This window comes from Rhipicephalus microplus, chromosome 9, assembly GCF_043290135.1.
Source record: "Rhipicephalus microplus isolate Deutch F79 chromosome 9, USDA_Rmic, whole genome shotgun sequence".
Classification (NCBI taxonomy): domain Eukaryota; kingdom Metazoa; phylum Arthropoda; class Arachnida; order Ixodida; family Ixodidae; genus Rhipicephalus; species Rhipicephalus microplus.
In genome coordinates, this window is record NC_134708.1 from 36,119,975 (window position 1) to 36,238,825 (window position 118,851).

Sequence of the window (118,851 nt, forward strand, 5' to 3'; positions counted from 1 at the left end):
GGTGCCCCGTCCTCAGACTCTTGTGGCCGTGTCCATCTTTCTTATCTTCTTACTTACATGTGTCGCTGTTCCTGCGCCTCACTTTCTCCTTCCACTCTATCTCCATACCTTTTAATCCTATCCTTTTAATCTCTCCTTACTGCCTCGTGAGCTACTGTTGAGGTGTCCTTCCTCTGAGGGACAGTTACGGGGCTCACTTTTCTCTTCTTTTTATTTACGAATCACCCCCCCCCCCTCTTGTAACCCCTGCCGCCACTGGAGAACAGAAGAATTAGCGTGGGGGGGGGGGGGGAGTCCCCAAAAGAGCGCACGGACTAAACGGCTACGTGTCATCCCCTGCACTGAACCTCTGTAGCGAGATAACTAGTAAAAAAAGTAAAACAGACAAATTGACAACCACCCAGATATGGCACGAAGCAACGAGAAAATTCGTATGGATTTCACGGAAAGAAATGCTCAGTTGCCGGAAAGTTCTTCCTGGTCCGAACATCGAACTCAGAACAAACGCCTTCACGGGGTGGTCGCTCTACCAATTGAGCTATACTCTGTTTCACACATCATGTGCAACGTTGCACATGATGCCAGCAACGTTGCAATGCTTTGCCAGCAGTAGTCAAGCTAGCTTTTTCCCTCCGAAGATCTCAGAAACACGCTATTTTCTGGTTGTGGCTACTTATAGTGGATCTGATTTGTTAGTCTAAAGGCTATGTGAATGATAGATCAAACGATAGTGGTTTCCGATGAAATAATCGGCAGAAACGAGTATCGGCGACTTAATCTCCAGTAGAACTTGCCTTGAATTCGAGGCTCACGAAAGAAAACTAGCTACACAAGGGCGCACTTTGAGCACTATCTGACCCGAAAAGGTTGCCACGTTAAACTCATATGAAGTTCGAAGAAAACACCCCTTCTCATCATGCCCCTAGTAAGATGGCTGCCACAGCCGCCCTCTTACAGTAGGTTCAGCTTGACTCGGAGGCAATAATTTCCACTCCAGCATTTTTTTTCTTAAACCTCCTTGGTCGCGCCATAGGGGAGCACGAAGAAACGCGAGCGTGCACCGGCACTTATGAGATTTATCGCGAGCGACCAGGAAACGCGTTAAACGTTTTGCTGGCCGAACTTCTTGCATACTTTCCACAGCATCGCACCTGACGTATGAAACGGAGTAGAGAAAGGCGTTGGCCATGAGTTTAATCCCTGAACCATGACTTTTTGGCCACCTAAAAGCTTTGCTTTCTGCGAGGTAAGCACGCACTCCCTTGTGGCTTCGTGGCACAAACGGGTTGTTATCAATTTTCCCTTTGTTAACCGTTCCATCAGCTTGTAGTTCTCTACAGAGTTCACTTGCAAATAAGCCACGTCTGGGTGCCGAGAACCTCTCTGTGACGTCACGTGAGTTGGGGGGATGACTCAAAGCTGATTCATCACAGCAGCGATTATAGTAGTTGGAAGAAGCCGACCGGAATTTAAAGTACAAGCAATGGAACTTAGGGAAGATGAAGCGTATTCCGAAGGACTCGGGTAACGTCGTTAATTAGGGCCCTCAGCTGGCCTAAGTGAACTTCCCTTATTTTTACTCGGTTCTAATGTGACCACCATGGTAAGATAAGGGCTAACTTTTGCCATTGTGTCTAGGAAGTAAAAAAATAGAATTTCGGTATTCGATTGCAACACGAGAGTCGACTTTCGGGAAAAAAAAAAACAAAAAATACGTGTCGCGTTTCAGTCGAATGAATACGGTAGTATTTGGGTGGGCTAAACATCAGTTAAGTCCTTCTGAGCAAGGGAAGAAGGGGGTGAGAAGACGGCGACAAAAAGAATGGAAGGATAGGAACTCACACGTCCTTTATGCGCCTCACATACTACGTCAGGCTCTCCGCCATGTCACCCAAGAGGCAGACCGAAGTTAGGTGCCTTTGTTTTGTTTCCGGCACCACTACCACCACCAGATTTTGACGTCACAGCGCGATTGTGGTCAACGCGTGGCGGTTACAATCCACCAAAATTACGGCCCACTTTTCAAAGAGGCTTCAGATAAACGAACATTATCGTAACCGAGACGCTTTCAGAGTAGATTCCTATGTGCGTTAAGTTAGCGTCATAACATTTCGACCGATCGCCTGTGTTGTAAATCACGTTAGATTTGCCGTGTGAATGGATCGTTGGAGGGGCGTTAGACGAACTAGCCAGCCAAACGAACTTTTATGGGGTGGTATGGGAATAAGACGATCGGCTCTCTAAACTCTATTATTATCTCAGCGCTATCATATGCTAAGCTGGGAGTACCTTCCGCTTCATTTGAAGCTTCATTAGGCCCAGTACGCTAACTGGTGGCCGCTACAGACATGAAAATACGCGCGAGCCCCGTCGTCATGCATTGACGCCACTGTGCCGTTGTGGTCGCCATCTTCAGGTACAAGCTGGTTAAGAGGCAGCGTGAACTCATGCTCGACCACGTGAAGCAAGAAGTAGTGAAATCTGGTTAGTGCCGGTGCATATTCCGATTCTTGTGTTCACCCTTGGCGCGACTAGCGAACAAAAGAAAGCAGGGAAAGCGCAAAAAAAAAAAACGCTAGCTTCTAGGTGGGTGCCCAAGCCAGCCATCTACCAGAAATTAATACCAATTTGCTCTCCGTTTCTCTAAAATGCACTCGCTTCTCACTTCCAAATAGTTGATGGGTGAGACATCGTATTGCCGATGAGAACGGAGAAATGGCGCCGACATAAACAGTCATATATCAGAAATACCGACACAAGTGTGAGCACTAACCTCTAGGTTCTTCTTCAGGACCAGCAGATGGCACTTTTCGTAGTCCCATTCGCCGAACGACTTCCCATCCAGTGGACACACACGTCTACCGTCTTCGAGGGGAGAACCAGCGTGGCACAGCTCGCAAAGGCCGTGAGCACAAGGAAGCACGACCGTCGTGCTCGGGATGACGCGACACAGGTGGCAGGCGTAGCGCGTCACGATGAGCTCGTCCACGAAGCGCGTTGGACGCCAGTTGACGCCGCTGACAGTGTCGCACACTCGGTGCAGAGCACTAGCTACGGGATGAGACATGGCGACGTAGCGATGGTAGCCTCTCAGCTTGTCTCACGGAACACGGTGACACGATGTAACGTGGGGAGGTGGTGGTCCTTGACGTGTCTCTACGAGTGAAGACCAGCTCTGGTAATGGTGGTGGTGGTAGTGGTTAGAAGAGGAGAAAGGCACCTAATTTCTGCAGCCTGGTCGGGAGCACGGCGCAGTGCCTTGCAACGCTGGTAGGGCCGGTTTTTCTTTTTCTTGGCTGCAAAAAGTTGCTATGCGAACACAAAAGTTGCCCGCGAACTCTTTCTTTGGGAGGTCGATGGACAGGAACGAAAAACGCAAGGATAAAGTAAAAAAAAAGGTGCAGCCTAGATAAAGACAGACAACGTGGTCCAAACAGGTGTGTCGGGAAAAGTATGGTGGTAAGGAGAGGTCGTGTAAAAGTCGGAAGCATGGTCATCGGTTGGATTTGTTCTTGGAAGGTCCGAACCAATGTTGCATCGCCGCGGTGTAGGGGGGGGGGGGGGGGAGGAGAGCACAGGTGTTAGCTGGGTGAGGGCAAAAGCTGGTGAGGCTCGAGGGGGCAGGTGCTCCTTTTGCACTACCCTGCTGACACCCATGCTTGGAAGCGCTTCCTGAATACGCGGAAGAACTCATACCAATTGATGAGGTCTCTTCAACCCGTGAAAAGGTTTTCTCAAAGACTACTTGTTGCTGGCAGTTTGAAAAAATGCATAGCTTCAGGCAGTATATCGCAACAGAACAAACAAGAAATAAAAAGAAAAAAATATTTTTGACCAGAAGAAAAACGTAACTGAAACGTTCTTTGTTATATCTTTCCGGGGTGAAACCAATTTTTTTAATCGTGTTGCGGTTCAAGCGGAAACTTGAAAATATGGAACAACCGAGGTCATGCAACATTGGCATTATTAATTATGTCAAAGAACAGTACTGGCACGTATCCAAGGCAGGAATGTAAAAGTTGAGATATGCTGCCAAATTTCGCGACAAACGAAAACCATGAAAATCACAGATCTTATTTGTATTATGACACATGCCAGCGTGAAGAAGGCATATTCAGTGCGGACGGTTGTTTTGTATAAACAGCGGTCTCACAAAATAAATAAATAAATAAATAAATAAATAAATAAATATATATATATATATATATATTGAATATATATATATATATATATATATATATATATATATATATATATATATATATATATATATATATATACATGACTGGCTGCTTCTTAAATCATGCTCACTCCTTTGACGCCAAGTCTTGAGCCTGCTAAAAATATTTTGTGATTTATTTTTGAGAAAGCCTACAATAACTCAAAAGTGCCCTGGTTCTTGTTGATTTCTAGATCTTCGTATTATGGTAAACACATTCGCTCCATGTCGAAAAAAAATCGCGAGAAACTGAATGAGAAATTTAATAAGAAGTTGATCGTTATATAACTTCTAACTGCCGCATTCAAATACATAACGTTACGAATTATTTTGGAACAATTTTTCCATTTCAATACAAAAACAGAACATTTAGCGGGGGAACGAAACTAAACGAAAAATATTTGGTTCAGACACCCTGTGCACAGGAGAAGATTGATATGTGGGGTTTAACGTCCCGAAACCGCCATTTGACTATGAGAGACACCACAGTGGAGGGCTCCAGAAATTTTGACCACCTGGGGTTTTTTTAACCTGCATCAAACTCTGAGCACACGGGCATACAGCAGTTTCGCCTCCATCAAAAATGCAGCTGCCGCAGCCGGGATTCGATATCGCAACCTGCGGGTCAGCAGCAAAGTACCTCAGCCACTACACCACCACAGCGTGGCAGGAGAAGGGGACTCATTTTAGGGAAGTAAGGGTCCAAGTATCCCAGCATTTTGTACGCGGGAGACTGGGTCTGGAACCTTTCTTGGCAGCACTATACAGGGTGTCCCACATAACTTGAGCCAAGAATTGGAAAATGAAAGAAACTTCAGTGGCGAATTGAACCAAACATGTACTACTCGCACTAGCCTGTAGGTAGGTCCTCGGGATACTTTTATTTCTCCGAATGCTAATTATTTATAAATCTTAATTACCCAATTTTCAAATAATGACTGAAATACCAAAATATGAACACTGAGATGTAGAGCACTTTCAAAAACCACCGAATAAATTGTTTCCTGTACGATATGTCTCGCCCTGTTATTTTTTTCCACGTTGTAAAGAAAGCCGCGAAATTGGAAAAGATGCCGTGTGATTCACCGCGAGAGCACTGCTATAGTGCTGCTATAGGCTTTTTTTTTTTGTTTACAACGCGGAAAGAATAACAGCGCTAGACGTACCTTACAGGAAACAATTCAGTCGGTGGTTTCTGAAAGTGCTCTACATCTCAGTGTTCATATTTTTGGTTTCCAGCCCATAGTTAAAAATAGATAAATATGAATTAAAATAACTAGTATGGTGAGAAATAAAAAATAGCCTGAGTGCTTAGAGGCTCGTGCGAGTAGTATGCGCTTGGTTCAATTCGCCCTCTATGTGCCTTTCACTTTCAAATTATTGGCTCAAGTTATGTGGGAGACCCTGTATATCGAAGCGCATGAAATGTTACGTATTTTAATTTTCCAAATTTTATAGTTACTTACCACGAATAAATAAAGATTTCTTCATTATCAAAACAAAACAAGCGTGGGAAGCCATTTATATGAAAGGTATAAATATTGTGCACAATAATAATTTTTCCGCTTTTGTTTTCGTATTTTGGACGGCACCACGTTTCCTGGAGGCCGTTCGTTGCATTAAATATAACGTCCGTCATGCTGACCAGGTCACATTCAGCTGCAAACCCGCCGTCTCGTTTTCCAAAATTTGACAAACGGAGGCTGTCAAAACAGATCAAGCAGGCCACAGTGATCACCATCTTCTGGCTACCAGCCTATTGTGATGGGTGGCAATCAAAATGCCAAAAAATCAAGAGGCCGTAATATCAGAATGCCGAAATTCAAAACGCCGAATAATAAAAACGCCAAAACCCGATTTGGACACTGCATAAACTCTTTCTCAAATGGGTATAGCGAAAACCGGAGACTTCAGATTAGTGCTGTGGCCACCTCCATCCAATTCTCGGTGTTCCGTTTTGGTGCAGCTGGCAAACAAACGCGTGTGGGAACCCCCCCTCCCCCTTGAAAAAAGAAACAAAGACCAGTGAATGGCTTTTGCCTACACTACATTTGCGTAGAAGTGTGGCCGCTTGCGCTAGTTGCTAGCGCTCGTGACACGAAGCGCTCTTGTCCTTCGAGTCCTTGTCTCTGTGTCGTCGTTCTGTTCTTGCGCTATAACTATCATCCCTGACATTCTCAAATGCGACAAGAAGTTGCGATTACCGCCATCTGCCGGTACACGGCACAGAAAACCTGTCCATGACGTCACGTGAAAGTTACGTATGCTTGGGTATAAGGTGCCATCAGTCTAAATTGTCGATGAATGCTCGGTGCCGCACTGCCACCAAGCTCGCCGGAGAGAATTAACGGTGGGACTAGCCAAAGTTGAAGCTATACAGGGCCTAATCCCTAACCACACGTAACGCTTTAAAACCTGTAAGCAATGGGTGAGGCGTAAACTTGCAAAGGCTCATGGGATGCATGTGGTCTGCACCTGGTTCCGGTTCAATGACTTTTCGTGTGCTGCGTCACTTCTTGGCTATGAGCATGTGGGTATCGGAGTCGCTAGCTTTCTTCGTGGCAACCCAATGCGTATGCTAGCACGCGTTAGAACGGCCGCACCTACGGCTGACTACGCAAGGGACGCATGTGCTGTCATTGTCATATAATATTTTCATTTGAAATGGCAAACAACGGACTGTACGTGCTACCATGATTCTGTGTTTTTTTTTTTCGAAATAGGGGACGTGGCCTCAGCTGTCACGTCTTCCAACTAACTTTTCGCGGATTGCCAACTAACGTGCTTATTTATTTATTTATTTATTTATTTATTTTTACGCGTTTCCTTCTGTGGGGGCGCTCAGCTGTTTTTTCATTCATAGTTGCACCGCTCTGTCGCCGTCCCAGTAAGGGTAAACAGGACCTTTTCTCAATCATTCATCGTGTGCAAGATGCATCCTATGTTACTAAAGCTATAGTATACGTGTTCAGCGGTGACGACCTGGCAAAATGTTCAATATTTCGTCAATTAATGACCTATAAACTAGAATGCAGCGCTGAAAACACTTTGAAAGCAAAATATGTCGGCGGTAACTATTTTAGCAAAGTCGGGCTCGTTCAAGACGACGCGGACCTCATAATCAGGCACCCCATTTGTCATGCATGGTTACCTGCTGTGCTCGCATGTGCGTCAGGTCAGGTTTGAATACATTCAGTATACTACAAAATAAATGCTTGGAGGAACACTTGAAATTACCAGCAACACATACTCGTTCTATGGGTAAAATAGTGGGGCGCTTTTTTCTTATCTTCATAGCGTTACTGACGCATAATTTGCTCCCGCTGCTGTGAAGTCGTCGCTTTTAGAACCACTGGCTGGTTGTGGATACATTGATGAAGTTGATGTCACTGACAAATGCTGTGTCCAGGGATTACACGGGTGCACCGCAGGCCTGATGTCGTGCGGCTATTGGCAGCTGTGTCACGCCATCCTCGGTATCAGAGTCAGAGTGCGTGGCGGCCGTGCGTTTTAGCGTAAACGTCGTATGCTTGTCGTACATTGTAAGCGAAAACTATCCGAGTTTAGGGTTTTTTGCGGATCATGACCTCTGAAAACTCTCTCGCCTTTAAAATTACTATCTCGAGTTGGAGTAAAAGATGGTACATGACATAGTTTTACCATCACCTCTGAGGTACGTAATAAAAGGATGGCAAAATCCAGCGTTACCTCGTAGGGAGTTTTCTATCACGTGCTTTTTAACCTCCGTTTTGAGTTTATTACCACGTGACAGCAAGATGCAGCTGCTTTGGCGGCTTTTGCCCCATACCCCTTGAGTGACGCTCTCAGTGAATCTTGAAGGTACGCGAAAACCACAAGTGTTTTTTTTTTCGGTTTCTTTTTGGCATTGTCGTGCCTCATGACTGACCTCGAGTCAACACACTTTCACAGGAAATAGGGGCAGCATGAGCACAATGAGTGAAGAGAGCATTCTGTGGACGAAAAAAAAAAGAGGGAGGGGGAGGCTCTCCAAAAAAATAAAAACTGCTGTGGAAAGTTGTCCTGCATATTTTCGCAAAATGTTGGCTTTCGCTCTCCGGTGGGCCTGGAGACAGACGGTGCAAGACGTTCGGGATCTGTGTGCCTGGTTGAGCTGATGGTTCTCCGTGTTTCCTACACCATCGAGCGACCGTGCGCTTTTGACGAGCCTGCACGTCGCGGATATCTCGCTTCCGTGCCGAATCGCGATCTGCCAGTGGTAAAAAAATCTATCTGGTGTCATCGTCAGTAGTTGCTTACTGGAGAAACAATAAGCAAAACGCTTCACTATGTCGTCGGCACCGAGCTGCGGCCGCCAGTGACCAGTGGGAGTGTGTCGCCGAGGCAGGTGAAAGAAGCATCGCATATATTTTGTTCCACAGAAGACGACGTCTGCTGGAGTAAAGTTCTGCCAGAATTGCCCGCCTCATGCACCAACTGTTCTCAAACATGTAGCGCGAAGCCGATACGAGGCAGACGGAACCAACAAGGGGCTGCCGGTGAGCACGAAGAAAACCCAGATGGTGGTCCAACTCTTTCGTTGGAAGCACATACATCGCCACGTGTCCGTAAGACTCCGCAGATAGCGGACACGTGTTCATTTGTGTCTGAAATGATGACGAAATTTGCACAGGATATGTATTCTGGGATCGCCAGCTGTGTTTCAGCGCGTAGCCGTGCTCCTCGAAAAGGCCTAGTACGCCGTCGGTAAGAAGCTTGTATGCAGGCGTGCACCGCTCTTCTACGCCCGTTGTCACGAATACGTGCTGCTACTGTGTTTGTGCACCGTCGCTAAATGAAAATCATTGAGCTGCCATGGTTTATGTGTACGTAGGTACATTTTATGAATTAGTGCATCAGCAGTGCTAACTCGTGTGGGGCCAAGAGTCCGGTGTGCCAAGTAATTATTGAATAACCAAAATGTGAGATCAGGTAGATTTATCATAAAAGGTCGGTGTGACATTTAGTGGCCTGCAGCCCGCCTCAAGTTTATGTTTGCAGCTTTAACTGTTGTTGTTAATCGATGCAAAAAAAAAGCAGCTCTTCTACCGGTACTACACGGCCGGTCAAAAAGTCGTGCCTATATATACCGGATTGTCAAAGTGCAAACGAATAACGCGTGCAGTCTGTTCGAGTAGTGTTTTAATCTGTTACATCAAGTAGAAGGCCTTCTACAGGTGAAGGAATTTTAAAAAGCCTGTTTAATTTGCCAATTTTGACCTCTTTGCTTCATGTTTTTCTTTCGTTTGATGTATATTTGTATGCGAATGTTGTATGTACACAGGCAATAAAGAAAGAAAAAAAAGAGTATTGTTTTATTCTGCAATTGTTGTTTGTGTGTAAGTGTCTGTATGTGAATCTGTTTCATCAATTCTGCCGTCTTTGATATTTAAAAAAATTTGTTGACTCTGGGCGAATGCACTTGCAACTTTTATTTTCTTACCACCGTAAATAACTCCCAGAAATCACCTCAAAAACCTTGTGAAGGCAGTAAAAATGCACTCTCTCTATACAAGCTAAAAACCTCATTGGGGCAAATAATTACTACCCATCTTACGTTGAAAAACTCAGCACGAGAGTAAATTTTTACTTCGATAGTAGGCGGTAAAGAAAAAAAAACAGGGAAGGTAGTGCGCTAGAGAACAAGTGGTTTACCCAGTTTTTGAGGTTATTTCAGGTCATTTTCGTTTAGTCTGTAGCTGCGTAGATCTTTAGTCACTGTGGTTGTACTGATGAAAAAAAAAACTCCACATCCAAATGCCTTTCGCGATTCCGTTTCGACGCGTCAGTTTCTCTTTCATCGTGCCAAAATAACGACGGTGCGTAGTCAACCTGCCGTGCATCTTCGGTGGGAGCACTGCACGTAAATACTAAATGAGTCAGACAAACAAAACCATCCATTCAGGATGCAGGAAAAACTCACTTCACTTTTCCATCTTCGTTCCAAGAGAATCAACATCTCTTTCCGTTTGTGCTTGAAATCGAGCAACCGACAGCTACACAACCGTACATGATTGTGCGAGTGATTAGTTTGGAACAGAATCGAAAGAACAGACGCTATACTACCGCTCCAAAAACGCGCTCAGCGAAGTAGCGCGCCACGGATATCTTGAACCGGAAGCCGATGCAGACGGTGAATCCCATGAGACTTTGCGAGTTTGCGCCTCCCCTATTGGCGTGTAGAACCGGCACCGCGCCCTCTTCCAGTGGAGAGAGAGAATGCACGGCTACAACACTGCCGGGCGTATAGCGACGTACTGAAACGCATACGTGTGATCAGGCTTTATTTTCTTCTTGAAAGCGTAAAAAAAAAAAGCTGAATTTTTTGGTCGAGGCTGACAAGCGTATGACTGTTGCGATACGACCAGTTTGCGTCGGTAGCGTTTCGACATTGCGTTGGCAGTACTTGAGCATTGTGCAAGGTTGCTTGATGCGATAATGTTTATACACCGAAACTCCGTAACGACATAACCGGTGACGCCGACATGAACAGGCCAAACATCAGTACTCGCATGATGACATAATGCAGAAAGAATTGGTGGTTCTCCATTCGAAACAGAAAATCGAATTTCGCGCAGCTCGAAAGAGTCAGCATCATCGCTTCTCTTCGAAAGTACCTCCAAGCAATTCGAACAATATGCGGATGGCAGTTGTAAATTCTGGCATTCTTTCAATTTGTTCAAGATTTCAGTGCGTCGCTTTCAAATAAAGTAGGCACAAATAAACAATAAAAATATGTTTCCATGTCTTTTGCTAGTGTGCTCTTTCAAGCGAGAGAGAGAGATGATATACTAAATCACTATATCTGCAGTTTTACGTCTCAAAACCACAATATTGCCACATTGCCTCCTCAACTTTTCTCAACGTTCCGTTTCACTGTCAGTAATTCTAGGTGCAAACCGCGCCTGCAGCGTTCGAAAAGCTTCAGGAACGCAGAAGATTCCTTAGTTAAAATTACGCCCACTTCGTGAACATTACAGATTATTCTGGAATCTGCGTAGTCGCTAGCCATAATACTAGAATATTCGACGGCACGTGTATCAATGCTGACGCGCGTCGCCACGTGGCATTTGATCGAAGTCTGACACTCTGTTCGCCGGTATCAGTACCAGCGTCTTGCTGTAATCTGACTTTCCTTTTACGTGGTCTCACGTTTGGCAGAATAAACAGTTTCATCTGACCACAAGCTCTGGAAGTGTCCCTCCTTACAGAGAAAAAATGAAGAACTTTCCGAAAACTCCTTTCATTTATAGCTCACGAGTCCAGTTCTCATACAACAACTTAAAGCTGCCCAGAAGGTCCACGATGCGGTGGTGAGGCTGGGCCTCTTCGTCCCTACGTGGGAGCTGCCCACGATCCTACCCCTATAAAACTGGGGTGGAATCCTTCAGGACCCAAATAAAAGTTTTTCAGCCATCCATTATCCATCTAACCACCCAGTCTGCTCCCTTCGTCCGCGTCATGACCCCGCGAGAATATGATCACGAGAGATGTTATAGTGGTGGGCTCCAGAGATTTTCACCATCTGGTGCTTTTTAACGTGCGCTGACGCCGCATCAGTACATGGGCCTGTACCGTTTCACCTCATTATACAAGTGCGACCACCACGACCAGCAAAGGCATGTGCGCATGCTTTTGCCGATAATTGTTATATTTGATATCACTATGAACTGTTTGTTGTTTAGCGTTTGCACTGTAGTATTTTGATGTGGTGTCTTTTCTTTTTTTTGTGATTTTGTTGGGATTTATGAGCACATGGTACATGTCAGGCTGATGATTGATTGATATGTGAGGGTTAACGTCCCAAAACAACTGTTTGATTATGAGAGACGCCGTAGTGGAGGGCTCCAGAAATTTCGACCACCTCTGGTTCTTTAACGTGCACCCAAATCTTAGTACACGGGCCTACAACTTTTCCGCCTCCATCGGAAATGCAGCCGCCACAGCCGGAATTCGATCCCGCGACCTGCGGGCCAGCAGCCGAGTACCTTAGCCACTAGGCCATCGCGGCGGGGCCACATGTAAGGCTGATGTCGATTACATTGACCTGCTTTTGCCTTCAGTTTTACAGTTGAAGTTAGCGCCCATCCTGTGCACTCCCATTCGTCCGCGTTATTTCGCACAGCCCAGCATCACGTACACAAGATGATTTTTTCACTCAGAACAAACGACGCCCTCGATGATGCCAACACTGGTATTTCAGCAAAACTTGCTCTTTAACGCTATCGTGTTAAAAGGTTAATTCATTGAATCGAATGAAGATTAAAGAGAATCGAAAGCCCAATAAGTAAACTAAGGGGACAGAGTAAGTTAAACGTGAACTAAGTGACTGAATCCCTAGACTGATTTGAAGGCGTCCTGCATAAACCGAACGTATTGAAGGAACATGCGGCTTTGTTCTGGCCAAAAGCGCGTCCGTTTATTGAGTCGCGTGCGCAGAGAATATTGCAGGACAATCACATCTTTCAACTACACTGTCATGCACGGTACGACACATTTGAAGAGGAGTAAGTAACTTTACACACTTATCGCACCATTTTGGGAGTCACTGCGAAGGAATAACCACGCTTTCGTGGTTATTTATCAATATCAAAGGAGTAAGAGTTGGCACAAGAAAATAAGGTTAAGGTTGGTTTAACCAGCCTTTCGAAGAGGCTTCTCGCGTTTAATTAGATGTTCAATCGATGTGGAAGCGCCACAATCAGAAATAAATATAAGAAAATTTTCAGCTAATACAAGGGATTTGAACTCACGACCACTAAGTTAGCATGCGCGTACACCAACCACTTCGCCACACTACGCTACAGCACCACTTGAAAGGAAGCAGGATCATGTAGGCGCCGATGGGTCGTTTGCACACGGCGCGAATATTCCTGCAGTCCCTCCAAAAAAACAGGCGCTTTACTTTACAAGGAGGAAAGCAGCTCCTCTTTGCCGTGTCATGTGCAATCTTTCGCGCACATTCCGTATTTAGGAAAAGAAAGGAGCTCTTTTCGAGGTAACTTTGCAGTTCCTTCACAAGCAAATAGCTCAAAAGTTCATGTGTTATTGCTCGCTGTCTAGCAACGAAAATTGGGGTGATCATTGTCAGCACGTTTGACATCTTCTTGCCCGGCCGGATGGCGTGAAAACTATATGTGTTTGAAGGAAGCTTCACGCACGTGAAGTCGACAATTAAGTGGGTGTATTTTGGTCACCTATAACACAGTCGATCAGTAAACATCGCCAAAGAAACCACTGGCGTAAATTTACGCTGGTTACAACTGACAAAGTAACTTTTGTCATTACGCATTATATACAGCTTCTTCTCTATTCGAAAGAAAAACGAAAATAGAAGTATGAAAAACAAGTTCAGGTTGGGACGTGCCACCGCGTCGATATAAAGTGGATTCGCCACGGCGAAATTATTGATCCTGCCCGCCTACACTTAGTGCTTTCTGAACCTAACGCGGTTTAGCACCTCTTCCATGATCTTCCCCCCCCCCCCCCCTTTGAGCAGGTGCCCCCGCCGCGGTGGTCTAGTGGCTAAGGTACTCGGCTGCTGACCTGCAGGTCGCGGGTTCAAATCCAGGCTGTGACGGCTGCATTTCCGATGGAGGCGAAAATGTTGTAGGCCCGTGTACTCAGATTTGGGGGCACGTTAAAGAACCCAAGGTGGTCGAAATTTACGGAGCCCTCCACTACGGCGTCTCTCATAATCATATGGTGGTTTTGGGACGTTAAACCCCACAAATCCAATTTTGAGCAGGTGAATACTCAAGTAATGACGTCATAATATCACATCAAGCATTTCTGTGACGTGTGACATCATGAGGCGTTTTATGGTGACGCAATTTACGTCATCCTTTGCATCGCTTGCGCTCAGGCCGATGACGTTGATTTTGGTCCATATGTATATACGCGCGTTTGATGCGGCATTTGAGGCTTTCGTGTTAAAGTAAATCACAGACGGAACGTAAGCAGACTGAGTAGTGTTAATTGAATATAGTAAAGATACATTATTATTAGGAACACACATGCTCTATTCCTCCTGGTCTATTGCCGTTATAACTACTCCTTCACAGCTCCACCGGCCTGTGCAGGGCTTAGCAATGGCTGCGCGTCTTGCAACGGCTGGGCTGCGAGAACTCCCGCAGGGGCGGGAGGCGGCTCCTTGTCGGACTCGGCGGACATTGAAGGTTCCAACACGGGTAAGATCTTCTTGCAGGGACCATGTGCAACTGGCGCCTTGTCTGATGGCAACACGGCCCGATCGAGGGCGAGAAGTTGATATCGCGTAAGGATCTCCGAATCCTTGGGTCCCCAGTCGGGCAGTGGCTGCGTAGCCTCGGACCAACTCTGCAAATGCCGCAGGGATGGTGATACGATGGATGTTTTGTCACGTTACCAATCGGGCTAACCGGATGAGACTCATGACGGCCAGCACATATAAGAGAAGAAACAGGGGAAAATGGATGATGCGAACAATTTCTGAGAACTAAAAAAAAAACCTAAAGAAAAGCGCAGAATATTTAAACTAAGAGTGACGCAATGACAAAATGGTATCGCTTTATACCTATAGTTTCTGAGCCAACTATGAATTGCCCTCAACGATACCAATTTGTAACTGCCACATGTGCCATTAGAAGTTGGCTCTGAAGTGTTAGGATACTGTCAGTGCCTACATCTCCGTTTATATACTACACGTTTTTGTTGAAACTTTCGGTCGATAACGGAGCCTGTGTCATGCATTTTCTTCAGTTTTTTGTTCTTTCGTATCACTCGCTGGCCTTTGTGAGTATTTAGCCAGTGGTGCTAAAAAAAAGCCACTACCTTCCATCTCTGCGATTGTAGAAGTGGTGGCGATGGGGCGTCGCTGACGTGGCACTGAGGTAAGAATGTGCTTTTGGTTGTATACCCACCAGTGATTGTGACAGTGACGGTAATACGTAGGTGACGTAATGCTACATCAATGCTATCATCGACTGTGACGCGACGGTGATGGTACTTAAGTCTACTGTTTGTCCATCTCTGTGATTTTGGCGGGGATGCTAACCTTTGCAAATGCAGCAGTAAGGGGAATGTAACGGTAATATTTAGGCAATGGTGCGGAGATCACCGAATCAAGGTTCACTGTTTGTCAGTCTGTATGTGAGTCGGGCCTTGACATTAACGCAGCGGCAACGTGATCATGTAACGCGGTTGTACATGCGAGGTGACATGGGTCATGTTTTTTTTTTTTTTTGGTTGCCGAAGTACGCCAACAGGCGCAGACCGAGTCATACCTGGCGCAGAAAACTTGGAATATTCCACTCAACTCGCTAAATCAGTTGCGAATGCAGTCCTCCGAGATTGTCTACCACACGCGTGGTGGACGATTTCGGAGGCCAAGGGCCACAAGTTCCGATTTCGTCGGTCCTAATTAGAGGCACTGTCCCGATCAGAAAAAAATTCCTTTAAAGCAGTAACTGCAGTAAAATGCCGTTATTGGTGCACTCCTGCGTTTTCGATTATGCCATAAGTTCCTTGTTTGTTCCATCACTTTGAATGTGTGTATCTGAATTCAAGGGTCTCTTTATCATCTAGGGAAACATTCCTCTGCATGAAGCCTACAGTACGTCACTGACCGGTGTCCACAAACGTTCTGCTGAATACCTTACAACAAAAATTCACACGGTGTCTGAATTTTTCGCAGTGCGATTGAAAAAATAAACAACGTCCCTGTGGGAAGCGCGTGTCGTGCGTGCTGTATATGCCGTAGCAGCTACCTAAAGTTTCTTTCGCTGATGAAATCTACTTATATTAGGTTTGTGCGCTTTTGGTTAGGCTCTGCATTATCATAGCCACTGCATGGGTTTCTCTTGTGGCAGATATTATTATTATTATTATTATTATTATTATTATTATTATTATTATTATTATTATTATTATTATTATTATTATTATTATATTATTAAGGCTTCATCCCGAACCCACGATATGACTATGGAAGGACGCCGTAGTGGAGGGTTCCGAAAGTTTGACCATAAGTCCTTTAGCGTGCACCTAGATACAAATACACGGGCCTTTAGCAATTCGCTTCCATCGAAGTGCCACCACCGTGGTCGGCATTCGATTGCGCAACATTCGGCCAGAAACCGAGCAGCACAGCCACGATGCCCCAGATTTGTCCGACGAACCCTACCCGTAAAGCTGTGTTCATACGGCGGTGATGATCATGAACGAATCAGTCGCGTGACATATGACTTGAATAGGTTGTCTCCATAGCCAGCCTGCATACGTACGTCAGGGGAGAATACCTGCTGCAAGGATTGCTCTGAATTGCTACTTGAGGATCTTCACTGTGATTCAAGGCTCCTTGAACCCCCCGAATCGTTCAGCGTGATCCAAAGCGCAAATGAGAAAACGGTGGGCGCACGGTGACTTACTACATCATACACTAATTTCCTCCGCCGTGGGATTACAGCTGATGCGGTGCAAAGTATGTGAGCCAACTAAATGTCTCCGAAGTCTGTTTCGCGGCTTGTCAGAACCACTTCAACGTCATGCAGCACACATATTGTGAGCGCAGTCACTGACTCTTCTTTGACAACTGGATATGTCATCATCATTTGAACGAATTCCTCATCTGCATGTATCATCTTCAGCATGCGTCGGCTTGAGCTCGTCTCGAATAAAACGATTCCTAATAATATCTGCCGAATATCAGAACCACTTGTGCTCTCAAATGGTGTCTGCGCATGTACTGTTTGGTGACACCTGGTAACTCACCCCCTGGCACTTGACGAAGTATACGACACCGCCAATGAACATAAGACAGACGGGCACTGCGACAAGAGCCGCACCGATGACGTGTACCCAGTCAGGATAGACGTACTCCCCCAGTGCCAGCGGTCCACCCTCGGAGAGGCTGCCGATGCAGATAATCTGGTAAGCGTGAAAAAGAAGTCGTATTGAGGCGATTGAGCACTGCACAGTTTTTCTAACACATCTTCATAATCTACACATAATATAACTTTCCAGCCTGCAAAAGCAAAGAGTTTTCCATACTCGCCGTCATGGCTACAAGCGCCGCTGACTCACACTCCCAAGGTGATATGCACACGTATACACCATAAATTAGACTGGCGGATGGTCGCTAATCGAAGGTCGCAGGTTCGGTTCCCGCATGCGGTAAGTGGTCATTTTGTCCGCGTCACTTTCTTCCCATTTACACTGTAATTACTACAATTAACGTCCCTTATACTTTCCATAAATTTTTTGCGAAGTCTAATGATTGTTTTGTCCAGTAAAATAAATGACCCCTTAAAGTTTGTATTCTTTCGTACAAGTGCAGTGATCCCATATGCTTTATGTGTCAAAACGGCTATATTAGTATCAATAAAAAATATATTTCTTGAGGGCTGGTTTTTCTGACGCAACCTTAATAAAAAACAGCGGAAAATGAAGCCTAGACAGGTTTAGGGGGGCGCGAATTTTAGCTTTTAGGTGTATTATACTATTTGTGACATAGACGCGAAGAAAGCAAAGCGAGGAAAATGACAACCTGATCAGGTCTCTTATGCCTTACCTTGGCTTCATTATCTTTGTTTTCATTAAGCATATATGGTGATGAAGCAAGATATGGTGGAGTGCTACGGAATTATTCACCATATGGTGTTTGTTTGTTTTGTTTCAGAAGCTCAGCCTCGTATCCACTTTACCACCGAGAAGCACAACTCTAAATATGCGTCATTCCTTTTTTTATTGTCCACAGTACCATTATGCGTGCGCAAGTTTCTAATAGAAGAGGGGAAGGTGGGTTTATCGCAGCACCTTCCTCCCTACTATGTCAATGTATTGGGCCGACTTTTCACCCCCTTCTCAGGATAGTAAAAAGAGTGCCCCCCTTCCCCCCCCCCCCCGTTCGCATAGCAATGCTCAGTACATATTGAAGCACGCCGATCATTAATAAAGCGAGATGAACGCTAGACAACCGTAAATCGAATCATATTGATCACCCAGATATAGTGATTTGTTAGCACACTGATGGTACTTTGCGCAGCTGTGCATGCACATATTAGCACAATCACAATAACACTGCATAATAAAAGAGTGCATGTGTCTGCCAGTTTTTGCTAAAAGGGGGTGTTTAAGGCTCCTCATGTGTTAAATTTTGACCTGACATTTCAGGGCTATTGATTTTATTACAAATAATGATCATTTTCTGCGAGCATCTATATAAAAACATACCACGCTTTTTTCAGATACGCTGTATCGCGTTGCTGGGTCGTTTGTTCGGGCTACTTCTTCCTTTTTTTATGTCATAAATTGTTCTATTCATATTTAAATCTTGAATTTGTGTCATAGTTATGGTGTGTTTTGTTTCAGCCACAACAATGCTTTGAAAATGTTTATTGCTGTTACACTTTGTATATCTCTCTACTCCTCTTTATAGAGACGGCAGCTGAGGGAACAATTAAACCAACTGCTGGTATACGCTATAGAATAAACTCTTGTAATATTGATCCGTAAGCTCACCAATAGCAGCATCGGGCACAAGAACTTCCAACAAAGTTCCACTGCAAAGCCAGGCGACGAACCAAGCATGAACTCTACATCTGTGCTTAGCTTTTTTATGCCTGAAAAAATAGAAAAAAAAACAACAGAAATTGCGGCCGTTTGTCTTCCTTTCAGGGTCACTTAGTCCTTGCGCAAAAAATTCAAGACAGAAATGCTTAATTGAACGTTGACAGATCAATCAATCAATCTATCAATCAAGAAATAAATCAGTGAGCATCGTCTACTCAAGATAACAAACTTTATGGATCATATATTTTGGTCGACAAAAAGGTTGGAGTTCAGACCATGACAAGCAAAATCTACGCGTAGGTTCGAGCAATCAAACCAATAAGGTGTAAATAATCAAAAACAAAGATGAAATACAATAACGAGAAATTGACTCTTAGGCAATTGTTCCTCCATAATGAAGACTCAAGTTAGACCACTCACTAAAATTGTGGTTTTGTGCACCTATATGTATGGATGTTTTATCGGTGTAAAGGGCAGAATTTACTTCTAAAAGAAATAGCACAAGGATGGCTTGATGTATACTATTTTTGGACACAACAAAGAATACGTAGTGGCAAGGGCAAGCAGGAGATGCTCTTATTGGACACAAAAATGTCATTTTGTGGTAAGCTTCCCAAATGTTGCTATTATTCAGTATCCTACGTGCGTTTATTCCGTGACATCGAAAACAATAGAGAGACCTCTGCTGAAACTCTCGACCTACGCTCAGAAGCATTGATAGTGGCAATAAAAGTCTTCAAAGCAAGTTGACATAGTTTCCAAGCATTTTTCACGTAGCAACTTTTCATTTAGGCTTTTCCCCAATCTTTTAAAAAATAACTCGAGATGCCTAAAAAAGTTCAGAATGCGGTGCCAACACCGCCACTTTAACAAAAAACATGACAAGATAAAATGTCGTCGTATTTTCCTGCTTAATATAAAGGAGACTCATCAACTCGAGTAATCTAAGATATTCATCAATAAATGACCCTCAGTTGTCTATGTTAAGTGTTGCGTAGCTCCGAGCAACTCAACGAGATAAATACAAAGCTTGGATGCTGTGCGCTGTAGTTACACCTTGTTATGGCTGTAGTATATCTAGAGTAGTCATACCGTAGCCAATAGCCATGTAGCCGATCTCGAAGAGTGCGATCCACCGAATCAAGTTGTCGGTGACTTTTGTGTCGATAGCAGTCAGCATGTAGAAGCCACCCTGCATGTTCGAGGGCATAATAACCATATAGCTGTGTAATCTTCCTCAAGCACACATATGTTTGTTATTTTTTAGTTGCGTATAAAAGTTGAATTTTCTGAATCTTCAGATAAGTGTGTGACTACTGTTCGTGACGCACGATGCAAGTGATTCTTTTTTTTTTCAGCGCGCTTTAATATACCAAAGAGATCGATAAGTGTGTGGCTCTTTAGTGCTGCAGGACTGAGGAAGCACGACATTCTGAAGAGATTCCGCTTGGTCAGTTACAGGGAAGACCAGTTTCTTGATTAGACACGTAGCTGGTTAAGACAGAAAAAAATTTCAGTGAGGACATTAGACAAGTTAGGACGTCAGAAGTGTTGAAACGCATCTGTAGCTTCAAGCTACGTGACATGCATTAAAGTCGTACACGTTTGGGTCGCGGTGCTGCCAGTGATGATCAGTAGGGTTTTGTTGCGCAAGGGCCATGGGTGGCCACAGAGCAACATTACTGATGATGTAGTGCCAGCGTTGTCTCATGAGTTTATGGTAGTATTAGGGTAGGATTTCGATGGTAGGTGTACAATGGGTGTAAAGATGCCTAAAATGACGTGCTGCATCTAGGTGTATATAGTACATAGTATAAAATCTTATAGTATATATGTAGTATAACATTATTCTATGTGTATATAGTATGCAATTATAACGATGGCGCGTAACGTAACCTATGAGTGTGATACGAACGTTGATTGAGTATATGGTTATCTATACAAGTGAGAAATAGGAAGTAACAGGAATGCCTGCTGAAAGTTCTTGAGGCCCAAAAGCCACGGAGCCCAGAACAAGCAGTGAAAGGCAGGCTAGTGGGTACATGTTTTCAAAGAAGAAATAAACAGCGCTCATGCGGGACAAAACAAAGGGAAGACGTGAGAAGAAGCGCTGACAGCAAACTGAAGATGTATTAAGGGGAACCAGTATATATACGCGAAGAACAAAAGAAAAAGGCACGATGTAAGATTAGAAAACACTTTTAGTCACAGGGGTCACGCCAGGTAGCGCATTTCTCTGTCTAATATAGACTAAAAATATTGCACACTTAGACTTTCTTCAGTGATTTCATAGGCCTCGTATATCTCTCCAGCGTGCTTGGCAAGGCGAAGTGTAAAGAGGATGACATCAAACAGGGGGCGTGTGCATCCGGGCTTAGCACAATCTAGGGCTATATTGCTTTCAACAAGAGTTTTCAAACAAAATGCACGTTCTCGCAACCTATGAGCCAATTAAAATGAAATAAGAAGCAAGGTTTGGAATAAAGTTATGCCAGAATTTTTCCACAGGAGATTTGCTTCTATTATTTCAGAGTGAAGTAGTGCAACGCTGAACAGAAGACAATAATTGGCACGCATAACGCATCTAAGATTGAAGAAGCATCCTCGAACATAGCACCGCTCCGCTCCTGCCACTAGGTACACCACAGCAGCTTGAATAGGACGACTCCAAATCTGAGCTCGATATGACCAACTTATCCAAAATTGTGCAGTCAGGCTGCGCTGCACTCAAGATGTGGTCCTTTCAGGCTAGCTCATGTGCCAGGAATCGTTCATGGTTTGCGTTCCACAGAATAGTAATAACAGAGCCCCAGTTCCTGGTTATATATTCACATTTTACACTATGTGGCATTCGCGGCCAAATGTTTTGATCATATCGGAACAGCTTCCTTATAAGACCATAAAGCAGACGCTTCCATAAGTACTCACTCAGTCACAAAAGCCAACCGGACTCTACATTTCGTAAAAAAAAAAAAACAGATTGTTTGAATTCTGGCTTAGCTAGAGAATGTATTCCCTACATATACTCAGCAGTCAGTAGTGTTTTCTGCGACTCGTAGATGGTCACATTATCAAGTATGCGCATTTGCCGTGGCGCCAAGGCCTGAACGTTTGTCGCCGACCTTACGTATCATGCGTCCGCATGCAGAGAAGTCATTCATTTCTGCGTGAGTATCATTGCCGGTACATTTTTCACCATGTGTCGCTATGCATGGGGTGTCAGAGAGTGAGTGAGTAAGCGTGTGAACAACTGAATGAGTGAGTAATTGGGTGACTGATTGATATTTCATTACTTGATTAAGTGACTGAGTTAGAAAGGAAAATAATGATTTGTGTATTGATTGAGTCGGTCGTGGAGTGAGTGAGTGAGGGAGAGAATGAATTATGAACTGATCGAGTCAGTCATGATGTGAAAGAGTGAGTAAGCAATTGAGTGAATTATGAAATGACTGAGTCAGTCGTGGATCCAGTGAGTGAGAGTTCGTGGCAGCGATGGCACTAGTGTGCACGCACTCGTGTCCTGCGCCCACATCCACTCTCGATCACCTGCATAGTGAGTGGTATGCCGAGCAGGAAGCCGACGCAGCAGGCGATTGCGGCGAGAGTGGTACGACGCTGACGCAGGTACTCGAAGCCGTCCTTGAGTGGAGACAATAAAGTCTCCAGAAACACCATCTGCGGGGCAAATACGAGCCACGTCAGGTTCTCATTTGAAGCACTTCTTCGCATTTCTGTCAATATATTGTTTCGTTAAATTGACACGGGGTGCGTCTATTTAGAATCTATTTTTATACTGATCCGTATAGCATCGACTAAGATGGAGGACAGCACGCATAACCGACAAACTACTTCCTCATTGTCGTCTTCTGATAGCTGATATGTCAGCTACGTAGCATTCCCCCCCCCCCCTCCGGTGGTAAAAGCGTTGTCTCGTTGCACATTAATTACGGTCTTTAGAAGGCAGCTGGTAAGGTTTTAGCCTGCTGGCGTGCACATCACTGGGTGTGGTAGCAGGCAGGCTTGTGGTTTCAGATGCAGGAAGGGTATCATAGGTGACGTCAATACCTGGCGGATGATACAGTAAGGACGCATGTAGCGAGACAACAGCTTCGCTGATAAGCCAACTCGATGAACTGGACACTACAGGAGAACGAGAGAATAGGGCGAGAAGCGAACGTCAACATGCCAGCTGTCGCAGATGGCTTTCTGGGTGTCTTGCGAAGGAAAAAGTCTAGAGCAGGTGATGTGACGTGCGTGTTCGGCACGAGCAATGGCGTCGCGTGCATATTCGGTTGACGGCGTTGTAGTGGTCGGAAGTAGGGTGCCGAGTGGTAAGGTCGGATCAAGGCCATAAAACAAATAGAAAGGTGAATAATCTGTGGTGTCGTCGCGCGAAGAATTGTACGCGAAGGTCACGTGAGGTAGCGCCAGGTCCCAGTCATGGTGGTCGGAGGACACACACATCGCGAGCATGTCCACGATGGTGCTATTTAGGCGTTTGGTCAGGCCATTTGTTTGGGGATGGTATGAAGTGGTCAACTTGTGTTGCTTCGAGGAAGAGCGCAGAAGGTCGTCGATCACTCGGGACAAATGCGCGGCCGCGATCTGTGAGTAATTGGCGAGGAGCGCCGTGGTGTAGGATGGCATCATGAAGCCAAAAATCCGCAACGTCAGCAGCGGTGTTGGTGGGGAACGCTCGAGTGATGTCATACCTAGTCACGTAGTCTATAGCAACGGCGACCCACTTGTTTCCCGATTTGGACTCACGAAAAGGACAAAGAAGATCTATACTAATAATATGTACAACCAATGCACCGCTTGATGTTGACGTCTTTCATTCATACCTAGTTAGCACATTTTAGATGCAAAGTGGCTTATGGTCGGCACTCATCCCTTGTCCGTCGTCGTAGTCACGATAGTACACCGAGCACCCACTAGATGGCTCTGCGGTAATGCTCGCTACATTGCGGCTCGTATGAAGTATGAGTGGAGACATCTAGCGAGGCTGCTCTGCTCTGTATATTCAAAGTGCTAACTCCTCTCTTGATCATACACTAAGCGTAGTAGTATGAATGAAGACATGAACATGAGTGTGGCGAATGCGAGGGCTCGCAAAGCGACTGTGTGCGCAACCATGAACGCGTACGGTGATGAATAAAGAGCAGCTCTTTAGAAAACTTTAACTCGACCCATGGCTGCTTCACATATACTCAGAATTCCCTTTACGGGGAGATATGTACATTTTTCTTTTCTGCCCGGAGATTTTGAAGGGTACACGCAGACGAGAATATATGTAAAAAAAAAGAGCGTTATGCTCACTTGTGATCCGACAGTGAGGCAGAAGATCATGGCGAAGAAAGTAGCCGCCCAAAGGGTAGAATTAGACATGGTTGACACCGCTTGAGGGAACGCCATCAATACCAAACCGAGTCCTGTTGTGTATAAGCCATCAGCCTTAATGTCGCCTGAAATGATAGTGAAAGATGCAGCATCACTGCGATTGAGGTGTGCGTTTTTTAAACGACTGTCGCTCGGAAAAATTCTTCGCTTATCGCCAAGAAAGGTCTAGTAATATATAGTCTAGTTTTATGCGGAGAAGTCAAGTCTCACGAGGCTTTTCTGCTCATGTTTTCTCAAATTCATGCTGCCCTTTTTGAGCGCTGTGGAGCACTCTGACGACGTGCGTCACATTCGGTCGGTCACCGCCGAGCACTGTTCGGCTGTCTCTCACACCAGTGCGCACAAAGTAAGAGTCCTCCGAAGTGCTCTCACCTCCAACCTCAGAAAACGGCAGCTACATCTCATCAAGTGACTGTATTGCCTGATTTATTTGCATCAGAAGCCGCCGTAACGTAATTCGTCTTACGGCCGATCTGACGGGGGCTTTCCATCACCTGGCCCGATCTTACGAGCTTTCACCAGCTTCGCAAGGTAATCACAGTGTGGCGTTCGAATGTTGGAGACGTGGGTGCACACATCAGGAGTGCTAGCTCCGCTTACAACAAGTGGATCCGGGCTACTTTTTTCACCCTGTCACTTGTAGAGTTCTTTAGTCACTTCCCATGTTTTTTGGGAGGGGAGGATGGGGCTTATTAGAATTTTTTCAGCAAGTATGCCTATAGTGTTCATCAAGTTCATCAATTGCGCATTTGTCGATGACTTAGAGTAGTTGGGAGTTGAAATAAAAAAGTACGCTGGGGATTGAACAAGGAACATTGATCATGCAAACTTGGTTTTAACGGTTTGTATACACAACCCTGAAGACCATGTTAGGAAGTACATTTGTGCGTTCTCTCGTAGTCGCGTGAATTTTGGCAGTGTAAATTTGTAATAAATGGTGACTTCTTGTACTTCCCTTCGTATTTATGTAATATAATATTGTATTAAAGATTGTCGAAGAATAAGAACACTAATAAGTTGCCACTTATTCTAAGCTCTTTTGTGATAATTATTTGCTTGTTAGCTCGATTGCATCAGGGAATTTCAGCAAACATACTATCGCCTTAGTAAAACACTCGCTCAATCGTAGCTGCTTCTCACTATATGCCTAATGAGCACAGCCATTACCGACACCCCTCACAGTGCGAGTGGTGCAGAAAAAGTAATTCGCCGAGTCGGTGCACTGGTCAGTGAAGAATGTCGCACAGCCGACAGCGCACCTATTTTCAGGACGTCCACCATGGAGACCCGCATTCTGAACGACATGCTGCCCAAGAACATGAATACCACGAGGCCGCCCAGCAGACTGAAGATGACATTGACCACAGTGATGACGTAGGCGTCCCTGCGAGCGGGCAGGCCACAAAACATCAATATATTATTTCGAATCTATCTATCTATCTATCTATCTATCTATCTATCTATCTATCTATCTATCTATCTATCTATCTATCTATCTATCTATCTATCTATCTATCTATCTATCTATCTATCTATCTATCTATCTATCTATCTATCTATCTATCTATCTATCTATCTATCTATCTATCTATCTATCTATCTATCTATCTATCTATCTATCTATCTATCTATCTATCTATCTATCTATCTATCTATCTATCTATCTATCTATCTATCTATCTATCTATCTATCTATCTATCTATCTATCTATCTATCTATCTATCTATCTATCTATCTATCTATCTATCTATCTATCTATCTATCAGCATCACGAACTCTCCTTCCATTCTGCGACAACACTTCATTTTTCTGACATATTCTACGCTTTCTTTGCTTCGGACATAAAGTTTTTAAAGTTCTGATATAGGTAATAAAGCGTACGAAATGTCAGTTTTAATCGGCGGAACAAGCCGGTCGAGAAAAAAAACTATAGTGTTCCTAATGAAGTTTTGTGATGTATGCATTCTGGCTAAATATGGTTCCCGTCTACATACTTTGCAGATATTATTTTGAGCGTCATCATTAAGATGACAGCAAAAACAAGGACACCATCAGAAGCAAAATTGTCCAACATTGGATAAAGGCACGTCACAGTAGTCTTTAAGTATACCTCCGCACTTCTCCAGCTCTCTTCCTGACATTGCAACCAGTGCTAATCTAATAACGATACCCATTTGTCAGCAACATTGACTGTGGCTGAATTAGGGAAATATCAATTATAAGAAAAAGCTCGTTTATCGCTCTCTATTAGGAGCGTTCATGCGTGGGATAGAGTTATGCTGATGGCTCCTTTTAAAGTACGTTTAGGCTATAACTGAATATACTGTAAGCACAATATTCACAGCGTTTGACCTTCATCTTCTTCATCTGTATATATATATCATCATCACGAAAAACGTCATCTTATGAATCGTATAACATGCGTGGAAGACTTGTTCGAGTAGTTTCAAGAGAAACTCCTCGGCGCGGTCGCTCAGTAGGATGCGTGGTGCACCATTTCAAAGATTGCTTCCAGAAAAAAATGTGGCAATGTCCTTTGCTGATCCTGAAGGAAGTGCAGCTGTTTCGGCGTACCGTGTTAAATGGTCAACTGCTGTGACAATCCAGCGCTTGCCGCTAGCTGATATTGGTAGTGGTCGGTAGAGGTCAATGGCAATGACATCGAAGGTAGCGTCAGGAAACGGGAGAGGTTGTAGAAGACCGACCGGGGAGGAAGTGGGTCGTTTGCGGCGTTGGCAGAGCGAGCATGGCGCAACACTTCGCGCTACGCAGGTGGAAAGCCCCGGTTAGGCAAAACGACTGCGGATGCGTTCATAGGTTTTTTGAAAGCCGAGATGACCAGCCTTGGGGTCACCGTGAAACGTCTCCGAAATCTGCGCCCTTAGGGAACCAGGAGCGACAGGAACCCAGTGCTGTCCTTCGGGGTGGAAGACAAAGCGGTAAAGGATGGAGTTTTCAGTCTTCAAGTTCCGCAGCTGTCGATGGGCGCGAACGTTGGGAGGACGAGAGGAGCCTTGAAGGTGCTGCATCATGGAGCGACAGTAAGTGTCGCTGCGTTGGTGGGATGCAAATATCCATTTGTTGAAGGCAGAACGAAAGTCGACAGCGGCCAGTAAATGAACTGATGGAGACGCTTTGATGGATTCACTCACAGTTGGCGACAGGCCAGGAGTGACAGATGAGGATGTTAAAGGACAGTGGCTAAGGGCATCGGCATTGTTGTGTTTCTTGCCGTATTTGTAGGTAACGTCGAACTCGTATTCTTGGAGACGAAGTATCCAGCGACCGAGACGTCCTGACAAACTCTTCAACGTCGAGAACCAGCTCAAAGCGTGGTGGTCAGTGACGACGGTAAAGTGGCGGCCGTGAAAATATGGTCGAAACTTCTGGATGGCCCAGACAACAGCGAGACACTGCAACTCGGTGATGGTGTAGTTTTTCTTTGCTGCTGTGAGGGTGCGACTAGCGTATGCGATCACACGTTCGCCATAATGCTCTGTTTGTTGCAAATGTACAGCGCCGAGTCAGTGTCCGCTGGCAGCAGCATGGAGGAGAGTGGGTGCGGCGTTATCAAAATGTCAAAGCACTAGCTCAGATGTGAGGGCACGTTTCAAGGTGTCAAAAGCCATTTGGCATTTGTCTGACCATACGTATGACGCTACCGAAGAAAGGAGTTTGTGAAGTGGCGCAGCATTGGTGGCGAAGTCTCGTATGCACTCCTTATGAGTAGTTAAAGTGTAACTACGGAAGCGAAGAAACAACACAACAGTGCAACTTAACAGTAGTTACAGTGTGTTACAAGCTGCCACTCTAGCGTCGCCAGCGCGAAGTCGGCGACGGGAATGACAGCAGGTTGGGTCGTTCCGTACGCAAGCAGAGCCAGTAAAGAGATTAGAGACGTGGGAAAACAAAACAAACTTTACTCTAGTGATATTGCAGCACACGGGATCTAATACAACACTTCAATACAACTAACAAAATACATCGACACTTGTTACAACTAAAGAAATATATAACAGAAACAATAAATCAGCTTACGAGAGAGAACTATTACAAACTACACAAACTAACAAGAATATAACGACGGAGGAGAAAGTTCGAAGATATAAACAGGTGAAGGCACACGTGTGATGACCGGTAGCGTTGTGTCCCCGACGATCGGATGCGAGAAGTCGAAGAGAGTTCTGGCACGACTGCGATGTCGGCGGTGTTGCAACGCTGGTGGCTCCGGGAGGCTAGTGCTTGCAGGTGACTTCGAGCAGGTTGAGCTAACTCGAGGCGAAGTCCCGATGTCTACGTTGCAGACGTTAATATCGCGTCACAACTAGACGAACGGCTAAGTTTAGGTGGCCAGCCGATACAGAGCCACACTAAAAACTTCTAGAAGAGATGCTTGTTGATCTGTTTCTACACCATCTTGGTCAGCGACTATATCTGCCTAGCAGGGCAAAATCCTGCGCTTAAATCCCCCTCGTGTCTCCTCGCTCTCTTCCTTGGGGACAAGAGACCTCTACCTGGGTCCAATCATGCGCGTTTAATTGATGGGAAACTCCGCCCCAAAAATATTTTGACCCCACCCCTTTTTAATTGGGAGAGGGTCCTCAACTAGCGAGAGTGACAACCTGTCGGGTTGTTGTCATACGGCTTGGCCACCAGAGCGTTTCCCACGCTTTTCGCCGTGGGAACGGTCAACCATTTAGCTCTCAGCCGGCGTGTCTCGTAGTCTAATCCTTTTTCGGGGTATACCGCGGCCTTCTACGACCTTGCAGACGCCGCCACAGTTACAAAAGGATTAACCGTCGGCGGCGACGTTCTAAGAAGAGCACCCCATTTTGCACTTCTCGGCTCCCTTTCAAGCACCGCCGTTTCTCACTGTCAGTCGGGGAGTACGGCGCCCGTTAATTGCCGTGACGCGGTGTCGCCAAAAAATGGCCGTCCGTGACACAGTGTAACTACGGAAGTGAAGAAACAAGGATAGAAAAAGAGCGCTCTTTTCTATCCTTGTTTCTTCGCTTCCGTTAGTTACACTGTAACTACTTTTAAGTTGCGCTGTTCGTATATTCGGCTATGTCCTACCAACTTGCCCGAGTTTTCATGCTTTACACTTAGGCTTTACTGCAAAGGGTTAATTTAAGGAAATATTTTTTTCGTGTTACTCACACGTGTGGGTTGTTCGAGAACTCGTTGTAGCTCCCCATCGTGATTACCATGCCCTGAGCCAGCCCTAATGAAATCAGCACTTGCTCGGCGGCTTTCTGCCACACCTGCGGAATGAAAGAGTGCAGCGGAGAACTGAATGCCTTCAAGTCTGCGACTAGTATCAACGGTACAGATGGAAACACACTTGTCTAGAGCAGCCAGCCAACCACTTCAGCTTCTGTTTTCTGCAAGTGTATGCAAATACGATATCGGTACGATCAAGAGGACAGATTGATAGGCTAGTTGATGGTACATCATTCAGGATAGCAGCGAAAATAATCACCCGGATGACGACATATCAAGAAGAGGCATAGCGCTAACTAAGAACTCAACGTTTAGTGCATAAAAAGTGTTTTTTGTAACGTCCGCTACCTGTTTGATTTGGTGGGTTGACTGCCTTGTATGCACCTTTTAACCTTCTGTATCTCACTTTTCTTTACGCAGGGTAGGGTGTATACATGCAAGATCACTTGCAAAAGACATTGAATTAACGCTGCGTCCTGTCTTGATTGATTTGTCACAGTCCGTGTGCTTCTATGCGCCTCTATTCCAAATTATATCGTATACTCACGCCGCATGCTAGTTCAAGCGTGGGCAGAAACTTGTAGCTAACGCAAGGTAGCAGCTGCAGACAACAGCGTCCACAAGCTAGTGCACTCAACCACAGCTACGTGCTCCACCACTCTAGACAAGGATGATTCCACCTGTACAAGAAAGGGTATCTTGTTTACGCAGCGGTGTACTGACAGGTCAGCATATACTGGACAGGTTTAGCACCGCGTATACTGAAAGTGTCACTATATACGTAAGACCATCAGGTATCGCATAGATATTGTACACATAACTACTTTAGCGCATAATGCAAAATACGGTCTTCCAATGTAAACAACATAGCCGTTACGAACGAATTGTGCGTCGCAGTAAAACTAGCTTCTAAAAGAAAATAATTACACTGCAGCGCTATCTTCAATCGACACGTATAGAATATAAGACCTACATGAGTGCATTAGGATATCTGTAGACATGAAGCCTAACTATAATCCTAGTTATGCACGCGTATATTAAAACATTGTTGACTCTAAATAACATCCACCGGAATCATCAAAGGTTGGCGGTAGTTATTACACGTGTTGTACTTCATTGTGACAGTGGTGAATGTAGTCTCCAGTGTAAAGGAGCTAAGATTCACGCATTGATTCTTGTAACCTAGAAAAATTCAGCCAGCTTCACTGATGTGGTGTCGAGCCTGCAGGAAGTGCAGAGCTGAGCAGCCTTCTGTATTTTTCTTCGGTTTTCTAATTCGTTCCTCCCATCTGTTTTTTATTTGTTTTACAGTTTTTTGTCTTTTCCTCTTCATAGATATGAAAATCTTATTTCTAACAAATTTTTTTCTTTCTTTCTTGTTTTTAATTGTTCTTTGCTTTCTATATCTTTTTGAATTTATACCATTTTTACTGCCTGCGTTACCCAAAGAGGGTACGACAGCGTACGATAACAGCATGATAGCCAGATCTCTTAAGTGCTAAAGCGAGCGTAAAGGCCCTGTCAAATGCCCTTTATGTTGTCAATCACTGGTTCAAGTGACGGCTGACATTTATGTTCTCGAAATTGACATAGTGATTGCAGAAAATAACACAAGTATATCGGTACCTTCCAGAAGGTCTGTCTGCCTGCCAGCGCTCGAAGGAACAGACGAACTGGAAAACGCCGACAACTACGTTCTCGACGACATGCTTCGCCCCGTGCCATTTTCTTTTAAGAGAGTGTTATTTTTCTAAAGAATTCTACATACAGACAAGAAATACCTTTATTACAATTGCCTACTCATGACATTCATAATATGCCCCAATATACACGCGTATCTACAATGGGAACTGTTTGTACCTGAAAACAAAATTTCTAGTGAACACAATGAAAATTACGTACAGACGAACACGTACAGCCGCGGCCATATCTGTGTAGAGCACGCTAACAGCAGTTTCTCGTTCTGCGGGGCGAAACCTTGGGGCAGTATGAGGCTCTGACGTGGTCAAGCTGACAACTAGGCCTTGCATGTTCCTGATACATTACTTGAGAGTCCGAAATTGCCCGAAGGTTTCGGCCTGCAAAGCGAAAACCGGCAACTTGAGCGTTCTATAGAGGCATGGTGGTGACTGTACACTTCATAAAAAGCAGCAAATACATATACCATACAAAATGCAAGCTTGAGTGAAATGACTAGCCCTACCCTACCTTCTTCGTAATTAAGACAAGCCAATGTCACTGCTCTTTACAAGAATAATTCTCATTCTCCTCTCTGCTGAGTACAACACAAAAAAAGCATAGTTAAGTATTTCACCAACGAGAAAAACTTCAAGTTTTTCTCCGCCATGCCCACCCGACCCACTAAGATTTCAGGATGACCTACAGGCGTTACATGCCAGCTCAGGCCCAGTGTCATAGTAAAAGCGTGAACTGTACTGCAACTCTTCTACATTTCACCTCGTATTCGAGAAGTCGGTGCCACTTCGGTAGCAGGTAGTAGGCAATGCCGAAGCTGATACCAGTGAGAGTCGTGCCCCGTATGAGTAGGGCGGCCATCATGACTACAGGCAGGAGGACAGTCAAGAACGCTACCTGTGTCGAGCGAGGAAGAACAGTCTGGGTTTTTGTTGGAAATATGCAAGGAGTTTGGTATGTTTGGCCTCAAGGACATAAAAACTCAACTGGCTCGGTTTCGTGGACTCTGATGAAACATCGAAGCGGTAGGCATTTCCTTCGGCAGGCTAACGCATTTCTTTGCTTTGAAAGTTTTTGAGTTCGCGCGTGTCATGCTCTTAGACGCGTGTCATTTTCTTACATGACACGCGTGTCAGGATTATCATGTTTGCACCAGTCATATATTTCGTCATCCATTGACGTCACGTAACACCAAATTTGCTATACGGTATGTGAAGCTAGCAAAAGGGCCGCGAGTACATCATGAAGGGCCTAATATACTCCAATGTAGTGTTGACCCGCGCGCACGCTGGACACAGTGACGCTACGTTAGCGAAACGTGAGCACTCTATAGTCTGACGCCAGGCGCGACCGGCGCGACCAGCGTCCATAGGCGCAACCTGACGGCAACCAGCGCGAAATGTGACATGCTGCATTTCACGCCGATGCGTACCCAGACAACACTGTGACTTCCTCTTTTCGTGACCGAGGGACGCTGGACGTGCTGAAAGGCGCCTGCGTCAAAGCAACGCAGCGCGGCGCGCGTCTGCAAGTATATGGCAGGACCGGTGCCGAGCGTGGCAACGCCGGCGTGACGCGACGAAATGAACGCCGGCGAGCACGCGCACCACGTCACGTCGAAACGCATTGGCGCCTTGACTGTGGCATGTAGTCATGTTTTGACATGATACGCATTTGATCGTTATCATGTTTGCACCAGTCACATACCTTTGTAATCCATTGATGTCACGTAATACCAAATTTGGCATATGTGAAGCTAGCGAAACAGCCGCGTGCGCTTGAAGAGTGGCGTGTAGTCATGTTGTTACATGACACGCATGTTGCGATTATCATGTTTAGAATCTCATTTAGCTATGTCGTTCATTCGCGTCGCGTAATACCGAATTCGGCACATGTGGAGCTTGCGAAACGGGCGCGAGCGCATCATGAGAGATAGATAGATAGATAGATAGATAGATAGATAGATAGATAGATAGATAGATAGATAGATAGATAGATAGATAGATAGATAGATAGATAGATAGATAGATAGATAGATAGATAGATAGATAGATAGATAGATAGATAGATAGATAGATAGATAGATACGCTCAAAGTCGCCGAAGTTCGCTAAGAAATGCTTCGCATTTAAAACAGAACTGTATGAATCAGCGAGATTTGGACCAGGGCCCTCGGTGTGGCGGTTGTGTACTTTGCTAGAAAGCCATGAAGGTGCTTCAAACTGCTTCCGAAAGGGCCTGCACAAACGCATCATGCTGACAAAGAAATTTCGTTAATAGATGCAAAATTGCGTGATAGAGCACCTAAGTAATATCAGCCGTCACCCATTGCGAGTTGCATAACGCATAGAGTTTCCAAAAATCAACTAGAGGGGACCCTGGCACTGCGATCGATCCACGACCAAGAGAATGATGGGTAGTGCACGGATTTGCCTAGTTTTTGTGCTTGTGGGATGCAAGCGCACTTGCGGCTTTGTTTATGAAAGTGTTTAGGTTTTGTTTCAAAATAGAGAGCAAACTGTTTTGAACTGTGTTACCCAATCTAAATTGGTCCGCCTAAAACATTAAGGCGGTGAAACGTAAGTGATATAATATGACAGATTGCTGTTTCCTAATAAGGCAGCTTCAAGTCATGTGAAGTCAAACGGAGCCGAAAGTAGGAAAATTAGGCAAATTAATGTACTACCCATCATTCCCATGCTCACTGAAAGCTTCATGCGTTGCAGCTCACGTAGACACTTGCCCCTTAGTTCTTCAAGTTCCATGTAGTGTATTTATAAAAAACTTTATGAGATAATGAGCCAGTGCTTTGAAGCATATAATCCACTGCATACTGCCCAGACGCAGAAGTCATCTTGCTCAGTCACAGAATCAGCAAAGCACGTATAGTGCGTCACACACTGTTTTTCAACTACGAACAGGTACTGCTACGAATTGTTACGTCGCAATGTCATTTTTTATAGCGCAGTAGGGGCCCTGTAACTTTACCTGTAGTGTTTGCCTTAAGGTAGTCTACAGCGTGCTCTAGAAAGGTTGCTTCTCCAGATTTAGCAGCGACTTTGCTGCATAGTGGGCAGAAGCCTCGCTTTTTTATACACGTTAAATATTTCCAGCAAGATTTTACACATTTTAAGAAAATCATTGAATCGAAAATTGTTAAGCAAGATGTGCAACTAGCGCAGCCAGTGTCTCAGGAAATTAATCAGCAACAAAACTTTCAATAGTCGAATGATATGAACGAAGACATGAAAGGTTCAAGATATTCAATAAGGAGAAGACTGATCTAACGTTTCTCTCCAAAAGTAATAAAATGCTAATAAATGAACACTAGGGTTGTCAAGGAAGCATCACTGCAAACTCTGCAACACCGCAACAACTGCAACACTGCAACAAACGCAACACAGTACCAACAGCAACAGAGTAACAACTGTAAACGTAACAATTAAAACAGCAGCAGTAGCACCTTTGGGGCCCTAGATTCATTTATAAAAAGGTGGAATATCGAACAGCCAGAATGGGTGAAAATATGGTTGATTGAAACGAATGGTTTATATTTCACAAAAAAAACAAACATTTACGCCAGCGCAAGGTGGTTGAAGGAAGGCAAACAATAAGATATAGAATGACTGGTCTAGTTGGCTACATTCGGTCTGTCAAAGATTTCCCGCACGCAAAAAAAGCGTTCTTTGTCATTTAAAGCAGCAATAGCATTATCCTTAAGCATTAATAGGCTTTCCAGAAATTCAGATGTACGAGGTTGAAGTCACTATGGGCTTCTTTCGAAGAGACAGCACTGTGGTGTTAACAAAAAATTGGCTCTGAGAAAACGAACCTTGCCGGAAGAACGGATTCCTCTGCACACGGCGATGAAGACGATAAACCAGGTCACAAGAAGCGCAACGAATACGTCTCCTTGGACACCGCCCGGTTCCGCGATTCCCGAGCTAAGACCCAGAAATCGCCTGCTGTAACGTACGTACGTAAAAAAAAAGAAAAGAAAGACAAAAACAGAAGAATGTGAGAATTGCAGTGAGCTTGCCCTAGGTGGTGGTGCCGTGTAGGAGTAGCCCAACTTTCTAATGGCATGCAAGCAACACGGGAAAAGGGTTCTTAAACCCGTCCTATATCAGTCTACACAAGCCAGTATTGGGGTATAGTTAGGCAACATCAACAAAAATTGTTCCCTTCCGCTATTGGGCTCCCACTTTGACACTTATTACGTTTCTTGACAGCTTCGCAGTGGAGTTTTTGCCTAATGTATTAAGAAAAAATAATATAGAGTCCCACATGTAATAAACTAAGACAACATGAAGGTGGGAGATATATTCTTTATTCCCCCAATCAATAGAACGACACCACCTTGCTACCCTGCGAAATATTTCTATGTCTTACGTGGGTTTGCGGTGCTTTCATAACCGGCTTACCTTTCCCCGAGGCATGATTTTGTTTGATGACACCACGATGAAAGATGATGTCGTACTATCATAATTTAAGACATCATAGTGACGTCGGAAATTTTGACTACCTTTGATGACACGTGGTGACGTCAAAATTCATTTTTTTTACGTTACTCGTTGCCTACGCTGCAGGACGCCAACACCGCCAACACGGGACGTCAAAGACAATGGTTAGTTTCAGTGCTTGTGTGGCATTTTTGGCTTTCATAATCGTCATTAAATTATTATATTTCTTCTCATACTACGTTTTTCATCTCCATTAAGTAATTTCAACAGCAGCAGTCACGACAGCGGCAGCATACGCTCTTCAATATATTCAGTTGAAAACTGAATATTGTTTCATTATTGAAGAGTAGGCTCTTCACTGTATTCGGAAAACGAAATCACGCACTTCCTTACTTCAGATAATCTATCACCACAATGCTTTCCTTTAATCACTTTGGATTCACCCGGCACCGTACTATTCAGCTCACCATGATCACGTGCAGAAAGTCAGCGTACCTCGTCACAACACCTTCGCGTGTTCACAATCATTCCCTCCTAAGAACTCAATAGATTTGAATAACCTACCTGCATCATTAGTAAGCACCACCAACCCCACTCGTTTTAAGAATGCACTAATAAACTCGCAATCGTGAATTGTACTAACCGGCGTTCGTGTTATTGTCTGTTTAGTGTATTCTTGGTGGTTTGAGTTCAGTTGTCTTTTAATAAAGTGTACTCCTTGCACGTAAAAATTTACAATTATATTTATCTTCATAGAAATGTGTTTACATATTCTCGTATTTATTTCTGCTTCAACTATATGTCCCCCCCCCTCCCCTCTATAATGTACAAGTGCACCCTGAGGGTCACACAAGTAAATAAACAAATAAATAAATAGTAAATAATAAATATTAACTAAATAAACAAATAAATAACTAAACCACAATAATTTACCCCAGGAACATGCTGCTCACCACACTGCTGATTTTACAGAAAAGCAACTCTGAGCACACCATCATTGCCAAAACGCAGAAGACGGCACACCTTCCCACACTCACCGGGGGCCCTTACCTCGACAAAACGTACGCGTGTTAAAACAATAGGTTTACCGCAACACGTGACTGTACGAGACTTAACGCACTGGACATATTACAGGCGTAATGCACTTACTAGAAGAACTGCTCCATCGAGGTCTCGTTCGCGTTCTTGCATCCCCGGTACCTGGACTCGAACTCGTCTCGGGGCACCATGACGACCACGGAGCCGTTTTTGATGGGCACCGCATCACTCTCGGTAGAGTTTACGCGTCCGAAAAGAATCAGCAGAGATTCGTTGGCTTCCTTGCATGATTTCTGAATGTGAATGGGAATGCATTAAAAAGAAAACAGAAATCATCGCAAGATGATTGTAAAACTCAAGTGACTTCTAGCCAATCTATTCTAACCGAACTATCTCTTCCTACGCACTTACTCACGCTGAACGTGTCATGGAACCGTGTTGGTGCAATAACATACAACGCAATATCAAATAGTAATCGTCGGATGAACTGCAGACAGCTCACAGTATGAGATCAGCAATTAGTACAAAGATTCGACCTTAACCTAAGATCAGCCCTACAGTGGCCAATATCAGGAGGAGGAGGAGGAATAAATGAGGAAGGACAGGGAGGTTAGCCAGTTCTCAGACCGGCTGGCCAATATCAGCTTCTCGAACAACTACCGAACAGAATATGCCAGACTGTCCAGCTTTGTAGAGTTAGTAAATATGCCCCCTATGGAAATGCATATACTGCTGCCTCGTGCTTTCCATGGTAGTTCCAGCTGTCGCTTGGCAAGCTTGATTTATACACGTTGAACACCGTCATTTTTTTAATGTTCTCGAACTATGTACCAACTAGCCTACCAGCACGCACTAAAGCACAGACGAGTTGTTCTCATTACTTACGAATACGGATCCTTGGACAAAGCAATACTCGTTGGTCCACTCCGGGTTGCACGTGGTCCAGGGCTGCACTTTCCACAGGGAGTAGTAGAGGTAGGCCAGCGCGTAAGATGAAATCACGCTGTAGTAGATGCTCGTGAGGAAGACGGTGTACATCATGACCATGGGCACGCCTGCGCAAATTCAACAGTGCTTTTGTTCGTTCTTCTCAGTGCGCTCATATTTACCTGTAGAGACCCAGTATCCTCTGATTGATTGATTGATTGATTGATTTGTGGGGTTTAACGTCCCAAAACCACCATATAATTATGAGAGACGCCGTAGTGGAGGGCTGCGGAAATTTCGACCACCTGGGGTTCTTTAACGTGCTCCCAAATCTGAGTACACGGGCCTACAATATTTCCGCCTCCCAGTATCCTCTGAAAGCAACGACGGAAGAATAGCACGCACGCACGCACGCACGCACGCACACACACACACACACACACACACACACACACACACTCTCTCTCTCTCTCTCTCTCTTTCTGTTCGTCTCTCTTCATATAGATAGTCTCAATAATTTTGAGAAGGTACAATGATGCGAAGGAAGGTATAGACGATGGTATTTGTGGTAAATTTAATGTAAATCAAAAGAAAAATGTGGAGCAACATAACTTGCCGTGGGGAGGGGCGAATCTGCAAGCTTCGAATATCACGTCCGATATTTTACTAATTCAGCTACAGTGGTGGCCATTCCACCATTCACTTCACATGGCATATATGTGTATTTGAACGTGGAAGGATCAGCCAGCGCCGCTAGCTACATGAAGGTGAGTGTGGGTCACTTTTTTATGCATGTTGGCGTCACGTAGCACGTGATATCGTCGCACGCTGGCAGCTTACACATCATGCCTTTCTTCACATTTACATTATAAATGCGACTAATAACGTCCTCTTTGCTTTCCTTGGCATAAGTGTGTGTTAGTTTTCAGTCATGCCGGGTCGAAAGAAGTGAACGAGCCCCTAAACGTTTCTATTCTTTGCTTTATTCACATAAGTAGGTGTGTTTAGTGTCAGTGACAAATACAATGGTGAAACTTTGATTGGAATGAATACGTTTTACGTTAAATTTCGGTCGTGAACTTTCATAACTTCAACACTTTTCTGACCGTTTATTGGGTCTTTACAGCTGCGCTTCCCTCGACGTGGCCTCTCAAATATACTCCTAAAGCGCAAGATGCTTCAAATAACACGTAGAAGAATGTGGTGAAGCCATTTAAACCACGTCAAAAAGCTATAATAATATTAATAAGTAACACAGAGATGGGATAGTTCCCCCAGGTGCCCCAGTGGTCCAAGCTGCTCAAACGATAGCCGCCTAATGTTTCAAAAAAAATGGTTTAATTATGTCGCATGAGGTATTCTGATAGTCAATTGACCGTTACTTTTAGTAACACTATGGTCCAGTATCAAAAGTATTGAATATAATTCTTAACTTGAACTGGAATGATCAACTTTGTGCCAGTTTTATTTCAAAAGGCTTGGGTAAAGCGGCAGTAACTATTCTTCCTGATGTCCTTTTAGGAGATAGAAGTGTGTCCCCGTTGTTAGTGGCACTAAAACTATGCACGCGGGACTACAATTCTTTATACGTCTCACCACGTCTCCTTATTATCCACTTTGTCCTTTATAATGCATGTGTTATAAATACGAGAATTACTAATACATTCCACTGTGCTCTTTCCACTACTGCTGCTGCTGCTGCTACTACTACAACTGCCACTACCCCTATAAATAATAATAATAATAATAATAATATTAATAATAATGAAAAAGAAGAATTATAAATACACTGAGCAAGCGGCACGCATGCGAAGGACTTGATGGTAGAGGAGCTGCAGAACTGTCCCAGAATGAGCTCCAAGAAGTACATGGGACGTCCGAGAACCACGAGCAGGATCACATATGGCACCAGGAAGGCAGCTGCACAAGCGTGAAGAACGTGCGTAGCCTTAAAAGGCTAAATGATAAACGTACCAGAACTGCCATGCCAGTGCTTGTTCCCATATTAGTGAATTACCAATGTACTTTCATTGGTGTATCACAAGTACAACTTCACCTTAGTGAGATGCAGCTAATGGTAGTTCTTAAATCTTCATGCCTTTCGTGGCTACTATGAAGCTGAATTTATTAACGCAGAAGTATTTCTCAGCTTTGTTGGTGGCAGTGCACACGTGAGAGGGCTCTGCGAAAAGCCACGCCCACAAAGCACGTGACCTCTCCCACAGGTTCTGACGTCCAGTTAGCGCCAAGCGATACTCGGCGTACGCTCCATGTGCTCCTTCATAACAACCATATAGCGAGAACAAATGCGTTCATGTTTGGTACTGTAAGACAGGGCTCTCAAACTTACACCTTGACTGCAGATGACTGTCTTCATCCCGTATTACTGTTTAAACTTCTGGATAAATATTCTCATGAGCAAAGGCGTACAGATAATTTTTTGGAGGGGGCGGGGTTCCTTGAAATGGTCATTTTCAGCTAAATTTTGGAGGAAGGGGGGGCCTCCGGGCTGGTGTTTCACTTCCTAGGTACGCCACTGCTCATGAGCGAAACGGCGAGGGACCTTTAGCATGTTTTCTTTTTTCGTTTGAGGCAGACCAAGCTGTATATATGTATTGAATCCTAACAGTGGAACATGAACTCTATATTGCAGAATTGACGTCAAAACTTCAGGAATTCATGAGAATAATATCAATACACCTCTCGAATCCTGGCATTAAATCCTCTACAGAAATGACCAGTACAGGACATACGGGAAAGTTTTCCAAAAGACAGCGCTAGATGACCTGCATTCGAGTTCCCTTCCACTCTCTTTTCTTTGTTTCCCATTGTTTTTTATCATCAGTGCGACTTATTAGCTGCGCTCAGCGTAAGACCCCCGTCGTAAGAATATGCTTGGGAAACTTCTGCAACTCATTTACACCATCGCAGGCAAACAAAGAATCTTTGTCGAGTAAAATAAATTAAAAGCGTGTACGTACCACCTCCGTTCTGGTAAGTCAGGTACGGGAACCTCCAGATATTCCCCAGGCCGAGCGAGAGAGAGAGGCACGAGAGAAGGAACTCGATCTTGTAACCCCACTTGTCACGTGGCTCGGTAGCTTCCATGATTCTTTAGAGCTGTGACCTAAAAATAGAAAATATTACGTTGGTAGCATAACGTACACGTGCCATGACACTTCACCTGCTGTCACTAGCCTTCATACTGACCTTTCTACTCACCTTAATATCGAAGGTCTATCTAAGACATTGTGATATTCGTATCTTGTAAGCTATCATTGCATCAGAGCAAGGGTATGTGCAGAAATTGTTCGGAGTGGGGCACACCTCCTTGATCTTAAGTGGAGACCGGACATGCAACTGGCCATTTGACGCTATGAATGCATGGCGAAAAAACAATTTGGGGGGAAGGGTTGCAGGCACTTGTGTGCCACTTTCTGGTTGCGCCACTGGCCCAGGGTGGGTCTACGGCCTGACTAATTGGCTTGCCATTACACAATTTCTCATGAAAGAGTGTTAAAGTGAGCTCGTTGGTTCGCTAAACAACTTTCTTCTCACCTCAAGTGTTTGTTGTTTGTGTCATTAGAGGTGATGTATTCTAAACAATTTGATGATTCGCAGTGTTTGTCAGTCTGAATAGCAACAGCCATTAACGCTCATAGTTACATTGCTCACAAACATAGGTCTAGCATTTCTCCCGGGGGGAGCGAAAGATGAAGACGCTGGAAGCCAAGCTTTAGGGGTGCAGAAGGAGCTACAGGACATAAATGTGTCTTCATTGCGGCCAGTGTTTCTGAACTCTTTCGGAAATGTACGTACGCATGGTTTGTTGCAACCGTGTACAACAGGCCTGCATCAAAATGCACCTGTCTTGTAGTAGAGCCACTTAGCTCGGCTATGATCGGGGCTGTCAAGAGATGTGGCCTGGAGGGGAGAACGGTGAGAGGAAGCTCGAACACTTCCACACAACATGCACAAATTTAAGAGGGGTTTGTGGCAATCCCATGCCGTTGTGGTTATTATCTACACACTTCGTACTGGAAGACCCGTATTAGCCCCTCTAAACTTAAATACTATCAAATTACCGCAACGAGCAAGAAACTGGCGCCACCAAAGGGCTGCTGCATCATGTCACGCTGAGATGTAAAGTCAATGTCATTGCGTAACTCCACGACATCACCGGTACTGCTGAAAAAAAAAAAACCATACTAAGATGTGTTACTTAGATAGTATGGTGTCGTTCTACGTGTAGTCGTTGTCTCGAGTACTACCTGTTTTGTACAGCACTCACGTTTTGCATTTAAAACGGAGTTACCATTGCAGCACTTCTTTTCTGTTGTATTGCAGTTGCTGTGCAATTCACCTTTATGCTAACGTACGTAACGAAATACCTTTTTACATATAACCAATGACTTAGTCGTCTCTTTCGCACCGGCGGACCGAATAGCAAACTTTCTGTTTAAAACGTTAGAAAGAAGCTCGCTAGGCCATGCGAGGAAGGTTTTCCGTTCTTTATAAAGCTTACCAAATTAGATTCTTCCGTCTTCTTTTTCTTCTTTCTCATTATTAGACAATATCCACTTGGGGAGAAAAAAAGACTGCTATGCTTTTTATATGAACAATGAAAAAAAACTAGCTAATCATATCAATATATGATTAAACCAAAAACTAAATTATATAAACATACCGAAGGTCAAAGTAATTAGGGGACAAAATAAGCATATTTATTCAAACCAATAAGTAAAATATAATGCCAGACTATATTCTCGTGCATTCGTGAGAATGATTGTCTAAAATAGTCTTAGAGCACCTCTCAAAATGAATCTATTCAAAATAGTTTTTACACAGTTAATCATGTGAAACGTATTGAAAGGTAGAAAGATGGACCAATGGTTTCAATTAGCGCGAAGTGGGTACGCACCCTTTGAGAAGTACATTACTAACACCATCATCATCGGCCCGCGTGCTCTACCAGCACATTCTTCCGGCACGTTCTGCCAGCACGTTCTGCCAGCACGTCCCCCCCCCCCCCACACGGTCCGTTGACGAAACCAGGGAACAGCAGTTGAGAAATCAGCAGCCATGAAAGAGACGACGTCGAGTTCGTTCGGTGCGTCGAGGGCGCCTGGATTTCAAGATGGCCGATTATGGACATCGATGTGGGACCACGTGCCTCCACCTGGGCCATTGTTCGCTTCATTGCTCAACACTCGTGAAGACTCGGGACGAATGGCCTGTCGAGCTTCACGGGAACACAGCGTCCCGACTGCGGCGGAACAGTGCATATCTCCGAAGAAGGGCAGAGTCAATTTTCAGGTAGTTTTAATCTTAAAAGTTTTAAATCCTAAAGCTATGATCTCAGTATGAGGAATTACGAAAGATTTGCAACATGTTGGTCACTCACCGCTGGCTGCCGCGGTAAGAGCAAACAGCTGTTTTATTTGCTGCGAGGGAATTCGCAGCCTGAAAAATCACTGCGTTCTGTGTCACGTGAAACGGCCTTTACCATTGATTGCATGCATGCAGGCAGGAACGGGCCATCCCGATCAGACCAGCCGCACCGATTCAGTCTCACAGGACCAAATGAGTACGCGGTCCAGCCCCACGACTAGCGTCACAAGCAGCATGGCGTCTAGCGGCGTCGCCAGTGCCACGTCCGCAAAGATGGCCTTGTCCGGCGACCGCCGGCGCGCCCTACCATCTGGAACGGCTCGGCAGTCGCACAGTCTGCCCCTCCAGGGCGTGTCAAAAGACACCGACACAAAAGAGCTCTCCGAACCGTGAGTGCGGATTAACTTGATGTTCTAAAGCGTCGTCACTGTATTCGAAAATGATGCTGCGACCACCATCTTAAATGAAACTTCATTCGGTCCTAGTAACTTAAGTTAACAGCACAAACACAAAAACACGCCCCACGACACTCGCGTTCCTCGTTTGTTTCCTCTTTGGTGCGTGTTGTGGTTGCGCTGTTCATTTTAATTTACCGTCCTGAGGCTTGTTCACACCTACAACTAGCATCGCACGACCAATCGCGACTGGCCACCAAAGAGTGACTAAAGAAGATCTACATTCGCGCTTCCGCACGCCTTGAATGCCTCCGCATACAATTGGCATTCATTATCACATGACTCGCATTTTAATTGCCCCGTGATATAAACAGACGTCCCAACCCTTATTATCTCATTGTTTCAGAAGTTGGCGACAGATGTTCCATGGCTGAAAAAAATAACACAACAAGTGATTGAGTCGAGGCAGTCACTTTGTGACCAAAGCGACTTTTTGCAGCTATTTGCGATCAATCGCTTGGTAACTAACTTATTTGTGCGACCAGTGCAAGTAGCAGATGTTAACAAACCTCTACGGTTCTTGTGCTGCAAGGAACATTGTTAACGAGAAACATGACGTCTTTACAGACGCGTCTTCTGCCGAGACACCATTCCCACGGTGGTGATGAGGATCCGTTGACTTGCGTCATATGTGTTCCTATTCATAGCGCGAAAAACCGAAACGTAGACACAAGTAAGAAACGCATACACAGGACGGGTGCTAGATATTACCGGCTTCTTACTGAAAACCGACATGGAAGTGCCACAAACCGTCGGACAAGCGCGCATGCGCACTTTTACAATCCAAGGTGTTTTCTAATTCTCATTTATTTATTTTGAAGATTGTCCGCAGCGCCATCTTAGGCATTGTGGGGGCACAGTGCCTCGTTAAAAAATCCGCAGTCTTGCGGCCAACTAAATCAGCCGATAACATATTCCATTCGGCAATGGCTTGCGGAAAAAAAAGAATGCTTAAAAAAGATCCGTTCTGGGGTTGTATGGCCATAGTTTAAATTTGTGGTTATGATGAAAAGAATGATAATGCTCCGGTTTTAATTATTCTGAAAGATTAACGCCCCTTTTCTTGTTATAGATTGAATAAAATAGTTTCAATCTTAGATTACGTCTTCAATCTTGTAAGTATTGTCAATTAATTTCTCTTTTCGTATAATGAGAGCTTACAGTTTGGTCATATATTTCCAGAAAAAATCTTGCTGCTATCAACTGAATGCGCTCTAGTGCACGAACGTGTACCTGGTGAAACGGATCCCTCACAGGACAGGCGTATTCCAGTACTGGCCTGACATAGGCGTAATATGCGGCCTGTATAATATTCTTGGTTACATGTTTAAGATTTCGTTGTAAAAAGCCCAGGGCTTTTTCAGCTCGGCAGAGAACACTAGCATTGTGTTCAGACCATCTCCCATTCTAAGAAAATGTGACACTCAAGTACTTGTATTTGTGTTATTTCCTAATAACTCCATTGCATTAAGATGTACTGATTTGTAAACCTAATGACCCTTTTGGTGAAACTGACGTGAACACATTTATTAGTATTTAGTACCATATTAATATTTTTACACCATACCTCCACGTCATTAAGGTCATCCTGAAGATGGGGGAAATTCATTTGGTCGGTCAGTTCAATATAAAACACATGGTCATCAGCAAACATTCTAATACGACACTTAGTTGTATCCAAAATATTATTAATAAACACAAAGAGAAGTGGGCCGAGTACGGAACCTTGAGGTAAAGCTATGTCACCGAAACTAAACATGAACATGATCCAGCTAGATCAACCTTCTGTTTTCTTGAAGTTATAGCCCGCAATCCATCGGCAAATGGTTTTATGAAGGTTCAAGTTCTACAGATTGTGAATCAGAATCGAGCGTGATACCGCATCGAAGGCCTTTCTGAAGTCAAAAATAAACAATTTGTCCTCGATTATCCTAAAACTGATGCTATATCATGATAGAATTCAATTATTTGGATTGTACGTGAAGAATCCTGTTTAAATCCGCGTTGTTTAGGATTTAAAAATAATTGAAGCAAGGGGATTCATTAAAGCAGAAAAAAAATGTTCAAATCGTGAAGCTGCAGTATATATGGAGCTTTACTTGTTGCCACCTAATATGCGCAAGATTTGCTTTCGAATGCTTGAGGTATTCATGAGACAAAGCGACCGTCAAAACGCCAACAAGTTTTCTTTCACATGAAGTCACACGTTAGCCATCTGTACTCGGCTCTTGGGCAGCGATAGAGCCCATATAGATTGATGATGATAAAAAATTCTGGTCTGCAATACTCTGGGAACCTCCACTGTAACAGCTGTTGTAGAAATTGTCACTAAGTGTGTGAATTTCACAGAGATTGTTCGTAACTTATTCCCTCACTCTTTTCTGGCTTGCCTTATTTCTCACAGGAAAAGAAAATCCAGCCTGGTGCTTACACTCATGGCGTGCGTCCTGGTCCTCATGGTCGCGCTGTTCCTTCTCTTGTTTATACTTTCGAACGGACGTAAGCATGTAGAGCGCTTCTTCACGATTTGTACAGGGTGGCCCATTATGCGACGCATTTACGGAAGCTTAGCGCGAGGAAAACGGGACACAGTAAAGAACACACAGGACGGGAGCTAATGCTCTGTTGCTTTAGTTAATTTACGGCAGTGACTTTTAGAAGGGGTTATCGCCCCGGTGTTGTTATATTCACGTTAACTTCAGATAATCAATTGATATGTGAGATTTAACGTCCCAAAGCCACCATATGATTATGAGAGACGCCGTAGTGGAGAAATTTTTTTTACTGAAAGGGAGAAACAGAGAATGTGGTAACAAATTGGTAGATTATACATGGGGAGTCTTAAGATTGACCTATTTCACTGAGCTATATATGTTACGAATAATCTATCACAGAGGCAGAGTGACAATCGCAGAGCATTTTCACTCCTTGTGAAACAAAACCCCCATGAGCAGCGGTTGTAAACAAAGCGAATGGAGGGAACGGAAGGATTTTTTCCGCTGAAATCACTGCACGTGAAACAGCCTTTAAGCGAATACGGCTACTCCAAGGAACGAAGAGGCTTTTGGGTTATCTGCCATCGCAACGAGAAATAAGCGGTAAGATCCCAGTGCATATATAGGCTGTGTACTCATAGTTATTCAGATAGCGCCCGTTTGAGCGCTCGCGACATTGCCCTTATGATTCGAATTCGCGATTGCTGCTCAACGAGAGCTTTTGAAGAGGTGTCAACATTTAAATGACTGCTTGTTTTTCTCTAATTAATATTCAGGAAACATGAAATCTTTTTATGTTAACTATCACCAATAAAGCGTTGACTAACATGTGCATTTGTTTTACTTCCATGCAGCTGTGGCACAAGAGCACCCCCGTAAGTATTAACCGAACTCGTGTACTGTCGCACCTGCATTTTGAAGGAGTGTAAATTTGATGTGCGGTTCTTAACAAGCTGCCAGCGTGGCTGTACAGGGGCGGCTTGCTTTACGTCGCACCGTACGACGAGCGAGCCCTCGCGTTCAATGAAAACAAAAAGCACTGTTTTATTTGCCATCTTAGGTAATCGCATGCATAAATAGGGGGCTTCAAGAATAAGAAGTACCTTCTAACAGCCTCGCGAGTCTAAAACCCTCTCATTCGGTAGAAAAGCAACGTCGTGTAGTGTAAATATATCTAATTTTCAAACACACACACTTGTTTGAGTATGATTCAACGTGTGTCACACGCAACGAATGGCAACACTGCCATTCCTTCCACATGATCATCGTCTCCCTGAATATATGACTCACGTGTCCTCACGAGCGATCAGACATGGGTATACATTTGCACACGTGGTTATCCTTTAGGTCATGTCATTGTGGGAAAACATTGTGGTTGTATCTTTATAACGATTTTCCTTAAAAAAGAGATGTCTGCGTTACTAGTAGAATAAATTATTATCAATAATTATGACTGCTAATGTAACGGCTAAAGGCTGAGCGAAGCAGCTCTATAACTTCTTTGGTTTTGGTTTGTCACCTAGATGTCATACTGTTCTCTACTTGTTTTGCATTTTACTCCAAGGAGTTCCTTCCCTATTTTCATCATTGGTCAGAAAAGCTGGCCGATCGGTTGTCGAGGTTTCTCGAAACACATCAGCCAGGCATTATAGCAGCATTATTCACCAAATTTAGCTAGAAGTCAATTTTTTAAATTAAATACCATATACCCGAAGACCTTGCCATATATTCAAATTCATAGTCATTGGCTGATTTGAGAATCATGGGTTGCATTGATACTGTGGCCTCCGCGGGAGGTCACCGTGTGTCCACGGGCTTGCCTGTGGTCAAACTGAAAATAAGCTGCACTTTTGAGGAAAAAAAATGGCAGCATATCCACGGAGTGAATGATGGAGAGTGGGGCGAAGCATTCGTCCGTCCATGCGTCCGTCTGTGTGACCGTCCATGCATCTGTTTGTGCGCCCGTCCCTGCGTTTTTTCATGCATCCGCCCCTGCGTCCGTTCATGCGTCCATCCATGCATCTGTTTGTGTGTCCGTTCGTCCATCTATTCAACACTCCAAGTCCCACCATCTCGCATCTTTTCATCATATATTCCCCATATAGAAGCACCGCCATCCAGCGGACATTCCAAGGACTAAACGAGAGGTGGCACACGCACACTTTCTTACGGCCTGCGCTTTGGGTCCACTTCCCACCTTTAACCACCTCGAGTTCATGGTATATTCTAGTTCACTGTATTCATGGCACTGCGACCAAACGCTCGCTAAACCTTTCGAAAACCGAGGAGGTTACGCCCAGCGAGTATAACGTAGCAACCTTTCCCTGTCAGATAGGGCTCAATTTACATGCCAATGGCTGCTGATGAGAAATGAGAGACAGGAGAATTCGGCTTTTACTTTCTTACGGCTTGCGCTTCGTATCTACTTCTCATTGTTAACCACCTTGAGTTCGTTCATGGTATATACAAGTTCATTGTATTCATGGCACTGCGGCTCAACGCTCGCTAAACCTTTCTAATGCTAAGGAGTTTACACCCAGCGAGTATAATGTAGCATCCCTTTCTTGTCCGATAGTGCTCAATGTACATGCCAATGGCTGCTAATGGGGATCGCAGAGTGCGCGTTGACTGAAAGCCGAATGCTCATGTCTCTCATTCCCCATTAGCAGCCATTGGCATGTACATTGAGCACTATTTTTCATTGTTAAACAACGCACAGAAGAAATCTCTCACTGGCACCACCTTAGAGGTCAAGTGTTAAACCTATTTCGGGTATGTGCCACTGGTGGTTACATACGAGGGACGCCCAAGCCACGCCAGAAGGAGCGTCTTAGCGTCTCAAGTTGTTGTTAGCGTCTCACGGCGTCTCTTGGCTGGCGGACGCCCGTCATGGCAAGCCAGCCCCCGAAGAAGGCGCTAGCCTTCGACGTAGTCGTCCCCGAGGGGACTAGTCCCGAAGACGTCGTTGACGCGACGTCTTCAATAGTAGGAATCGAAGAAGTATACTGCGTTCAGCACTTTGGAGGCCGGAACTACCAAGTTACCGTCAACAGTGAGGCCGCACTGGCCCAAATCGTAGACGCGTCGCACCTCATCATCCGAGGAGAGCGCGTCGCCATCTTACCCCTGGGACCCCAAGTGTCCCAAGTGACCGTCTTGTTCCTGCCGTGCCGCGTACCCAGCGAAGTCCTCGCACAAGCACTCTCTCCCTACGGGAAGGTGCTGCACATCACCAGAGGACTCATGGGATCGCGCCCAACCGTGACCACTGGGACGCGATACGTCCACATGGAAATGAAGGCTTCGTCACCGGTGCCCAACTACCTCAAAGTCGCGGGCCATCGAGTAACCTGTGACTATAAAGGCATCCAGCGAGTGTGTCGTCGATGTGGAGACAGTGGTCACTTCCGCATGAACTGCACAGCTTCGTTTTGTGGAAGGTGCGGCGTTTATGGCCACGACGGGAAAGGCTGCTCGCTGCCGTGTCGCCGTTGTGGGGACCCGCATGCCACCGTGGCCTGCACCATCAGGCCATCGTATTCCGAGGCGGCATCCAAGGATTTCCCCCCACTTCAACCAGGAACGCCATCTAAGAACAAGTGCGACGATTCGTCAACGCGAGCCGTGGTAACCGACCACGATCAAGGTGTGCCAATCGCGACGCTGCACCAGACGCCCACTGCGTTTCCAACGATTCCGGGCCTGGTAATCCCGCCAGGTACTGAAAACTTAAGTTCCCCGCGTCCCGTGGCCATTTCTGAGGAATCGCAGGCCAAGCCCTCGTCAGACGAGGCGCCTCGTGAAGACGGCGTCTCAGATGGGAATATTGCATCTGAGGCTCCTCGCGTTGCTGCTCTGTCGACAACAAGTTCAGGTGTCATCGAGGAGTTCACACCTCAAGAAGACGACGCCTGCATCTACGAGGACTCCAACAGCACCACGAGTGAGGCGCCCCTACAAATTGACGAAGACGCCAGCTCCAGTGACATAAGCCAGGACAGTGGAGACGTCTTTGTACCATCCTCGCTCAAAAACCCGGACACCAAACGCCACCGGATAACTACTCGTGACTTAGAAGCCCCCACCAGAGACAGAAGTCCCCTGCGGACTTTGACGCGATCCCGGAAGCCCCGAGCCTCCGGTGGATCGCCTGGCCGGAAAAAAGGACTCAGCCACTTGCGGGGCATTGGCTCCCGCACCTGATAAAGGTACCCCTGCATTTGCGTGATCCTATAGTATGTTTTCATTTTCCCCATGGCTCTTACTCAAAATTTATTACTTTTAACGTTCAAGGTTTCCGAAATCCACAAAAACAGGCTGAGGTATTGGCTTTCGCACGTTCAGTGCATTGTGATTTGCTGTTCGTGCAAGAAACAAATTTTTTCAGGCTTTCTGATGTACTCGCTTTCAAGCGCGCGTTCAATATTGATTGTTTCTTTTCGTACGCCAGCACGCATTCGACTGGCGTCGGAGTCGTTATTTTTAACCGAGGTCTTTTACGTGACCATCATGTTTCCTTCGATGCCTTCGGACGCGTGCTGGCGTTCGACTGCACCTTTTTTTCGTTAAGAATAAGATTTGTTGCCGTGTATGCCCCAGCGGCACGCGAGAACTCAAACGCGTTCTTCCAATCTCTTGATGCGTTTCTTTTAAATTCCCGACATGTGGTACTTTTAGGGGATTTCAATTGTGTCTTAGACTCACACGCAGACGTTCGAGGTCCGGGTCGCGGCCGGTCAAACTGGAATGCCAGAGAACTCGAACGTCTAGTGCAGCAATTGGCATTGAGTGACATTCATCAAAGTGTACATGGCAGTAATTATGCCTATACTTGGCGTCGAGCAGCGTCGAGCAGCCGAATTGATCGCGTGTATGCATCCCCCAGTCTCATTACCTACGTTCACGACACCGGGGTAATGTCATTGCCACCGACACCAGCATACATTAGCGACCATCGGCCGGTTATGTTCTCTCTCCGCCTGCCAGCGGGGACGCCAACGGTTCACAGACCATGGCGTCTCGATTGCCGCGTCCTCCAGGACTCTCAGGCTACGGAGAAATTATCCCGAGCGTTACGCGCATCGCTCATTGGGGCGGATGTAGCTGATTGGGATCGCCTCAAAGAACAGTGGCGGCATCATTGCAGTGCGTCGGGCAGAAGACTTTGCACCCATATGTACAAAAAGATGCGTCATTGTTAATCCAGAAGATACGCATTGCCAATCGAGATCCCAGTCCTTCCACTGTAATGCGGGCATGGCAAGAGGAGCTCGTTGAACGGTACCAGCGTATTATGCGCGCTTCTTCACTCTCGGCGGCAGCTTGGCGCTGTAGACGTGCACCCTGTGCACACCCTGAGGTGCTAAGGTATGCACGCAGAGCTCTGCTTTGTCCACCAGGCTCGCCTGCCCACTCGCTCAACTCTATCACCCCAGCTGCTGCGGGTACGCGCGACTTTCAGGAATTCACTGAACACTTTGAGTCAATGGCTAAATCTGGTGCTAATGTCTGTTACCCAGGATCTGTTTCTTCGCATCCTCTGCTAACAGATTTACCTCATGATTCCAACATGTCAAATGACGTCCTCCTATCACCGCCATCCGATGACGAAATCAAAGGCGCATTAGACGCAATGAAAAAGGGATCGGCCCCAGGGCCTGACGGACTTCCTGCAGAGTTTTATGTACAGTTCTGGCCTATCATTGGTCCAACTATGTCACGCGTCATTCGCAGGTGTTTCCAAGATATTACACTTCTAACTTCTTTCCACAAAGGCCGTATAACACTAGTTCCCAAGAAAGACCCAATGTCCACGCGACCAGAAGATTGGCGCCCTATTACCCTGCTCAATGTAGATTACAAGCTCTTGGCTAACATTTTGGTGCGCCGAATCAGTCCATTTCTTGCAACATTAATTGCTCCCCACCAGGTCTGTTCTGTTCCGGGCCGAGAAATACACACCCATACGTGGTTAACGCGGAACATCATTCAATACACTATTAGCCGATGTGCGCAAGGACTGTTGGTTTCATTAGATCAAGAGAAAGCTTTTGATTTCATAGAACATGGCTACATACTAAATGTTTTACACGCATACGGATTCCCGGGTAGGTTCATTGACCTTATCAGCGCGATGTACACTAATTTAGAAAGTACCCTTTACTTAGATTCCCGTGAGAGTCACGCATTTAGAGTCACGCGTGGGGTCCGTCAAGGGTGTCCCCTCTCCCTAGTGTTATTTATCCTTGCATTAGAGCCCTTCTTAAGGGCCGTTGAACATCACCCGCAGATTCGTGGCTTACCTCTACCCGGTAACACTCAAGTAAAGGTCGCTGCATATGCAGATGATATCACTCTATATGTACATAATGAACAGTCGCTGCAGCATGCTCTTGATACATTCCATGATTTTGGTATTATCTCCGCTGCAAAGTTAAACTTTTCTAAAAGCCAGTATTTTTTTATTGGCAACCCCAGCGGTCGTATCAACATCACGTCGCCTTTACAGTGGTCTCCTGATATTTCAATACTCGGAGTTACTTTCACTGTATTTGGTATACAAGATAGCATCTGGTCATCTGTTGTACAAACTCTTCTAAATGATATCAAAGCAGCCAGGCACTTCGAATTCCCTCTCTTGGAACGCCGATACTTAACTCATACGGTGTACCTAGGAAAATTTTGGTACCTTTGCCATTCTGTTAAACCACCGCTCCACGTCTGCAGGAAAGTTCAAAGCTGCATCAGTTCATTTTTTTGGTCTGGTGGCACAGAATTGTTATCGCGTCCAGCGTTAGCTCAGCCGCGAGATCAAGGCGGTTTTGCATTCCCTGACGTTTCCGTCGCGGCTTCTACATTGTGCCTCCGCACTCTATTGCGAATACTAAGCAATGATGACATGCCCGCTCAGACACTGGCTCGCTACCATCTGGGGCCATCACTACGTGTCTTCTTGCCGGATAGCCAAACAAACAAAGGTCCCCAATCAACTGAATTACCACCTTTGTATCGAGCCCTTCTGGCATTTCACCGACGTTTGGAAGCTACGTGCCCAGAGATAGAGGTGGCCGACTCTAAAGTGGTGGACACAATGGCCGCCCTTCTACGGCCATTGGTGCCCCAGCATCGTCAATCTGTATTGAACCGCGCTTGGAAACCAATAACTGCCGCAGTGTTGCCAGGGCATCTCAGAGACTTTGTCTGGAGGTTGGGCTGGGGCTTGCTCCCCACGCGAGATCGGTTGCAGCGATGGCAGGTAGTTCGCACTTCCACTTGCCCCAACTGCGTCATGGTAGAGACCAATCGACATGCGACGTTTGAATGTGTGGTTTCCCGCCTTTTTTGGCGTGCGGTTAATACTGGTTTTCGGGGACAGGGTGTGCGAACTTTCGTGTCCAACGGCCGATTTCCGCGTAGCCGCTTCTCCGCTCTCTTAATAGTTGCGGGGCTGTTCAGCCTTTGGAGAAACCGATGTGATGCCGTTGCTGCCAATTGCCGCCGGCGTGCCTTGTGGCCGATACTGGGGAGAATGAGACGAGAGATCCTCGCGTTCCTCTCCGAAGAGCTTTTCTTCCTCGGGGAGCAAGAGTTTCTGCGGCATTGGTCGTGCCCTTTCGTGAAGGTGGAACACGAAAGGATACAACTCATTTTTCGACCGACTTGGTGCTAAGCAGCGCCCGTTGAGTTGTTATATATGATTTCATTTGTTACAAATTGTGTTTCATTTGGATCTATTGTATCGTTATACCTTTGTATCGTGATATCACATTGAATAATTGTGTACATGTATGCCAACATAATCATGTATATTAGAGCAAATGTCTTCACTGTAACGTAGTGATGTTAGTCGTGAAATATAGATGTGCCGATGTATATGTGCCCTGTTACTGGAATGGTATGAAGCCTTTGTGTTCTGTACATGCTGTAAATAAACTTTTTCTAAACAAGGAGCTTCGCCCCTAAAAAGTGCTTGAGGTTGCAGCACATGCGTGACGTAGCTACCTAGCAGGCCTGTTGCCTGCTTAGCGCTTGCTGTTTAAAGAGAGGAGATAAAGCGATCACAGCTTGCGACAAATTCTTTTAAGGTGGTCGATTGGGGAAGCAATCGACCTCGTTTCTGAAGTCATGCAATGCTTACTTGAAAACGTTTTGCAGGGCCCCCTTAAGCGAGTCGTCGTCCGTACGAGCGCATACGGCGCGAAGAATACAGCACATCACAATGATACTGTCACAAGTGTATGTCATTGGTGGACGAGATCACGTGGTGGTGTAAATCCGCCATTAGATTTGAAACGCACGCGCTGCCGCGCCGCGTAGCCTACGGGAGTTCCCGTTACGTGCCGTTACAGACAATGGCACTTAAGATATCGCCTCGCATCACGTTATTTATAGCAAGATCATCAAAACAATCAAACAGACCTTTCTAAAAATTTTATTTCTTCTTGCACCATTAGAGACTACAACAACCGGCTCTTCTCACACTTCTGTTGCTTCCGTTTTCCTTAAAGGGCATGTCCTTCACATTAGTGGTACATCTATGGTGCGACTTGTTTTCAGTTGGCTTGAGCTTAACTACAGAAAGATTTTTTTTCTGCATTTCAAACCATTTTGTGCGTGCCATCATCATCACTCCTTGCCCTCACAACAGGTTTTGCGAAATTTTTTTCTTTTCCAGTGGGGGTATATGGGTGATGCGGTTGTGTTGTCTTTCATGCGAGAGTCTTGGGTGCTCTTTTCGCATCGTAAATGATTATGCTTTATTGCCAGTCAGCTGATCGTGTTGTTTGCTCATATATCCCATTCTACATATGCGGCATTCTGCAATTAAGTTACGAGGGCAATCATTGATTCTGCCACAATTGTTTTCCTTTCCTTTTGCTGGCTCTAATTAGTGGCCTCTGCGCTGCACTTTTAAGTCGTTATTCTACACAGCCTGCACATTTTCGTAAGTTCCAAGATTACTGGTCCTGTCTAGACTGCTTAAAACACACAGAAATTATTCTATGGCATTACCGCTGCTTCAAAGAAACTGGTTTGTGGAGCCTATTCACATAAATACCGCAGTTTTAGCAAGGCCTTTCTGTTTAGCAAAGCGAGCACTGTGATTGAACGCGATATTCACAGTGAGAAAAGGAACATGGGCATAATTTTAGGAATATTATTATTAGTCTGTCTAAACTCCTTTGGGATCGTTTAGCCTGTGACACACAATAACATTCTGATTTCATTCGCAGAGGCTGGAACGAACCAATCTACGGAAGTCTCCCGGAGCACACCGAAATCGACTGGTGAGTTATGTCTGTAAAACGTTTCTCTGATTTGATTTGATTGATATGTTGGATTTAACGGCCCGAAACCACAATATGATTATGAGAGACAACGTAGTGGAGGGCTCCGGAAATTTCGACCAACTGGGTTTGTTTAACCTGCACCCAAATCTGAGAACATGTGCCTACGGCATTTTCGCCTCCATCGAAAAAGAAAGTTTATCTCATCAGAGGTATGAATATACCTCAATGCGCACAGGCTTCATCTAATGGCGTCCATACTTTCTGGAAATGCAAACAAAATGTAGCTAGCTAAAATGTTTTATAATAAATGAAAAAAAAAACCCGCATCGCGAAAATCATGAAGACCGAAACGAAACGCAACAGGTGGATTCATATTATCAACTGAATTTTAGTTGAAAAACATGAAACAAATTGACAAAAAAAGCACTGCCGCCATAATGACGTCGTGAAGGGTCTATCGGTAAATAACTGCAATCTACACTTCCGCACATGCTGTGGGAGTGCCTGGCACAGTACAGACACAGTAACGCCAAGGCCATTTCGTCGAAGCTCCATGAGGCTCTGCGGAGCCCCGCTCTTTACGACCTAACCTGGGGGACCCTGCACGCCCGTGAGGCAGCGTCGAGGCGAGCCCTTGACGTCCCCTCACGGAAGGCTTGGGCACGGCCACCTAAACCTGCTGGTTTCTTATAATAAAGTTTACTCCCCCTCCTCCTCCTCTTTTTTTCCCTAGTGCAAACGACGCGCAGGTAACGCACGTGTCTCCTGCGTGCGCAATATTATTGTATTCGAGGATTTCTCTCCGTCTTGCTTATTCCTGAATTGCACCATAATGTTGTTTGAAAATTTATCACGATTGGCAAAGCTTACGATGCTGTACCATATGTGCACCCACATTGTTATTCATGCACAGCTGTGCTCTCCTGCCCTGCCATTCTAGCAACTCCCCGTTTGTCTTATAATAGGCTATACTTTGTTGTTACTTAGGAGAAACACATGGACCACATCCTCTTTGCACCGAGTGTACTGCGCCGTATGTGTCTTACCTCAGTGATACAATTTCACTTTGTGTAAACAAATTGGAGGGGGAAAGAGAGATTTTAATGGTTCAGAGTAAATTTCAGTTTTATAGTATCAATATATTTCCTTGGAGAACTAAACAGCAGTTTGCACTGTACAGCGACCCACACATGTCAAGGACGCCATGTTTATATTAGAAAACATTTCGCGCAGAAAATATGGTGCTGTCCAAGAAAAGCAATGATAAGAAATGCAGTCTCTTTTAAGTGAACAATTATTATATTTTACTTACGAATGCCCGTAACTGTGTGAGGGTCCAAATTAGTAAAACAGTAATTTGAGCCCTGCCAATGAGAAAATTGTCATTTACATAGCTACTAATACTTGAAGCTAGCTTCATTAACCACGAATGAATGTTCGTCTACATGATGCCCGCGGGACGGCTCGAAGCTCTCCCATAGTAGAGTACTCTGTACTCCAAATCGTTACAATCTTTTGCTACCCCCCCCCCTACTAATAAGCATGTGTTTCGGTTCTCTAAGTCCATAGTTCTGCCAAAAGAAGTTGTTCCCGTGTATAGTCTGAATCAGTCAACGCTTCTCAATTTGCAACGCTGTGACCATTGTCGGCACTCTCGTTCGTCGCAGTTCACTCCACACCTTCGAGACCAGCACCAGGTCTCGTGGGCTCCGCATGCAACAATTCATCCTCTTGCCTGGGCGAGGCAGTTTGCTTGGACGGCGTCTGCCGGTGCGAAGGGTCCGACTTGGACGTGGTCGAAGGAATCTGCGTCGCTGTCTCCACACCGGAGACGCAGCAGCCGTTTTCGACGAGGACCACGGTGACGTCGACAACGTCATCGACGAGAACATCAGAGTAAGTTACGATGAGTAGCCATGATGTTTGAGATACCGTCACTTCGACTCATTTCAAGCTTCCGATAATGCATCTGTAGCTCGGACTACCCACATGCATATACTTTGAGATTTGGGTCTTTTCTTTGACAGAAACAGCCACTGTGACTTGAGTTACAACGGCGCCCATTAGAGCAGAGCCAAGCGAATGATAAAGCTTCAGCCATATAGCACATATCAGAATATCAGAATACTCACAAAATGTGTTACTAAGCATGCTCGGTAGAACGATTCTATGGGAACATCTTCTCAGGCTCAATTGCCGTGCTTCTGGGACCCGAGCTCATCAGTTTGATTTCTGGGCTACGGCGATTGCATCAATCAAGGCCGAATGCAAAATAATCCATGAACTTATAATTGGGACAACGTCAAGGAAGCTTACGTGGTCAAAATGAATCTGGAGTGTCTCATAAATGACATCGTGGATTTGTCACGTAAAGATAGAGATGGTTATTGCTTCATTACAGTAGCTGTGTTAAGAAAGGTACAAAAAATCCTTCGCTGCTCATTTAGCTATGTTCAGCAACACTGAATCGAAACTCATAGCCTGCACATAGCACACAAGGAATTCCAGGCATAATTAAGTGTCTTATGCATTGATATGCACCGATATGGTTAGTGGTACCTTTTTTTCTGTTGGTCGGGTGCCTTCGCCAATGTACCAGTCTTCATGAAATGCAAATTTTATATAATGACACATGAGCAATTACGCAGAGTAACTTATTCATATAAACAACCTAATCTACACAGTAGGTTTTGGGGTAGGGTGCAGGACAAGTTATGGGGTAGATTCTTCACAAGAGCACAATTCGTTCTCAAGCATGCTTTTGTGAAACTGCCTTTCACTGCCGAACTCTTTTTCTGCTGAACTTTTTCTGGAAATGCTCAGCATGTTTATACGCTTCTGGTTATCTCGGCTTTGCACTCTGATGTTCCTCTGCAGTATGCACGTGCGTTTGTTTACATTGTGTCTTAAAAGCACTGCATGGCTACCTCACCCCCCCCCCCCTTCCGCCTTAACTCTCCCACAAGTTTTCACATCCTCAGCAGCACAATACCACACGTTAAACTGCGCAACGAAGGACCGACCAAAAAAGTTGCAACTTCACCGCAAGGTTGAAGAAATGAACGTGTTGTTACGTTAGGGTAGTCCCTGTATCCCACCGCTGCCACCACTGTTACAAATCCGGTCACGTGACTGGTGCAAAGCCGGGTGGTTGCCGTGCCGAACACGGGTGGTCGTCATGTCCAGAGCAGCCGTGAGGACGAGTTCGAAGATTGAAAATACTTTGTACAGAATATTCACATGTGGATGTACTCAACTCTCAAAGAACAGGAATGGTGCTCTTCGGCACGCCGGCTCAATTGGGAGGTTGAGGTCGACCCCTCCCCATTATTTTATCCACACGGTGGCCAAAAGTCCAACAATCCTGCACGACTTGCTGGTACACAAGTACGGCCTAGTGATTAGGGGGCCTGTCTCGGCCACGGGAGGTAGCAGGTTCGAATCCTACCACCGGACACCCACCAGATAAATGGGAAAGGCATCACCCGACCCGGCACGTGGTTATGCGTGGGGTGTACATTGCCTGAGGAGCGGTAATCTACGCTTCGCCGTGCATGCTCAATGTGCTCTTCATATTCGTTCGTTAACCCTGCGGCATCGATGCTTGATCGGTTGACGACGCGTCCTGAAGCTACTAATAATATATTATGGGCTTTACATCCCAAAACCATTATATGATATGAGAGACGCCGTAGTGAAAGGGACTTCGCACAGTCCATGGGGGAGGCATCTAAGGCGTGTGCCTTACCACTATAACATTCATAACTGAAAAGAATGCCCTGGATACAGAAATATACAACGTTTTGCAGGCTTCGGACAGGCGAGACTGTTCCGACCGCCAAGCGGTTCACATTTGTGCGCACAGTCCGCCTGGCAACCGCCACGAGAGCCGCCGCCACCAAGAACCCGTCCGTAACAGCTCGAGAGAACCCGGTCGTGGACACGACGGAGGTGGCCGCGGACGGCCAGGGGAGTGTGGCGGTGGTCTCATATGCCACTGCCAAAGAAGAGGAAGTGGAGGAAATGCGCAGGCATCGTGGGCAACAGGCTTAAGCGCTTATCTGAAACAGCTTGATTGGGCCACCTTACACCGACTAATTTTCATTCGTAAACAATCTATTGGTGTTTGTATACGTTATTGAGGAGCGATTTGTTATCCGATTCGAAGAGTTGTTTTTGTCGAAGATTTCTGGTTTAGCTCCTATCGCATGTCTCTTAATAAAAATTATGGCAGTCGATTTTGTTTTTAAGGCTTCATAGTGAATGTGGCACCGAGACGAGCGAGCATTCTTGTGTACTTGCAAGGTATACAAAACTTGAAGCTTGTGAACTGGCTCGTAGATTTAGTCGATTGCTTGCAGCTGAGCTGGCATTGGAAGCGAAGCAAGCCTGAAACAAGCCGCTACTGGGGGCTGCTAGAAGATGTGCATTCATGTGTACCTCCGGGGTGCTTGCGTATTCTTTATATAGTTAATCTCTTGTAGCGTATTTCATGCCATAGTTGTAGTAGCAGTGTCACCTATAGGATTCATGTAAGTCATGTGACTGTATGGGAGAGTGTATAGAGAAATAAAACTAAATTTTTATGGCAAGTCACGGCACTATTTTTTTGGAGTGCTGTTATCATTAGTTAATACTTACTTTGCCAGACAAAGCAGTTCGAAGTTTTAATAAATTATATAGAGCTTAAATTCGGATAAACCAAGGCAAGCTACAGGAACAACGAGGATTATGAGCGTTACTTTTACAGTGCGCAATATACGTTAAAACTGCTTCGAGAAAACAAAAAAAAGCAGTTGTATGTCATGTAGTGAATAGTCTTTTGAACGCATGTATAACGATGCGTTGCAGTAGCGTAGCATCGCACCAGGTGTCACAACACGCAAATTGCGCAATAAGTGGGTGGTGTAAAGACCAAGCCATTGCATATTGCTCCAATATATTTATTGATCATCAGCAATAAGTAAACTTGTTGTGTCGCGTGTTGCACTACAGAGGTGTAGCGGGCTTTTTCGCTTGTTCTCAAAGGAAGGATTATGGCGTGGTTGACGCTTAAGAACTGCAGTTGCATTATGTATCCTCGTTTGACAGTTTTGAACAGCGAATGTTATACGCACAGTCATTCGTTTCCCTTACGGCATGGTTGAAGCTGCACCGAAAATTGAAGACGGGCTAACAGTTTGAGACGATGTGTACTGGTACAGATTTCGCTTTCACCCTCTACTGAAAGCGGAGCTCGAGCGTCCTCCAAGTGTATTTTTTTACCATATGGCGACAGAAATCACGAGAAAACTCAAGAGCCCTTCGACGTCATCATGATGCCAAGGAACAATAGCATCACTCCATGTGCTGCAAGGTTTTCTGGCCAGTTAATTTACTGCACATTGAAAGCATTTACAGCGGAAGTACGGAAGTGCTGAAGGAAAGGCGTAACGGCGAGAAAAGTAATGAAATGAGGGATGACATGTTTCGGTTTCTCGTTGTTAAGTCTTTCCTGCTGCACTTCCGTGCTTGACCTGCAAACCCTTTTAATATGCACTTTAACCAACTAGCCTGATTGGCAGTCTTCTTTCATGGCAGTCGTGCATACGCATTGCTGCTCATCGAAAAAATTGGGGCAAGTGCGTGCTAAAGGTGTGAAGATAGAGGAAACATGGGAGATGGCAGACTGACTTCCTCCTCACACAGATCACTCTCGCCTCTTTTGCTCTGCTTTTTGCTTTGTCAGTCATCATTTCTCTCCTAGTGCTCGGCATGACAATGATTTCCATTGTACGTGGGATCTGTGATAACACGTGCAGGCGTGGACAAGCCCCACCCTCCCATGGAGTCCCCAGTAGCGACCGAGCACACTATGCTAAAATTAGCCAATGACTGTAGAATTTATTTTCAATTACAGGCAGCATGCTGCGCTACAACATTGGCTTACATGTGTCCGTGAGCCTCGGCTACGGACCGGCAGTGTTTTCTGACCATGCTCTAAAAGTGCTGCAGGGCCACTTTAATTAGGATTGTAAGATATTGTGAAGGTAATGAGCGCCTTTGACTATATCAAACACAGAAATATCCTCGGCATAAACGGAAGACTTCACTGCTCGACTAGGGCCATCTTGTAGAGATAGGACTCTACAAGGTGCTCAATAATTGTGTCGAGAGTACTGAGATCCGAGGTACTCACCGGGTTATTCTGTGCATGCCAAAGGAAATGCCGACTTAAAAAACAGAAACAAAACATTCTTCCACTAAAACATTCAGTCACACACGTTATATTATAAGCAGCGTACCACAGTTTACCCATGGCTGCATATCAGATTAATTAACGTGAGAACTTCTACGTTGAGAGTTGGCAACCTGCGGTCAGCGGTACCGTATTAGGTGGCCCCCGGTATGACTTCAGAGCACTGTCGTCTGCGCTTACCATTTCGTAGGAATGTGATGGCCGATGCGAGAGTTTTGTCCTCAAATGGGTTGGTGAGTGAGCAAGAAAGATCGCTTCCAGTTGGCATTGTCCCCGTCTTCACACTATGCTAAATAGCGACATATCATTACTCATAATTCCCTTATTGAGTTCATTAAGGAGGCCCGGTTTGTCAAGTATTCAATGTTATTCTCGCAAATTGATTACAGATAACACTTATAGTCAATTAGCCGAATATCTTTGTCTATAATCTGGAAATGTCACCACCCTTCCCCATTCTCCCCCGAATCGGTGTCCGGCTCCTGCGATGCAGCTTCCCGGAACCTCGCTTCAGCCTCAAAAGGTTGCCGATCTCTGGTCCGCACTGTGTTACGTATGGTTTACCTAAGCCTACACTTTTAATCTGGTACTGCATAATGCTGGCTATATCCCGGAAACAAGTGAGAAAGTGTACGGTGTCCCACCTATATCTAGCCCTGTAAGCAAGAGCTGAATTAGAGTGTAACGAAAGAAGAGGAATTTTAAGGATTTGGTGCCTTATTTGTTAAGCGAATCATTAGTTAAAACTTGAAGACGAGAAGAGCAAAAAAAAGTTTAGTTGATGTTATTTGTAGTAACTATGACGGAAATGCGAAGAAAGCAAAACAAGCGAAGAGATGCTACAAGGGCCGAACCTGCCCCCTTCGAATAACATTTTCGATGCTCTTCCAATGGAGCTATAGCGGCGGTCACCCCCCAACTCCTTTGCGGAGAGGGCGGGGATGTATGTACATCTAGACGTGGGAGTGTTCATTAGCGTTGCTGGTAGCCTTGGTGAAAAGTGGGGAACAATCTAATATCTGCCTTCTAGTGTCATGCATATAGCACGTGATCCCTTTACGAATATGTGAGGTAAAAAAGGACGAGAGATAACGTTCGGCTGAAAGTGATTGAGCCTGCGACCTTCCAACAACGCCTCCGTCGCTCTACCAAATGAGCTACAGCGAGGTTCATTTCTTCGTCCCTTTTATGGGGTATAATCGTGCGTTTAGCCTAAACGTGAGATTGTTTACCAGCGACATTGGTAGCCATAAAGGAAAGGTTTCGTACGTCAACTTTACTTTCCTGGCATTTCAATCATAGTTATTACAAGGAACATCCAGATACTTTTCTCAACTTTTTTCCGGGTTAGTTCAAATAAATTTTGTACATATCTCGAAGGCAACTGAAGTTGCGAACTGCTTTTTGTCCCAGGTAATATGAATTCAAAGTTCTTCGTCTACGTGAGTATGCGGTTAAACCAAGGAGTTTTAAAATAAATTGCTTTTGTGGAAGCTCCCGCGACGTTTTCTCCGCAGTAGTAAATCCAGCTTATGCTCTATTAAGGTCTCAGAAACATGCTATTTTCTGTGTGTGCCCACTTAACGATCAAATAGATTTTAATTTGTTGGTGTAAAGACTAAGTGAATTATAAATTAAAACATTGTTGTTTCCAAAGAAACAATCCGCAGTGACTAGTATTGGTGACTTAATCTCTACTTAAATTTACCTTAACTTCTAGGCTTACTAAAGAAAACTAGTAACACAAGGATGCACTTTGAGCACTATCTGTCCCTGAAAGGTTGCCATGTTAAACTCGTTGGGCGGGTGGAGAAAGCGCTTCTTCTCAATCACTGAACGTCAACAGCTCATCATGTCCATAGTAAGACGTCTGCCGCAGCCGCCATCTTACGGTTGGCACGGCTTCACTTGTGGGCAAGAATTTCTGCTCCGGAAATTTTTTTTTAAAACCTCCTTCGGTTAAACAGCATTACCGAAAACCATTACCACGTGAGCTCAAAAAATGCTTCGCACCAACAAATTTTATTGTACGGTCATACAGTAACTTTACAATCAGTATTATTGCATTACGTCCTAACTTTTTCCAGCTCGGTGGTCACGTCAGGCCACCACCTTTTCATTTTTTTTCTCTTCATACACGTGATCCTCACATGTTAAATTTTTAATAGCGCGTGTTTTTGGCAATCGGGCGCTAATGCGTTCGGGCTACAATGTGACATGTTGCGTATGCTTTCTTCCGGCTGCGGTCGTCCTCAAGGTGCTCCAGACGGCAGACTCTGAATATCTTTATAGATATAAAAGTATCTGCTTGTTTTATACTTTTGATTGTGCAGGAGAGCATGTTGTATGAGTAGCTAACGCTAAGGAATTTAGAAATGAAGAGCTGTACTATCACCGAAAGTGGCCAGTAGATCCTCATTGCATGGTGGTCACCCTAAGTGACCACCTCACATCTTTCTGAACTAAAAACGCCAATTTTTTGCTCCTTGTGAGAAAATCAATTTCTGCAAGAGATTTCGCCACTTTTGCAATAAAACTCTGTTAGCCGTCAGAAATGAAGTTTTGTGAATAAAAGAGCTAATGCAATACGGCCTATGTTGTCGAGATTCTAGCCTGCTTTTTGTCTTACAAGCATTGGTATAATTTGGGCAATCTTCCCTTTATAGGTATTAACCCTTTCTTAATGTAATAGTTTATCAGACCTAGCAGATCATTTCAATACTGCTGGTATAGTGTCTGCAATTGTGTCAGTTAGTCCATCGGTCTCTGCTGCTGGTAATGACAATATCGCGGATATAGTGAAGAATTTGGTATTTTTGTGTCGTCTGCGGTGCAGAAACAGAATTTGAAAGCTACGCTGTGAACCTGTATTCTAGTCCTTGAGCTAATTGATATAATAATGGCTTGATTGACTGATTCATTTACACTGATCTAATGATCGCCGTACTTCTTGCGACGTATAAACTATCGAGTCTTGATGTTGAAACCTTTCTTGTACGACGAAGTTTATACTAGAAATCGCTATGTAATTTTATTATACTCCTAATTCGCACGTGAACTAGTAGGCTCTAATGTTGCCGTAATATTTTGATAACCATTCCATTTTTGTAAACTTTATTTACATACAAGTCATTTGACGCTGAATGAATATAGACGTGTTGTTGAAAGTTAGAAAGAAGTGAGCTAACCTTGATATAAAGGTTTTAGTGTCTACCACTGGATACTGTCTCAACATTAAAATTAAGGACGTTTTGAGGTTTTTTATAATCAACGAACATTTTCACTTGTCCTTCAAGAGATTTTACGGGGCACGAGATTTCAAAGCAAACAGTAAGATGGTAACTGAGTGAAACAAAATGAATTGACATGGCCACTTGCCTGCTAGCTTCTACCTTGAATATCTGGCTCCAGCCCAATTCGGGTGTTTGTCCTTGAAGCGAATGATCAATATAAGAGAAAATTTCTTCACTTTTAACAAATAATGATGTTAAAAACACTTGCTACAGAAATAAAGAAAAATCCAAAGATGGCGCGTCCAAATAGAATAATACAGTAATAACATTGATTGATTGATTGATATGTGGGGTTTAACGTCCCAAAACCACCATATGATTATGAGAGACGCCGTAGTGGAGGGCTCCAGAAATTTCGACCACCTGGGGTTCTTTAACGTGCGCCCAAATCTGAGCGCACGGGCCTACAACATTTCCGCCTCCATCGGAAATGCAGCCGCCGCCGCCGGGATTCGAACCCGCGACCTGCGGGTCTGCAGCCGAGTAGCTTAGCCACTAGACCAGCGCGGCGGGGCAATAATACAGTAATACCGAAAATAATGAACCAGTAAAAGGAATTCGAAAGTAAAAAGAATATGATAGGGAATAGTGTTACCAGGGAATTCTTCTGGTGTCAACGAGAAATTCGCATATGGCTGAGCATGATTCCCGTCTATCACCAATCTATTTTGTTCATCTTCTCCTCCTATCCTCAAGTTCACCACGTGCCCGAATACCAGCGTCATTCTTTATTAAAAAAATAGACGCAAAGAAAGATTAAGTATTTGCCCCGCCGCGGTGGTCTAGTGGCTAAGGTACTCTGCTGCTGACCCGCACGTCGCGGGATTGAATCCCGGCTTTTTGCATTTCCGATGGAGGCGGAAATGTTGTAGGCCCGTGTGCTCAGATTTGGGTGCACGTTAAAGAACCCTGGGTGGTCGAAATTTCCGGAGCCCTCCACTACGGCGTCTCTCATAATCATATGATGGTTTTGCGACGTTAAACCCCAGATATCAATCAATCAATCAATCAATCAATCAGTTTATTATCATGTCATAAAAGGATGTTACAGGGAGTAAATTATACAGACGAGGGTCCCAAAGTACAAGACTGTAACGGGACCCTCGGTGATGATTACAAATAATAAAAGCACAAGCAGCTGTTAAAATCGTGTAAACAAAAATATATAAAGCAGAATGAAAACAAAAAGGCATGGAATAAAAAAAAACAAATAATACAGCATAAAACAACACAAAGAAGATAGATCAACTATTTACCAGGTACTCTTAATGAGTTTTTAAATGAAAATAAATAAACTTTGCATTTTAGCGAAGTGGGCAAATTATTCCATGTGGTGATGGTACAGAAGAGAGAAGATGATTTACCATAGTTAGTACGAACCTTAGGAAGTAAAGAGTTATTAGCCACAGACCTGGTTGTGTTAGTATTAACTAACATCTTAGGATCAATGAAATTAGCAGAAAGTTGATTTCTTATTTGTTTATGCACAAACATAATTAGACTAAACCTGAATAGATTGCTAACAGTTAATATTTTATTGCTTTGAAAAGGGGAGCGGCGCTACTGTCACGACAACAGTTCAAAATAGCGCGAATAGCTCGATTTTGTAAATGTTGTACGGATGAAACATGACACTGGTAAGTATTCCCCCATGATGTGATGCCATAAGCGATATGAGAATGAATGAATGCGAAAGTGAAAGGAGTGCTTTATGAGAAAAGTATGAGCGAGCTTTGAGTAATGCGCGAATGCCGAATGCTGCCGTTGTTCTAATGTGAGCAATATGGAGAGTGAAGTTAAGGTTAGCGTCGAGGTGAACGCCAAGAAAAGATACACTGTCGCTGATATTAATCACATGAGAGTCAACTGTGAGTTGTGGTGAGGAAGTTAACTTGCGTTGAGCTGATCTAAAAACCATAAACTTAGATTTATTTGGTATAATAATTAAGAAATTTTTCTGGCAACATTTTGACACCCTACAAAGTACAGCATTTAATTTATTAGTGACGTTGTCAATACATCTATCAGCAATGGAAATGGTAGTATCATCAGCATATAAAACGCAGTGAGCCATGTGTATATTGTCAGGAAGGTCATTATAGTAAAGTAAAAAAAGTAACGGACCCAGTAATGACCCTTGAGGAACCCCTTGATTTATTGTTTTAGTAGAAGAAAATGAGCCCGATATGTAAACAGTATGCTTTCTGTTAAGAAAATAACTGTTCACAAATTGAGGGATGGACCTGTAATACCATATGATTCGAGTTTCTTTGATAATATGACATAAATAATGGTAAAGAGTTTCTTTGATGATATGACATGATTAATGGTATCGAATGCATTTGTGAAGTCTAGAAAAACTGACCCTACTACAAATCCTGCGTCTATGGAGTGTTTGATGAAGTCTGATAGGGAAAGCATAGGAAGGTTAGTAGAACTTCCACCGCGAAAGCCAAATTGACAGGGCTTTAGTATATTAAATTTATTAAGGTATTTGTTTAGCCGAGTTATTAACAGTTTTTCGATGACTTTGCTCAGGGAAGAAATAATACAGATGGGGCGATAGTTAGAAATAGAATGCTTGTCGCCCTTTTCAAATATCGGAAGGACTTTAGCTATTTTTAGAGAAGTAGGGAAACTGCCATGCTTGAACGCAAGGTTTATAATTATAGAAAGTGGTTCAGAAATAATGTCTACTGCAAGTTTTAGGTGTCGTGCTGAGATTTTATCTATACCAGGGCCGGTTTCTTTGAGACTTTTGATTGCTGTAGAAACATCATCAGGGCTCACGGGGAAAAGAAAAAAAGAATGATTAGAACGTTGTAGATTACAACAAGAACTGCTATGTTTTTCACTAAAAATTTCGAAGAAATTATTACTGAAAGTATCAGCAACACTTTCAGGGTTATCATGTGTAACGCCTTTATATATGACTTTCTGCAAAGGGGAACTATGTATTGATCGATTTAGAAAATTGTTTAAGAGCTGCCATTGTCTTTTAGAGTTGTTTACACTAGATATTTGGTCATCATATTAATTTTTCTTGGCATTTTTCAAGAGACACGAAAGAACATTAGAGTATCTTTTACAGCGTGAAGCTAAAGCAGTGCTAAATGGTTGTTTTTTTACTTTTCTGTACACGTTATCTTTTTTACGCATACTTTTTAGCAGTCGCTCAGATAACCATAGGTTCTTAGGATATTTGTACCTCTTTTTACATTTGACAGTATTAGTACATTCTTCTACGGCTTTAAGGAAAAGGGAAGAAAACTTGTTGAATGCCTGGTCTACATTGCATAAGGACGTAACACTAGAGCAATCAGTTTTAATAATGGCATTGAAAAACAATTCCTGGTCAAGTACGGAAGTAACACGCGTGGGTGGATGAAATGGCTTCGTAACGTTGAAAGCAAAAAATATGGGATAATGATCAGTGATGTTCACATCAATTACTCCTGCAGAGGGAGAGGGCGAGAAATTACAGGTGGCATGATCAAGCAATGAAGCAGCACCAGAAATAGGACATCTAGTAGGAGATGAAATGAGAGACTCAAAATCGTATCCACTGAAGCAGTCATATTCTGTGCATGCACAATTGTCTGTGTTAAGCAAGTTGATGTTGATGTCTCCAACTAGGACAACGCGCTTGCCTTCAGATGATAACTGATGCAGAATGGTATCCAGGTGAGAAATGAAATCCCTCATATTCGAAGAAGGGGAATGGTAAATACACCCCAGAATAACGTTTTTTTTATCGTTTAAAAAAGAATTATCTAATTTAATCCACACGGATTCGCCATGCGAGATGCCTGAGGAAAGATCTTGTCGGCGGGTGTAGGACAGATCTGGGGCGATAAATATTGCTGAGCCACCATAGCTGTCTGAACAACGGTGACAGTACTCAGCTTCGTACGATGACGGGCCGAACAGATTGACGTCATAAGTGCAGAGCCATGTTTCAGAGATGCAAATGATGGAGAAAGAATGCGCGAGTGAATCTATAAAGTTACAAATATTATCCGAATTTTTGCGCAGGCTACGCGCGTTGAAATGAACCAAGGAGCGATTACTATTATCTAGCTTATGTTTAGCCTCGTCAGAAGATAGCAAAATCATGATGATAAGATGAAAGTGAACGAGTGTTCAGCACGAAATGGGCGTAGGACTCAGTGGCTATGAAAAGATGCTAAGATCACTGTTTTTGATAATGCGATATACTCTGCCATCACCAGACTTCCGCGCCTTCATCTGGCAATTGTCTGTCCACAGAAATTGCAATTGGTGCGCTGTTTTCAGAGTTAGGGCCTTAGCAAACAATCTTTTGTTCTCTGGAGACAGGTGATCATTGGCATAGATCGCTTTACTTGAGCTACCGGAGAGGTCAACATCAGAAGTGTTCGGACGGGTCTTACGCGCTTTGCGAACAAAGTCGTTTTTCTTTTCACGGCAGCAGAACCGTGCAACACTGTTCTTTTCATCCGATTTTGTTGAAACGCGATGAACTGTGTCAAAGTCGCTGAGCCTGACAGGACATTGAATAGCTTCGCCAATCTGCATAACAATGGCCGCACAGTCCTCACCCTGAGTGACCGGAACGCCCTTGATTTCAACATTATTGAGCCTCGAGTATTGCTCCAACTCCGCAACCCTTCTAGTCAGTGCCTCATTTTGCGCAACTAGTTCCTTGTTAGCTAGTTTCGATTCATCCTGCTTTGTTTTGATAGAGTCGAAACTGTCACACAGAAACTTAACACTATCACTGAGGGACGCATGTTCCCCGAGTCCTTCCTGTGCTAGCTGTTCTTTAATTTTAGCTGGAAGTTCATTTGCAAGAGTATCAAGACTAAAGCGAACCAAAGACTCAAGTGCTTCAATTTTTTGGCCAATTCTGCGTTGGATGGCATGACAGCAAATACACAAACGATGGCAAATACACAAAGATAAACACGCACTGGGAGGCAGCAGCTGCGGCAAAAGAGAACACACTAACGTGAGCAGAAAACAAGGACACCAACCTGCAGATCAAGTAGGAAGCAATCAGAATGGCATCCAAGAACCACTTGCTACAGCTGCTGCCTCAAAAATGATGCACTTCCACGGGAAGCGTCGTTATTTATCCTTGTAACGTCACGGTAGTAGGCGCCCTTTTTCGGATGATGACGTCGTGGATGTAGGCGATTCACAGGCCACTGGACTTGACAGTTGATGAGCCGCACACGTGCCCTGAAGATAGCTGTATCCAGATAGCTGCAGAGCAAGTAGGAAGCAATCAGAATGGGATCCAAGAACCACTTGCCACAGCTGCTGCCTAAAAAATGATGCACTTCCACGGGAAGCGTCGTTATTTATTCTTGTGACGTCACGGTTGTCGGCGCCCTCTTTCGGATGATGACGTCGTGGATGTAGGCGATTCACAGGCCACTGTACTTGACAGTTGATGAGCCGCACACGTGCCCTGAAGATAGCTGTATCCAGATAGCTGCAGAGCAAGTAGGAAGCAATCAGAATGGGATCCAAGAACCACTTGCCACAGCTGCTGCCTCAAAAATGATCAATCATCAAATCAATCAAGAAAGATTTAGTAATAACACCGATAAAGAGGAAAAAGAAAATGCGAAGTTTCATTGAAGCGAGGTTTAATTTAAAGTTTAATTTCATTGCTATCGCAATAAAATTAAACTTCAAGTTCGCTAACTGTCGTTGGCTAGCAAGAATTTGGAGAGTTGCTTCCAAACAAAACGCGTAAACACTCTCTTGTCTAGCGCCCCGCCACGGTGGTCTAGTGGCTAAGGTACTCGGCTGCTGAACCGTAGGTCGCGGGATCAAATTCCGGCTGTGGCGGCTGCATTTCCGATGGAGGCGGAAATGTTGTAGGCCTGTGTACTCAGATTTGGGTGCACGTTAAAGAACCCCAGGTGGTCAAAATTTCCGTAGCCCTCCACTACGGCGTCTCTCATAATCAAATAGTGGTTTTGGGACGTTAAACCCCACAAATCAATCAATCAACTCTCCTGTCTAGCATACTTGGAAGTTGGAATAAACAAGTTTAAAAGGTCTGTTAACTTTTTTCTGATCCATTGTTTCCGTTCTTATGGTGTGAGTTGCAAACTATTGTTGAGTATTCTAGGACGGTTTAAGCAAGCGTTTTTTACAGTATTAGTTTAACTTGAGGTGAAGCACCTGTCAGGTTACGCCATAAAAAACGTAGTTGCGTAAATCATCGTTCAGAAATCTGCATAATGTGGGATCCCACTTTAAGATGCCGTTGCTATGAACCCCACGTACTATCAAGTGCTCAACGTCTGACCCGTCTGACAAATCTGAGAAATCTGACAACGTCTGACAAATTCAAGTGCTCAACGTCTGACCCATAAAGGGTGTTTTTGAAATGAAGCGGTGTCTCTCTATAGATACTTGTAATACTAATGGTTTCTGTGTTAGCTTCCATACCGTGCTTTTGACATTTTACGGTATTCTCTAAAGATTTGCGGAGTCTCGCCAGGCCTTATGTTGTGCTAGTGGGAAAGCATATGATGCAGTTATCTGCAAAGAGCCACATTGTAATGTCTGTTTCAAATTAGTGTAGATGTCATTGATATAAATAATAAATAGTGCTGTCATTAGCATGAATCATATAAAAACGCCAGAAAACAGGCCAGCACGACTGAACTTGGTATTACTAAAAGAAACATACTGGGTGCAACCTGAAAGATAAGCAGCAATCCGAAAGACTATTTCTCAGTTAATGCCAAATGATTTGAGTTTCTTTTTTGAGTAACGACTGCAGAACGTGGCGAAAGGCCTTAGAGAAATCAATAACTATGGCATCCATGTGCTGCATAGAAAAAACGGCTGTAACAAAAAATCATACGTAATTTATAAAGGCTGTGTAGTTGTCAGAAGCTTCCTTCTGAAACCTCGTTGGTTCGGGTTAAACATATTACTTGTTCTCAAAATAATTCAAAAGTGCTTCATTTATGATAAGCTTCCTTAATTTCCAACATGTGCTTGTCAGTAATATTAGCCTGTAGGTGTTTATTATTTGTTACCACTTTTATAGAATGAAATTACTTTTGTACACAACCAATCATCAGGCAGCACAGGTGTTTCTAACGTTTAGGAAAAAGAAATGTGGTCCATTTCTCTGATATAGAAACCCCTAACACAAGAAAGTTAAACTTGTCTTCACCGAAGTATTTCAACGTGTATGGCACATGAATATATAATGTCCATTGGTGTTTAGTGACAAAAGCACCCTCATAAGTCGTCGCACACTTGTTTACATCTGGTGGCGCACCTTCTCCATCACGACAACCAAGGACTCGTGACTGGTGCGCACTTTCCAGAGACGCTGCACCCACAGGAACATCGCGCAATTTTCATCGAACCATAGGCTATCGCAAACCATGCAAGCAAAATCAAAGGTGTTTTTCCTCAATCGTTTTTCAACGTGTGGTCAGCTGCAACAAAGGAGTGTGAGTGTCGGGTCGGTAACCATTCTGTGGATATCTGCTTGGCATGCAGAGTCCTGCTGACATGCCGTTTCGGTGAATATAAGGTGATTTCAGTCATGCATCGGTGGGTGTATGGTAGCCAGTTGAGTCGCGATGCTCTCAACTTCACAAGGGCAAGAGACAAAAGTTACCAGCTTGAGACGTGAATGCACGAAGGCCTCCCGCTTCCACCTGGCATGTTCATCACCGCACAGAACACACTTGCGCGACATTCGCCCGTCGACGCCGTTTTATTTGAGCAGCGCACGAAGCAGCAGTTGTCGTAGTCCGTAGCATCGCACTTTTATCAGAGGGCCTTTCACGGAGCCCGTGGGAAACTAACGGAGGGGCAGGCAGATTGTCACGCCTTCGATGACGGAGGCAGTGGCAAACTATATCAGTGGCAGCGACCATTCTGAGATGATGATTATGATTATGATGGTGACGGTCTATAAATATGGCTTACACCCACTCAGGAGGCTCGGCCAAGAAACAAATAGTTAAACAGAAATTATTGGGAGGAATAACACAATAAGTGAAAAGAAACAAGAAGATGGTTTCTGCACATGTGATAACTTTTATCTATAACTTATTTGTTTCATCGTGAATCCTTTAGAGTACCTGTGAGCCATACAGACAGGCCATTATGATCATCGTCGTCTATATCACCATCTTTTGATTTGTTGTAAGAGTAGAGATGATTACAGTAGAGGAGACGCTTGAAGCTGCAGCTCATACACAAGCTGAAGGAGGTTCAAAGAAACCGCCAAAATTTTAACGTCAATTAGGAGATTAAAGTTCAAATTTTGTTTATTTAGAACGGAATAAGTAGAAATGAATAAAAAGATTAAGAATCGAATAATAAAATAAAATAAAATACTACACGCAGGAAGATTTCTGTGGGTTTTTTATTTTTGCGATCCTTTGTCTTTTCTTGGATAAAAATGATACTTAGTGGCTATTATGAACATGATTGATTGTTTCTCTTGTTTTTTCACGTTTTATGATGCTTATTTTCAGTCCTCTTTTCGCGTTTCTTCAATAAACAACCGCGGAGAGAATCTCCTTCGTGAACATGAAACACGTTTACCGAGATGCGAGAAGAAAGACGACGGCTAACGTCTATCACAATCGAGCTCACTTGTTTGTGCACAGAAAGACGCTAACAAAAAAAGGGTAATCATCTTCATCATAACAATTTTCACTTCTTTCGATGTTTCATTTCCAAAATAAATTTCCGGATAGGTTAGGAAACCTTCACTTTAAGCATCCTGCTACCCATTTCTTGGCCTATTCTCTTTTTTGGGCCAGCGCGATCGAGAAGAGGTTATCATCATTATCATCAGTGCTCACCCTTTCAGCACGTTCTGCCAGCTCGTTATTCTTAGACGAAACGAAAGGGTTCAGCCATTTTAGAAATCTTCAGCCATGAAGAGAGCAATCTTGAGCTCTTTCAACGTGGCGAAGATTACTGAATCGGGAAGGAAACGCCCACGTTCGGAGACGACGAGAGAGATTGCTACACCACCACCGGCAATATTCGCTCCATTCCCGAACACATGGGACGACTTCAGACGATCGAGAGGTGCAGCTTCAAGAGAGCACCTCATTCCTTCCGCTGTGGAGCCACGGAGGTCAACCACTCTGAACAAGGTCAACTTCCAGGTAATGGCTGCGAATGCTGCCGCTCTACAGTATGCTTTATGGGCATTGTTGTGTCGGTAAACAGACGCAGTTCTTTGGAATACGCCATGCGCATTGCTTTGGGCTCAGTTACGCATTCACCTTTCAGGTGGAACGTGATTACAGGAACTAATTTTGTCCGCTTCACACGCGTTGCCAGGTTTGGGGTGATTTCTAACTAGACTTACAGTAATAATATGTGGGCTTTTTCATCCCGAAACCACGATATGATTATGAGAGACGCCATAGTGGAGAGCTGCGGAAATATTGAAAATATGGTGTTTTCTTTTATCCGTGCCTATCTGAGGCGTAGCAGAGATTTTAACAAGGCGAGGGGAGGGGGGGGCACCACCATTAAACGTCATTTTTCGTTCTGTATGTCATGGCGAAAGGCGAATTTGGGGGAGGGGGGGGGGCGAGGTGCAGTGTGCCACTTCCTGGCTCTGCTAATGGCACTGACATCGCACCGCACACCGGCCAGTAGCGTTTTGCCTCCGCCGAAAGGTGACCACTGTCGCCTTCACTGAAAGGTGACCGCTGCCTCCTCCACGAAAAGGTGACCGCTGCGGCAGTGATAGAACTCGTAGCCCTCGGGTCAGAAGCCGAGCACCTCAACCATTACGCCACGGCGTTGGACTGGAAATCGACTTTCTCTTGCCATTTTTGACGGCTGATGATAAAAAGAAACACGTTAAAAAAGGATTGCATTTAGCTTTGGAAGAATAGAATATGTTGCATCCTGTATATGTCTTCTTCAAATTCTACATGAACCTCCTGCTGCAGCGTATTACAATCTTAACGTGTTCCGACATATTTGTTTAAAGTATCACCATATACTTTATTTGCATGAATGTGGACAACTGAGAAATTTGCGCTGGTGCTTTTAGCCTGGCATTGCATTAGTTTTATTCATTGCTCGCAACGTGGCAGACTTCGGAACTCTAAAACATCACTTTCAAGATAACTACGAATAATCATTATGAATGTGCCAATCAAGAAACTAAGTGCTTGTTTTTCTGGCATTAAATGTTCTGTTGTCATCATAAAAAGTATTGGTATAAGACTTGTTCATTAACTGTCAGTCCTAACTCACTTTGGAACGAACTGAATACACGCTAACGTCATCATAAAATCTCCCAGTTGATCAAGATTCTTCGCACAAACACGCGTCACGCATCTTATTGGTGCACCTTGAACAACTATCCTCAGCCACTTTTCAGCTAACCATCGATGACTTCAGTATCAGAGCATATTACCTCATCAATCTATCACCTAAAAAATGTTTCTATTGTGTACGCGAGCCGTGAGAAAGAAACTGTTGCTTAGTTTGAGTGCACCCTCTTATCTCTCGTTGTGATCGCACTTCAGCGGAGGTGCAATGGTAGAGGTCCTGTGTACTGTGTGACATCCATGCACGTTGAGAAACATGAGAATGTCAATACTTCATAAGCCCATCACTATGGCGTCTCTGATAGACATATCGTGGTTTTCGTGTGTACAACTCCTAAACGCTTCAATATTAAGCTTTTGAAAGTGGTGTCAGAATTGACAGATAAACGTTTACTTTCGAAAGACGGCTGCCATGTGTTTTAGCAGACGAAAACCCCCATTAACGTTTAATTATTAGTTCAAGAATTATGTATTACAGCGTCTCCCACAATATAAATACCTGGGCCTCCTTATCACAACAATCTTACAATGGTCTCACCAAATAGACATAAATTGCAACAAAGCTCTAAAAAATCTCTGCTACCTGAACCATTTGTTATGTTTAGCCCCCAAAGAAACAAAATTGTTTAGATATAAAACCTTCGTCATACCAGTACTAGGGTAGGGCGCCCACAAAACTGGGTTACATAAAACACATTGAATCCATACAAAAAGAAAGTCAATCGTTTCATATACGGACACTATGACTTTCATTTCTCACCGTCATCTCACCTGACAAACCTCGGTTTAATTCACTTTCTAAAAGACGCGACAACAAGTGCCTGAAACACTCCACTACTTTTCCGATTCGTCTCAATGTTCATCGCACAACAACTACATAACGCTTGACAAAACAACATCATCGCATATACTTCACCAAGTTTAATTCTTTCGCCGCGTATCTTGAAATGAAGAATACCATAACAGGTCACGATTATTCATTCGAAAAAGATGAATTTCTGAAAGCACCAAAAACTACTATACACTAATCCTTACTGCTAGCTTTGAAATATTTATAAAATCATGTTTATGGTAGGTTTTGTAAGTATTTGACCTGTCGATGCTGTTTTATTTCATTCATTCTCAGTTTCTTATATTAATTAGTCTTCAGTACAAACTCTTGTGATAGCCCTTACACCAGGATGTAGTATGTGACAATAAATAAATTAAAATTATTAACCGTTGCTAGTAGCTTGCGAGTAGGTATGATTAGGAAAAACAAGTATATGAGCAAGCACATCGATCACACCAATTGTCAAAATTCTTGATGGAGTATGCTAACAAACATAGTCTTGTACATATCTACTATTCTTGCCAATATACTTATCACTATAGTTGGCAATATATGTTGGCTACAGCTAAGCTGAGGCATGCATATTCGATAAGTTACTGATCACGCAATGTCGCCACTTTTCTGCGACTTTTTATACTGCTTACTTGTAGTTCTTGCATCCTTGTGTAATATTGCTACTCCTATCTAAGGGCGGCCAAGGTGCTGTTATAAAGAAATGTGGGCAGTTCGCAGCAGAGGTGCGAAGCTCAGTCACAATATAACTAGTATTTTCTTAGATAGAACCAGGTTTATACAATCACAAATAAAATCTATCATGCCTAAGGAGCATAATAAAGCCTAACTCTCAAGTTTAGGACACATGAGACAAGTTTCGCAGGTGGATATGCGTCGATCACACACAAAATATTTGTCTTTATTACGCTTACCCCACAACCATACACCAAAATAATTTATTATAATTATGAAGCTTACACAACATATCAGTTTTAAAATTTTATTCAACTTGGTCAGTAGCATTCAGTATCTTTCTGAGCTTGGCTTCACTAGCGTCACGAGTATGCGACTTAGATTACCCACTTTCTTTGGCTCATACTCGTTCCTGATGACAGTGTTCTGGCGGCGCGCACCAGCATGACAAAAACTTAACAGGCCCACTGTAGTATTCGCAATGAACGAACGCCATATTCGCTTAGTGTTACATTTACCTGTTAAGCTGTTTTAATAAAGAGAAGTACGTATTGTTTCAAAAGAGTACTGACACGCAAAAAATCAGTTAAATCTTTGCCTCAAATGAAAGGCGACACTCTGAAGAGCATAAAAACGTAGTGCTAAGGGCGAGTGCACTCCGAAAATGCTAGTAAAGTATGTTTTTATTAAAACATAGTTTCGTTATTGTACCCTGACGTCAAAACACGGTATGGGCTTTTCGTCACGTACACGCGCAAAATTAAACGTTTCCACAACCACTCCGCATCATGAGTCCGTTGATGATGCCCAAGCGGCCATTTCAATGCTTGGGCGACGCACAAGCGCTCTTCTTCGAAGTTTTACTACCTAGCCTCATCCCAACCAGCTAGACTACTGTGTGAAATCACCAGAATTAGCACTGAAGCCTGTCGCCAAAGTATTGTCGGTGTCGGTAGATGCGCCATGAAAGATTACCATTTAACGTGAAAGTAAAACATCTTCTCAGCTATCGCTGAGCTTTACACCCGCAATTTGCACTTCACGCTTCAAATTTGTGTGACTCGCATTTGAACAAAGGTTGTCTGCCTCTTTAATACGCAAATTTACTTCCATTGGCACGCAATGGCAAACGGGCAGCGAGGATACAGGACTTTGGAAAGGCAGAGTCGAGCGAGTCAGACATCGGGAACAATGTTCACCAGCGATACTCGCACGGGCGCCAACGCCTCTTCGAACATGGCGTCCAACGTCTCTGCCGTGTCTGGCGAGACGCAGGGCTCCAACTTCTCTGAGACCGGCCGGAAGTCTCACTCCGAACAGATGACGGACAAATCGAAGGATACGGATTTCGAAGGACGCTTGGGCCAGTAAGTTGAGCCCTACTTTATAATATATTCAAGTCACCCCCCCCCCCCATACACACACACACACACATATCTAGAGGGATTTTTTTTCATTATGGTAACAACTTGTTTGTTTGGGTGAACATGTCCATTTTCAGAATAACTTTAATCATGAAAGACGGGGAAAAAGATGAATAAAGCTTACTGCACAAGCACTGCTCCTGTTATGTTCCTAACCTATATCCTCGTTTTCCCCACACGAAATTATTAATTATTTCTAGGGGCATCACATCAAAATTTGAAGGCTCTATGACCTTCGCTTTATGTACTATAACCTACTCGAATACGAGCCACTCACATGGTTCGTATATTTTCACAGTTTGCAAGCGTTGGTGCCTGTAGTCGAGTTGTTCAGTTGACTTCAGATTGCTGACGCTTGAGTTCAAACCCTAGCACCGATAAAAAATTGCAATTCTCATGCTGGCGGATGTATTTTTTTTGTCACTGCACAGATGGCACTAAATATCCAAACTGATGCTTCTGCATACACAAGTTCTTCAGCTACTCCTAAGAGGGTCCTTGGGGAGGATAGTTACTGTTTGCGTACAAGTAAACGCAAAAAAATCGCAGCATATCCAAGGAGGACATGATGATGAGTGAGGCGAAGCGTCCGTCAGTCCTTCCGTTCTTTCTTACGTCCGTGCGTCCATTCATCCGTCTGACAGTTCGTTCTTGCAACCGTCCGTCCGTGTGGTCGTGCGTACGTGCGTGCGTTCATCCATTCGTCCGTCCGCGCGACCGTATGTCCATGCGTCCGTCCATCTATCTATTGAACAATCCAAGTACCGCCAGCTCACATGTTTTTATCAAATATTCAACATGTAAAAGTACTGCCATTCAGCGGACATTCCAAGGACGAAACGTGGCTACCTACTACTACTACTACTATACTACTACTACTACTACTACTATTACTACTACTACTACTATTACTACTTCTACTACTACGACTACTCATACATCGGGGATGCATGACCCACAGCTTCAAGGGACCTTGAAACACTCCCCCCCCCCCCCCTGCCAAAAAGTGCTGGAAGCTAAGCAGGGAGGATTGGGAGGAGCAAACAAAAAACGTCACGAGCGCCTCGTGACCTTGAGCACTTTTTTTTTCTTCTAATACGGCGTTTTTCAGTGCAATCGCGCACGAACGCGTGGACACGTGACGGCCTCTCACGGCGATCCCTGTAATAACTGAGCACGCCACGTTAAAAATCAGCCATAGCTGATAGATGGGCATTCCACGAGCGATTTTTGAGCGTCTGTCGTCATTGCCGAGGGATGAGAAAGCAATTTTTAGCTGAATTTGATAATTTATTGTGTATTCCAGGCTGCGCATACTGCGCTATATCGTTGAGCTCGTGGGTTGTCGGAAGCTTCTACTGCCGATTGGCAGAGTTTATTGACCATGCTCAAAAAGCGTTGCAGGGCCTCTTTAAGGTGCTTCGCCCCTAAAAAATACGCATATCCGGTGCACCGCACAAGTGGACACTTTTCGAACCACGCTAGGTTTACGATTTCGTTTATGCTGTGCTACTCTAAATCCACCTACAATTTCGGAGCACATTTGGTGGACGCAGCACTCCTGTGAACGTACTTCAGAAAGGGAAAAATAAAATAAAAGAGTGCCATGCTGTGCGACAGAGGAAGATTAAAGAATGAAGAGGTTTAGAAGGTGAATGCCGTTCTTTGGTGTCTGTCATGCATTACTGTAATCACTTGACGCGACATTGTTGTTTTCTTTCTTTCTTTCTTTCTTTGTTTCTTTTTTTTTTCTTTTCTTGTAGGATACAAGGAGCCAGCTCTAGGCTTCTTCCTGTGGGTGTATGTATCCTGGCACTCGTCATCATGGCCGTGCTCGTCCTATTTGTGTTCTCTACCTCCTGTGAGCATTAAACATTACCTTTCTTGATCAATTTTTTTTCGTACCTCACACAGTCAAAGCTCGTTTAGGTAAACAATCTATCTACATTTTGACGCGAGTCTTAATTTTTGTGATGTTCAACGTGACCACGTATGGCGCATTATCATTTGAAACTTGTGCTTAACGTCAGCATAGACGCCGGGCAGCGAGGGTGGCGTGCCAGTGACATGTTTACCAACACCGATGCAACTTTGCCACTTCGCAAGCACACCCTGCGTTGCATTGTCGAGCCGCGATAGACACCAGCCTCCTGGTGGCGTAAGAATGCATGCGCACATCGACTGATGCGGCAGAACAAATAACACTAATAGTGTTTGAACTAATAGCGTTTTGAAAAAGAACGGCTATTGGGCTAGTTAGCCTATTTCCATGTCAATACAGGTTACACCGCAAGTGTGAAAGTTCTGGAAGAAAAGCGTACGGAAGACGAGGAACGGAAAGCAAGAAGGGACAACACAAGCGCTGCATTGTATCTGTATGGCTTTCGTTCCTCGCTTTCCGTAAGCTATTCTCACAACACTTTCGTGTTTGCGATGCAACCGCTATTAACATGAAATAGTGTTTTGTCTGTGCAAATAGTATGAAAACGTTCCACTTAGTGCTCCAAAAAAGACGTTGATAGTAGCCAGAGTATAACCATGGCGCTAACCTGAAATGTTTGCCCCAAACGAAATGCTTCCGTCGTCTAATCAATTTATTGATATTTGGGGTACATTGGATTGAATAAACTTTTATTTAGTCTACCAAAACACAGATCATTGTCTTGCGGGCTGCTCCCACGTGGGGACTGAGATGTCGAGCTCCTCAGCCGCCTCGCGGGCTTTGATATGTGGGGTGTAATGTCCCAAAAGCACCATATGATTATGAGGGATGCCGTAGTGGAGGACTCCGGAAATTTCGACCACCTGGGGTTCTTTAACGTGCACCCATATCTGAGCACACGGGCCCACAGTATTTTCGCCTCCGTCGAAAATGCAGCTGCCACAGCTGGGATTCGATCGCGCGACCTGCGGGTCAGAAGCCGAGTACCTTAGCCCCTAGAGCGCCGCCGCGGGGCCCTAACGTAGTCTAGACGCAAAGCACCCACCAATGGCAACCCTGCATAGCTGTGCTCCGCTTCACTTAGAAAGATAAGCATATAACCACATTTATATGCACAAGAAAATGAGGAAAAGATAACGACTGCAGAAACAAAGAGAAATTGGGGGACCCTTAAGTTTCGCCTTTAAGAGTTGACGCGACAGCAAAATCCGGCCCCTAGTGCACCCTTCAACTGCTAAGTGCATCCTTATTCATCTGTTTTATTACATACACATGTACGCACACAAACACGCACACAGCAGATTGGACCTGCGCACCCTATTACCGCATAATAGGCTATCGAACGAAATTCGTTAAAGGGGCCCTGAAACACGTTTTCAAGTAACCATAGAATCAATTACTAGAAGAGCTAATTGCCTCACAAATTCAATACCGCAAGAATTTTAAGAATCCGCCCAGAGCGAGTGGAGTTACAAAGGTTTGTCGCATGCTGCGATTGCATTATCTGTTCTCTCATCCCGACGAAAGCGCTGGAAGCTAAGCAGGGAGGGGTGGCAGGGCAAAGAAACTACCACGCCTCGTGACCTTGAGCACTTTTTTTTCTTCGTATGCGCGGCTTTCTCAGTGTGATCGCGTGCACACGCGTAGGCAAGTAGCGGCCTTTCGCGGCTATCTCGGCAACTCGATTTTTCGCTCACAACCATTGGGGCCGATGCCGGCGGCAGGTTTTCTGCGACACGAGCTCTTTAACGCTATCGCAATAAAACAAACGAAAATACAGGAAGAAAAAGACAGAGAAAAATAGAGAAAGGAATTGAGAGAATAAAAGCATAGCATTGTGGGGTATAGTAGAGCAAAAAGGTAAGCAAGAAAAGAGAAAGAAAAGAAATGGGGGACACGGTAACAGTGGTCTGTTGGCCTTCACTTGAACAAATCACAGAACTTTCTCACCCAATCTTTATTATTGCTGTAACACGAGTGTCCCAGAAGTAGTTACTTCAATATCCGCAAGAAAGTGTTTTCACTAACTACCACTTCTTCATCTTCGGAAATGGTGTATCCCTACTCAACTGGCATACCAGGCGCTGTAGCATCATATATCTGTTAGAGGTAATATGGAGTAATAAACTAATTATTTCGATCAACGGTACAAATAGTCTGGTGGGTAGTTGATTGTGCCCATTTGGAGAAAACGGTTAGAAAATGTAAAAAAAAAGTATGCCCGCATGGAGTGCATGAAGAAAGAAGCGTACATATCACGATGTATGCTGCTTTTAACTCACCTGTTTTCAACATCATCATCATCATCATAACTTTTTCATAATATATTTTTTTTCATTAAAGGCCCCTCTCGGGTTAATACATAACAGGGGAATATTAGGGGGAACTAACAGACAAAGCCCAGGAAAGTATAGTTAATGCTTTAAGAAGTAATTGTAATGTAAATGTGAAGAAAAAAAGTGGATGAAAAAATAACTTGCCACCCACAGGATCTGAACTTGTGAGACAGCGAGTGAAAAAATGGCTTAGACAGCGAGTGAAAAAATGAAACATATCAAATAATAAAAATATATATTATCACAGAGCAACATGCGCTACCACAAATAGCATGTCTCTGCATTCAACATTTGATGATGACAAGTGCACCACATAAGGTAACAAATTCTTCTTTTCGTTTTGAAAAATGTCTCGTCATTTACGTCATTCCTTTTGTCTTCACCTCTTTTCTTACAGCGCGATCTCCCGAGCACCTCTGTAAGTACACACTCATGCTAGCAATTTTATCGTTTGACGAGAAAGCATTGCTTAATCTGAACGTCGGCAATGTCCCATTCATACCAAAAAATCACAAGAAAGAAAAAAAAAGCGTAGAAGAAGCACAGGCATACTAGGTGGTGGCAGATGCGTCGTACCACACGTTCCACATTGCGATTTTTCTCTATTTTTGCGATGCTTTTCTGAATATGTTCTTCCCAAATTACTACTTGCGTAAGGTGTTTAGAAAAGTTGTTAACGATTTAGAGTACATGGTACTCTAATATGGGAGAGCATAAGGAGTGGAAAACGGTGACCGTATAGAGTTGTCTTCCCTTCAGTCGTGAACTATGATTCAGAGTTTTCAGACGTCTCAACCTATCCTAAAGCACTGGTTATGACATTCCAAGAATATAAGATGTATATAGTCTTGTAGTGTGATAATTGCTATTGATTGTAATCAGCCGAAGGTTTCAGGTAACTAAATATTTATTTTTGTGCCATCAGTCATGTTCTTTTTTACACACGAAAAAATGAGGTCATACAGTCAGAATGCGTACGTGATTTGTTTTTCTTGTTATTTTTTTAAAACACTGCAAGTTGACGCTTTTAACATTTGTCTTGGAACGTGGCACGTCGACCAAGCTCTTTCTTAAACGTTGTAGTCTTGTCGCCAAAGTGGCCGGCTGCTATCATACGGAGCACATTAAGGTTATAAGTAACACTAAGAAAAAAAAAAGGTACCTTCTCATCTCTCTGCAACCTCTTTTCTCTCCTTTATCCCTTCCCCAGTGCAGGGTAGCAAACCGGATGTGCGTCTGGGTAACCTCCCTGCCTTTCCTTGCATCTTTATCTCTCTCTCTCTAAGAAAAAAAAATGGCAGCATATCCACGGGGTGAATGATGGAAAGAGGGGCGAAGCATCCGTCCGTCCATTCGTTCTTGCTTCCGTCCGTCCATGCGCCCATCTGCGTGATGATCCATGCATCCATCCGCACGCCCGTGCGTGTGTCTGTTCGTGCGTCCGTCCCTGCGTTCGTCCATGCATCCGCCCCTGTGTCCGTCCATGTGTCCATCCGTCCATGCAGCCATTCGTGTGTCCGCCCATTCATCTGTCTGTGTGTCAATTCGTCCATCTAGTCAGCACTCCAAGTACCACCATTTGGCATCTTTTTTTCATATATGAGTCCGTCTGTGCGACCGTTCGTGCGTGCGTCTGTTCGTGCGTCTACACGCATCCATCCCTGCGTTCGTCCATGCTTCCATCCGTCCGTGCAGTAATCCGTGCGTCCGCAGATGCATCTGTCTGTGTGTCCGTTCGTCCATCTAGTCAACACTCCAAGTACCACCATCTCGCATCTTTTCATCTTATATGCATCCGTATGTGCGACAGTCCATGCGTGCGTCTGTTCGCGCGTCTACACGTCTATCCATGCATCCGACCCTGCATTCGTCTATGCGTCCATCCATCCGTGCAGACATCCATGCGTCCGTCCATGCATCTGTCTGTGTGTCCGTTCGTCTATCTAGTCAACACTCCAAGTACCACCATCTCGCATCTTTTCATCATATATTCAGCATAGAGAAGCACAGCCATCCAGCGGACATTCCAAGGACTAAACGAGAGGTGGCCCACGCACACTTTCTTACATCTTGCGTTTCGTGTCTACTTCCCACCTTTAACCACTTCGAGTTCATGGTATAAACTAGTTCTCTGTGTTCATGGCACTGCGGCCCAACGCTCGCTAAACGTTTCTAAAACCAAGGAGTTTAAGCCAAGCAAGTACAACGTAGCAACCCTTTCTTGCCAGATAGTGCTAAATGTACATGCCAATGGCTGCTAATGGGGAATGAGAGACAGGAGAATTCGGCTTTTAGTGAACGCACAGGCTGCGAATTTTTTTATTGTTCAACAACGCACAGGAGAAATCTTCCACCGGTACCACCTTGCAGTTCAAAGCGTAAGACATGTTACGTACTACGACGAGGGACGAACGGGTGCCGCTTCGCCCCTAAAAGAAAATGAGGAGCTTCGTCCCTAAAAGAAAGTGTTGGCAGTGGTTCTGCAGATTCCAATCATATTATGCGCCATCTACCTTGTCCTGTCTCGGTCACAAGCTTAAAAATGTCGCGAACCCAAGTTGCGTTCACATATGTGGAAGCTGCGCCTCAAGGAAGTATACTCGTTTAAGTTAAAGCAGCAGTCAAGATGGCGCGTAGGCAGATTGTCACATGCAAAGATGACAGGATATCAGGATTATTGTCCGTTCGCTGCATAATCATTACAAAGTTTTCCAACTGGTCACCTAAACTCTGCCATCGGTTAACAACCGATCAGTGCCAATGTGACAACCTCTTATTTTTGCACCATAGACAGCGTCCAAAAATTTGATTATCTGCGTGTTTGCCGCCGTTTCTACGGAGGAGTCTTCGCATTGTATGCAGCCATAGCCAGAGAGGTCCTTGGATGTCCGACGAAGCTCAACCCTTTGATTTTATAAAGGAGACGCAATCCTCCCTCTGCTTCAACTAAAAATGATTGTTGAGAAAGAATTTGCGGATACGTGTGATTCTGACGTCCGATGTGATTGAAGAAATGATGTAATACTTTTTGAAAAAGAACTTGTTCCTCCGTTCGAAATAAATGTTTACCCGAGTTTAATCTCTAGCCATTAGGTCTTTGGTTTACTTGCAGACGCGGATACCAGAGAAACCACTGAGGTCATGGAAAGCAGCACAATGTCCGACAGTAAGTAACCATGTTTTTTGAAAATTTTCATATTGCGTATCATATTACTTTGCTTCACAATGAGCAAATGGCCAAAGAAACAAGGTGTCTCAATAGCGCGTTGAACCTCTCTGTCTGATAGCACAACGCCCCATGGGCCACGCAAAAAGTATCCGTGGCTCTAATACCACTGTTCAAAGTTTCAAATACTCTTGCCGATGAGTTAGCACGAGAAAAAAAGGAAAATAAAAATCGATTCCTTGCCAGACGTTCACATTTTGCATGTAGTTTGCTACAGTTTCAACTGGGCAATTTCACCACAAGGTCATGAAATCGAATTGTGGACGTGACAGTAACATTTCGATGGTGGTTGAATGCTTGAGGCCCATAATTTTGGTTTTGGTGCCCTTCAATACGGCGGCACTCACTCTAAACGCTGTATCGCTGCGTCTTACCCCATCAATCAATAGTTGGCATTCCGCATTTCTTTCTACTTAGGCATATAAAAATGCTACCAAACCAGATGAGCTTGCGACTTCGTTGCTTTGTTACAGTAATACTGTATCGCCAATCATAGAAGGTTGAATCGTACTGCAACGTTTAACCTGCTTCCATGTGTTGGCATTACTACACACAGTCTTGTTCCTCGCAGTCCCTCCGAAGCCTACAAGACCCGCAGCGGGTCACTTGGGCAGCTCTTGTAGAAAGTCTTCTTCCTGCCTGGGCGAGGCCCTCTGCATAAACGGTGTCTGCCGCTGCGAGGGTCCCGACTTGCGTATCGTCGAAGGTGCCTGTGTCCCTGCCGTCACAGCGGAAATGGAGGAGCCCCCGCTTTCTGAAAAAGCGACAACCACCTCGCAGTAAGCATTAACAAAATTGTTGGAGTTTTGCTTCTCAAAACCGTGATTTGATTATGACGAACACCTATTGGAAACAGAGAGACAGGCGGACAGACAGTCGATGAACTTTATCATACTCCTGAGTGGTGCCTAGAAAAGTAGCCATTATGGTGGAGGAGCCGCCGCGTGCAATTCTCACGTCGGGAGGGAAAGGCCGAGCCTAACCGCAGCGTCGTGGGCCCTCCAGACAGCTCATAGCTGAGCGGCGAGTTCCGAGCTCTTGAGCTCTCAACAGTCTGCTTTTTTAGAGAGACGATCGTTGTGCCGTAAGGAGGGACACCGCCAGAGCATATGCTCTAAAGTGCAGAAGGAATCTCCACCATTCGGACAAAGAAGATCGTAGGAGGCCGCGCTCCTGCTGACCCTGGCTAAGCTGGAATAGAACCTTGTTTGCAACAGCTTCGAAATATTGAGCAGCGGTTGCTCTTTAGCGTGTTGTTAAACTTAATACACGCCTCCAGCATTTCCGCCTCTATCGCATTACGGCTGCCCCTGACGGGATTTACTTTTGATACCTTCGAGTCAACGTTAAGAACACTTGACTCGAGCTCGTTAAGAACACTTGACAACTGGGGCACGTCTAGTTTTAAGCGAACATGGTGTAAAAACACGCTGTCAAAGCAAACGCTGTCAAAGCAAACATCGTGGCCATGACATGCACTTCATTCTGGCCGCTCAGCCATTGGTTGCATTAAGCAAAGGTTGAGAGTATAGCGGCTGCAGTGTCACTCGGTGGAAACCGTCGCTAGGATGAGAATTCGGTCACTGTTCGTTGTGACAGATCTAAGAGAACTCGGAATATTTACTCTTAGGAGTTGCATTTCAACTATGATAATGTTGTAATCAACAAGTAGGTCACCTGTTGCTAAAAAGTTAGTTATTCAGATTTTGCTTACGTCATGAAAGCTTAAGCAACCCAACCTGCTGCAAGAATGTCCCACACAAGCTTACTCGAACAACCCCTTTAGGAGCCATTAGATTGAACCTTGCCAACCATCCCTGCTTCCATGCAGCCACGTGGCAATCATACCATGATCCGCCAGTCTTCTATCCCGAAGCTTTCCTATACTCAATTTGAAGGACCCGTTGTGGTGGCCCGCGCAGTAACACATTCTATTGCGCACTTTGCTTGCCATTCGTTTGGTGGAATTTATGAACGCAAGACGTGGCATTCACATTTGGAAGGTTTCAAATACCTTGTAGCAATAGGAAGAGGTTACCGCATTTTCTCACGCATATCATGTGATGGCTTGTAACGTGCATTCCCCCTAACAAACAACGGAAACAAATAAAATCGAAAGAACTCCACGAACACTGTTGAAGCAGCAATGCTGATGGCATTACTTCATCAGGTTGTCATACGGTGACGGCTACAAAAGGTCTTCAACTATGAAGAACTGAGCCGGCAGAAACTCACACAATACCGGTCAGATGGCAGTCCAAATAAGAACACCGTATTCCATTCCAATGTATTGCTGCCTCGCGCTCGCCGTATTTGGTGGGCAAGTGGTGGGCACATGGTGGGCAACGTCCAAAGTAGCGACTATACTTACATGTTTTTCAAGTCTTCGCATCGGAACATCGTGGTCTGCTCACCAACGACATACCCGCTACTGAGTCAGCTCTCGCTGACGCTCACGGCAGGCGACTTTTTCTTCAGCAGTAGTCTTTGTCGTTATGCAAGTGCTAACTCACGAAAAACCATCACCTTCTGCACTTCATCAAGTGCACTAAATGATGAGCGCTACGCCATCGGACGTGCAATTCTCGACTAAAAACAGGCTCACCGTTAAAAAATAACTTCGCACATGGATTTGAAGCCGCGTTTCCAGCACTGCGTATGGACTTCCCATGAAGGCAACTCGCCTACCTAAATTCTAGTATCATCCATGCTCGGGGGACGTCGTCTCGTGTGGATGTGAAAACATCGGCTCCGAGTTCGAAAATATTTTTGACAGTTCTTCGTGCATTTGTGAGCGTCTTTTGGTGCCAGTCGACGCATAAAACCGCACGGACTACATCGACACGAAGTATTTCACTGTGGGTGAGTTTTTTTACCCTTTTTCGAGGCTCTTCTGGTTGCCCATCTGCTCAGCCGAGCGCGCTAGGCTGAGGCTACGGCGGAGCGGCCGCCGGCCCTTCTCGGAAGGGTGTTTCAGCACTCTACGCACGGAATGTCTATGCAAGTCTCCTTTGATGAGGAGGATATCACTCCCGATAATCTTCAAGATTCTGGATGGTCTGTGGCTACCACTAAACGTAAACTTCGTGGGACGCATACCCCCAGGACCGAGACCCAAGCAAGCGTCTCCATCCACGGCGACGCGTGGTCACATCAGCGTTCCCGGGCTGCGGTGAAGAAGCGTCTTATCGCTGCTTCTAGACTTCCTTACGTTCCAAGAGATTACGTTCGAGTCATCGTGAGACCTAGAAATGGCCTGGACATGAGAACTGTAAGTCAACGTAAGTTCGCGAAGGCACTTGCAGTGGCTGCAGCGCTCAGTGAGGAAGAACTCACGGAAGACGTGGTATGCCCGAATATGATGCAGAACATTGCAGTTATAAGCACTCCAGCGGAGAGGAACGCCAAAGCGTATTCCAAGATCACCGCCATTACTCTCAGTACCGCCAGTTTTGATGTTAGTGCCCACAGAGCTGCCCCCGATGACACCTGCAAAGGTATCATCAGGGGTGTTGACGCGGACATCGGTTAAGAACAACTTTATTCACTTATTGTACACCCAAGGAACCCGACTGAACTCCAAGTGAAAAGAATCAAGAATTCCACCACGGTGATCATCATATTTGACGGACTAAAAGTGCCAAATTACGTGATATGCGGAAATAGTTTGGTTCGTTGCACCCTGTATCGTCGACAGACGGATGTCTGTTTAGCCTGTGGAAAGCTAGGTCATCGAGCCGATGTTTGTCCCCATCCAGAGGAGGTAATCTGTAGAGGGTGTGGTATGTCATCTTCTTCGGAGGATCCCGTCTGCACTCCAGATTGCAAGTTGTGTGGGGGTCCACATCTCACGGCAGACAAGACGTGTAAGCATCGTTTTCAAGTGCCCTACATAGTCCGTCGACGAAGACGAGAGTGACGGATGCAATATACGATAGAATTTGAGGAACAAGACGCCGACGACATTAACTGCACAGATAGTGGAGGAGACTTCCTATCGCCACCATCCGCTGCAGGTGGCCGCGCTACGACTGAGCGCTCGAGCAGCAGCTGGCGCCCACGTGACGTTAGCCAACAGCTACAACCACCACGAGGGCGATCCCGTTCCAGAGGCAGAGCAAGGGGCCGTTCGAGATCCAGAGGACATTCTAGATCCAAGCCCCGTTCTAGCTCATGGGTGCCTACCGTCCGCAATGGTGTGCAGCAAGGAAATCAGCACCGGACCTGGGCATCCAAGATCAAGGGCTCCCAACCACAGGTAAAGGGGGGTACCAATCCAGAGCAACACTGAGATATATATGCGCAAATGCAAAGGGAAAATGCTAACCTCATGGCCATTGTCAAGCAACTCAGGGCTGAAATAGCCGACCTAAGGAAATCACGGCAGGTTTCGTCTCCGTTTCTTTCAAACACAGTTCTCTGTACAGAGGCCACATCGGATGCGAGTCACGATGAGTTATCCATGGACGTCAATCCAGGGGTAAAACCAACAAAAAGGAAAGCGTTAGCACAACCGGCCAATAACGCGGACAGAGATTTTAAAACAGAGGTCAAAGATACCTTGAATGATATCAAAAATGCTCTCAGGGTGGTGGTCGAGTCGATTGCGGTATTGGACAGCAGAGTCACAAAGATCGAGACTGACCAAGTTAAAGCTTTAGAATCGACCGAGGCTACTCCGGCCCAAGTAATACTTAAGGTCAGGATCATGCAGAAGGTGGCAACCCGTAGCGTCTCTCAGGAGAGAGCTTTTGAGGGTTCCAACAATGGCGGGACACCTTAACAATTTCGTAGTTTGGCAGTGGAACTTCTGGGGCTTCCAATCAAAGATGCAGCTCTCCAGCAGTATATTAAATCCTAGCCAATTCAACCACATGTTATTATGCTACAGGAGACGCTTACGGAAACAATGAGCCTGCCAGGCTACACCCATCACATCACGAAACCTGCAGATGGCCGCGGTATCTGCGCGTTTGTGTCCAAGAAGTACACTTACATTGAGCACAATTTGCACATGGCAAACAGCAAGATTGAACACTCTCTTTTAGAAATTATACCTGGCAGCAACCTTAAAAAATGGCATTTTCATTCTCCACATATATAGCTCTCCAAAAGGCAGGCACCATCACTTCACCTCATTGTTATCAAAAGCCGTTATAATCGCTTGGAAAGTGGACGTGCCCATAGTTATAGCGGGAGATTTCAACGCACCCCATTAAGCTTGGGGCTACCCTCGCACCACTGCCAAGGGAGCCGAGCTCTGGTAAGTGGTATCGGATCTGAATCTTACTTTGGTCACTGACCCCACGTTTCCTACCCGCACTGGAAATTCTTGCTCTAGGGATACTACCTTAGACCTCACCTTTGTTGCAACCACGGAGGAGGTATCATGGTTAAACTTGGGAGAAAACTTGGCGAGTGACCATTGTATTTTGAGTACGACATTACAAATTCAAGCAAACCAGCTTTCAAATTCACAGATTGGGATCTCTTCTGTGAGATCAGAGCGGAGAGCGCAGAGGAGAATAATGACTCACCGAATTTCGACAAGTGGCTGTCTCAGCTGGTCGAAGACGTCAAATCAGCCACCATAACGATAGAGACTGATCTTCCGATCAATAAAATGGATAGCAGGCTTGCTTATCTTCTTGAGGCTAAAAGCGCCCTTTTAGCAAATGTGGAAAGCACACCGTATGAATCGAAGACTGCGAAAACGCGTCGCAAGTCTTAACCAAGAAATAACGACTTACTGTCAGACGCTGAAAAAACAGTATTGGGACGAAATTTGCAACAAGGTGGATGGTCAGATGAAAGTTGGCTGAAAATGAAACCTCCTCAAACACCTGCTGCAGGACACCAAATCTAAATCCAACCAGACGCGCTTGGTAGACTGAATACTGCACTCAGAAAGGAAGGTTAAATAGGACATGGAAATAACGAAGTGTCTGGCACAGAGATACCTCCCTTTGGACACAACCCGGCCTCCTTCTGGCTACGCGCAATACACGGGATCACCAGCCTTAGAATTGGACAAGCCCTTCCAGGAAGCAGAGATCCGGACCATCTTAAACAATTTTATTGGGAACTCCAGCCCAGGCCCAGACGGCATTACAAACAAGACACTACGAAATTTAGACGATGACTCTGTCACCTATTTCACCAAAGAAATCAATCGTATTTGGGAGACGGGGACTTTCCCTGAGCAATAGAAAAGGGCGTCGGTTATTCTCATATGTAAACCTGGCCGGAGTCCCAGTTTTAGCAACTTACGACCCATTTCACTGACGTCCTGTATAGGCAAGTTCGCCGAGCATGTCATCAACGATCGAATATCAAAGCATATAAAGAAGACTGACCTGTTCCCGTACAACATGGTAGGTTTTAGACCACACCTATCTACTCAGGACGTCATGAAAATGCTGAAGCATCACATCATAGATCAGGAGTCAAAAGGCGTTAGAGGTACTCTCGGTCTGGATCTTGAAAAGGCCTTTGACAATCTCTCGCACTGCCAGATACTTGCCTCCATCTCTTCTCTCAACTTAGGAGCCAACTTTCACAAGTTCACCAGCTCGTTCCTCAGGAATAAAAAAGCCACCATACAGCTTGAGGATCTCAAGTCTGAGCCCTACGATCTCGGTTCCTTCGGCACCCCGCAGGGCTCAGTCGCCTCCCCACTGCTTTTTAACATTTCAATGTGCGGCCTTGCCGCAAAGCTCTAAAACCAAGAAGGCATGAAGTTTGCTATCTGCGCGGACGGCATCACCATATGGAGTGTCGGTGGCTCGGAGGGCTCTGTGGAGAGCTCTCTTCAAGAGGCCGTAGACTATGTTGAAGTCTACATAAAAGAAATGGGCCCCAAGCTCTCGCCAGCAAAGTCCGAACTTCTCTTATGTCGACCCACGAGACGGGGACCCAAACCCAAAAACTGGCAACCATTGGCCGACATCGTCATTAGGCTGCACATGGCAAAGGGGCAGCGTATTCCAAGGGTGGACTTCATACGCGTTCTGGGCATGATTATCGAGGTTAATGGACAGAACAGCCGCACGATCGACCGTCTGACTTCTAAGGCGGAAGGGGTCATCCGACTAATCTCACGCTTTTCCAACAGTCGGGGTGGTCTTCGAGAGCACAACCTCCTCAGATTATTCCATGCATTCTTGATGAGCCACATAAGCTATGTCGCATCTATGTGCAGGTGGCAACTCCATGAAATATATAAATTGGACATCCTCATGAGGAAAAGCATCAAGAAAGTTCTTGGCATTCCTATGCGCACAAGCACTGAGAACCTTATGAAACTTGGAGTCCACAACACGCTTGAAGAAGTTATCGAGGCTCAACAAACGGCACAGGTTGCCAGGCTTTCGATCACACCAGCGGGGAGAAAGATTCTGGTTGACACTGGAGTCAACACTCCGACGCTCGAAGTGCGTAATACGCCTCTCGATGATTATATACGCTCTCGCATCAAAGTGTGCCCCCCTTCCACGAAATATGCATCCACAGTACAACGCGGGCAGGCGTGTCGCTCGAGCCTTCGCTTCTGGTTTCGTGTGCAAGGAAATTCTGAGAACTCTCACTCACAAGGAACTCACTCATCACACAATTATTTGGTTCCCTGCTCACCTTGGCTTGAGGGTCGGAGGCCTTCCAAATGTCAACGAGCTAGCCCACTCCAAGGCGCGAGGCTTCACTTACCGCGCCGGGACTTGTGCTTCTAAGACAAAAGAGTGAGCCCCCAGCCTTCATTTTAGGGACATTTTGACTACCTTCAACGAGATCACGAAGCATTATCAATTAGGCCGTAGGTCCTTTCCATTGTCACACGAAAAGTTGTCTAGGCCACAGGCAATCTCTCTTCGCATGCTTCTGACGGGAACTTACCCTAGCCTCGTAACCTATAGCCATTACTCCGATATTTAAGAACTTTGTCCGGACTGCCAGAATCGCAGTGATTTTAACCACATGCTCTGGAGGTGCCCCTCTTTACACAAAAAAAATGAAGAATTTTTTGAGAACTCCTTTCATTTAATGCTCACGAGTCCGGTTCTCATACAACAACTCAAGGCTGTCCAGAAGGCCCACGACGCGGCGGTGACGCTGGGCCTCCCCGTCCCAACGTGGGAGCGGCCCGCGATCCTACCCCTATAAAACGGGGGTGGAATCCTTCAGGACCCCAATAAAAGTTTTTCATCCATTCATCCATCCATGCCCCGAAATTCCTTATGATAAATCTCGTACATTGTGTCAGTAATAGACAAGAATATATAATACTCATCCTATTCTACGGCGATTTCCGTTTAGAAAAAGTGTTTAACGACTTTGAGTACTTGGTACTCAACTATGGGAGAGCCATAAGCCGTAATTCCTCAATTTCATCGAAAGTTTAGCGTATCACTGTGATGCGGCGTCACTGTTACTCTGTTATTCGTAAACCTCTTGTTGTTCACCGGTTTACAGTGAGGATAAATTGTTGTAAGATAGAGTGCTCTGAAACAATGCAATATTTTGTGATCAGGACTGAAAGCAATACAGGGCAGCGTCCTTGACCTTTTACTTTTCCTAATCCATATTACTGACTTCCCTAACTGCGCGTGTTCTCACATCAGACTTTTCGCGCATAGCTGCATAGTTTATAGAATAATTTCATGTGACAATGATAAACACATTTTTCAAGCTGACAAGAACGCAACCAAACGTATTGTTGAACATTGCTTATGATACTTAATACTGGTGAAACACAGGTACTGTCACCTACACGGCAAACCCATCGCATTCCAACATCCTACGCAATCAATGACAACATAATTCAACATACGACTTTAGATAAGTATCTTCGTGTTCACTTACAGTCTGACCTTACATGCCATCATCATATCCGCCGAACGGTGGCACCAGTTAACCACTCATTAGGTCTGCTCCAACGAAACTTCAAGTATGCTCCAGATACCCCCCGTAGGCTATCTTACATCACGTTATTACTCCCTAAAATTGAATATGGATCAGCTATATGGAATTCCACACAAATCTACACCAACCATGGCACCGAGTCTTTACAAAACCGTGCAGTACGTGCGTTTGATGTTTTCAGATTATTCAACCTACACCAGAATTTCAGCACTAAAATCTCACACTTAGCTTGAAGACTTATCGCCACAGAACTGCCCATCTGTCGCTTCTCCATAAACTTTATCATAGCCCATGCCTTTACCGCATCTTCAGAACACTAGCAGCTATCTTTCGACGCATAGAGCATATCATCAAGATAAAACAAATAACCTGTTGCTCAGCTCATTATGCTCATTCTTTCATTCCCGGAACAAAATAACCTGCCGCCCCACATTGCCACAGTACCCGATTTCTCAACATTTCAAGAACTTTTTATTAATTACACGAATACTGTCGAGAAATTGACAGTACGGTGGAAATCATTTCTAGCGCTTTCGTAGTGTTCCTAACACGTCGTGATCTTGTCACGACGCCTTCAACGTCTATGATAATTTATATGGTCAGTGTGTGTAATGACCCCAACAGGCGTAATCTCGCGCCCTTCGGCCGACATTTCCTGCGCGTCACTGATTTGATTGATTGACTGATATGTGGGGTTTAACGTCCCAAAACCACCATATGATGATGAGAGACGCCGTAGTGGAGGGCTCCGGAAATTTCGACCACCTGGGGTTCTTTAACGTGCACCCAAATCTGAGCACACGGGCCTACAATATTTCCGCCTCCATCGGAAATACAGCCGCCGCAGCCGGGATTCGAACCCGCGACATGCGGGTCAGCAGCCGAGTACTTTAGCCACTAGACCACCGCGGCGGGGCGCTGCGCGTCACTGTGTCCTCGAAGCATTTACATTGTCTATCACGCATGCCACAGAGATGTTCGAGCTCGCTACGTCCTGTGGCATTACTCATCGATATTCATTCAGTTCCAAAGCTATCAGCTAGAAATAGCCAGAAAACTGGACACTTCTTTTCTTTTTGCTCGTTACAAATAGCACATTATCCATGAACTAAATAAAAGAGCTACACTACTGGCCTGCAGTAGTGTAAGCTGATGCTTCTCTTTTTGAACAACTGCGTTTAAAGAAGAGAGAATTAGATGTCTCATCAAGTTTGAAAACTTCGGAGCCCCGCGGTGACGGTACCAACACGAGTGCTGCTGCTGCCTAAAAAATAAAGAATGCTCACGTGATGATGTACCCAAAACAGCGTTGTTATGAAACTCATGACAGATCACCATGATGCCATGATGACGTCCAATAACAAGACATAACAGCATGACATCATCGCATGGCATCGTCACGCGGTCAAATCTAGACCAATCTCGGAGGTATAGCGCAAGAGCAGCTGAGATGCATAGAGCTTGATTAGCTTCCAATCTTGGAGGCAGTGGGATACCCGGTAGGCTGCTGAAAGTTTTCTAGGTGGAGCGGAAAGTATATTCTCTATATTCTGTAAATTCTTCGTTTCTATACTTGTATGACATATTTGTTCCTTCGTTTAACGTGAAAAGAAGTTGTTCTGATCCAAACATCGACTGGGGAGAAGAAGAATGGAACCTAAAAGTTGTTCTGATTGCTGCAGAAAGAGAAGTACGTGTTTGACTAGAACCAACGAAGTGGGCTTTCACATCTTCCCTGACTCACCGTTGGTACCAAACTACATACTTCATACTTTATCTCCAATAATTTTGCACAGAATCACAGCCCAGCGCATAATTGTAATTCATAACTGTAAACAGCAAAATGTGCATCGTTACCATCATTCAGTTTGGTTTTGTGGATACGGGCGTTCAAGTACCAGGACTCATCCGCAATTCACGGTCACCGTAGGCCTGGGCGCACCAACCATGGGGCAGGGCAGCGAGAGCAAACCCACGAGCTTTGATGAAGGCTCTGGTGTGAACACCACAGAGGTCGTCGGGACAGTTCTAGAAGAGGAGAGCCCTCGTAGAACGGAGAGCTGGAGTTCCACAGCTGACTGGTATTCCGTTATTCCGTCATCTGCACACTAGCAATTAATGAAAAAGCCTAAGATGAATCAATAAACAGAAAAAGCGGCCGCTGGGATTGGTGTCAACCCGAATAATTAAAAAAGTTGAATTGATGAAGTTACCTTGTGAAATCATAGTGGCGCATATTTGGCGAGACCGTGTGACATCATAATGACGTCACACACCGTGCTACCGAAGAATGACAGCATGTCATCATAATATGTCTTCGAGGCGTGGTTGCTGGTGGGCCCATTTCGGAGGCACGCAAACTGCCGAAAGCTTCCAATGCCCCTGATCTCGGTGGCAATTTAAGATCACATCAGGTGAAAAAAAGCTCGTGGTTGCTAGGGAGAACCCCAATTAGTGGTTCGTACAGTATAATATTTTTCCAGTGCAATAACTATATATCAATTGATGCCTACTTTGTTATAAATTATTAGTTAAGCACAATGGCACATATATAAATGACCTCGCAAAACTGCATCCCAATGAACGCATGCAGCATACAAGAAACAAGTTATTATGGCACAGACCCATCTCAAGGGCTAACTATATTTAAATAGTGTTTATCGTATAGCCTTCCGCATGTAAGAAATAGGTTATCTCAAGATTCATTTGACCAGTTTTCTTTCTCTAGCAACAAAATCAGTGTTCTATTATTGAAAATGGCTGAAGTGTGTGGATTGCACATGCACTGGTGCGTTTTTGTGAACTCTTTATTATGAAATTAATACTAAACTCTGTTCTTCAATGCCCATAACTATTTAAAAAAAACGTCTTTTTTTAAATTTAGATGTGTTGCTTCTAGTGTTACATTATGTTTGCGTTAGAGCAGATTGTGTAATATTTTATTCTGTCTTTCAATGTACCCGTTACGCTATTTCCGAAAAACGGTATTGTAGGCATTGCATTATCCGCAGTGTATGCACAATGCATCACTCATGCTGCGTCGTGCTAATAACGAACAGGGCAGGGACCTCCGTCAAGCCGTAATTGCTCCTTATAGTCGCCCCTCGTACTCTTACAAAGGAAATCAAAATACAACTTGATTGATTGACAGATCAATTGATGAATAAATAGAGCGTAAAATAAAAAGATAGCTTTTGTTTTCGAGTAATCCTTTCTGAATGCATAAAGAACCATGCTAGATATGATAGAAAAATATATATTGTAAAACATATGATGATATGGTAGTTTTATTAGAAGAATATATATTGTAAGTTATACAACAAATATATCTTTCGAGACTGCGCCGACCCTTACGTGCGTCAACTGGCTTCCGACGCACGTCCTTTAAACTGCCTTCCACATTGATAGCGTGGTCCAGAGTATCCCATTTTATAAATGTTTGCAATTGACCTCCCTCATGTCATGTTTAAATTTCCGGTCTTCAACCCTCATGTTTTTCCGCTCTTCAATATCAGCAGAAACAGCTTTTATCACAAACAAGCACGGTATCATTTATACATTTGCTGCCTCGCTTCTCGCAAAATAAAATGTACCCTTTCTTGATCTATTTGTTTGCACTGCATCAAATCCCAATGTGCAAGAACTATTAGTAGACATAAGCAGAGCGAGAAAATAGATACTCTAACACTTTAGTATAGCTTAATTATTACAGGCCCTCAAGTACAAAGGTCCTCCAGCCAATAACGGGTACCATAGGTCTGCACTCAACTAGCACGTCGAGCATCCATGAAACCAAAACTGAGTCGTTTGAAGAACGTTTGAACAGTACTGTAGACAACGGGACAGTTCTCGAAGAAGAGGGCTCACCTGGGACGGAAAGCCGGTATTTCACAGGCGACCGGTAATATTTTATTCTGCCTATGACTCACTCGTAATTTATTATGTTGAAGACTTTATGGCTTATTGCGAAACGAACAGTATAAGCAAAACTCAAGCCGTACTCGCGATTATAATTCGTAGAAATAGGCAGTGAGAAAGGCAGCATACTAGTGATACTTCTATCTTAAACATTACAGGCACTCAATTACGGAGACCCTCCAAACATTTGCGAACATCGTAGGTCTGGACAAAACCAGCACTTTGAACGCCAGTGAAATCGAACCCACGACATTTGTTGAAGAGTCGGGTTTGAAGAGGACTGAATACAATGGGAGTGTTCCAGAAAAGGAGGGCTCACCTGGTACGGAGGGCTTGCCTGGTACGGAGGGCTCGCCTGGTACGGAAAGCTCGCCTGGTACGGAAAGCTCGCCTGGCGTGGAAGGCTGGCCTGGTACGGAGAACGGGAATTCCACAGCCGACTGGTAATATTTTAAGCTGCCCACGACTGACTAGTATTCTAATATAGTGAAAAGTGCACGGTGTAAAATTAAATAAATAGCAATAAATCATCTCCAAGCCCATTTACGCCTAAGTTTTTTTTTTAAATCTTAAAAGCTCTCCCAGCATTTCGAGATCTGTTTAGTGTTTTCTTCAGGGGATAACTGATGATATGTAGGGTTTAACGTCCCAAAACCACCATATGATTATGAGAGACGCCGTAGGGGAGGACTCCGGAAATTTCGACCACCTGGGGTTCTTTAACGTGCACCCAAATCTGAGCACACAGGCCTACAACATTTCCGCCTCCATCGGAAATGCAGTCGCCGCAGCCGGGATTTGAACCCGCGACCTGCGGATCAGCAGCCAAGTACCTTAGCCACTAGACCACCGCGGTGGAACTTCAGGGGATAACTGTCAAGCCGGTTTCAAAGCTGGCGATGTTTAGTAATCGACTCCTTTTCCAACGTCGTCGAGAGGAAGAAAACCACTGAAAAGCGATATCTTCAAAGCCGGATGACAAGCTATATTCTGAGGAAGTGACCAAACGGATATCTGTAAGGTAGAACTAGTGTTTAGAACAAACAACTAAAGAATAATGTGGCTGGAGAGTGCTTATAACACTTTTGCGAAGCCAGACAGAGCTGTTGAAACAATATCCTACAATATCCTTAATAAACTTACAGGCTAATCAAGACGCATTCTTGACAACGTCATCGTCACATTCATTTGTCACGTCGAATTAGCAATGCTTGCTGCTTCTGTGCAGATTGTATATTGAAAAGGTACCGACACGAAATTTTTCGCCTATTGTTTTTTTTTTGCGTTTAATAATAGACCAAACACCCGAGAGCGTAGCAAACGTATTCACTGGCACGCGTGAGCGTGCCATGAAAAATAATTATAGCTTGGTTCAGGAAGTTTCTCTTTCTGCAATACCCTGACGCCAGAACATGGTGTGAGCAGCGCCATCAGGCGGTAGTATGCATACGCGCAAGTTTTCGTGTCGTACCCTCGTTAGCACGTCACTGCTTCGGTCGCTTGCTTCGTCTGCTGCGCGCTGGGCGCCGCACGTGTGGCAACTCTCGCGGCAGGAAGCTAAACGTTTTGATGGAATCGTTTTAGTGCAGGACACACGGTGCAAATTCAGTTGCGATTAGCCGTACGACTCTTTGTTCCAAGAGGCCGCATTCGCGCGGGAGCGTAGCGAGGTGCGCCACTGTTTACGCTACTAGTGGGCGCCCGTAGCAAGTTTGTTCCTCACCGCCACAATCGCCCTTGGACTAGTGAATAACTCCGTGGCCGGTGGCACAAAAAACACTGGATGAACTGTTTATGACGTAACATAACTAATGATTGAATGAAGTGATGCTCCAAGCGTGCTATTTCTGCAAGGCAACGTTCGTTTTCGAACTACCAACGAGATATGAAGCCGTGATGGCAGATAATATCGTAGGTAAACAATCAGTGGCCTCGACCGTCTGGCGAACTAGCCGGCTTGGTTCCCATCTTTGCTCTTTACATCGAGGCCATCGAGAAAACCAGTTGCACGTGTAAAATCGTTGATTAAGGGGGGGGGGGGTTAACGTCTCAAAACTACCATATGACTGCGAGAGACGCCGTAGTGGAGGGCTCCGAAAATTTCCACCTTATGGGGTTGTTTAACGTGCAGCCAAATCTGAGCACACGAGCCTACGGCATTTTCACCTTTATCGAAAATTCACCCGGCGCAGCCGGGATTCAATCCCACTATCTGCGGATCAGCAGCCGAGTACCACAGCCACTAGACCACCGTGGTGGGGGGCACGGGTAAAATCGTCATATAAGTGTAAAACGTTTTATAACGTTAGCAGAAAGACGTGCTCGACAATGAACTGACGTCGGAAGGCGAGCGGCGATATTGAGAACGTCGGCCTTGCCATAGGCCTACGCTCGGAGTCGAGAATCGTTGCGGTCTGAGGTGATGTTTGTCGCTCGCGAAGGTGTATCTTTCTTGGCATTGTCAGTAGACAATGAAGCGTGGCTCTGCGGGGTTGTTGATATTCTGCTTGATAATGAGGACACGATGTCTTTAGAGCGTGCAAGCCGAGGTGCCGTATGTGAGTGGAGACCGAGCGCTAATGGCTCGTTCTCCGCATGGGTCGCGAATCGTCGTATGCCACGTGTGCCATCACACACCGAGTCGGATGCCTAATCGCACGATCTGTCCAGAGCATTTTGGGGCTCAAGTTCTTCGTCGCCAATCCGAAGTCGGTAAGCAACTGCATGTTGTGCATCTACACGTCCGGAGCGAACAGGACTTGGTTGGCGTCCGCCTGGTTGGCTTCCAGACTCCACCTCGGCCACGGTGCGCGAGGTCGACCCACGCTAGCCTTTGCACCGGATATCACTGGAATCGGTGGAACTTGCACCTGTTGCATTCCGTTTCACTAGCGCAAGCCAATTCACAGGACAAAATATTGGTGCCATGATGGGAAATTTGCAATCAAACGATTCTTTTGCTCTCTGATAAACGCATATATTGTATCGGCGTGTGCGTACACTATGTTCCAGACTCCGCTAGCTCTGTTCACTGATGCACTGGATGAAAGTGACAGCAGGGTGCGAGCAGATGATCGAAAGTGTGACGCGCAAGTGTCATTTTTTGTTTTTGTGCTTGACGTCGTCACAACTTACCAAAATGCTAGTGAAGTCACTAGGATTAGTACTGTATCTTGATGTCAAAATAGTATCGATGTCGGTACGTGTGCTGCGGGAAATGTGACCGTAACATCAAATAAAATACGTTATCGGCATTTGCTGAGCATCACGCTTGTTCAGAGCTGTGTCTTTATACAGGAGATTTGCACACCAGAGTAAACTTGCCTCCTAAAAAAAGGTGTCAGTAAACCTTTAAGGACCAAATTAGTAACTACTGAGAGCAGCTGACCCATAGTTCACAAACAAAATGAACCGCGCTTACTCTTCGCAATAATATTTATTTTAGTGAGGATTGATTGGAGATATTATAGGTGACAAAAACTTTAAATTTAAAATAGAGTATTTTATATCCCAAGTTAAGGTCCTCTGTATAGAGATCGTTAACACTGCATGCCAAGAACAGAAGAAAAAAACTGCCCATTCGCAATGTCTCAAGTATTGTGGGTTGCTCTTTTGAACGCTTACGCTTCTTGACACTTTGATATGAGGGGGGAGCTTTATCTACTGATCACTAGGTCAACATTACTTCATTTAACACTTCTTCATTCGCATATGCTTTCATTTCATCTTGGTTTGAGTGGCCAATCATAGGAATGCTACGTACAGAAGGGGTCATAAAGTCTAAGGCCACTATCCCATGTATTTCCATAGCGGCATTACCAAATAAATTTTGGCCTCCCCTTTGTACTCTTCGTAACTGTTTAACTTACTGCAACTGTAACTGTTTAACATACTGCGCCATTCCATGTGACTTCATATTTACAGGCACTCAAGTGCTGAGACCCTTCAGCATTTCACTGGCGACACACGTTCGGAGCCATCCACCACGCGGAACAACACTGAGACCAAAGCCGCGACCTTTACAGAAGACTAGGGTTCGAGCAACACAACGTACAACGCGACAGTTCTAGAGGAAGAGAACTCGCGGGAGATGGAGGACTGGAATTCTACTGATGACGGGTACTATACTGTTTCGTTCCCTACTCACTAGCATTCTATTACATTAAGAGGTAGCATTGTGCGAGGTGAAATTAGGAGGACGACGAAGGCTTGCCCGCGTGCTGTTTGTGTTCAGCTGCTACTTTAGGCTACAGACACAACTTATATGCGTAGTGTACATCACACCAGCTTAGCAGGTACAAAAAACTGGCTTAATTTCCTAAACTTCGTCAAACCCGCGCGCATGCCACTCGGTCCCTATGCATGAACTTATTGGCGTTCCCATCTACCGTAGTTCTTTCTAGCGCCTCAAGCGAAGTAGGGCTACATATCTCTCAAAGTCAGCTCTCGTGTAGTCTGAGAGGCAGCCAGGAAACGAGGCGTTTCCACCCATTTTCCTAGCCATACTAGGCACTTTATCCGGGACCAGATAAATGAAACGACGTGGCTGACTTCCAGTAGTACTTGGTATACACCATCATCAAAACACTAGTGTTTGTCAACACTTCTAATTGTTGGAGAAAAACGTTTCGAAACCACAAAAGGACAGAGGCCGAAGTGGCGGGCTGCGGCAATTTCGACATCTAGCGGTTCCTTGAAGTGCGCACAAATATTGTAAACGAGCCTTAAGGATGCAGCTTTCATCGAATTGCGGCGTTCACTGTCGGAATTCGATCCCGCGACCTTCATATCAGCAGTCAAGTGCCATAACCATTAGACACACACGGTGGGTCTTCTCGAGTCTTGAATAGCAGTGTGTTTTCCGAGTTCATGGGTAAAACGACACAAAAGCAGTGCGACACAAATATGTAACTGACCTGCTAAAAAATGTTACTGAAGTTTTCCGACATGCCACGCCTGCAAACCCATCCCCACCACTTCACCACTTTTAGTTCATTTTTCTGCATCAGACTTGCATTTAGTTCTGCGATACGAACAATTATCATCCTCATAAGTAATCATTCAGAAATGCCGCATAGTAACCGTGATTCCATCCTTACTTCATGAATGCAGAACCTCAAGTATAGAGACGCTTCAGCCTGTTGTGGGTATCACACGCCTGGGCACAATCTCCACGTGGAAGACCACTGAAACTGAACCCGCGGTCTTTGAAGCAGACTCAGGTGGGAACACGACACTGGTAAACGAGACAGTTGTCAACGACGAAGGCTCGCCTGGAACGAAAGGCCCTGATTCAACTGTAGACATGTCAGTGCCCGACGTGCTGGAACGCCAGCGTCTACCGGAAGAGGCGTCAGTGATGGACTTTTAAATTTAGGCGCACCCCACGCAGGTTTAGTTAAAAGCAAAATTCTTCTTGCATTCGGGTTTCCGTTATATTCGAAATCGATTTATCGACTGTAGCTAGCATCACATTCTGTCGCAGTTCTCTGAATAAAGGCTATTTTTATGAAGGTACTCACTTAAAGGTTGCTGCCTCTCTCTCGGTCAGCAACTTCAAACTGTGGTCAAAGGAATGCGCCCGCGAGCACCATCTCAAAAAAAAAAAAAAACACCTATAGAAGGCTCGTACACACTTGTACGTGATGTCCTCTCACCGCTTCCTTTCCTGTCAGATGAAAAGCGGCACGAATACCGTTACGTCACTTTTTCAACAGTATTACTTAGCACCAGTGTCCTGCAGAGTTACGCGATATTAGTTCCAACAGAATGAGCTGCCAATCTTATTTTGTTTAACATTACGATTTGTAGCTACCGCATTCATTGCGTCACTCTTTAAGCCAAACTGTGATTTTTCCAACTTCAAAACACGAAAGAACCCATTGTATTAAAATAACACAACAGAAAATTGCTGTGAGGACTTGCAAACAACTATGTCAAAAGTGTTTTTTATTGTGAGTAACGTTCCCATAGCTTAAACAAAGAACAAGTAGTCGACCATGTCGTGTTGAAAAGCGAATGGTATGTGCAGTGTCACACCGCAGCCCGTGGACAGTTGAAGTGGCCTCCCTTGATGCGTCTGTGTCATGGATGCCGACTCAGTTTCCGTTTAATTTAAATAGGAACGACCTTTCATCGGATTAGTACACTGTTTCTGGACTTGGTTTCCTAGACTTGGTTCTGGCCAAAAGCGCGTCTGTTTATTGAGTCGCGTGCGCAGAGAATATTGCAGGACAATCACATCTTTTAACCACACTGTGATGCATGGTACGACACACTTGAAGAGGAGTAAGTAACTTCCCACACTTATTGCACCATTTTGGGAGAGACTGCGAAGGAGTAACCACGCTTTCGTGGTTATTTATCAAAGGAGTAAGATTTGGCACAAGAAAATAAGGTTGAGGTTGGTTTAACCAGCCTTTCGAAGAGGCTTCTCGCGTTTAAATAGATGTTCAATCGATGTGAAAGCGCCCCAATCAGAAATAAGTATCAAAACGTTTTCAGCAAATACAAAGGATTTGAACTCACGACCACTCAGTTAGCATGCGCGTACATAAACCACTTCGCCACACTACGCTACAGCACTGCTTGAAAGGAAGCAGGATCATGTAGGCGCCCATGGGTCATTTGCACACGGCGCGAATATTCCTGCAGTTATCCCCCCCCCCCCAAAAAAAAAAACAGGCACTTTACTCTACAAGGAGAAAAGTAGCTCCTCCTTGCCGTGTCATGTGCAATCTTTTGCGCACATGCCGTCTTTATAAGAAGCATCGAGCCCTTTTCGAGGTAACTTTGCAGTTGCTCCACAAGCAAATAGACCAAAAATTCATGTGTTCATGCTCGCTGTCTTGCAACGAAGATTGGGGTGATCATTGTCAGCACGTTTGACCTTTTCTTCCCGGCTGGATGGCGCGAAAACTAGGAGTGTTTGAAGGAAGCTTCACGCACGGGAAGTCGACAATTAAGTGGGTCTATTTTGGTCACCTATAACACAGTCGATCAGTAAAAATCGCCAAAGAAACCATTGGCGTAAATTTACGCTGGTTACAACTGACAAAGTAACATTTGCCATTACGGATTATTTATAGCTTCTTCTCTATTCGAAAAAAAACACTAAAGAAAACGAAAATATAAGTATCAAAAACAAGTTCACGTTGGGACGTGCCACCGCGTCGATATAAAGTGGATTCGCCACGGCGAAATTATTGATCCTGCCCGCCTACACTTAGTGCTTTCTGAACCTAAGGCGGTTTAGCACCTCTTCCATGATCTTCCCCCCTTTCAGCAGGTGAATACTCAAGTGATGACGTCATAATGTGACATCACGCATTTCTGTGACCTATGTCGTCATGAGGAGTCCTATGGGGACGTAATTCACGTAATTCTTTCCATCGCTTGCGCTGAGGCCGATGACGTTGATTTTGGTCAATATGTATACGCGTGTTTGATGCAGCACTGAAGGCTTTCTTTCGTATTAAAATAAATCACAGACGAGAATGTAGGTAAACCGAATAGTGTTATTAATTGAATAAGCTAATGATACATTATTATGAGGAACACACATGCTCTATTCCTTCATGTCTATTGCCGTTATGGCTACTCCTTCACAGCTCCACCGGCCTGTGCAGGACTTAGCAATGGCTGCGCGTCTTGCAACGGCTGGACTGCGAGAACTCCCGCAGGGGCGGGAGGCGGCTCCTTGTCGGACTCGGCGGACATTGAAGGTTCCAACACAGGCAAGATCTTCCTGCTGAGACCATGTGCGACTGGCGCCTTGTCTGACGGCAACATGGCCCGATCGAGAGCGAGAAGTTGATATCGCGTAAGGATCTCCGAATCCTTGGGTCCCCAGTCGGGCAGTGGCTGCGTAGCCTCGGACCAACTCTGCAAGTGCCGCAGGGATGGTGATACGATGGATGTTTTGTGACGTTGCCAATCGGGCTAGCTGCATGAGACTCATGACGGCCAGCACAAATAAGAGACAGGGGAAAGTGCATGATGCGAACAATTTCTGAGAACTAAAAAAAAACCTAAAGAAAAGCGCAGAATATTAAACTAAGAGTGACGCAATAACAAAATGGTATCACTTCATACCTATAGTTTCTTTAGTCAACCATGAATTGCCCTCAACGATACCAAGTTGTAACTGCCACATGTACCATTAAAAGTTGGCTCTGAAGTGTTTGGTTACTGTCAGTGCCTACATCTCCGTTTATATACACGTTTTTGTTGAAACTTTCGGTCAATAGCGGAGTCTGTGCCGTGAGTTTTATTCAGGTTTTTTTTTTGTTCTTTCATCTCATTGGCGCTGGCCTTCATGAGTATTTAGCCGGTGACGCTAAAAAATCGCCACTACCTTCCATCTCTGCGATTGTGGAAGTGAGGGCAATGGGGCGTCGCTGACGTGGCACTGAGGTGAGAAAGTGCTTTTGGTTGTATACCCACCAGTGATTGTGACAGTGACGGTAATACGTAGGTAACGTAATGCTACATCAATGTGATCATCGACTGTGACTCGATGGTGATGGTACCTAAGTACACTGTCCATCTCTGTGATTTTGGCAGGGATGCTCACATTTGTAAATGCAGCAGTAAGGTGAATGTAACGGTAATATTTATGCAATGGCGCAGAGCTCACCAAATCAAGGTTTACTGTTTGTCGGTCTATATATGTGAGTCAGGCCTTCACGATAACGCAGTGGCAACGTGATCACGTAACGCGGTTGTGAGTGTAATAAGCGTCTGCTTCTTGTTCTCTTCCGCAATGTACTTTTTTAAAAGACAATAGTCTTTCTTGGTGACCTTCGACGGAAATATTTTGGTCTGTCTGTCTCTCCGTCTGTCTGTACATTTGTCTGTTTGTTCGCCCTATTGATATCTCAAACGGCACCAAACGGCCAAGCTCATCCGCAGCGCCCTCCAATATTGATCAAGGTTTAGCGTTCATAGTTGTGCACTTGTCAATTAAAAAAGTAAATATTGCGCATATCTGAAGCGTCATAACAACACGTCTATGTTTTGTATGTCTGCGTTCATACTAGAAGAAGCACACACGTAACTTTAAGGACTGTAGCGTTCAGTATCGCGTGACGCTGAGAGTGCAACGCGATGCGCAAGAAGGTGTTTTCAACGCTTTGCTACGACGACGCGATGGTGGCACCTGCCCGTCGCTTTGCATTCTACTTTCGAGATTGGCGCGCATCTTTCTCCGCGTTCGCGCACACCATCGCTTTCGAAGATGACTGCCAGATGGCGCTCCTGTCTAACGTGCCTAGATGCGCTTGTTCGCCTCCGCTACACGCTTGAGGCACTCTAACGCAGCACCTTCAGAATACCATTCACCAATTTTCTTTCGCAGAACATCAAATAAACGTTTTGTTCACTCTCTCCAGACGCAAGACTATTGTATTTCGAAGACATTTACAATGTAAAATGTAGATTTGGGCCACTTATTTTCTGTTAGGTAGCTTGCATGTGCGAGGTGACGCGAGCCATGTTTTTTTGGTTGCCAAAGTATGCAAACACGTGCAGACCAAGTCGCACCTGGCGCAGCAAACTTGTCAATGTTACACTCTACCCGCTAAATCAGTTGCGAATGCAGTCCTCCGAGACTGTCTATACCGTGCGCGCGGCGGACAATTTCACAGGCCAACAGCCACAAGTTCCGATTTCGTCAGTGCTAATTGGAGGCACTGTCCAGATCCGGAAATAATTACATTGGAGCAGTGACTGCAGTAGAATGCCGTTATTGGGGCACTCCTGCGTTTTCAATTAGGCCGTAAGTTGCTTGTTTTTTTTATCACTATGAATGGGTGTATCCGGATTCAACGGTCTTTTTATCAACAAGGCGAAATTTCTCCGCATGAAGCCTACAGTACGTCACTGACCGGTGTCCACAAACTTTCTGCTGAATACCTTACAACAAAAGTTCACAGGATTTCCTAATTTTTTTTGCAGCGCGATTGAAAAAAAAAAAACGTTCCTATGCGAAGCGCGTCCTGTGCGGGCTGTAAGCCGTAACAGCCACCTGAAATTTCTTTCGCTAATGAGGCCAGGTTATATAGTCCTAATTGTGCTTTAAATTTACAAGTGCTCCACTACTCATTTAGGTATCAATGATACGTATTTACCTTAGCTTAAATGGCATCTGAGGTAACAGTTATCTCAATTATAGTGTTTTAGAACAAGATTTAGGTAGGATTTCTATGTTACCACAATGTTATAATTGTGCACTTTTGGTTAGGCTCTGCATCATCAGAGGCGCTGCATTCGTTTCTGTTGCGGCATACAATAATAATAATAATAATAATAATAATAATAATAATAATAATAATAATAATAATAATAATAATATTATTATTATTATTATTTCCAGGGTGAAACCAATTTTATCTTATCGTGTTGCGCTTCAAGCGGAAACTTGAAAATCTGGAACAACCGAGGTCATGAAACGTAGGCATTATTAATTATGTCAGAGAACAGTACTGGCACGTAATGATATGTGGGGTTTAACGTCCCAAAACCACTATACGATTATGAGAGACGCCGTAGTGGAGGGCTCCGGAAATTTAGACCACCTGGGGTTCTTTAACGTGCACCCAAATCTGAGCACACGGGCCTACAACATTTCCGCCTCCATCGGAAATGCAGCCGCCGCAGCCGGGATTCGAACCCGCGCCCTGCGGGTCAGCAGCCGAGTACCTTAGCCACTAGACCACCGCGGCGGGGCTACTGGCACGTATCCAAGGCAGGAATGTAAAAGTTAAGATATGCTGCCAAATTTCGCGACCAATGAAAACCATGAAAATCAGATAGCTCATTTGTATTATGACACATGTCAGCGTGAAGAAGGCTTATTCAGTGCGGACTCTTGTTTTGTATAAACAGTGGTCTCTCAAAATAAATATTATATATATATATATATATATATATATATATATATATATATAAATATATATATATATATATATATATATATATATATATATATATATATATATATATATATATATATATATATATATATATACATACATACACTCTACATGGCGGGCTGCTTCTTAAATCATGCTCACTCCTTTGACGCCAAGTCTTGAGCCTGCTAAAAAAATTGCGTGATTTATTTTTGAGAAAGCCTGCAATAACTCAAAAGGGCCCTGGTTCTCGTTGATTTTTAGATCTTCGTATTATGGTAAACACATTCTCTCCTTGTCAAACTTAAAAAAAAATCGTGAGAAACTGAATGAGAAATTTAATAAGAAGTTTATCGTTATATAACTTCTAATTTCCGCATACAAAAAAATAACATTACGAATTATTTTGAAACAATTTTGCCATTTCAATACAAAAACAGAACATTTAGCGTGGGAACGAAACTAAACAAAAAATATTTGGTTCAGACACCCTGTGCACAGGAGAAGAAGATTGATATGTGGGGTTTAACGTCCCGAAACCGCCATTTGATTATGAGAGACACCACAGTGGAGGGCTCCAGAAATTTTGACCTCCTGGGGTTTTTTTAACCTGCATCAAACTCTGAGCACACGGGCATACAGCAGTTTCGCCTCCATCAAAAATGCAGCTGCCGCAGCCGGGATTCGATATCGCAACCTGCGGGTCAGCAGCAAAGTACCTCAGCCACTACACCACTATAGCGTGGCAGGAGAAGGGGACTCATTTTAGGAAAGTAAGGGTCCAAGTATCCCAACATTTTGTACGCGGGAAACTGGGTCTGGAACCTTTCTTGGAAGCACTGTACAGGGTGTCCCACATAACTTGAGCCAAGAACTTGAAAATGAAAGAAACTTCAGTGGTGAATCGAACCAAACGTGTACTACTCGCACTAGCCTGTAGGTCCTCAGGATACAATTATTTCTCCCAATGCTAATTATTTATAATTTTTAATTACCCAATTTTAGTTAAGGACTGAAATACCAAAATATGAACACTGATATATAGAGCACTTTCAAAAACCACCGACTAAATTGTTTCCTGTACGATATCTCTCGCTCTGTTATTTTTTCCACGTTGTAAGGAAAGCCCGCGAAACGTGAAAAGAAGCCGTGTGACGGACCGCGAGAGCACTGCTTAAGTGCTGCTATAGGCTTTTTTTTTTTTTACAACGCGGAAAAAATATGAGTGCTAGATGTACCTTACAAGAAACAATTCAGTCGGTGGTTTCTGAAAGTGCTCTACATCTCAGTGCTCATATTTTCGGTTTCCAGCCCATAATTAAAATGAGATAATTATGAATTATTAATAACTAGGATCGTGAGAAAGAAAAAAATAGCCTGAGTACCTACAGGCTCGTGCGAGTAGTATGCGCTTGGTTCAATTTGCCCCTTAAGTGCCTTTCACTTTCAAATCCTCGGCTCAAGTTATGTGGGACACCCTGTATATCGAAGTGCATGAAATGTTACCTATTTTAATTTTCCAAATTTCATAGTTACTTACCTCGAATAAATAAAGATTTCTTCATTATCAAAACAAAACAAGCGTGGGAAGCATTTATACATTGTGCACAATATCAATTTTTCCGCTTTTGTTTTCGTATCCTGGACAGCACCACGTTTCCTGGAGGCCGTTTGTTGCAGTAATTATAACGTCCGTCATGCTGACCAGGTAACATTGGGCTGCAAACCCGCCGTCTCGTTTTCCGAAATTTGACAAACGTAGGCTGTCAAAACAGATCAAGCAGGCCACAGTGATCACCATCTTCTGGCTACCAGCCTATTGAGATGGGTGGCAATCAAAATGCCAAAAAAATCAAGAGGCCGTAATATCAGAATGCCGAAATTTAAAAAGCCGAATAATAAAAACGCCAAAACCCGATTAGGACGCTGCATAAACTCTTTCTCGAATAGGCATAGCGAAAACCGGAGACTTCAGATTAGGGCTGTGGCCCCCTCCATCCAATTCTCGGTGTTCCGTTTTGGCGCAGCTGGCAAACAAACGCGTGTGGGAACCCCGTCCCCCCTCCCCCCCTTAAAAACTTTTGCCTACACTACAATTACTTAGAAGTGTGGCCGCTTGCGCTAGTTGCTAGCGCTCGTGACACGAAGCGCTCTTGTCCTTCGTGTCCTTATCTCTGTGTCGTCGTTCTGTTGTCTCGCTATAGCTATCATCCCTGCACTGACATTCTCAAATGCGATAAGAAGTTGCGGTTACTGCCATCTGCGGGTACACGGCACAGAAAACCTGTCCGTTACGTCACGTGAAAGTTACGTACGCTTGAGTATAAGGTGCCATCAGTCTAAATTGTCGACGAATGCTCTGTGCCGCACTGCCACCGAGCTCGCCGGAGAGAATTAACGGTGAGACTAGTCAAAATTGAAGCTATACAGGCCCTAAACCCTAACCGCACGTAACGCTTTCAAACCCGTAAGCTATGGGTGAGGCGTAAACTTGCAAAGACTCATGGGATGCACGTGGTCTGCACCTGGTTCCGGTTCAACGACTTTCCGTGTGCTGCGTCACTTCTTGGGTATGAGCATGTGGGTATCGGAGTCGCTAGCTTTCTTCGTGGCAACCCAATGCGTAAGCTAGCACACGTTAGAACGGCCGCACCTACGGCTGACTACGCAAGGGACGCATGTGCTGTCATTGTCATATAATATTTTCATTTGAAATGGCAAACAACGGACTGTACGTGCTACCATGATTCTGTGTTGTTTTTTTTTTCGGCATAGGGGACGTGGCCCCAGCTGTCACGTCTTCCAACTAACTTTACGCGGATCGCCAACTAACGTGCTTATTTATTATTTTTTTATTTGTTTATTTATTTATTTATCTATTTATTTTCTTACGCGTTTCCTTCTGTGGGGGCGCTCAGCTGTTCTTTCATTCATAGTTGCACCGCTCTGTCGCCGTCCCAGTAAGGGTAAACAGGACCTTTTATCAATAATTCATGGTGTGCAAGATGCATCCTTTCTTACTAAAGCGATAGTAAACGTGTTCAACGGTGACGACCTGGCAAAATGTTCCATAGTTCGTCCATGATTAACCTTTAACGAGAATGCAGTGCTGAAAACACTTTGAAAGCAAAATATGTCGGCGGTAACTATTTTAGCAAAGTCGGGCTCGTTCAAGACGACGCTGACCTCATAATCAGGCACCCCATTTGTCATGCATGGTTACCTGCTGTGCTCGCATGTGCGCCAGGTCAGGTTTGAATACATTGAGTATACTACGAAAGAAATGCTTGTAGGAACACTAGAAATTACCAGAAACACATACTCGTTCTATATGTAGAATAGAGGGTGCTTTTTTTTTTTCTACATAGCGTTACTGATACATAATTTGCTCCCACTGCTGTGAGGTCGTCGCTTTCAGAACCACTGGCTGGTTGTGAATACATTGATGAAGTTGATGTCACTGACAAATGCTGTGTCCAGGGATTACACGGCTGCACCGCAGGCCTGATGTCGTGCGGCTATTGGCAGCTGTGTCACGCTATGCTCGGTATCAGAGTCAGTGCTGGCTGCACGCTGCGTAGGTGGCCGTGCGTTTTAGCGTAAACGTCGTATGCTTGTCGTACATTGTAAGCGAAAGCTATCCAAGTTTAGGGTTTTTTGCGGATCATGACCTCTGAAAACTCTCTCGCCTTTAAAATTACTATCTCGAGTTGGAGTAAAAGATGGTACACGACATAGTTTTACCATCACATCTGAGGCACGTAGTAAAAGGATGGCAAGATCCAGTTTTACCACGTAGGGAGTTTTCTATCACGTGTTTTTTAACCTGCGTTTTGTGTTTATTACCACGTGACAGCAAGACGCAGCTGCTTCGGCGGCTTTTGCCCCACACCCCTTGAGTGACGCTTTCAGTGAATCCTAAAGGTACGCGAGGACCACAAATGTTTTTTTTTTTTTTTGGCATCGTCGTACCTGATTGATCTGTGGGGTTTAACGTACCAAAACCACTATTTGATTATGAGAGACGCCGTAGTGGAGGGCTCTGCAAATTTTGACCACCTGGGGTTCTTCAACGCGTGCACCCAAATCTGAGCACACGGGGATACAGCATTTCTGCCTCCATCGGAAATGCAGGCCACCGCAACCGGGATTCGATCCCGCGACCTGCGGGTCAGCAGCCGAGTACCTTAGCCACTAGACCACCGTGGCGGGGACATCGTTGTGCCTCATGGCTGACCTCGAGGCAACAAACTTTCACAGTAACTAGGGGCAGCATGAGCACAATGAGCGAAGAGAGCATTCTGTGGACGAAAAAAAAAGAGGGGGGGAGGCTCTCCAAAAAAATAAAAACTACTGTAAAAGTTGTCCTGCATATTTTCGCAAATTGTTGGCTTTCGCTCTTCGGTGGGCCTGGAGACAGACGGTGCAAGACGTTCGGGATCTGTGTGTCTGGTTGAGCTGATGGTTCTTCGTGTTTCCTACATCATCGAGCGACCGTGCGCTTTTGCCGAGCCTGCACGTCGCGGATATCTCGCTTCCGTGCCGAATCGCGATCTGCCAGTGGTAAAAAAATCTATCTGGTGTCATCCTTAGTAGTTGCTTACTGAAGAAACAATAAGCAAAGCGCTTCACTAGGTCGTCGGCATCGGGCTGCGGCCGCCAATGACCAGTGGGAGTGTGTCGCCGGGGCAGGTGAAAGAAGCATAGCATATATTTTGTTCCACAGAAGACGACGTCTGCTGGAGTAAAGTTCTGCCAGAATTGCCCACCTCATGCACCAACTGTTCACAAACATTTAGCGTGAAGCCGATACGAAGCAGACGGAACCAACAAGTGGCTGCCGGTGAGCACGAAGAAAACCAAGATGGTGGTCTGTTTCTTTCGTTAGAAGCACATACATCGCCACGTGTCCGTAAGACTCCGCAGGTAGCGGACACGTGTTCATTTGTGTCTGAAATGACGACGAAATTCGCACAGGATATGTGTTCTGTAATCGGCAGCTGTGTTTCATCGCGTAGCCGTGCTCCTCGAAAAGGCCTAGTACGCCGTCGGTAAGAAGCTTGCATGCAGGCGTGAACTGCTCTTCTACGCCCGTTGTCACGAGTATGTGCTGCTAATGTGTTTGTGCACCGTCGCTCAATGAAATCATTGAGCTGCCATGGTTTGTGTGTACTTAGGTACATTTTATGAACTTGTGCATCAGCAGTGCTAACACGCGCGGGCCCATGAGCCCGGTGTGCCAAGTAATTATTGGATAACCGAAATGTGAGATCAGGTAGATTTTTCATAAAAGGTCGGTGTGACATTTAGTGGCCTGCAACCCACCTCATGTTTACGTTTGCAGCTTTAACTGTTGTTGTTAATCGATGCAAAAAAAGCAGCTCTTCTACCGGTACTACACGGCCGGTCAAAAAGTCGTGCCTATATATACCGGATTGTCAAAGTGCAAACGAGTAACGCGTGCAGTCTGTTCGCGTAGTGTTTTAATCTGTTACATCAAGTAGAAGGCCTTCTACAGGTGAAGGAATTTTAAAAAGCCTGTTTAATTTGCCAATTTTGACCTCTTTGTTTCAATTTTTTCCTTCGTTTGATGTATATTTGTATGCGAATGTTGTATGTACACAGGCAATAAAGAAAGAAAAAAAAGAGTATTGTTTTATTCTGCATTTGTTGTTTGTGTGTAAGTGTCTGTATGTGAATCTATTTCATCAATTCTGCCGTCGTTTGATATTTAAAAAATTTGTTGACTCTGGGCGAATGCACTTGCAACTTTTATTTTCTTACCACCGTAAATAACTCCCAGAAATCACCTCAAAAACCTTGTGAAGGCAGTAAAATTTCACTCTCTCTATACTAGCTAAAAACCTCATTGGGGTAAATAATTACTACCCATACTACGCTGAAAAACTCAGCACGAGAGTAAAACTTTTACTTCGATAGTAGGTGGTAAAAAAAAACAGAAAGGTAGTGCGCTAGAGAACAAGTGGTTTGCCCAGTTTTTGAAGTTATTTCAGGTCATTTTCGTTTAGTGTGTAGCTGTGTAGATCTTCAGTTATTGTGGTTGGGCTGATGAAAAACTCCACATCCAAATGCTATTCGTGATTCCGTCTCGACGCGTCAGTTTCTCTTTCATCGTGCCAAATTATCGACGGCGCGTAGTCAACCTGCCGCGCATCTTCGCCGGGAGCACCTGCACGTAAATACTAAACCAGTCTGACAAACAAAACCATCCATTCAGGATGTAGGAAAAATATCGCCCACCTGTCGCTAGGCGCCTAAATGCTATACCACTTACCACAGCTCTCTTTGTTGCCACAAAACTCACTTCAGTTTTCCATCTTCGTTCCAAGAGAATCAACATCTCTTTCCGTTTGTGCTTGAAATTGAGCAACCGACAGCTACACAACCGGTCATGATTGTGCAAGTGATTAGTTTGGAACAGAATCGAAAGAAAAGACGCTACTACAGCTCCACAAACGCGCCCAGCGAGACAGCGCACCACGGATATCTTACACCGTGTCTTGAACCGGAAGCCGATGCAGACGGTAAATCCCATGAGACTTTGCGAGTTTGCGCCTCCCTTATTGGCGTGTAGAACCCTCTCCCAATGGAGAAAAAGAATGCATGGCTACAAGCCACGCTGGGTGTATAGCGACGTTCTGAAACCCGTACGTGTGATCAGGCTTTAATTTCTTCTTGAAAGCGTAAAAAAAGAAAAGAAACTGAATTTTTCGGTCGAGGCTGACAAACGTATGACAGGCAAAACGAGGCTGTTGCGATACGACCAGTTTGCATTGGTAGCGTTTCGACATTGCGTTGGCAGTACTTGAGCAATGTGCAAGGTTGCTTGATGCGCAATCAAATGCCTATACACCGAATCTCCGTAACGACATAACCAGCGACGCTGACATGGACAGGCCAAACATCAGTACTCGCATGATGCATATAATGCAGAAAGGAATCGGGGGTTCTCCATTTGAAACAGAGAATGGAATTTCGCTCAGCTCGAAAGAGACTGCATCATCGTTTCTCTTCGAAAGTACCTCTAAGCAATTCGAACAATATGCAGATGGCAGTTGTAAGTTCTGGCATTCTTTCAATTTGTTCAAGATTTCAGTGCGACGCTTCTAAATAAAGTAGGCACAAATAAACAACAAAAATATGTTTTCATGTCTTTTGCTAGTGTGCTCTTTCAAGCGAGGGAGAGATAATATACTAAATCACAATATATGCAGTTTTACGTCTCAAAACCACCATATTGCCTGCCACAATCCCTCCTGAACGTTTCTCAGCGTTCCGTTTTCACTGTCAGTAGTTTTCAGCGCAAACCACAACTGCCGCGTTCGAGAAGATTCAGGAACGCAGAAGATTCCTTTGTTAAAATTACGCCCACTTCGTGAACATTACAAATTATTTTGGAATCTGCGTAGCCGCTCGCTAGCCATAACGCTAGAATATTCGACGACACGTGTATGAATGGCAGTTGATACGCGTGGCAGTTAGTCAACGTCCTTTAATCCTTCTTGGTCATGACCCCAAGAGAATATGATCATGAGAGACGCCATAGTGGAGGGCTTCAGAGATTTTGACCATCTGGTGCTCTTTAACGAGCACTGACGCCGCATCAGTACAAGGGCCTCTGCCATTTCACCTCTATATAAGTGCGACCGCCATGGCCAGCAAAGGCATGTGCGCATGCTTTTGCCGATCATTGTTATATTTGATATCACTATAAACTGTTTGTTGTTTAGCGTTCGCACTGTAGTACTTTGATGTGGTGTCTTCTCTTTTTTTGGTGATTTTGTTGTGATTTATGAGCCCATGGCACATGTCAGGCTGATGATTGATTGATATGTGAGGGTTAACATCCCAAAACCACTATATGATTATGAGAGACACCGTAGTGGAGGGCTCCGGAAATTTCGACCACCTTGGGTTCTTTAACGTGCACCCAAATCTGAGCACACGGACATACAACATTTCCGCCTCCATCAGAATTGCAGCCGCCACAGCCGGGATTTGATCCCGCGACCTGCGGGCCAGCAGCCAAGTATCTTAGCCACTAGACCATCGCGGCGGGGCCACATGTCAGGCGGATGTCGATTACAATGAGCTGCTTTTGCCTTCCGTTTTACAGTTGAAGTTAGCGCGCGTCCTGTGCACTCCCATTCGTCCGCATTATTTCGTGCAGTCTAGCATTGTGTACTCAAGATGATTTTTTCGCCCAGAACAAATGACGCCTTCGATGACGCCAACACTGGCATTTCAGCGAAACGACCTATTTAACGCTCTTGTGTTAAAAGGTAAATTTATGTAACTGAATGAAAATTGAAGCGAATCGAAAGCCCAATAAGTGGACTAAAGGGGACAGAGTAAATTAAACGTGAACTAAGCGACTGAATCCCTAGACTGATTCAAAGGTGTCCCACACAAACCGAATATAGGGACATAAGGCTGGGTTCTGGCCAAAGGCGCGTCAGTTTATTGAGTTGCGTGCGCAGGGAGTATTGTAGGGTGATCACATCCCTCAACCACATTTTGATGCAGGCTGACACACTATAAGAAGCAAAGGAGCAAAACGGGTATCGAGGTTTCTCTATAAAAGGAGTAAATAATTGCTACACTCATTGCACCATTTTGGGAATAACTGCAAAGGAGTAACCACGCTTTCGCGGTAACTCCTCAAAGAAGCAACAGTTGGCAAAAAAAAACAATAGGGCTTAGGTTGGATTAACCAGCCTTGAGAAGTGCCTTCTGGCATTTGATTAGATGCACAATTGATGTGCAACTGTCACAATCAGAAATAAATTTCAGAAAATTTCCAGCAAATACGCGGGATTTGAACTCACGACCACTCAGTCAGCATGCGCGTACACTAAACACTTCACCACACTACGCTGCAGCACCGCTTGAAAGGAAGCAGGATCATGTAGGCGCCGATGGGTCGTTTGCACACGGCGCTAATATTCCTGCACTTATCCCCCCCTCCAAAAAAAAACAAAAAAAAACAGGCGCTTTACTCTACAAGGAGAAAAGTAGCTCCTCCTTGCCGTGTCATGTGCAATCTTTTGCGCCAGATCCGTCTTTAAAAGAAGCATGGAGCCCTTTTGGAGGTAACTTTGCAGTTGCTCAACAAGCAAATAGACCAAAAATTCATGTGTTATTGCTCGCTGTCTTGCAGCGAAGTTTGGGGTGATCATGCATTGCCAGCACGTTTGACCTTTCCATGCCCGGCTAAATGGCGCGAAAAATAAGAGTGTGTGAACGAAGCTTCACACATGTGAAGTCGACAATCAAGTGGGTGTGTTTTGGGCACCTATAAGGCAGTCGATCAGTAAACATCTCCAAAAAAAAAAAAAAAACCATTGGCGTAAATTTACGCTGGCGACAACTGACAAAGTACCATTTGTCATTACGCAATGGTTACAGCTTCTTCTCTATTAAAAAAAAACGAAAATATAAGTATCGAAAACGAGTTAACGTGGGGATGTGCCACCGCGTCGATATAAAGTGGATTCACCATGGCGAAATTATTGATCCTGCCCACCTACACTTACTACTTTTTGCACCTAACGCGGTTTAGCACCTCTTTCATAATCTCTCTCCTTTGAGCAAG

The 118,851-nt window shown here is 44.6% G+C and overlaps 3 protein-coding genes across 5 annotated transcripts; 2 read left to right on the forward strand and 1 right to left on the reverse strand.

Annotated features, from left to right (window-relative positions):
* Positions 1 to 14,193: 14,193 nt before the first annotated feature.
* LOC142771663 (sodium-dependent proline transporter-like) lies at positions 14,194 to 70,036 on the reverse strand. Of its 3 annotated transcripts, XM_075873445.1 has the most exons (16): positions 69,711 to 70,036; positions 64,781 to 64,832; positions 40,515 to 40,660; positions 39,322 to 39,453; positions 37,492 to 37,661; positions 36,718 to 36,899; positions 34,938 to 35,070; positions 31,869 to 32,003; positions 29,349 to 29,452; positions 25,447 to 25,571; positions 24,107 to 24,252; positions 22,334 to 22,462; positions 19,880 to 19,979; positions 18,737 to 18,837; positions 16,988 to 17,143; positions 14,194 to 14,575 (listed from the first exon to the last, which is right to left on the reverse strand). In XM_075873445.1, the coding sequence occupies exons 3-16, from the start codon at positions 40,639 to 40,641 to the stop codon at positions 14,288 to 14,290; spliced, it is 2,028 nt and encodes a 675-aa protein (XP_075729560.1). In that variant the 5' UTR covers positions 40,642 to 40,660; positions 64,781 to 64,832; positions 69,711 to 70,036; the 3' UTR covers positions 14,194 to 14,287. The 3 variants fall into 3 exon arrangements, with proteins under 3 accessions (XP_075729560.1, XP_075729561.1, XP_075729562.1); XM_075873446.1 differs by lacking the exon at positions 64,781 to 64,832; XM_075873447.1 differs by lacking the exon at positions 31,869 to 32,003.
* LOC142771296 (uncharacterized) lies at positions 42,573 to 59,306 on the forward strand. The gene is made up of 7 exons (XM_075872771.1): positions 42,573 to 42,849; positions 43,060 to 43,313; positions 45,784 to 45,878; positions 46,729 to 46,749; positions 55,108 to 55,161; positions 56,832 to 57,060; positions 58,974 to 59,306. The coding sequence occupies exons 1-7, from the start codon at positions 42,616 to 42,618 to the stop codon at positions 59,215 to 59,217; spliced, it is 1,131 nt and encodes a 376-aa protein (XP_075728886.1). The 5' UTR covers positions 42,573 to 42,615; the 3' UTR covers positions 59,218 to 59,306.
* Positions 70,037 to 73,546: 3,510 nt separating the features above from the next.
* Positions 73,547 to 103,801, forward strand: LOC142771299 (uncharacterized). Its single transcript, XM_075872774.1, has 9 exons — positions 73,547 to 73,853; positions 77,698 to 77,927; positions 79,748 to 79,845; positions 82,660 to 82,680; positions 85,375 to 85,428; positions 86,060 to 86,267; positions 98,481 to 98,765; positions 102,247 to 102,441; positions 103,435 to 103,801. The coding sequence occupies exons 1-8, from the start codon at positions 73,617 to 73,619 to the stop codon at positions 102,353 to 102,355; spliced, it is 1,242 nt and encodes a 413-aa protein (XP_075728889.1). The 5' UTR covers positions 73,547 to 73,616; the 3' UTR covers positions 102,356 to 102,441; positions 103,435 to 103,801.
* Positions 103,802 to 118,851: the final 15,050 nt, after the last annotated feature.

What these genes read in the sequence shown, in the direction of transcription:
- LOC142771663 (XM_075873446.1), bottom strand. Translation starts at nt 40,641, where the DNA reads ATGGAAGCTACCGAGCCACGTGACAAGTGGGGTTACAAGATCGAGTTC. An exon ending in ATGCGTGCCGCTTGCTCAGT is followed by an intron (nt 37,662 to 39,321) that starts GTATTTATAATT and finishes GAATTTGCGCAG; the next exon opens with GCGTGCCCATGGTCATGATG. An exon ending in GAATCCGTTCTTCCGGCAAG is followed by an intron (nt 32,004 to 34,937) that starts GTTCGTTTTCTC and finishes CGCTCGACACAG; the next exon opens with GTAGCGTTCTTGACTGTCCT.
- LOC142771296 (XM_075872771.1), top strand. Translation starts at nt 42,616, where the DNA reads ATGAAAGAGACGACGTCGAGTTCGTTCGGTGCGTCGAGGGCGCCTGGA. An exon ending in ACAAAAGAGCTCTCCGAACC is followed by an intron (nt 43,314 to 45,783) that starts GTGAGTGCGGAT and finishes TATTTCTCACAG; the next exon opens with GAAAAGAAAATCCAGCCTGG. An exon ending in TGTGGCACAAGAGCACCCCC is followed by an intron (nt 46,750 to 55,107) that starts GTAAGTATTAAC and finishes TTTCATTCGCAG; the next exon opens with AGGCTGGAACGAACCAATCT.
- LOC142771299 (XM_075872774.1), top strand. Translation starts at nt 73,617, where the DNA reads ATGAAGAGAGCAATCTTGAGCTCTTTCAACGTGGCGAAGATTACTGAA. An exon ending in ATTTGTGTTCTCTACCTCCT is followed by an intron (nt 79,846 to 82,659) that starts GTGAGCATTAAA and finishes CTTTTCTTACAG; the next exon opens with CGCGATCTCCCGAGCACCTC. An exon ending in GGGAATTCCACAGCCGACTG is followed by an intron (nt 98,766 to 102,246) that starts GTAATATTTTAA and finishes TCATATTTACAG; the next exon opens with GCACTCAAGTGCTGAGACCC.